We start from the raw sequence: 117493 nt of genomic DNA, 5'->3' as shown, positions 1-117493 counted from the left end.
TCAGGGTCGTGAGTTTAAGCTCTGCATTGGACTTAAAAAAAAAAAGTGGGGAGGAGAAGGTAGCTTCACAAAGCCTATTCAGGATGATGCCCCACTCCATCCTGTATGTTGGGGACACAGAGGCAGTAGAGGGGCTCAGAGCTAAATAATTATACAGCATCTGGGGCATCTCCCCAGGTTGGGAGATGGTCAGGGAATGCTTCCAGAAGACGGTATAATCCAACGTGAGTTCCAAAGGATCAAAGAAATTCCTCAAATAAAAAGGGAGAGAAAAAAGATGTTTCAGAAAGCATGGGCAACAACCGGGAGTGACAGATTAAAATGGTACATTCAGGCAACAGCAAGTAATTCATTTCAATATGAAATGGAGAATTAAAAGGGGATGAAACCAGGGAAAGAGGAGAGGGACAGAGCAGGAAAGGCTTCATATACCAGGCCAGAGAATTTATCCTGTAGAGTGTGTGTCAGGGGTGGTAACTTAGAGGAATTTGAGCTGGGGAATGATATGATCTGACCGACATCTTAAAATGACCACTGGGGGTGATATGGAAGAAGAGACTTGAAAAAGACTTATAAGGCCTCAGTTTGAAAGTCCAGAGACTTTTTATCCGATGCATCCAGGGCAAGCAGGTGTTGGGAGATCTCTCACACTAACTCAACTCATAAAACACAAGTTTGAAACAAAAGCCCAACTGTATTAATTTGCCCTGGGAAATGTAACTGCTCAGAGGCCCAGAATACTCAACCATAAAGTGATCTCCTTCCCAGTAGGAAATACGTTTGGCAGAGTGATTGCTTCTTTTGAGAGTCAGAGAGAAAACAGAACTGGATGCTCTTTAGATTTAGTGTTTAAATCCCCACTCCTAGGCGCCTGAGTGGCTCAGTTGGTTAAGCGACTGCCTTCAGCTCAGGTCATGATCCTGGAGTCCCGGGATCGAGTCCTGCATCGGGCTTCCTGCTCAGCAGGAAGTCTGCTTCTCCCTCTGACGCTCCCCCATCTCATGCTCTCTCTGTCTCTATCTCATTCTCTCTCTCAAATAAATAAATAAAATCTTTAAAAAAAATAAAAAAATAAATCCCCACTCCTGCTTTTACTAGCTATGTGAGCTGAGGCACATCAGTTAACCTCTCTGGAATAAGAATAATCATTATTACCTTTCACAAGATTGCTTTGAAAATTGTTAAATTAATTTTTTTAAAGATTTTATGTATTTGTCAGAGAGAGAGAGAGAGAACGAGCACAAGCAGGGGGAGCAGCAGTCAGAGGGAGAAGCAGGCTCCCCACTAAGCAGGGAGCCCTATGCGGGACTCATCCCAGGACCCTGGGATCATGACCTGAGCCGAAGGCAGACACTTAACTGACTGAGCCACCCAGGCGTCCCTCTTAAATTAATTTTTAAAAATCAATGGAGGGGCACCTGGGTGGCTCAGTCAGTTAAGCGGCTGCCTTCAGCTCAGGTCATGATCCCAGGGTCCTGGGATCGAGCCCCGCATAGGGCTCCCTGCTCGGCGGAGAGCCTGCTTCTCCCTCTCCCTCTGTCTGCCGCTCTGCCTACTTGTGCTCTCTATCTCTGTTAAATAAATTAATAAAAATCTTTTTAAAAAATAATCAATGGAAAAAGGACTTTCATATATCTGGGACATGATATACTCTTAATAAGTGGCATATTGGGACACCCATTTCACGATGAAGGACATGAAAGAGAGCAAGGGGACATTTGAGGGAAGATAATTCCAGGAAAGGGCATGAAGCCAAAGTGTGCCTAGAGTGTTCAAGGAGTTATAAGAAGGCTAGGATATATAGAAGCTTTGGGGTGGGAGGAGTGGTAGAAGATTGTAGAAGGTGTGGTGGATTCAGCTTGTAGTTCACCAAAAAATGTTTCTCCTTCCACAGTGTGTGGAGTTGTTCCTAGGAAGCAGCTGTCTGGTCATGGCAACTTTTTCCGGTCCCACTTGCATCTAGATGTGGCCACGTGACTAGTTCTCACCAATGGAATGTGTGCAGGAATTTATGTGTGTCACCACTGGGTCAGGGTATTTAAGAAGCAAATAAGGCTTCTCTCTCTTTTTTATGCCTTCCACCAGCTAAAAGTAGAGGATTCTAAGGTTCTAAAGAATGGTAAAACGGGGCGCCTGGGTGGCTCAGATGGTTAAGCGTCTGCCTTCGACTCAGGTCATGATCCCAGTGTCCTGGGATGGAGCCCCGCATCCGGCTCCCTGCTCTGCGGGAAGCCTGCTTCTCCCTCTCCCACTCCCCCTGCTGTGTTCCCTCTCTCACTGTCTCTCTCTCTCTCTCTGTCAAATAAATAAAATCTTTAAAAATAAAAAAAAATAAAATAAAATAAAGAATGGTAAGACAGAAGGAGCCGGGATCTCTGAATCAAGCACATAGAGGAAAGGCTCCAGCTGACCAGGAATACCCACACTGGACTGTTCTGTTTTGTTTTTTTTGGTTTTTGTTTTTATTTTTTTTTTTAAGATTTTATTTATGGGGCGCCTGGGTGGCTCAGTTGGTTAAGCGACTGCCTTCGGCTCAGGTCATGATCCCGGAGTCCCTGGATCGAGTCCCGCATCGGCCCTCTGCTCGGCAGGGAGTCTGCTTCTCCCTCTGACCCTCCCCCCTCTCATGTGCTCATTCTCTCTCTCAAATAAATAAATAAAATCTTAAAAAAAAAAGATTTTATTTATTTATTTGACAGAGAGAGACACAGCGAGAGAGGGAACACAAGCAGGGGGAGTGCGAGAGGGAGAAGCAGGCTTCCCGCGGAGCAGGGAGCCCGATGCCGGGCTCAAACCCAGGACCCCGGGACCACGACCCAAGCCGAAGGCAGACGCCCACTGACTGAGCCACCCAGGTGTGCCCACACTGGACTGTTTTGTGAGCAAGAAATAAACTTCAGTTATGTTAAGCCCCTGGTACTGTGGAGTTTATTTGTTAAGCAGCTATAGCACTACCATCACCAAAGCAGAAGAAGTTGGGGGTGGGGTAAAGCAGATTACATGCTGTCCAGATACATGCTTTGTAGGCACACTGTAAAGATTTGGCCTTTGTCTCTAAATAAACTGAAGAGTCACTGGAGAGTTTTGAATAAAAGAGAGTCATGACTTAGTTTAAAAGGACATCCAAGGCACTGTTTTAAGCACTTTATATATATTAACTCTGCCTAGAACTTGTCCCTACACTCAAGATTTGTGTATCTAACTGACTTATTATCATCTGAGTTTGGAGGCCTAAAAGGCATCTCCAAGTTAACATATTCCAAATCAGATTTCTGATTTGCCCCCATAATGCTGCCCTTTCCACATTCTTCTCCCATCTCAATAAATGGCAACCCCATTCTTTCAGCTCATGCAAACACCTTACATTCATTCTTGATTTCTCTCCTCTCTGTCTCTCTCTCTCCCTCTCCTCTGTCTTTCTCTCTCTCTCTCCCCTTCCAAAACACACACATTAGAAAATTCTATTAGTGGGGCGGCTGGGTGGCTCAGTCAGTTAAGTGTCTGCCTTAGGCTGGGGTCATGATCCGGGGGTCCTAGGATCAAGCCCCATGTCGGGCTCCCCGCTCAGCGGAGAGCCTGCTTCTTCCTCTCCCTCTGCCTCTCCCTTCTCCCTCTCCCCTCTGCTCTTGCTCACTTTCTCTCTCAAATAAATAAATAAAATCATTTAAAAAAAATAGAGAATTCAATTAGTTCCGAAAAACAATGAATAAAGCATAGCACGGTACTGTCCAACTTTTAATCCTTTTAAAATTATCTGGCTCAAAAGTTATAAGGAAACTGAAAAAACAACAAGCTACTGAAAGTGAAACATTTTGGTTATATGAAATCCAGAAAATCACTAAGCATAGTTTGAAAAATACTTTGGAACATCATAAGTTTCCTCTACTTTTAGTGAGTGTTACTAGATAATGATATCAATAATAGAAAAACTGGGAAATAAAAACCATTTCATAGTGTATGAAACAATGATATATGCAATGCATGGATAAACCCCTCGTTTTAATAAAAAAATATATAATTTTTATTAATAAATCAGTTTCCTTTTGCTTGATATATATTCAGTAAGTTGGATTTTTTTAAGTAAGCTCTATGCCCAGTGTGGGGCTTGAACTCACAACCCAAAATCAAGAGTCACACACTCTACTGACTGAGCCAGCAAGGCACCCCTCAACAAGTACTTTTAAAATACCAGTTTGAAGGGACACCAGGTTGTTTGCCCTTTTATTACTCTCTGGAGTGTTGGTGCTGCCCTGGAGGAATGTAGGAAAAACAGGGCTGTCTATACCTTGAAGTCTCTACCCTGAAAAAGCAACACCAAAGTAAAGGAGAGGGAGGATATGATCACAATAGATCACCCAATAGCAGAGCCAAACCCTGCTTTGAAAGATGGAATAAGGTGCACCTGGGTGGCTCAGTCGTTAAGCGTCTGCCTTTGGCTCCGGTCATGATCCCAGGGTCCTGTGATCGAGCCCCGCATGGGGCTCCTTGCTCAGCGGGAAGCCTGCTTCTCCCTCTCCCACTCCCCCCGCTTGTGTTCCTTCTCTCGCTGTGTCTCTCTCTGTCAAATAAATAAAATCTTAAAAAAGAAAGATGGAATAAGGTCATTGGTGTATCTTGTATCAAAATTAACTGGAAAAGTATATATATGTGCATTGTAGTATGTAACAGCAAAGACAAACAAACAGAAAAACTAAGTGGTAACAATCAGAATATCCAGCTATAGGAGACAAGTCAAAGAAACTACAGTTTGTGCAAAACTTGAAATATTATGCATTTGTAAAACAAAACAAGCAAGAGAAAGAAGGAAAGACAAAAAGGAGACTCATTGTGTACTGATATGGAAAAATAGCCAAGATATATTGTTAATGTAAAAAGCAAGGTGCAAAACAGTGTGTGTAATAGCTAAAATGTGGAAGCAACCCAAGTGTCCATCCATGAATGAATGAATAAGCAAAATGAAGTATGGAATGGAATATTGGAATATTATTTAGCCTTGGAATATTATTTAGCCTTAAAAAGGAAGGACAATCAGACACATGCTACACCATGGATGAACCTCGAGGACATTACGCTAAATGAAATAAGCCAGTCACAAAAAGACAAATACTGTATGATTCCACTTACATGAGTTGCCTAGACTAGTTGAAATCCTAGAGACTGAAAGTAGAACGGTGGTTGTTAGGGGTTGGTGGGGAGAGAAGAATGAGGAGTCATTATTTGTTGGGTATAGAGTTTCCATTTTGCAAGACAAAAGAGTTCTAGAGATGGATGGTGGTGATGGTTGCACAACATTATCAATGTACTTAATACCACTGAACTGTACACTTAAACAAGATTAATATGGTAAATTTTATGTTATGTACATTTATTTTACCACAAATGTTTAAATTGAGAAGAAAACCCACAGTCAGGAAAATAATTGAATTTCAAGGTAACTCATCATTCATTCTTTAGTTGTTCTGAACTTACTTCCTGGACACTAGCTTTTTTTTTTTTTTTTTTTTTTAATCAGATCGAGAGAGGGAGAGGCAGAGGGAGAGAAAGAATCTTAAGCAGTCTCCAAGCCCAGCACGGAGCCCCACCGAGCACAGAGCCCCATACAGGGCTTGATGCAGAGCTCGATCTCAGGACCCTGAGATCATGACTTGAGCCAAAATCAAGAGTTGGACACTTAACCAACTGAGCAATCTAGGTGCCCCTGGACGCTAGCTTTTAAGGAAAGGGTAGGGGCTCCTGGGTGGCTCAGTCGTTAAGCGTCTGCCTTCAGCTCAGGTCATGATCCCAGGGTCCTGGGATTGAGCCCCACATCAGGCTCCCGACTCGGCGGGAAGCCTGCTTCTCCCTCTCCCACTCCCCCTGCTTGTGTTCCCTCTCTCGCTGTGTCTCTCTCTGTCAAATAAATAAAAAATCTTTAAAAAATAAAATAAAATAAAAAGGAAAGGGTAGGAGTTCCCGAGTGGTTCAGTTGGTTAAGCGTCTGCCTTCGGCTCAGGTCATGGTCCCAGGGTCATGGGATCGAGTCCTGCATCGGGCTCCCTGCTCAGCGGGGAGCCTTCTTCTACTTCTGCCTGCCGCTCCCCTGCTTGTGTTTTCTCTCTGTCTCTCTCTGACAAATAAATAAAATCTTTAAAAAAAAATAGAAAGCTCCCTGTCCAGTTGTTGCTGGTACTCTGGGCCAGTATCAACAGGTCCTCCAGATGCCTGTCACTTAGTTCTGTAGTCTCTAGTCTTGTCCATGAAGAATTTCTGTACAGGATTAAGTTCCTTATTAAATGCCATCGCTGTAACGCCAATGTTGCTCCTCAAATGGACTGAGACTGCAGACCTAATGACAGAGGAGAACCTGAAGAGCCTCTGAAGAATCACGGTGATTCTGTTGTGGACAGGAAACATCTCGGAGACAGTCTGCGACTGGCCGGCTCTAGGTGAGACAGACGAAAGACAGCTCTTAATGGAACTGAAAATTCTATAAATAACTGAAAATTACCTTACAGAAATGTATGCTAAGATAGCACTTCTTAGTTAATGTGAAATGGATCAGTTTCCTGATTTATACATTTTACCGTTGGGATTTTTAGTAGAATAAATATTGGTATTATGACATTCCTGTAATAATACGGGTCTCTGAAATCAGATTCCCCAGGTTCAAATCTCAACTTTACCATTTACAAAATCTGTAATGTTAGGTAAATTTCTTAACCTCTCTAAATGGAGATAATATTACCAGTCTCATGTTTGCTGTAGGAGTTAAATGAGATGATACATGTAAAAAAAACAAGGGTGTGCAATATGTTATTATCTGTGTAAAAAAAGAGAAAACTAAAGAACTATGTACTTTCTTTCTTGTATATGCATATACTATTTTTGGAAAAATAAGACATTGTTAAAATTGATTACTTCTGGGGAAGGAAACTGAATGGCTGGGATAAGAGATAGAAGGGAAATGTTTCATTGTACTTTTTGGGTATTGAACCATAATGATGTATTATCTCTTCAAAAATAAATAATAACAAACTGAGGGTTGCTGGAGGGGAGGGAGGTGGGAGGATGGGGTAACTGGGTGATAGGCATTAAGGAGGCATGTGATGTAATGAACACTAGGTGCTATATAAGACTAATGAATCACTGACCTCTGCCTCAGAAACCAATAAAACATTATATGTTAATTAATTGAAAGTACATTAAAAATAAATAAATAATTTTAAAAAAATAAATAATATTAAAACTTTTTAGGGGCGCCTGGGTGGCTCAGTCGGTTAAGCATCTGCCTTCGGCTCAGGTCATGATCCCGGAGTCCTGGGATTGAGCCTCCCATCCATCGGGCTCCCCACTCAGTGGGGAGTCTGCTTCTTCCTCTACCCCTCACTCTGCTTGTGCCTTAGAATAGGGTCTTGCTGCCCCAACTCAGACTTGTAATTCCAAAAGGAAGAGCTATGTGGGTCCAAAAATCCCTGGGCCAATGGCCTTTGTCCACTAAAAACTCATTCCAGGGTCCTGGGATCGAGTCCCACATCGGGCTCCCTGCTTGGCAGGAAGCCTGCTTCTCCCTCTCCCGCTCCCCCTGCTTGTGTTCCCTCTCTTGCTGTGTCTCTCTCTGTCAAATAAATAAATAAAATTAAAAAAAAAAAAAAAAAACTCAGGAAGCAGAAGCATCCCCACCTTCTCCTTCCAAGCTAGGCCTGCCCTGGGCCCAAAGGGAAAAGCAAGTGGTGGGACACTGTTAGGCAAATATGAGGACCCTCACATGACCTGACATACTATACAGACAAGGAGGCTAGAACACCCCTCCCTTAACCTTCCCATCTATACATTCGTACCTTGGCTCCATATAAAGAGCCCCTGAAGAGAGGATAGGGCCAAGGCTGGATTCCAAGCTAATACCAGATTAATTGTCCTCCTTCACCTGTTGACCCCATTCAGGGTCAAGCTCATGCCCCACCTCTTCTAAGGGTCCTCCACTGAGAACTCCTAGAACCCTCTTCCTCTTATCACACAGGGCTTTGATACCAGCTGCTCAGTTTCCTTCCCCCAAAGCAATCAATGTTAGCAATGCCTTGTTTATCCTTCCAGAGATAGTCCATGTCAATACTAACAGGGGCACTTCCTCCAGCAAGACTGGAATCAACTCGACTCCACCAGGCAGAACCTGTCCACTCCCCAGCTCACAGCACAGCATTCAAGACAAATCAGCTGATGAACCCTTATTCTCCAATCCTCAGTGAAGAGTTCATTGTGTGCAAAACGAAATGAATCTCACTGATGATACAGAGAAACGGATGCTTTACAATATGGGCTTTCTTAAGACTGGAAACACAAATTCAGCTAGATATAGACTGATAGGCCCACAGCCATCTGTGGCCACCAGCTCCTTCTGCACAGGGATCCATCTCTACAAAAGTCACACAGGCTTCTCTTTCCCATGCCCTACTGTCCCACCAGCCCCCCGTACCTCATTCATAACCAGCATCAGGCTCCTCATGTCTCTCAATGACACGAGCTCCCCGAATTGCTTAAAAATTAGACATCACCCTTCCACCGCCATAACCCACAGTAACAAAGAAGCCCCAAAGAAGAGTCAGCATCAAGCAGTATCTGATGGCTCATGGCATGGGGAAATATGAAGTTGAGCAACAAGAGAAGCAAATTGCAGATAAGGTCCACAAGTGATGCAACTTTCCCAGAAGTAGTTCATGAGCACATGCATATGCACATCTGTGTACATGTCTGTTTGAGTTTATATGTGAGTGAGCATCTGTGCGTAGGGTTGATCATGTATATGTGGGCACTGATGTATATTAGATGTATGTTTGTGTATTTGCATGTGCAAATAATGTATTGTGTTTGTATGTGTGTGTGTGTGTTGTGTGTACCTGAGGAGGCTGAGACAGGGCAGACTGGCAAGACCAGATAAGCAGAGGGCTATGTCTGCCTCTTGGCAAACCCGGGAGTGACTCACTGGTGGTCCGCTCTTTCCCTCTATCCTCCAAGGGTGAGGAGTCTTTTGAGAGTCTGGGTGGATGGCCTTATTTGTGCTGTTGCCAGCCCTCTCCCTTGGACTGTGAACATAGTGGCCTCACTATTCCCATCCACTTGAGGGCCAAGAACTTCCTGGGAAAGGCCAGATGGTCCAGTGAGGGAAGTGAAGCGCCCTTGGACAGGATCCCAAAAGGAAGATATATTTAACTGTGGCTGAACTGTCAAAAATTTCTTTGGGGTGATGAAACTGTAATGTATCTTGATTGTGGTGGTGGCTACGTAATTGTTTGTATTTCATATCTCACAGAACGATACACTAAAAAGAGTGAATTTGACTATATGTAAATGATACCTTAATAAAAAATGAGAAAACATCTATGGAATTGATAACTGAATATTTTAGCATTTTTTCCAACTGACTGTAAACAAAAACATACAGAGTCATACTATCAATTTTCCAAGTTATATCTGCCTTTAGTGTGACAGACAGAAAAAAATCATACTAGAATTATTATGGAGAAAACTAATGATATTTAATTATTAGATGATTAAATTTATAATAATGATATCGACAGAATTCAAACAGCACATCAAGAATTAACTGTAATCAAAATAAACTGAATTTCTAAAGTTCAGGGCATTATGTCCTAGAACGTATTTGGAGAACACTTTGTTTTTATTCATGCATAGGGGTTGCTCCACTTTTAGGAGTACAATTCAATGTATTCTGTGGACAAAGAAGAGATATAACTGGGTCACTAGTAAGTGGGGAGCTTACAAAATAATTATTAGCCATTGTTATTTTTTTTTAAGATTTTACTTATTTATTTGACACAGAGAGAGAGAGCACAAGCAGGGGGAGCAGCAGGCAGAGGGAGAAGCAGACTCCCCGCTGAGCAGGGAGCCCAATGCGGGACTCAATCCCAGGACCCTGGGATCGATGACCTGAGCCGAAGGCAGACGCTTAACTGACTGAGCCACCCAGGCACCCTAGCCATTGTTATTAAATGCAATGCATTCACGATATCCAATAATCTTTTGGCAAATGTTAATGAAGTGTTTTGGGCCCTTTCTGAGTCTGACTAAAGGTTCATAAAACTTCAGGAAGAAGAAGAGGGGTCGCCTGGGTGGCTCAGTCATTAGGCATCTGCCTTCGGCTCAGTTCATGATCCCAGTGTCCTGGGATAGAGCCCCACGTTGGGCGCCCTGCTCGGTGGGAAGCCTGCTTCTCCCTCTCCCACTCCCCCTGCTTGTGTTCCTGCTCTCGCTATCTTTCTCTTTGTCAAATGAATAAATAAAATCTTTTTTAAGAAAAAGAAGAAGAGAAGGAGGATGAAGAAAGAAGCAGATGCTCATTCATGGGGATGGAGAAGGCGCCTGCCTCAGGAGCCAGGGAACCCAAGCTAGAATCCTAATTCTGCAATTTACTCAGATGATGTGACCTCAGACAGACCCCTAGCTCTCTCAAGTCTTTGGCTTACCCACTTCTGTGAAGAAGGGCTTGGCCATGAGCAGGGTTTCCAATAGCTGCATCTTTGAGACTCCTTTTATTACTTTCCCACTCCAGGGATGCTATAATTAGAAAGATATCTCTGGGGCACCTGGGTGGCTCAGATGGTTAAGCGTCTGCCTTCGGCTCAGGTCATGATCCCAGGGTCCTGGGATCGAGGCCCGCATCAGGCTCTCTGCTCCTTGGGAGCCTGCTTCTCCCTCTGCCTCTCTCTCTCTGTCTCTCATGAATAAATAAATAAAATCTTTAAAAAAAAAAAAAGAGGGCGCCTGGGTGGCTCAGTCGGTTAAGCGGCTGCCTTCGGCTCAGGTCGTGATCCTGGAGTCCCAGGATCAAGTCCCGCATCGGGCTCCCTGCTCGGCGGGGAGTCTGCTTCTCCCTCTGACTCTCCTCCCTCTCATGCTCTCTGTCTCTCATTCTCTCTCTCGCAAATAAATAAAATCTAAAAAAAAAAAAAAAGAAAGAAAGATATCTCTAGGGATGCCTGGGTGGCTCAGTTGATGAAGCGTCTGCCTTCAGCTCAGGTTATGATCCCAGGGTCCTGGAATCGAGTCCCACATTGGGCTCCCTGCTCAGCAGGGAGCCTGCTTCCCCCTCTGTCTGCTGCCTCTCCACTTGTGCTCTTTGTCTCTCTTTCTCTGACAAATAAATAAGTAAAATCTTAAAAGAAAGAAAGAAAGAAAGAAAGATGTCTCCGAAACAAATTGCAGGTAGTCAGTTTTCCCATTTTTTATGAATAAAAGATACATTCATCCGATGTTAAGATTTTTTAAAAAGGTTTATTTATATATTTTTGAGAAAGAAAGAAAGAAAGACAGAGACAGAGGGGGCAAGCAGGGGTAGAAACAGAGGGAGAGAATCTTCAAGCAGAATCCCCGCTGAGCGGGAGCCAGTTGCTGGGCTCAATCCCACCACCCAGGAGATCATGATCTGAGCCGAAACCAAGAGTTGGACGCTCAACCGACGGAGCCACCCAGGTGCCCCTGATGTTAAAAAATTTTTTTAAAGATTTTTTATTTATTCATTTGAGAGAGAGAGAGAGAGTGTGGGCAAGAGCATGAGGGGGGGTGGTGAAAGGGAGAGGGAGAAGCAGGCTCCCCGCTGAGCAAGGTGCCCAACACAGGGCTCGATCTCAGGACCCTGGGATCATGACCTGAGCCAAAGACAGATGTCCAACCGACTGAGCCACCCAGGCACCCCAAGATTTTTTAATTAGCACAAAATATGTGGATCACAAAGAGTTGATGTAATTCCAGCCAAAAGCAAAAAAAAAGTTGGGGGGTTGGATTTTGTATTTTATTTTTGCCTGTAGAGACTTCCTCTAGATAAAAATACTATTTCCATCCACTCGGTTTTGTCAGATGTTGGAACTGGCCAAAAATCTCCGCCATGACAATCTTCACGGGCTGCCAAGGGGTAGGGCAATGTAAAAAAGAGGAACAACTGGTTTCCATTCTCAAACAAGGCCTGAGGCTGGGAGTCAGAGGTACGCCTGGGCCACCCGTAGGCCTGCCACCTCACCCCTCCCAAATGCCCACTAAGACTGCCAAGTTCAGGTTGTGAGGGGTCTGCGTGCGTGCCTCTGGCACCCAGGGGCCCTGAAGGTAACAGGCAGGGCTGCCACTCACGTTTTTACAGATGACCATGGCCCGAGAGACACCATTCACTGTAGTCACCATTAATGTATAAAGTTATTATGACAGTTTTCCAGCAGATGGCAGTAAAGTATCTTAAGAAAGGGGCACCTTTTTCTTTCTTTTTTTTTTTTTTCTTTTTAAAGATTTTATTAATTTTTAGAGAGCGAGCGAGCGAGAAACAGCATGAGAGGGGAGAAGGTCAGAGGGAGAAGCAGGCTCCCCGCTGAGCCGGGAGCCCGATGTGGGACTCGATCCCAGGACCCTGGGATCATGACCTGAGCCGAAGGCAGACGCTTAACCATCTGAGCCACCCAGGCGCCCGGGGCACCTTTTTCTAGTTCACTCAAAATCACAGTATGAGCTAATGACGGGGCTGCATTTTCTCTCTGTTGCCCAAAGTGGTGTCAGTAAATAGCACGACACAGGAAGTATGACTGGGCCTCGCAGAACTAAAAAGCAGTTGAGTCAACACCCATCCCTACCTCCTTCGGTTATGCCCAGGGCCAGCTTCCTGGTATTTCACCTACGCCCAGGGCTCTGTATTCAGAAGGGCTAAGCCCTCGGTTTAATGCTCGGCAGTAGCCGTTTTAAAATCCTTCATGATTTCATCTTGGAACTTGTACTTTGTAAGTGAAGTCTTATGGGACAAAGGAGTGTGCGCATGAGCAGATGCTGTGTGAGCAATATGCACATCTGCTGTTCCTTGCGGCCTCGTGCCCCCAGAGCATTTGCAACACTCCACGAGCAGACAATTCTGGTGGGCCTGTGATACCCAGGAGTCCAGCGAAGCTAGCATGTTAGGTCTACACCTGCATAAGCAGGGGTGCTGACTGTCCCGACGGGGTATGCTTTCCCTTCAAACCAGAACTTGGTTTGAACACAGAAAGAAGGCAATGTCATTCTAAGAAACACAAGCGACCAAGGAACCCTATCACATTCTTATGTATGTGACTTCCTTGTAGCAATCACTTGCTAAAAATGATGACACGGAAGCAAAGGGAAAAACAGGGCCATCCATAGTCTCTTCTTTCAGTTTTTCCTTATTCATCAGTAAATAGAAGGCAGAGACTGTTGGTAGAATGTGCATAGATCAAGAAGTGAAATAAAAACAGTTGAGTTACTTTCTGCAGCATTTCTACTATTCATGTAAGGATTGAACATATATGCATGTATGAGCTTCAGAGTAGAACTGTATCATTTCAGAGATTCCACGCGCAGTTAAATACTCCTCTATTTGCATTTAAAACCGGCACAGCACAATATAAATGTAAGCTAATAATTTACAGTTTTAACTTTACTTAGAACAATGTTAAATAGAAAATAAAAATACCATAACAAGTCAAGAAGGAGACCCTGGAAGAAAGGGGGAAAAAATCTCTTTATTTTACTACCTTTAATAGCACCTTTTTTTCCTGCCTTTTGAATAAAGGGCTCTGCGTTTTCATTTTGCACTGAGTCCTGCAAATTATGTAGTTGGCCCTGATTATTCTTTTCTGTATTGCAGAGGCTGGAAAGCTACAAACTCTAAAAACTAGAATTCTGCATGCAAAATAGTTTCCACAAATTAGATGCCTTTGCAAGAAATTTGAATGGAAAAGAGAAACAGATGCTATTTTCCCGCTTTTGGCAGTGTTCTATGGGCAGGAAGGATTGTAGAGATGCCAATGGCCCGTCTTTAGCCTTGTGGATGATATGACAGAGTTTCAGTGGCAAAAGTAGCAGGCTCTTTCTTCCAGGATCTAAGAAGCAACATAAAAATCTTTTTAAAAAAATTACCTGGTATACTTTCCAATCTTTCCATTTAAAATGTTTGTTTATTTGTTTTAAGTATGCATTTATTGTATTCTTTTTAAAAATTACTTAAGTAATCTCTATACCCAAAATGGAGCTCAAACTCACGACCCCGAGATCAAGAGTCACATGCTCCTCTGACTGAGCCAGCCGGGTGCCCCTGTATTCTTTTTTCCCAAGATTTTATTTATTTGAGAGAGAGAGAGAATATGAGGGGTGGCAGGCGGGGAGGGGCAAAGGGAGAGGGAGAAGCAGGCTCCCCAATGAGCAGAGTATGACACAGGGCTCGTTCCCAGGACCCTGGAATCATGACCTGAGCTGAAGGCAGACACTTAACCAACTGAGCCACCCAGGCACATCCCCCGTATTGTTTATTTCAATGATTACATATATCATACTTAGTATTTTTACCTAGTTCTTTATTTCTTGTTCTTGCATCTTATTAATACCTTTATAATCTTGAGTATGTTATTTTTGAATGTATCTGATCCAATAATTCTGCTTTAAGTATTATACATTGTTCAATTTGTCTTTCTTTCATAGTGATTGTTCTTCTTAGGTGTCTAGTTATCTTAGTTTATGACTTCATGTTCTAGTTACTCTATTTTTTTTAAGATTTTACTTATTTATTTGACAGAGAGAGCAAGAGCAGGAACACAAGTAGGGGGAGTGGGAGAGGGAGAAGCAGGCTTCCCATGGAGCAGGGAGCCCGATGCAGGCCTCGATCCCAGGACTCTGGGATCATGACCCGAGCCGAAGGCAGATGCTTAACGACTGAGCCACCCAGCCACCCCTTGTTACTGTTTACACGTGTCGAGGAGGGGCTGAATGCCAAGTCATAGTGCCTTTCTCCGTGAATTTAAAGCACCTCGGACAAGGTTCCTTTCACTGCCACTCTATTAGGCCACTCCTCTGGCCAGGGACTTACCTATAAACTCTTGCGAAGAAACCCCAGCGTAAGAGGTAGTCTCCTTAGTTTATGATTGCTCAGTCCTGGATGGAGGAGCAGAGAGAGAGAAGTGATAGTCACCAATTCTTCACCCCAACAGGGCTTTTGCACTATCCTGTTGTTATTCTGGTGACACAGTGAGTCTGGGCTATCATTTAACACAGGAAGACGTAAAACAGAACTTCAAAGCCCCATTGTCTCATTGTCCTCTAGTCCTCCACCACGGCTATAGTTGCTAATACTAGTTAACACATGCACGCACAAACACATCTATACACACACACACACAGGTAGAACTAACTAAAGCTTTCATTCTCCCCAGGGGGTTCTCATGGTGTTTCATTGCTGACTTCTCTAATCTGAACTTCTCTCTTGCTTCCATTGTTTCCCTAGCGTTGACTTTGGGGAGGAAGCCAGTAGGCTATGCTAGTCCACCATTCTGATAGGAGACGAGTTTTTAAGAGACAGTGCTGGCTGCTGTGTAGAGAATGGAGTTTAGGGGTGCCTGGGTGGCTCAGTTGGTTAAGCGACTGCCTTCGGCTCAGGTCATGATCCTGGAGTCCCTGGATCGAGTCCCGCATTGGGCTCCCTGCTCAGCAGGGAGTCTGCTTCTCCCTCTGACCCTACCCCCTCTCATGTGCTCTCTCTCATTCTCTCTCTCTCAAATAAATAAATAAAATCTTTAAAAAAAAAAAAAGAAAATGGAGTTTAGGGCAAATGGAGTTTAGTCTGAGACAAGGCAGACAAATTAGGAGGTTATCGAGATACTTCAGGTCAAAGGAAATGATGGATTTGGATGAACTAGGATGCTAGCAATAAAGATGGAAGAAATTAGATTCAAGAGTTCTGGAGGTACAATTAATAAGTCTTGCTGATGAACTGTTTTCACATGAAGAAAGAATAAATAATGGCTACCATTCGGCATAAAAATCTGAACATATGAATGAAGCCATTTTTAGGATAAAGACTAACAGGCAAAATTGGGGGACTTTCAATTATTGTATATTCTTATTGGATAAAACAGCAAAACCCCTGAATTGGCTGAGGTCCCAGGCAAGGTCTTCTGCCACTCTCCCCATCCTCAGAACCATGTCTCCCTTTTGTCTCTGTCCCATGCCAAGAAGGCCTATCATAAATGGGCTTCCTGATGGTCTCAGGGTCTCTTTTCAGAGTCTCTGTCACTGTTAGGGGAAATGACATGGCATGTATGACCTCCAAGCTTTCTGCTCACTGGGATCAATCACTGCAGGGCCTCGTTTCCAATTTCCCACTTGTTGCTTTTTAGTTACCTTGAATCCATTTCCCGTTCCTGTCAGCATCCCAATTTCTTTTTGCCTTAGTCTGGTGGAACTGTAATCAGGTGCTCTGCTGGCTTGAGTGGGATTGTGACCCCGGAATGTGAATGCTGAGCAAGTGGCGACAAGGTGAAGACAACTGTACTTTATTCATTCCATCGGCAGTAGCCTGACTTCCATCCTGCTGTGGCCATTCCAGTGTTTCTGGGTCCGGGCCTCCAGAGGTGTTAATAGTCCTTTTGCTCAAGCCAGAGTCAGTTTTTGTTGCTTGCAATCAATGAACTTTAACAATAACCACACTTTATGAAGTACCAGGACATGAGTACAGCCTAGCCCCAATGCCCAGCTTCACCGTAACAGTAACAAATGGGTTAGTGTTGACCCTAACGCACCCCCACCCTCCCACTCCCAAGCAGCCCTTTGTTTTCTCAGAACTGTCCCCATATATTCTAAGGCCTGGTAGGCTTCTGTTTTGTTTGTAACCAAGACTTGCCACGCACTCACAGCTAAAGTAAATTGATGTCCAGGGTAGCATTCAGGCAGCATTTTGACCTAAAGGGAATGTGTTTATTTCCATTGCCCAGAATCTTACTCATTGGGCCTCTGAACTCAATTCCAGCTCGTCTGAACTGAGGCCTCCCTTCCCAACAAGGCTGGTTAGAATTGTTATCTGAAGATGACCAGTGTCTCATCCTGCTTCTCCTCCACCCAAATTATGTCCCTAAGAAAGGTTAGCAGGCCTCTCAGGTCTTTGGTGGTCTTAATTTCTATACTTCACTAAAAATCACTCCTATAGGGTTTAAATCTAGCTAGGACTGCTGTTCCAAGATGCATCCCATAGCACCCTTATCACATGACTTGATGCAAAATCTCCCAAGCCTTCCATATAGAGATTATTCTTCCTACTTTTCTGTAGCCAGAAGCTATATTTATCAATTCTGACAATTATCCATGTTACCAAATACATTTTATGAGTCACACATACCACTAGTGACATGAGCACTTGCACGTTTGACACATCGTAATTCTTGATAACAAATTCTGTTTTGTATCCATCACTATTCCTTCATCACTTCCAAAGCCTCTACTTCTATAACATTTTGGCATGTTCTAACCAGAAGTTCCAATTTTCCTCTACAATATCTATTGCTCTTTCGCGTCTCCAGTTAACAGTTGCCTATAACCTTAAATTAGTCCGGGTTCTCCAGAGAAACAGACCCAAGGGGTGTGTGTGTGTGTGTGTGTGTGTGTGTGTGTGTGTGTGTGTGTAAGAGATTTGTTGTTAGACAGTAGTGGTTCATGATCATGGAGGCTGGGAGGGCCCACCATCTGCCGTGTGCAAGCTGGAGATCCAGGAAAGCCAGTGGCATAGTTGGAAAGCCTGAGACAACAACGTCAATTCTAATCCAGATCTAATGGCCTGAGAAACAGAAGTGCCAGGGGCAGATGATCAGTGTCTCCGCTCACCAATCAGGCAGAGTGAATTCAACCATTTTGTTCTATTCTGGCAGTCAGTGGATTGGGGAAGGCTATCTGCTTTACTCGGACCACCAATTCAAGTGCTAATCTCTTCTAAAAACACCATCACAAACGCACCTAAAAATAATGTTAAGCCAGCTATTTGGGTATCCCATAGCCTAGTCGAGGTTGACACACAATTAGAAGGGCTTATTAATTGGGGCACCTGGGTGGCTCACTCGGTTAAGCGTCTGCCTTCAGCTCAGACCATGATCCCAGGGTCCTGGGATCAAGCCCCACAATGAGCCCCACAATGAGCCCTACGACGAGCCCCAGGAGGAGAACCAAGTCAGGCTCCCGGCTCAGTGAGGAGTCTGCTTTTCCCTCTCCCTCCTCCCAACTTGTGCATGTTCTCTCTCTCAAATAAATAAATCACAAAAAAAGAAGGGCTTATTAAATCTTTTTTATTAATTTCAGAGAATTCTATCATATCTGAGCTATAAGGAACCTAGACCTTAGAACTTACTTGTACCAGATGAGAAAAATGAAGCCTAGAGCTTAAACAATATCCTCCTAAAGCCATGCAGCCTAGAAAGTTTTCCTAGGTAAGGAAGAAAAAAGAAAGAAAATAATGAAAATGCACTACTACCCACTTTCTAAACATCTAAACTACAAGCCGTGAATGATCATTTACGCACCAGGAAAGCTTCAGCCCTTTTGATTTATTCTACCCATTTTCAAAAAGACCGAAGAGGGGCGCCTGGGTGGCTCAGTTGGTTAAGCATCTGCCTGCGGCTCAGGTCATGATCCCAGGGTCCTGGGATGGAGCCCCACATCAGGCTCCCTACTCCACTGGGAGCCTGCTTCTCCCTCTCCCTCTGCCACTCCCCCTGCTTCTGCCCACTTAGTCTCTCTCCATCAAATATATAAATAAAATCTCTTAAAAATTTTTTTCTTTGTTCTTAGAGGGGAAAATGTGCATCAGAATTTTAGGAGAATATATTTTTATTCAATGAATAAAATGGGTTTTTTTAAACATAAATACTTCCATGAAATAAATCCCAAGTACTACATTAAAGTTTTTTCAGTACAATTTATTCTTATTACACTTTAATTAGCATTTATTAAGTATCTTAGAAATATCATACTCAAAGTAATAGAACTCCAGAGAAAGGCCATTAACTAAGGCGAACAGTCTCAGTGTGTCAGCTTCTTAGTTAGCATGTTCGCCTCTCCACTACACATACTTGCTCTCTGGTGGTTATTACTGTGTAATGGTCTTCAAGGTGCGGCTGAAGCTTGAATCTACATCTGGTATCAGGCCAAGTCTGTAAATCCATGAATATAGGTCACTGACTGCGTTTAGGATACAGTTAATAATGATGAATCTGAAAAAGACTGGCTATTCTCTTGGGAGAAGAAAATACACCCCACCTAAGTGGCAGCTCAGTTTTCTAAGAAACTCAGAAAAGAATCATCAGCAAAGGGAAAGAATCAATGATAAGGAGAGGAATAATACTCTGAGAATAGAGTAAATACAATATATACACACTGGAGTAAATAGGCTTCTCCTGAGTCCAAGTTCTTACTTTTATTTTTAAAAGTCTGATAAAAATGTACTCAATTACATTTTATACAGTAATATTTAGTGAACTTTGTCCAAAAAGACTTATGTTTTAAGTTCATTTGTAAAAATAACAAAAGCTGTATCACTCAATCTCTGGTCAATAAGGAAGGAAGAAAAACCTTGCTAGAAATGACAATTTCACACAAAAGGCCAGGTGACATAAGAATAGTATATTAATATATTTTCTTTGTATTTACAATAAAGCCATTTGTTAATACTGTGATAGAAAAAATATTATGTAGTATGTAGTATTATGTAGTAGAGACAGGCTTTGAGAATGACCACTCCTCTCACAATAAAAACATACAAGGATTTCTCCCACAGCTAAGGTACTTCTCAACATGACAGTCTTGGGTGAAGGTAAAACTGACAAAGTACTTTACCTTATAGATCAGCTATATCCTAGAATCAAGAAATCAAGGGTATTACCATTAAGCAAGCAGCAAAAAGCTGTTTAGTTTTTCTAGGACCATCTAAATATAGTAGTTACCATGTGAGAATTTAATTTTACTTTGAATTATAAAAAGTAAAAACACTAAATTGGGTAACTGTATTAATCAAAAGCAGTCCCAAACAAAAAAGCCATCAATAAAAATGAAATAAGGCATTCTTATAAGTGTATCATGCATAAAAAGGATAATTACATAATACACACTTTAATGACCAGACTAATAAATAAATGAGGTAAATTTTTCAGTTATTGAAACAAATCAACTATATTTAACGACTTAAGTGTTGCGCTGCCACTGTTTCAGTTTCCAAATATAAAGTAATATAATTAATCATCTAAAAACTGCATACTCTGAATGTTCGCTTTTTTTTTTGATCCCCTTTTGAGATAGTAAAGGGAACTGTGTAACAAAATATTATCTGAATATAAATTATCAACACCAATATAATACAATTATCATATAATCGCCATTTTTATATGCACAGTGCAAATACTGTGAAAGCTAGAAAAAAAGATGACAATAGACTGGCCAGAATTTTAAATTTCAGACTAACCCATGATAATCTAGAACAGGAAAAACAAAAATAAAATTTAAAAATAGACAGAACTTGATCTCCTTTCCAAATTCGATAATCCACCAACATGCAGCTTCTAAACAAATTACCTCAAAGTTAAAAAAAGAAAATGTAAATCTCTTTTTGAGCTTTAGTCTTCAAGTTTACGCTCTTAAGGAAGACTAACATTAGCAAGAACTGTAATACTGTTTTTAAAAATCTAGAATCTTTGCTAATTTTGTAACTGCTTTCCCTATTTTAGTTATTATTAAGGGATAAGAGAGAAAAACATTAAATGATCAAGTAAAGGGTATGTATAGCCAGTTCATGAAATATATTAAGTTGAATCAGTTGGATCAAGAATTTCCTACTATGCTGCTACTAATTATCTATAGCTACCCTGGAGTAGTAATTCAGAAGGCGTCTATCATAACTACTGACAGTACTTTTCATAGTATATCAATTTCCATTTTTACTTTCTTCTCTCCCTTGCCACTTACATGCATTATTTTAACTGTGTGATAGGAAATTTTATTTTACAAACTCATTTCAAATTACTGAAGAGGTGATTTTAACACATAAACCTGCCAATCCTGAGATGACAATGATGATGATGATGATGATGATGATAGGAAAACTAAAACCCAGATGACTTCTCACTCAAATTTCTGCTTTAGTTTCTTTTGGAAGATGGCTGGCAGAATAGAAAGAAGAGCCAAAATCATTAGAACAAATACTGAGTTCCAGGAAACAGCTTCCCCTGCTGTTGTAAGCTGGTACAGTGTTGTTCCTGCTTTAATCGCTACAAAAGAGGGAGGTGCGACACCTAAAATAAAAAAATAAAAACATAAACAATCATTTTTAAAAATAAGATTTTGTAATATACTTTATCTTCACAAAATTATCCAGAACTCATAACAGCACTGATATTATTATATCATATCATATATATTATTATTATTATGTAATATTTTAAACTGATTCAAACAAATCCATATTTAAATTTTTTAAGACTTTATTTATTTATTTGACAGAGAGAGACACAGCAAGAGAGGGAACAGAAGCAGGGGAAGTGGGAGAGGGAGAAGCCACCTTCCCGCAGAGCAGGGAGCCCGATGCAGGGCTCGATCCCAGGACTCTGGGAGCATGACCTGAGCCGAAGGCAGACACTTAACGACTGAGCCACCCAGGTGCCCCCATATTTAAATTTTTAAAAATTAAAATGTTCTCTGTGTGTAAAAATGTCTTGTAAGAATATACTGATCTCCATTTTGGAAAAACGTAATTTAGTTTAAAGCCCCTTACATTTATTTCCATATAAAGAATTAAATCTTTCATAACTACCTCTGAAGGATAATGAATTTAAAAACTCAAGAAGAATTTCCAGAAAATAATTTACAACATTTACCAACAGCTTTGACCCAGCAATTTCAACTTTAGGAAATACTAATGCAGGGGTGCCTGGGTGGCTCAGTCGTTAAGCGTCTGCCTTCGGCTCAGGTCATGATCCCAGGGTCCTGGGATCGAGCCCCGCATCGGGCTCCCTGCTCCACGGGAAGCCTGCTTCTCCCTCTCCCACTCCCCCTGCTTGTGTTCCCTCTCTCGCTGTGTCTCTCTCTGTCAAATAAATAAATAAAATCTTTAAAAAAAAAAAGGAAATACTAATGCATATAAGCAAAGATATAGTCTCAAGGATGTTCATTAATGCATTATAAATAACAAAACTCTGGAAATAATCTAAATGTTCAAAAATAAGATTGAGTAGATTGTCCTTCATCCTTGACAGAATATATTTAAAAATGAAGTGGTAGGAGATACTCAGAAATAGAAAGATACTCAAAATATAAGAGCAGTTTATACAACAGCATAAGTGGAACTACATTTTGTTAAAAACCAGAACAAACTGGAAAAATTACTTTAGACCAAGTTGAAGTTAACTAAATCTCTAGGTATTCCACCTGTAAAATGAGGGGATAGGGATAAAAATCCTCTCTTCTGATTCCATGAATGCAACACTATTATACAAAATCCAAAATTATCCCTAAGATTTTTAAGTTTGTCAACGGATTTTTTTAAAGTAGCAACAAAATACTGATTTTGATTATTCTTTTCAAGATCTATAAATACTAACTTAAACTTTGACAGTACAAGAGAATCTGTTCATTTCATTGGTATCTAAACAATTCAAATTAAATTAGAAAAGCAGAATACTCTTACTAAAGAACCATCAGAATTCACAAAATGTATAAATGAATCTTTATGTCCACTAATTAATTTTAAAATTAAGTGCCAGCTACTTGAAAGCAAGAACATTTTATTAATCCTTGCTTCCCCCATACTTTGGTAATGCCCATAATAAATACTGATGTCAATAAAAGTAGGATCAACTTTCTACTGAACATTAAAGTTCAATATTTCAGTATGTGATTAAAAGATAAGGGAGTAAATTATTCAAAAAGGGCACCTTGATTTTCTTTTCTCCCCACCAAGGGAGAGAATGGAGTTAAATAAAGTCTTGCTCAAATCTGTATGATTACAAATATATCCAATAGAAAGTACACTTCTTTAACAGAAGTAACACAAAAATACTTAAGTCAACACAATCCAACAAACATTTCTGAGTATCTATTTACGTATGCCAGGCTCTGTGCCCAAGAGTTATATATGGTGCTGGCACGTGTGCAAAGAACACGAAACCCAGGCCAGCCGGACACTGTTAGGTATGTACACAACAAGTTCTAACACAGAGTGAACTTACCTAGAAAAGTGCCAATAAAAAAAACTTTCAATGGCACGTTTATCACAGGGGATGTAATATTAATAAACCAATTAGGCAGAAATGGTGTTATTCTCAAAAATATAATGTAGTTAATGAGATGTTCTCTATGACGCTCAACCTGTCATAAGAAAGAAACCAGTTAGGATCAAGATAAGGCCAATACTGAAAATAAGTTGCTTAATATAAAATATTTATTTCAAATTCTCATTCCCTGATAGTTCAGAATGTATCCAACAGAAATGATCAAAAAAGGAGCTTGAAAATGACAATGAACTACTTATCACATGCTCTTTACCAGAGCTAAATGAGATGAGTTTTTGTTTTAATTGTACTTACAGCTTAATGTTACACTACTGAAGATGGTTCTACATCTGCCTAGCTAATATGGCTCAACAATGACACTTTACACCGCAAAGAGCAAAATGAAACTTAAAACTATATACAAGATACACATCAGGTGACTAATATTTTAATGCCTTTAACTTCCTACAATGTAAAGGGCTAGTATAGCACATCACTAAACCTAGCCTCCAATTTAATCTTTATTTTTCTGTTATTATGATACACACTACACGAGTGACTCATTCATTAGATAAATGAGATTGAACAAGTATATGGAGATATTTAGCCAGTTAAATAAAAGCACTGATTATAGGTTATACTTCTAGATTTTGCTTTACAAATAATGATGGTGATTTGCAGTGAAATGCTTAATTTCTCATTTCCTAGTCTGTAAAGCAAAAGGGTAAGTGTAAGGCAGAATGATTTCTACAATTCCTCTGGGATTTAACTAACAGGTTGTTTCTTCTAATTCTTTATAAAAATAAGATTTTCTTAGCAACACCGTATTAGACCTTTCTGTGTAGTGGTGCTTATATTTATCATCGCTTGTCTTTGTAGAGATCCTGACTGAAGGGAACAGTCATTTCTACTGATGAAATGCATTCAAGGAGTTGGCTGATGTAAGTTTTTCAGGGACCCACTAGACTGGGCTGCATCAGCACAAAACAGGGAGCGTGTCCACATATGTGAATGCTTTCACAGACACGTTGACTTCTCCGCTCTGACTGAACTTACTAGGAATGAAGAACTAAAACTACTGTTACAGTACAGAAACTTAATATTTGAAATGATTAACATTCATTATTTGCCCACCACTTTAATTTACTTAGGTCGAAAGATCATTTTTATTAAAGCCCTGAGTCTGGGTTAACTCATATAGGGACTATACATTGACACACTGACCTCCCAATTAGCCAAAGAATTATGTTAAATAACTTAAAAATACATGTTTACCTGTTGTGACCATTTTACTGCTTTCTCTGTTAGGTATTTGTATACAACTGGCCTCCCAACTAAATAGGAGAGCATATAGCAGAATGAGGCCCCGAGTCCAGAACACTAGGAAACAACAAGAAGCCGTAAGCATTGTGTACTTTTCCATCTTAGTCACATGGATATATTCACTTAAGGAAAAGCTCAACTAGTATATTTCTTTTGGGGTTAAGGGACGATACTCTGCATGACCTCTCTTGTGCAGAGAACAAGAACCCATTTGATCTAGTCCTTTCTCAGACCAAATTAGGACTAAAATGAGACCGTCTGAAACTAATTGGCACTTGTGATTAAACTTAGTGACTATATCCAAATAGTTAAGGATACCATCTAGCCTAAGAATAAAACTTAAAGAGCCAATTCTTTTTTCAATTGCTATGCTTGAAAATACCACTTCCAGCCCTGGACTTAACTCATTGTGCCCACCAACACTCCTGGACTATTTGAATTACAAAACACAATAGGAAGGAAAGGCTAAAACAGAGCCTATAAATGCAATTAAGTCTGTGATGCTCCTGTTCTAGGAAAAAAACAAACTATAACATCTGCTTATGGGAGGACTTAAAAGATACTACTTTAACATTAATCACCTCTTAAAACTAATGAGTTTATGCTTACATAGACTGGTGGGACTAGATGCCATCCTTCTCCCTCATCATTCTATCAAAAGCTACTTTTTTTCTAGTCTCCCAAATTCATTTTATATACTTACCAAACAAACAAGAAATAAGGCTAGCGGAAAGGGATAAAGAAACCCTGAGAGTATACTGAGAAATATAGAGCCCGGGATAGCAAATGTTTGCAAGCTGTTAACTTCTAAGTTAAGGATTAAAACATAATAAAATGGAATTTTTAAAAGACAAATCAAACATTTCAGAGAAAAAAGCATCAATATAGAAGTTATATTAATAAGATTATATCCATATCTCAGTATTAATAAAGTAAAATTATATCTAATTTTTTAATTTAATTTTAGTTTAATTTAAGTTTAAAAAACCTACAACTCAGTTATAATGCCTTTAACTCTAAACTGACCATTTGCTAGCACTATCATAAATACAATGCTAATAAGAGTGTGTTACTAAAAGAAAAAACAAAACAAATACCCGACATGTACCAGATAAAGAACTGGGCAGTTTGGCAAAAGAAAAGAACAAATGAAAAAAAAAAAAAAAGAACAAAGAAGGTCTCCAGTAATCTTATAAATATGCTTCTCTAATGCATTCCATTTACTCCTAAATGTGTTCAGGAAACATGATTTCCATGGAAATCTAGGTACATATAGGGTTTAATAATTACTTGTTCTAATTTAACTTATAAACATCTACCTCAATTCACTACTGATTTAAAAAAGGACAGGGGTTACAAAATATAGTAAAAATCACAAATCTTATTTTTAAAACAGAATTATGTTGTTTACTACTTCCCTCTTTAATCCCAGTTCCCAGTGTGGAGCCCCGCCCACCCCCAGCACCTTTTTAAAACCCCTAACACGATTAACTTACAAGTCAGTCAGACTAAGCGAATTCCCTCAACATCTACCCTTCTTTAAAATTTCTATCTTCACTCATTCTCCCACTCTTCTTTTCATCTAGTTCCCACTTTATTCATGTTTTCATCTCAATCTCCTCTGTCTTCTTCCTGGCTTCTTTTATCTTCAGCTTCTTGCTCTTCTACAGGATCCCTTCTGTAGGAAACTGCTCAGATGCCTATGATCTCAAGAAAACCTAGGCTCTCCTTGACCAAGGTATTATATCCAGCTACTGCATCTCATCTTCACTTCCTCACAGATTTTTTCCTTGTCCCCTTGCAACCTGACTTACCTATGCACCACTCTACGGACACTTCCTCCTAGCCAAAAATAATGATTTTTTTCCTGTTTCTTTCTTCATTCTGATTTAATTGGTTTCAAAATTATGTAGAATATTTACCTGGTTCTAAAGTCAAATCTACGCAATGAAGTACATCTAGAGAAATTTCACCTCCATCCCTGTATCACATTCTCTCCCCATAAGTAAACACTGTTATTGGCTTTTTTTTTTTAATGCTATGAAGCTGTGTCTATTTTTTTTTTAAAGATTTTATTTATTCATTTGAGACACAGATAGGGAGAGAGAGAGAGCATGAGCAGGGAGAGAGGCAGAGGGAGAGGGAGAAGCAGGCTCCCCGTTGAGCAAGGAGCCCGATGTGGGGCTCTATTCCAGGACCCTGGGATCATGACCTGAGCCAAAGGCAGACGCTTAACCATCTGAGCCACCCAGGTGCCCCCTGTTATTGGCTTTTAAAGATACTCTTTCTCGGGGCGCCTGGGTGGCTCAGTCGGTTAAGCGTCTGCCTTTGGCTCAGGTCATGATCCCAGGGTCCTGGAATAGAGCCCCACATCGGGCTCCTTGCTCAACGGGGAGCCTGCTTCTCCCTCTCCCTCTGCCTGCAGCTCCCCCTGCTTGTACTCTCTTTCTCGCTATCTCTCTGTCAATAAATAAATAAAATCTTTTTTTTAAAAAAAAAACCCTTTCTTTAAAAAAAAAAAAAAAATCTGCATGTGTATGTGTGTACTCATATAGATAAAACACAGCATATAAACTTACTATTCTGCTCTTTGCTCTTTTCATTTAAGGATATAGCCTGGGGGTAATAATGCCTTAATGGCATAGAGAGACCTTTCTCATTCTTTTAATAGCTACAGAGTCCACTCTAGTGTTTAGATTTACCATGGTTTATTCAACCAGTCCCCTATGGACTACATTGGGTATGGATCCTTCTAACTGAATATTTAAAATTCTGCATGTCCTAAATAAAAGCAAATATTTTCTTCCTTTCCCAACCTAAATATGGTCCTCTACCTATTCTCTTTTTTTCAAAAGGCCAAAAATACAAAACCAAAGAAAGGTAACCAACAAGAACAAAACTGGCATAATATTGATAACTGTTGAAGCTGGATGATGGGTACATAGGAGTTCATTATGATTTTCTCTACTTTTGTGTACATTTAAAATTTTCCATAATAAAAGAAACTTTTTAAATTACTTAAAGTCCTCAATGACTACCCAATACCAAATGAATATTCTAAATTCCTTAGTCTGGTACTCAAAGTCCTCTACAGAGTGCAGTGTCTAGCCTACCCTCCTAAACTTATTTCTCTATCCTCCCCTTCTCATACCCTAAACTCCAACTAAACTGGATACCCGATCACTTCTTAACCATGCCCTGTGCTTAAAAGCTCTGCTCTAGACTTACTCCAACTAGAATGAAACTGTGCCACGTCTCTACCCATAATTCCCCATTGCTCTAGTAGTTGTTCTCCTTTTGAACGCTCAAAAACACTAGATTTCTACTTAGCATATAATTAATAACCCAAAAGCTGAGAGGCAAAATAGGGCAAAACAAAATGACTTTCCAAAGTAAAGAGAAACTATATGCCTTGTTCCCAAAAACCTTATAAAAGTCAAATGAAAAAAATGAACAAAGTTTTTATCTTACCTGGGGAAAATATTTTAATTCATGGTTACAGTGTACAAAGGCAAAATAACTTTAAGTCTAACACTACGGTTTTCCCAGATAGGTTCTAAAATAGAATTAGTAGGAAAAGGCAGCAGTTATGGATTTCTTAAAAGTTTACATATTATTAAATTACTTTACAAATAGCTGCCAAGGGCGCCTGGGTGGCTCAGTCGTTGAGCGTCTGCCTTCGGCTCAGGTCATGATCCCAGGGTCCTGGGATCGAGTCCCACATCGGGCTCCCTCCTCGGGGGGAGGCCTGCTTCTCCCTCTCCCACTCCCGCTGCTTGTGTTCCTGCTCTCGCTATCTCTGTCTCTGTCAAATAAATAAATAAAATCTTTAAAAAAAAAAAACAAATAGCTGCCAAATAACTTGTTGAAAGATAAGTGCATAATAATGATTCATTCTCTAAATTTTCCCTAATTGGATTTTTTCTCACAATAAATAAATGACAAAGTTCCTACATACAGCACACTACCTAAATAAAAATGTATTCTCATTAGATGGATAAAGGAGTAATGTTTATATTGTCAGCAAAAGATTTTGTAAATGTACCCGTAACAAATTGCTTATGCTGGGAATAACTGGTCCAGCATGCTTAAGTATATACTCAAAACATTTGTATAAGGAGGCAAATATAGAAACATATATATATGTTAAGTATATAGCATCTAATCTAATATAAATCCAAGAAAAGAAAATGCTACTGAATTTTAGGAGAAAAAGTTTTAATTGAGAAGTCCAATAACCAAAAGCAATTCAGGAAATAAAAGAGGAAGCCAAAATAGAAATAGTTTGAGAGAAAAAAGAAAAAAAAATAGTTTGAGAGAATTCACAAAGTAACTAATTTAACTTTTAAAAATAAATGCTGGTTGGGGGGATGCTTGGGTAGCTCAGTTAAGCCTTTGATTGGATTTCAGCTCAGGTCATGATCTCAGGGTCATGAGATCAAGCCCTGCGCCTGGCTCCGCACTCAGCAGGGAGTCTGCTTAAGAGATTCTCTACCTTTCTCCCTCTGCTCCCCCCCCATGAGTGCTCTCTCAAATAAATAATCTTTAATAAAAATAAAAATGGTGGTTTAAAAGGGATAATGATTACCTTTACAAAATCAAGAGATAATTTTTTTTTTTTTTAATTTTTTTTTTTTTTGGCGGGGGGGGGGGGGGGGGGGGAGGAAAGCACCAGCAGGGGGAGTGGCAGAGGGAGAGAAAGAAGCAGGCTCTCAGTTGAGCCAGGAGCCCAACATGGGGCTCGATCCCAGAACCCTGGGATCATGACCTGAGCTGAAGGCAGACACTTTACCGACTGAGCCACCCAGTCACCCCGATAATGTCTTTCATTAACTGAGAAGATTTGAAAATAAGCTGGATTAAAATAAAAAATACAAAAAATCGGATTAAAGTTAAAGCCCATAAATTAGAAGATTAATCACCAGTAGCATAAGCCGTTTGAAAATATGCAGGAAGAATAAAGCTAAAGCTATTTTCCTGACTAGTTAATACAACATATATTTCTATAAAACGAATACATACCAATAATTATTTTAAAAATTCATATCCTTTTAATTGACTAATTATCCTCTTAAGATCTTTTTACAAAGAAATCATTAAATGGAAGAAAAAAATCATGAACAAGAAGATTCATAACATGACAAGTAGAAAAGTAAAAAATTAAATACAAATTATATCTTCAAACCTAAGGGAACATTTTTTTAAATTATGCTGTGGTGACTATTAATTCAAAATAACTAAACTAAATTAATCAACTAACTAATACAATAATAAATTAAAGAGATAAATAAAATAATTATCTTGAATAATACAGAGGAAAGGAAAATGTTTATAAGTGAAATAAGCAGAATACAGAAGAACTGGTAATAAATATTCAGAAATAATAACTGAGTTGAGATAGGTTTAAGGTGAGAATGTTTCCCATTTTAATTTTTCTATATTTTACTAAATATTACACTGCATTAACAATTTTTAAAAGAAAAAAGTTATGCATAACTAAACAGTACTTTTAAAACTTCTTTCTTGAATAAAACTAGAAAACTTTTTTTTTTTTTTTCAGTTAAAAGGATACAAAATATATGTAGCAAAATAAGCTACAAGTACTTGTACATAAAAGGTGTCCTTATATTTGGATAAAACTTTTCCTAGGGCCTTGGCATCATCCATATCTCTGGGAACCTTCATATTCACTCTTTCTTCTCTAAAGAAATAAAATTAAAGTGAAAAATTTTAAAGCAGAAATTTGCCAAGATAATTAATATCAAAATCAAAGTTCAAAACATGAAGTTTTATCCAAAATGATTTGATGCTTGAATATTAACCATAAATTTGTAAGTTTTAAGTTCAAAAGTCTATAAATTATTTGTTTTTAATGCTTTATTATGATTTCATGAGACCTGCAATCTATATATGAAAGTTCAGGATGACCCAAACTAAATTAGGTTAAAAGCATTTGCTCCAACACTGGTATAAATTTTGAATTAAGAAGTGAACTACTGATATTAGCATATTTAAAACATATTTAACATCATTTTGGGTAATCCTCATGATAACCTAAGGTCAATAATTAATTAAAACTAAAATTAAGTAAAATTTTTGGTGATTTACAGTTCACATCTTTTCTGGAATATCCCAGCTCAAAGTTAAGATAAAAACAGAAACATTTTTCCTTTTCTATTAATTTTACTTTATATTTGGAACTGAATGATTTCTTGCTTATAAAAGCCTGATAATTTACCTCTGTTTAATGTATATCGTGCCCATTTGTTTACATGATAAAATTCAACTGATCTTGCAGAACAATGACAGACTGCTGCCTATGTTCTATAAAGATAGCAAGTAAACTAAAATGTGTTTTCTCATTTTTAAATTTAAAAACTAAAAAACTCATTATAGGGGTGTGCACGTATGTATGCACACACACACACACACAGAAATAAGCAGAACATAACAGGTTTATAATAGCATACTTATATACAAGTCATGTTATCATTCTTAGAGCAGACTGAGAGCAAAGACCATCTCAATCTATATATTCTTGCCCTCTTTCAGTCAGCTCTTTACTTCCTCCTCCTTGATCAAAACCAGAAAGGATCTAAAATTCAATCATACTAATATTAACCTATCAATAGAACAGGTTAGCCTCCCAAAGGCATTTACACTGATGTAAGAAATCAAAGTACTAAAATAAAAATAAGTTTAACTATAAAATTTCAAGCATAAGGAATTGTTAATAAAAGGAAGTTAAGAGGAAAACAGGAACTTCCGAACACCTTGAAATCACATTTCACAGTTACCCATTACCACACCAGTCTGGTCCTGTGTTGAAAATCTAACTACATTTTAGTAGTCCTTCGGAAATCTATGATTACACAAGGGTGGTATTACTGTTTAAACAGCCCTGGGAAAAAAATAAAAATAATTAAAAAAAATAAACAGCCCTGGGATATTTTGCCTTCTTAAAGTATGTTTCAGGTCCATAATCTCTTCCCTAAAATTCAAAAACCTCTGAAAACCAAAAGTTCTTCATACTCTGTCAGCAAAAGTTGACCCACACTTACATAATTATTCATATAGTCTTTTATTATGCCCATTTCTATGCAAAAATATTAATGTATTTGATTACAGGATGCTGCCCCAGATCTTGCTGGAGGTACTACATAACATTTATTCCATGTAGTCTTTCCAAAATGGAAAAATTCTAAATTCTGAAACACATTTCACCCCAAGGTTTGGGCTAAGAAATTCTGGACATACAGTAGATAAGATATACAAGGTTTATACAAAGTCCATTTCACTGTGAAAACTACCTATTCAGACCATATCATTTTCATAACACGGGGAAAAGAAAAAGAGCTAGGAGAGACAGATGTGATGGGGATGGAAATGGATGAGTAGAAGCAGACAGAAACTGACCACAAGAAGGAAGGGAGAAAACATGGACGGAAAAGGGGAGGAAGGCAGAGAAGAGCATCAATGGTTTTCAAACCGCAGGTCAGTATCTTTCATGAATTTTAAAAGAAGTTTGCTTCATCACTACTGGCATTAAAAAATAAATTAAATAGAATAATTTAGAAAATATCAGAGAACAAGACCTGTTGCATGAAACTTTAACTTAATTTTATATGTATAGATGTATGCAAGTGAGCAGGGGAGAGGGGACAGGCACATGCATGCACGATCATGATATAAAAACGTATTTCTTAATGTGGTTCTATTTTTTTTTTTAAATTTGAAAGCCATTTGAAAAATGAGGCTTTAACTAGAGGAGCAGTGCTAGGAAACCCCTGCAGATAAAATCAGAGGCAAATTTGGAAAGGAGTGTTTAAATAGCAGTGTCAATATGGACTTGCTACAAACCATGAGAGCTGATATACAATCACCATGACAGTTCTGTTGCTTAAGATTAGTTTAACTTTTAACCCATTTTTATTGATAAATGTCTAGGCATTTTTCAGTTTCTTTCTGTATACTTACTCACTAAGCTGAGGAAAATTTTTATATACCAAAAACATAACAAAAGCTGCAGATAAGAAAATGGACACCAATATAAGAAGTGACATTCTTGCTGACCCAGCTTCTGCACAGGCTTTTTCTGAAAGGGGAAAAAAAAAAAAGGCTATAATTAAGATAAATATTTTAAGAAGACAGTATTCCAAGTCAGCAAATAATTTCCTTAAAGGCTTTCCTCCCCCAAAAACTTTTCACACTTTTGTCCAAAACACTGTTTTAACAGAAAATTTTAACTACTATTGTATTTGACATTTATTAACCAGGCCTATTACTTTTGGGGGGATATATCCATTTCAGAAGCATGAAAAAACAGAACACCATAATTTGAAGCATTGATTTGTTGATATGCCAAAGGGGAATAAATATTATCACTGACTTTCAAAATTGTTTACCTATACTGGGAGCTGACAGCATAGACAGAATGGCCTCTTAGGAAAAATGAGGTAATATGGCAATTACTTCAACTGTCATAAGGACCCAGAGATTGACTAATACAACCGGTGAATGTTACGCTTTTTTTTTTTACACTGAGGGCTTCAGAATATAGTTGAGTCTCAAACGTTTTCGGTGGCTCTCTGAGACCCCAAGAATGGCAGAATTTGTTTACATTCCCTCACAAGATAATCTTAGTGTTATCTAAAAAATTACATGCAAGATAAAAGTATGGAATGAGATCCAGGAGACAGCAAGCAGAAGAATGAGCAAGGCTGTTTTTACCAGGAAGCGTTAAATAGTGGGGAGGCTAAGATACCTTAGTAGTGCTCACTGGGGAAAAGGCAGAAGTGGGTGGCTCAAGTTTTATTGCCTACATTTGCCATTATCCCGTTACTGATAACACTCAGGGGATTAAAAAAAATATATGAATGCTATAGTAAGAATTATTTTTAGTTCTCTGAAAACTAAATGGATGGATCTACCACTATGCCTGTCCCCTAATTACTGTTTATGTAACTTTTATACACACTTTTATGAAGTATCCTAATCAAATGCCTGTACTTATTCATTAATTTCACAAATCCTTCTTCACATTTATAAAGGTGTATTAGACAGGTGTCACTGACTGTTCTACTAACACCCTCTTTCTCTGGGAAACTTTCCCATGTTCCCCTTCCCCCCGAAGGGGCTAATCTCATTGGCCCTATTACAGTATGATTCCAACCCTTTACCCTCCCAAACACAGAAGGCTAACTTGCCCAAGGTTGGAGACCTAAGTCAAGTAGAAACACTTCATTATTGGCTGACCAAATTTTCTCTTGAAAATTTGAACTAAAACAAAGAGATGCTGTTGTCAAGAGGTAGTAGGTCTTGAGGCTGAAAGGTCAAGCAGTGAAAGCCACAGATAACAACATGGAAAGCCAAAGACATGTACCAGAAAATATAAGAGGGGAGAGTGAAACATAAACCCGGGGAAACTGGTTCATTTCTAACTTTCTCACTTTCCTTGAAGCCTGGCTATATTTCATTTCTTGCTCATGAATGCCAGTGAGATTGTCTCTTATATTCTTTATTCTATATTCTCTTTTTTACTGGAGCTGGTTTAAACTTATTTCTGCTCCTTTCAACCAAAAAGTCTTAACTAATTAAAAAATAAACTTCATTTCATCCCTTGTCTTATTATGGTAGTTTTATATATTTTACAACTGAATTTGTAAGATTTTGCTCAATTCTATGTTGAACATGGAGCAAGAGAAACCAACTAGCTCCATGCTACTCAAGGTGTACTGTGTGAGTTACATCATTCAGCATCACCAGGGAGCTTGTAAGAAATGCAGATTCTCAGGCCAACATCCCAGAACTACTAAATCAGAATCTGCATTTTAATAAGATACCCAGGTAATCTGCATGTACATTAAAGCTTAAGAGGAAACAATATGGCCCACTTTACCTATCTCATAGGTAAGTAAACAGAAGCCCTAAGGAGGCTGCACTATCTATTAAAAAAAATTAAATCCTAAGCAACCGAATAGCATAAAGTATATCTCTAAAGCCCTTTAATATCCATTTATAATCAACTCATAATTTCTAGGGAAATACAAGTTGCTTAGGTTAGTGCTTGATATACTAGATATAAATTATTCTTACCTGGTCATTAAAGCAGACTTTCTGAAAGACAATATTAGGTTTATTAAGTTCTAGTATTTTGTGAACACTAAATTTAAAAAATTTTATCTTTTCCAATTTTCTGTAATCTAAACATTACTTTGTTATCATCTGAATCTAAAAGAGGACTTTTCTTCAAAAACCAGGTCACAAATAGAAACTTACTTGCTCATTTCATACTTCTGAAATTTACTGCAGGAAGGAAGGAATAGGATCATAAAGTAATATAAAAGATACCTTCAATGGAGTAATAAACCAGGCATGCCTGCCACTGAATATTCCAGTTCATTAATCCACTAATATATTTATATATATGCTTTTTTGCAGCACAGAAAATTAAACAGAGACTTTAAACATCTGAGGTGGTTTTCAAATATGAAAAGGTCTCTGCAGAATCTTATGATAACAAATGCCTAATTGTTCATATCTTTGCCCTGGTTATGATACCTAATTCAATGCATGTCTTGAGAATTTAAGAAATCATATCTACTTACCCTAAAAAGAAAAGAGTAATCAGCTAAAAGTCACAAAAATATCAGTGTGCACTAAAACTAATTCAACCAAAAATGTAGTTTTAAATAGCAAAATCTATGGAAACACAAACTTCTCACAAGGCTAAAATGTTATGTTCCTACTTTATTAAATAAAGAAGTAATCTACCAGAAAAGGAGTAATAGTAATATATAAACATTAAGGTTTTGGGCATAGTTTTTTTTTTTTTTTTAAAGATGTTATTTATTTATTCGATAAGAGAACGGGAGAGAGAGTGAGAGAAAGCACAAGCAGGGGGAGCAGCAGAGGGAGAGGGAGAAGCGAAGCGGAACTGGATCCCAGGACTCTGGGATCATGACCTGAGCCAAAGGCAGACGCTTAATGACTGAGCCACCCAGGTGCCCCTGGGCATAGTTTTCTATGGGCTGATATCAAAGCAAAGACATGTTAACACATATATAGCCTGTACAATTTTTCCAGCAGCCTGCTACTTCTTAAAGGCATGTTCATTTTTTTTTTAAAAGAATTTATTTACTTATCTGAGAGAGAGAATGGGAGAGAGCATGAGAGGGGGGAGGGTCAGAGGGAGAAGCAGACTCCCCGCCGAGCAAGGAGCCCGATGCGGAACTCGATCCCAGGACTCCAGAATCATGACCTGAGCCGAAGGCAGTTGCCCAACCAACCGAGCCACCCAGGAGCCCAAGGCATGTTCATTTTATTTTTTTTTAAGATTTTATTTATTTATTTGAGACAGAGAGAATGACAGAGACAGAGAGCACATGAGAGGGGGGAGGGTCAGAGGGAGAAGCAGGCTCCCTGCCGAGCAGGGAGCCCGATGCGGGACTCGATCCAGGGACTCCAGGATCATGACCTGAGCCGAAGGCAGTCGCTTAACCAACTGAGCCACCCAGGCGCCCAAGGCATGTTCATTTTAAATCTACCTGGAATTACTTGCTCAGCCTTCACTTTTCACTTACTTCCTTGCTTGAATCAAGTCCAGAGTACAAAACGGACTGATACAAATAATTTAATATTATGAGCATCTTTTAAACTCTTCAAAACCAGTACTTTTTCGTTTTTCATCCGGAAGATATTTGTAGACACAAGAATTACTGCTAAGAATAAAGGGCTGATTCCCCACCACCATGACCCCACCCCTTCCTTGGTACTTTTCTTTAGGATTTCTCCTCTGCAAGGTATGCACTCAAATGTAGAGTTGCTTAGGACCACCTGCTGAGCATCTATTATGTACAAAATGTTCTGCTCAGCCTCTGCTTTTAAGAAGCTGATACCAACATTAGCTACATTCCCAAAGAATGGCACAAAGGGGTTTTGAGTATATAGAAAAGCAAGATTACTAGGCTGGAGTAATGGAGACAAGATTCACAGAGCAGGTAGAAATTTGGTTGAAGACTGAAAGATGAGAAGAGTTTACAGCCTTCTAACCCATACTGTAGCTAAATACATTTTTAAAGATTTCAATAGGTTATATCATTCTCTTAAATTAAAAATCAGGGGCACCTGGCTGGCTCAGTTGGTAGAACGTGCAACTCTTGATCTCAGGGTTGTGAGTTTGAGCCCCACATTGAGCACAGAGATTACTTAAAAATAAAATCTTTTAAAAAATTAAATAAGACATTTAACGTGTTAGCTCTAAAATTAAACTATAATATTTTTCTTCCCATTATTAACTTACCAGTCCTAAGTAAAGGGTCACAGGGAAGAAAGGTATCAGGCAACATTTAACTGGACTACAGAAACCACCCTGAGTGTTCCCTGAGTACACATTTTTCTGACTGCTACTTGTTGTCTTACAGTTGGATAATGAAATATATAGACATTTGAATAAAATTAACTGCCAGGTTTAACCTGATACCTATTTCCTGCATGTTTTCAAATTAGGCAAACTTTTTCAAGCATTGTGTTCAATAGTAACATAGAAAACAACTGATAAGAATGCAAAAAACACAGTGACATTCAATACTGAAGCTCTCCTTTCTTTCACACTAACTGGTGACTGCTAACTAGGGGGTATTAGCTATTATGAGTCAACAATTTTCCTTGAGTATAATTCTATTAAGTCCAGAGACTAGCATGTAATTGATTTAGAGTTCTAAACAGATAAAAATTGAAAATATTGTTTAATGATAATTCTACATCTAATTGTATAGCATGCATATTTATAATGTGCCTCCTCCCGGTTGCATTAGATGTATGTCATTTAGCATTTAGAGCTACCCACAACAGTTCTTTATATATTCATTAACCTTCAAATCTTCCATCATAGTAATTCCCAATTTGAATCATCCCATTATCTGCTTTCCAACCTCCTCCAGGCTAAAGGTACTGTTAGAGAAAGTCAACATAACGTTCTCTTCGCCAACAAGTTCACATGCTTTTCTATGTTCAATTACTGGTTACCACTGGCAAACAATAATCCTTTCACAGCACTCTCTAAAAAGGCTATTTCAAGTCTCTTCAAGCCTTTAATTCTATCTTCATCTATTCTCAAACAATGACACTGCTTCCACACTTTAGTGAGCTCCCCAATCTCTATCTCAAGATCTGTTCCCCAAATTATCTTCCCTTGTCCCTTATCTTTGCATTAAATGCTAACATATTTCCTTTCAGATTTTGCTCCAAGAACTGTCTCTTCTCCATTCACCCTGTATCTTCAATTCTTCCTCTTAAGAGCACCTTTTCTCTAACTCCTAATATGCATTATCCTTTCTGAAAAATCATAACCTTAATGGCCCTATAGTAGCTCCCTATTTCTCTTATTATTTTCATATCAAAACCTTTTGAGGGGCGCCTGGGTGGCTCAGCCATTAAGCGTCTGCCTTCGGCTCAGATCATGATCTCAGGGTCCTGGGATCGAGCCCCGCATCGGGCTCCCTGCTCCGCGGGAAGCCTGCTTCTCCCTCTCCCACTCCCCTTGTGTTCCCTCTTTCTCTGTGTCTCTCTGTCAAATAAATAAAATCTTTTACAAAAAAAAACCCTTTTGAAAAGCAAAATCTGGTGGGCCTGGGTGGCTCAGTCGGTTAAGCGTCTGCCTTTGGTTCAGGTCATGATCCTGGGATCAAGTCCTGCATCAGGCTCCTCGCTAAGTAAGGAGACACCTTCTCCCTCTGCCCGCCACTCCCCCTGCTTGTGCTCGCTCTCTCTCTCTGACAAATAAAATCTTAAAAAAAAAAAAACCATGAAAAGCAAAATCTTCCTAAATCTGCAAGATCTTAGGAGTGACTCTTACTGCTGATCAGGTCTACTAGTTCTCAACACTGTGTTTTCTCAACCTACTTGATCCTACCATGAAGAAGCAAAAGACCCATCTCATTACAGGGACTCTAATAAGTTTCCGTGGTCACAAGAATCTACTACAATATTTTTGGAAGTAAATTTTATTTCAAAGGCTTAAGAATTTTTTTATTATTAAAAATAAAAAATGGTAGTATCATCAAGTATAAATTCAAATAACTAAGATAACTATAAAATACAAATAACTATTAAGACCACACAGAGAGAGAATGCATGTTTGTAGGTAGAAGAAACACCACTGCCAATTTTGTATAAAGGCTCATTCTCTAAGGCTTATGCCCTATAACTGTGCTGCCATTCAATCCACACACCCTCACTCTCACCTAACCACTTTCACATGCTTCCCCCCCTCCATTCACTAAAGGCTGAGATCAAGCTTATAGTAAACTTCTTCCTAATCCTAAAAGAGTCATCATCCATTTAGATGATCCACGCAGCCTCAAAATTCTTAGACCTTCATTTCTACTCAACTTTAGCCACCTACTTCCAATGATAAACTAAGTTCTCACATCCCCTGAGACTGCTCTACCTTGGACTTTTAAATCCCAATGTGCCATTCCTCGATCACCTTTATTCTCTTCCTGAGCTTACTCCCTCCATTTTCTCCCTTCTGTGGGCCCCTCACTTTTCTTCCTTCCACGCCCAGCCCAGATTCCACAGTGTATCATCTGAAGCAGCACCTTTGAGTGGAATCCTTACCCTTTTCTTAAATCTAATCAAACCCAAAATCAGTGCTACAAGTTCACCTTCTTCACTAAGATGGCTGAGCACAAAGAGAAAAACCATGAGTTATCCATCATAGAGATCTATGTCTTTGGGAAAACTAACTTAGCCTCATTCCTACTCCCATTTTTTTTAGGTGTCTAACATGAATCAGGTTGAGCCAATTTGATTACAGTGATAGGTTCAAGGACAAGCATTATCTGAGACAGTCTAATCAGAATGAATATCTAGACTTCTATTGGTAGTGCTAGGAAAAAGATTCTCAAAGTTATCAAGGAAGCATTTAATTTACCTGGACCTTCAAGAGAAATCAACCTTAAGGTAAAGCTGACATTAAAGATGTGAAAGAAATCAGATCCTGGTATCACTGGGCCACTGTTCCAGACTGAAGCCAGTGAATCCCACTTAATCTCTCAATTTTTTAGTTATATAAATCAATCAACTTCCTTTCAGCAAGGGTTTCAATTGTATTTTCTATTGATGATAAACACAAGAATCCTGATACATAATATTTGGGTTGAGACTGGCATCAATAAATTGCACTAATACCTTGGTTGATGTCTAGTTGTCAGTTTTAGTCTTAGTTCCCAGTTATCAGTTAAGAGCTTCCTCCTTCCTCTAAGTCAGTACCTTGCTCATACCAGATGCTCAGAGAATATGTATTGAACCAAATGAGCAAGGCAGGATCAAGAACAGACGTCTGAGAGGGGTTTACTATCCAAGTTTGAACAATATTGTCTTCTAAAAGCAGTAAAACCAACTTTGAGATAATGTTTCTCAAACATTTTTGGCTGCAACCACAATAAGCAACTTTATATCATGAACTGGTACACACAAAATCAATAGAACTAAAAAATAAAATTCAAAGAACACTTATGCCTTACTACATGCAAAGCACTCTATTTTCTCTTCCATTTTTAAAAATATCTCATCATTACCCATCAAATTGATTTCACACTGCTAACAAGGACGATGACCTCTATATATTGAAAAGCACAGGGGCGCCTGGGTGGCTCAGTCACTAAGCGTCCGCCTTCGGCTCAGGTCATGGTCCCAGGGTCCTGGGATGGAGCCCCGCATCGGGCTCCCTGCTCTGCGGGAAGCCTGCTTCTCCCTCTCCCACTCCCCCTGCTTGTGTTCCCTCTCTCGCTGTGTCTCTCTCTGTCAAATAAATAAAATCTTTTAAAAAAAAAAGAAAAGAAAAGCACAGCCCTACGAGTTCTCTCTTTTTTTTAAAGTTTTTCTTTTTTAGTAATCTCTATGCCCAATGTAGGGTTCAAACTCACGACCCCAAGATCATCAAGAGTCGCATGCTCTCCTGACTGAGCCAGCAAGGCATCCCAGAGTTCTCTTAAATCAAAATGGGAAACTTCTATGACTTGCTAATACATAGATCAGCCAGGACAAATAACAGAGAAGAAAATAAATACCCTGGTCCAGGCACCCTTGCAGATAGATTAGATCAAAAGCCTCTTAAGTGCTTCTACCTCTTGTCTTGTTTCTTGTCATTCCTCAACATTCAAGAATTAGACTTTCAGTGTTATTGCCTTGCTCAAGTCTTCACAGTGGTCCTCAGTCTATAAGGCTAAGATGTGAGACAAGAGACTACAGTCATAGCAAGGGACCCACTAAATGTACAAAACACTGCATGTAGCATGTAAAATACTTGAAACATACACACAATGACAACTATTTGTCAAAGTTAGGTAGGTGTGTCAGTTAAAAAAATACAAATTCATTTAAAGTGTCATGGAATTGGGCGGCTGGGTGGCTCAGTCGTTAAGCGTCTGCCTTCGGCTCAGGTCGTGATCCCAGGGTCCTGGGATGGAGTCCCACATCGGGCTCCCTGCTCTGCGGAAAGCCTGCTTCTCCCTCTCCCACTCCCCATTTGTGTTCCCTCTCTCTCTGTATCTCTCTCTGTCAAATAAATAAATAAAATCTTAAAAAAAAAAGTGTCATGGAATTTATAGGAACATTCTATTACAATTATTTCTCAATCAAGAGTTACTAAATTTTTTTTTTAAGATTTTATTTATTTGTCAGAGAGAGAGAGAGCACACGTGTGCATAAGCGGGGGGGTAGCAGGCAGAAGAAGCAGGCTCTCCGCTGAGCAAGGAGCCCGATACAGGACTCGATCCCAGGACCCTGGGATCATGACCTGAGCAGAAGGCAGACGCTTAACCAATTGAGCCACCCAGGCATCCCATTACTAAATTTTTATCTCTTCTCCAAAACCTGTAATCTTTTTGAATGCCAAGCTAAATACCACCTGCAATTAACAAAAATTGTTTATTGTAATCCAGAATATTGGCTGCTAAGTAGTTACTAACGACATCACATCACCAGCTGATTAACACCAGTAACCAAACTCTTATCACATAAGGGATCTACAAAATCTTTTGCCCAGAAAATAAATTCCTAACACTAATTAAAGAGAGACAGAGGGGCGCCTGGGTGGCTCAGCCATTAAGCGTCTGCCTTCAGCTCAGGTCATGATCCCAGGGTTCTGGGATCAAGCCCCACATCAGGCTCCCTGCTCAGCGGGAAGCCTGCTTCTCCCTCTCCCACTCCCCCTGCTTGTGTTCCCTCTCTCGCTGTGTCTCTCTCTGTCAAATAAATAAAATCTTAAAAAAAAAAAAAAAAGAGAGAGAGAGACAGAGACAAAAACAGAGAGGCAGAGAAGAAAAAGAAAACACTGGGAATCACTAATTAACAAGATGGATCAAAAAAGTTCCTCTGCATTGCACTTAAATCCCTGTGTACCAACACCATTTTGACCATGGCCAACCTTATCTCCTACAAAAACAGAAATCCTCCACTCCCAACAAATTAATCTCTTTATTGACATTAAACTTCCAGCTTAATGTTTCCCCCCCGCCAGAATCCCCTTACCTTCTAACAATCCAAACCCTACTGCTCCATGAAGGCATGCCTTCACATCTCCTATCTTCCTATAGATTTGTAGTCTACAGAAGTCATTTGACAGGGGCAACTGGGTGGCTCAGTCGGTTGAGCATCCGACTCTTGGTTTCAGCTTGGGTCATGGTCTCAGAGTGCTGGGATTGAGCCTCATGTGGGGCTCCACACTCAGCAAGGAGTCTGTTTGGGATTCTCTCTCTCCCTCTGCCCTCCCACCTCCGCTCCCACATGCTCTATTTCTCTCTCTCATAAATAAATAATTTTCTTTAAAAAAAAAAAATGGCACAGTCGGTTAAGCATCAGACTCTTGGTTTCGGCTCAGGTCGTGATCTCAGGTCATGAGATCAAGCCCCATGTCAGGCTCTCCGTGGAGTTCACTTAAGACCATCTCTCCCTCTGCCCCTCTCTGCCACTCTCTTTCTCTCTCAAGTAAATAAATCTTTAAAAAAAAATTGGGGCACCTGGGTGGCTCAGTTGGTTAAGCGACTGCCTTCGGCTCAGGTCATGATCCTGGAGTCCCAGGATCGAGTCCCATATCGGGCTCCTTGCCTAGCAGGGGGTCTGCTTCTCCCTCTGATCCTCCCCCCTCTCATGTGCTCTCTCTCTCATTCTCTCTCTCAAATAAATAAATAAAATCTTAAAAAAAAAAATTGTCCTGAATGTGTCATCCTAATGATAAAATAAACAATTATAAAAGCACTTTGGAAGTGTCAAGGTTTTATTTTCTAAATAGCTTTAGGTTATAAAACAACAACAAAAATCAGTAATAAACAATTGATGCTACCACAAACCAAATGACAATCTTTAGGGATGCCCTATCTGGAAAATACTTTTTTTCCCCAAAAGATTTTACTTTTTTATTTATTTATTTATTAAGTTTTTTTTTTTTTAATTTATTTATTTGACAGAGACACACAGCAAGAGAGGGAACACAAGCAGGGGAAGTTGGGGAGGGAGAAGCACACTTCCCACTGAGCAGGGAGCCCGATGCGGGGCTTGGTCCCAGGACCCTGGGATCATGACTGAGCTGAAGGCAGACACTTAACAGCTGAGCCACCCAGGCTCCCCTGGAAAATACTTTTTCTGAAAACCCTTGGATTATTGTCACTCTCCATAGCAGCATCTTCAAAACAATGTTCCTTTAATTTAGAGTGGATTTATACTTAGACAATTCATTTCTGAGTTTTTGAGTTATTTGACCCTACTGGGAAAAGTTTTCAATTAGCAATAATCGCACCTCAGATAAACCTCATTGGCTAGGATACCGCCACTGCACAAAGCTATTTGGCCCTACTGTCTATAAGATGGAGAAATACCCAAATACTATAAAGCTTAAAAAGCCAAATTAGACTGGAGACATTTTAAATTATTTGAAAATAAAATACCATTTTCTGCAGGACACTCTTTAAAAAATTTATTCTATTTTAAATTTCAGCTGAATTTTAAACATACGATCTTCATATATATAAAGACATGCTTTTAAGTGTGTAATACTTTATTGTTGACTATACTTATAATGTTGCTAGACAATCTTAAAAGACCCTCTCCTTACCCATCACTAGTGGTGGAACACATCAGTGTAAGCTGAAGACAACTTAATGGACATTTGTTAAGATCTCTTCAAGTTTATGGGCTTTTTAAAAAGCATTTTAAAAGTTTAATCATTTCCACTGTTGAAAAGCAATGAAAAACTCTATGCTAAGATGTAATAAAAGTATTTAGTTTCCAGGTATACTTTCTTTTATTTATTTATTTATTTATTTATTTTTTAAAAGATTTTATTTATTTATTTGACAGAGAGAGAAAGCACAAGTAGGCAGAGAGGCAGGCAGGGGAGAAGGAGAAGCAGTCTCCCGGCTGAGCAAGGAGCCCGACGTGGGGCTTGATCCCAGGACCCTGGGATCATGACCTGAGCTGAAGGCAGACGCTTAACCGACTGAGCCACCCAGGTGCCCTCTTTTTTTTTTTTTACTTTCTTTTAAAATAATATTTAAAGTCCTGAAAAATGGCAGAATGGTGTAATGCAAAAAAGCTTGAGAATGAGAGATCTCAGTTCAATAGTAATGGCTAATATTTATTTAGCCTCCACTTCATATAAGCCATTACAATAAATGCTTTACATTAATTATTTTGTATAATGCACATGTTAAGCTAAGCAGACACTATTATTACTAGCATCTTTGTCATCCCCACCATACAGTTCAGACGCTGAGTTTTGAAAGATAACAAGTCCAAAGTCATAAATGGTACAGCACGGACTCACACCCAAGTGTTCCTGCCACTTGGAAGTGGCACCGGTACATAGTTAAATCCTTGCTCTTAACTACTACTTGACTAATCTGGCTTTGTGACTTTATGCAAGTTCCATATCCACCCTGGGCCTCAGTTTCCTCAGCGGTAAAAATAAAGCAGGAGTGCTGAAGTTCCTTCCAGTTCTGTCTAGCTTCAATATTGTCAACCTTACATCCACTCTGAGCTTCAAACAAGCCAGTGTCATTAGTTCTTTTATTGAATTCAACTACAGCAGCATTTACGATGCACCTCCTAGGTGTCCGGCCTTGTGATGGGCAGCAGCTCAAGCCCAGGTCCCCCACCCTCTCTGCTCCCGCGCCCCTGGGTGCCAGCAGGGCCCCTTCCCCTCGCAAATCCCCGGGGCCAACTGAGGTCTTTTCCACCCCGAAGCCCCTCCAGCACACTCCCGCCTCTGGGCCAGCCCCAGCTCTGGTTCCGGTTCTACTCACCCTTCAGGTGGTCTCCGCTGCTCTGCGCCGTGACACCCCGCGTCCCCGCTGCCCTGTCCCCCACAGGGGTCGTGTGGAGTGCCCCCGTCTGCGATCGTTCAGAGACTCTGCCTTTCGCCATGGCTGCTGCAGGGAAGGTGGAGGAAGAGGGGTGATGCCGCCCCCCTTAACAACAACTCTGCCGCAGGCTCCTTACAACACCCAGGAGCCACAGCCACAGCCACTTCCGGGGCGACCACCTCACCTGAGACGACCTCAGCCCCGCGAGCACAGTGACGCTCCGCTGAAACCTACAGCGCCCACTCAGACTAGGCTCCGCCCCGCACCGCCCCCAAGCCTCGCGCGCTCACGCTCGCCCAGTAACCGCGAGACAAGTCAGGGTCCCGGCCCTCCCCATTCACTGTCCCGCCCCTCCTCGCGACTGCAGGGAGCATGCGCAGTCGCGGCCCCGGAGTCCCTTGGTGTGGCGCAGGACGCAGGCGTCTAATGCGCAGCACGCAGGCGTCTAAAGCGCAGCTTTAATTATCCGGAAGTGCGGTCCCTGAGACTTCAAACCCTTTGTCCCGGCCGCCGGAAGTGCCCGCGAGTGATTAGTTGGAGTTTCGCGGCGAATGCTGATTCAACTTCAACAGTTACTCAAGCTGCTATCTTCGCTCTGGTGGGTCTAGGTGATGTCTGATCTGAAGATGTTGGAAAATATACAGCCTGAGTCGAACGTACCGAGTTTAAGGAAAGTTAAGGCTCAGAGAGGAGCTATAACCTGTGAAGGTCACAGGGTGGCAGAAATGGGTTTAGAAACTTTGCCTGTTCATCACCCTGCCGCCCCTCACTAGTAAACCCAGGTCAGCTCATTTAGCTTTTCCTTTTGCTCAGCCCAAATGTGCCGTTTTTGACTGTTAACTTTTTCCACTCTGAAATCTCGGAGCAGTATTTAACTTACTCATGGGTGAGTGTAGTGGAATTCCCTCTTGAAAGCAACTTGGCAGTCTATAAAAATACTGTGTTCCTATCCAGTAATTACATTTCTAGGAAACTGTTCCATGGAAATGAGAATACAGAGGGAGTTATTCCTAACAGCATTATTTATTAGTGTAATGGTAAATAATAAAACCCAACACCTAAAGAATGGTTGAGTAAATTATGAGAGATTATTCAAGGGAACTGTTTTATGTACACAACCTCTGCCTACTTATATTAAGACCTTCAGGGATCACTCGAAGAGGTAGCTCCCCATTTTATTAACTTCATGGTCGTCATTAAAAGCAGTAATTATTTGGATTCTTTGTTTACTTGTTCATTGTCTGCCACCTCTACAATGTGAGCTCTACTAAGGTAGGATCTTTTTGTTCACCATTGTATCCCCCAGCAGCTGACAGAGTGCCAACACCTTAAGTAGGCATTCAGTAAATTCACTACTAAATTTTCAACCATAGGAAGTGATATTTATGAAAAGACTAATAATGTGGGCAATACTTATTCAAAAATAAAATCAAAGAAGTATAAAAAACAAATATTACATAAGCATGTAAATTTATATTTTTAGGATAAAGTCTTTTGTTTTTATTTTTTTAATGTAAACTCTGTGCCCAACTTGGGGCTCAAACTCAGGACCCCATGAAAAGTCACATGCTCCACCAACTGAGCCAGCCAGACACCCCACCAGGATAGAGAAAGTCTTCAGTAAAACAAAAGTACATTTAAACATTTGATATATTTTACTACATTAAAAAAAAAAAAAGTAAGTATAACAACAACAACAACAACAAAAAACCTTCCAAACCTAGGAATAGACAGTAAAGATATTGCCACATATATAAGAATTACTACAAACTGGGCTTCTGGCTGACTCAGTTGGTAGAGTATGTATATGACTCTTGATTTTGGGATCATGAGTTCCAGCCCCACGTTGGGTCCAGAGATTAATTAATTTTTAAAAAATTTTTAAAGAATTACTACAAATCAATAAGAAAAGCACAACTCAACAGAAAAATGAATAAAGGATATGAATAGTCAGTTCACAGAAGAAAAAATTAAATAGCCAACAAATTAGGAAAAGATGAACAACCTCATTAATACAATATGATAACACTGACTGAGAGGTACATAGAATGCAATAGCAATAGAGAGGGGTATCTAAATTAGAGTGGGTTGCGTGAAGGTCTCCTAGGTAGAATGATTATTAAGCTGATTTAAAGGATGAGTAGGAATTAACAAAGGGGAAGGAAACCTTTGCAAAGCCTAGAAGCTACTGCTAATCTTTGAAAAATAAGTGGAGGGGGGCGCCTGGGTGGCTCAGTTGGTTAAGCGACTGCCTTCGGCTCAGGTCATGATCCTGGAGTCCCGGGATCAAGTCCCGCATCGGGCTCCCTGCTCAGCGGGGAGTCTGCTTCTCCCTCTGACCCTCCTCCCTCTCATGCTCTCTGTCTCTCATTCTCTCTCTCTCAAATAAATAAATAAAAAATCTTTAAAAAAAAAAAGAAAAAGAAAAAGAAGTGGAGGGGCGCCTGGGTGGCTCAGTCGTTAAGCGTCTGTCTTCGGCTCAGGTCATGATCCCAGGGTCCTGGGATTGAGCCCTGCATCAGGCTCCCTGCTCCGCAGGAAGCCTGCTTCTGCCTCTCCCACTGCTTGTGTTCCCTCTCTCACTCTGTCTCTCTCTGTCAAATAAATAAATAAAATCTTAAAAAAAAAAAATGGAAACAAAGAGTATGAGAATGGAAAGAAATGAGATGAGGGAGATAAGACAAAGGACTTGTCACAAAATGCTAGAAGTTTGAACTTAATCCTCAAAGATATCTGGTCATTGACTGGAGAGGGACATACTAGGATTTGTATTTACAAAATTTATTCTGACTTCTCAGTGATAGAATTGAGGAGTGCCCCTGTAGCAGAAGGAAGGTAAGAAATTATTATAAACCTGGCCTGACCCAGGGTAATGGACAGGAAACAAAGATCTGACATCAGATATAAGATGATGTATGAGAAAAACGACTTTTAAACTTTTATTATGATTACATTAGTAAATACATAGTCATTCCAGAAAAATCAAAAAGCAAGCTATCAGAAAAACAAAAATCATATACTGTCATCCATAGATAATCATGATATTTGGGATTTATCCTTCTGGAATATTAGAAATGTTAAGGAAGTAGAACCTAGGGTCATGCCCTAATTAGACAAGGATACTAAGTAAGAGGGAAGAGACTAGTGTTTAGAGAGTTTCTGATTTAGGAGGCTGAGGGGAATATTTGTGCCTAAGAGACTAGAGGAGGAGGAGTCAGATTGGAAGGAAAGGTGCTGAATTTTGTTTTGGATACCCTCTATCTAAATTTTCTCACTTCCTGACTTCTTCCACCTTTTCTCAGCTAAAACTGCTCTCATTAATGGTCACCAGTGGGTTTCTTTTCACTGGATTCAATGGTTAGTTTTTAGTCATTTGCCACCTCTCTGCATTGCTTAATACATTAACTGTTTCCTCCTTCACGGTTTCCATGACAACTCTATTTAGTAGACTCTGGGAGGTAATTCTTTTTCCCACCTCTTAAATGCTGGTTATTTCCCCCAAGATAGTCACTCTCTTCTCAGTCTACAAACTTTTTCTAGGCAGTCTTGGCCATGACTTCAGCAACCACTAATGCATGCATAGAAGACAAATAAATGTTTATCTCTAACACCAGAATGATACATATAAAGCTTATTTATACCAGGGCGTAGCACACACAAACACTTCAAACTCAGAACATCCAAATCTGAAATCAATATCTCACCTCCCAAACTTTATCCACTCTCTATATTCACAATCTTGGGAGATGATACCATCAGCTCCCCTTTTGCTCAAGCCAGAAACCCAAGAATTCTCAGTTTACATTCATTAAATTCAACTTGTTTTTTGTTTTTGTTTTGTTTTGTTTTGTTTTTGAGAGAGGGAGGGAGGGGGTGGGGGAGGGGCAGAGGGAGAAGAAGAAAGAATCTTCAACAGGCTCCAAATCCAGCCTGACATGGGGTGCAGTCTCACAACCCTGAGGTTGTGACCTGAGCCGAAATCAAGAGTCAGACACTTAACTGATTGAACCACCCAGACACCCCTCCACTTGTTGAATGAATGAATGAATGAATGAATGAATGAATTCCTCCTTGTCTTTCACACTCACATCCAGTCAGACTCTTGGTCTAGTCAGATCTCCATCTCCTTACCCACTTCTTTGAGATCTCATGATACCTCTTCTCATTTGCCTCTAAGCTATTTTCCATATTACTGCTAGAGTAGTCTCTAAGAGGTAATCTTGAAGCCATTCATGATCTGAAACAAGCTCAAATGGTCTAGCTGACTCGGAATCCAACATGAATAAACACATCAGTGAATAAAAAACCATTCTGAACTACATGTATCCTGAACATACCATATTCATTTGTGCTACTGTGCCCTTGCATAAGTTATCCCTCTGCCTTAAATGTCTTCTCCCCAGTGTTTCCCTATGATCAATTACTGCTTATCTTTGAAGAGTTTCTCTAAGGATACCAGTCCTGATAGGTACTTCCTCTCCTGGACTTCCTCTATTTTAGCAATTATCTAATTATTTTCTTTTTTTTTCTTTTAGATTTTATTTATTTATTCGTGACAGAGAGAGAGAGAGAGGCAGAGGGAGAAGCAGACTCCCCGCAGAGCAGGGAGCCCGATGCGGGACTCGATCCCGGGACCCTGGGATCATGACCTGAGCCGAAGGCAGACGCTTAACCATCTGAGCCACCCAGGCGCCCCATATTTTCTAATTGTTTACTTATCTGCCACTGGACTATGACCACCCTTTGGTGATCCAGCACAGTGCCTTTTTCAATATGTTTTTACACAATGAATGCTTTTGAGATACATGAAAACTCTCCAATTATCACTAGATAATTAAATGTACAAGTCTGTTGCTCAGGAGAGATTAAACAAAGTCTGATGGTGAAAATATTGATACTTTTTTGAAAAAAGAAAGACTGAAGATGGTAGACCTGCACCAGCAGATATAAAAAATATTATAAAGCTATAGTAATTAAAACAAGGGTATACGGGGGCAGGAAAAAAGTAAATAAATGAGATCAAATAAACATAATTACAAGGATTAGTATATGCTAAAGGAAGCATTTTAAGTCAGAAAAAAAAAAGATTACTCAGGGGCACATCACTCAGGGGACCCTGAGACTCTTGATCTTAGGGTTGTAAGTTTGACCCCTGCATTGGGTGTGGAGATTACTTAAAAAATCTTAAAAGAGAGAGAGTTTATTCAACAAATGGTACTGGGATATTTAACCAATTTTTTAAAAGTCAGATACCTGTCATACTATATACAAAATTAATTATCAAATAATTTTATTTTTTTTAAGATTTATTTATTTACTTTAGAGAGAAAGAGTGTGTGCATAAGCAGGGTTGGGGAGCAGCAGAGGGAGAGAATCCCAAGCAGACTCCTCGGTGAGTGCAGAGTCCGACACAGAGCTAGAGCTCACAACCCTGAGCTCATGACCTGAGCCAAAACCAAGAGTTGGACACAACTGACTGAGCCACCCAGGTGCCCCTATCAAACGATTTTAAAGCTTTGAATTTAATGAACAAAACTATGAAAATACTGGAAGATAAAATAGAAAAAATGTTTTTGTTACCTTGAGCAAAAAGACCTTGCTTAGTATAACCAACAGGGAAGCCTCTGATTTTACCCTCGTGCAACCCTTAGAATATAGCACTTTGTCACACACCCAAAAGAAAATCTGTACAAAACAATAATAAACAACATAGAGTTTACTGAGTTGTTTGTTTTTGTTTTTTTAAGTAGGCTTCTTGCCCAAAGTGGGGCTTGAACTCATGACCCTGAGGTCAAGAGTCACATGCTCTGGGACACCTGGGTGGCTCAGTTGGTTTAGCATCTGCCTTTGATTCAGGTCATGATCCCAGGTCCTTGGATCAAGTCCCGCATCAGGCTCCTTGTTCGTCGGGGAGCCTGCTTCTCCCTCTGCCTGCCGCTCCCCTTGCTTGTGCTCGCTCTCTGTCTCTTTATGACAAACAAATTATATTAAATTAATTTTAAAAGAAGATAGGAGCGCCTGGCTGGCTCAATCCTTTAAGCCACTGACTTTCAATTTCGTTTCAGGTCATGATTTCAGGGTCCTGGGATAGAACCCCGAGTCTGGCTCCACACTCAGCACAGAGTCTGCTTGAAGATTCTCTCTTTCTCCCTCTGCCCCTTCCTCCAATCTCTCTCTCCCTCTCTCTAAGATAAATAAATCTTGAAAAAATATATTTACTAAATAAATAAAATCAAATTCTATAGCATGGAATCCACCATGTTCAGCCTATAATCTAAAATTACTAAACATTCAGGTGCCTGGGTGGCTCAGTCTGTTAAGCTTCTAACTCTTGATTTCGGCTCAGGTCATGATCTCAGAGTTATGAGATGGAGCCCCACAGCAGGTCCCACACTCAATGGGGAGTCTGCTTGAGATTCTCTCTCCCTCTCCTCTGCCCCTTCCCCTGTTCATACTCTCTCTCAAATAAATAAATATATATACATATATATTTTTTTTAAAGATTTTATTTATTTGACAGAGACACAGCGAGAGAGGGAACACAGGCAGGGGGAGTGGGAGAGGGAGAAGCAGGCTTCCCGCCCAGCAGGGAGCCCAATGCAGGGCTCGATCCCAGGACCCCGGGATCATGACGTGAGCTGAAGGCAGACGCTCAACGACTGAGCCACCCAGGTGCTGCCTAAATATATATTTTTTTAAAAATTTTTTAGATAGGGGCGCCTGGGTGGCTCAGTCGTTAAGCGTCTGCCTTCGGCTCAGGTCACAATCCCAGGGTCCTGGGATCGAGCCCCACATCAGGCTCTCTGCTCGGCGGGAAGACTGCTTCTCCCTCTCCCACTCCCCCTGCTTGTGTTCCCTCTCTCGCTGTGTCTCTCTCTGTCAAATGGATAAATAAAATCTTTTAAAAATAATAAAAAATAAAATAAAAATTTCAAATAAATAAATAAAATTACTAGATAGTCAAAACAGGAAAAGGTGACCCATAATCAGAAGAAAAATTAATCAATAGAGACCCCCAAAAAAATACAGACCCAGAAATGACTCCTTTTAAAAGCTATCATTAAATGTTCAAGGACTTAAAGGAAACCATGAGCATAATAAGGAAACAAATGAGAAATATCAATTAAGAAATGTAACCCATAAAACAGAGCAAAATAAAAATTCTGGAACTAAAAAATGCAATATCTGATATGAAAAAAATCATTAGATTGATTTAACATCAGCTCAGACACCATACAAGAAAAAAACAGTGACCTTAAAGACAGGGCAAAAGAATCTCTTCAAACTATAGCACAGAAAGAAAAAGGCTGAGTCTAACATAAGCCTAATTAGAACTTTTGAAAGAAAGAAGAAAAAAATAAGATCTGAAGTACTTTAAGAAATAATGGCCAAAATTTGTATAGATTTGTTGAAAAAAATAACCCCAAAGATCAAAAAGTTCATTGAACTCCAATGGAATAAACACAAAGAAAAACACAGGTGTATCATATTGATACAGCCAAAGATAAACAGAAAATCTGCCAGAGGGGGGTTGGGGGAAAAGACACATTTCATTCAGGGGAACAGCATAAAAATTAACATGGGCTTCTTATAAAACATAAAACATAATGCAAGTAAGAAGAAAATGGAACAAATTTCTTTAAAGTGCTTAAAGAAGAGCGACTGGGTGGCTCAGTTGTTAAGCGTCTGCCTTCGGCTCAGGTCATGATCCCAGGCTCCTGAGATCAAGTCCCACATCAGGCTCCCTGCTAGGTGGGAAGCCGGCTTCTCCTTCTCCCACTCCTCCTGCTTGTGTTCCCTCTCTCGTTGTCTCTCTCTCTGTCAAATAAATAAAATCTTTAAAAAATAATAAAAAAATAAAATGCTTAAAGAAAATAAAAACAAAACTGTGGACTGAAATTTTAAATCCAGTGGAAATATCTTAAAATATAAAGGTAAAATGAGGATATTTCAGATAAACGAAAACTATTAAGATTTGTCATCAGCTGACTTGGAACATAAATGTTGAAGGAAAATGATGGCAGAAGGGAACGCAGATCTACAGAGGAGTGGAGAGTGCCCCTAATGGTAAACACAGGTAACTAGAAAAGAACTTTTTCCCCATTATATAATTTTTAGAAGGTAATTGGCAATCATACATTATTGGTGAGAGTGTTCAATGGTACAACCACTTTAGAAAAAGTTTAGGCAATTCTTATAAAACTAAATAAATACCTACCTTATGACCCCTCAATGACACTCTTAGGTATTCACCCATCAGAACTGAAAATAAATGTCCATAAAAATACTTTAACACAAATATTCACAGCAGCTATAATCACAATAGCTGAAATCACTAGAAACAAGTGGTATGAGGACAGTGTCCTTGAAGTGGGGTGGACTGGCAGAGGGTGTCAGAGCCCAGACAGAATGAGGAAGCTGGTTTGGCATAGAGGTTTAAAACCCAGGCAAGTGAAGAGAGTGTCTTTACAGAAAGGCAGCCCACTGTGGTGTTTCAGAGCCCAAGCCAGGTGTGTCAGAGGTCCCAAAGACCACCCCCATTTTCAATGATTAACTAGAAGGACTCAGCACAGTCATACTCATGGCTAGGATTTATTACAGCAAAATGATATGAACCAAAATCAGCAAAGGGACAGGCACATGGGGCCAAGCCCAAAGGAAACTAGGCACAAGCTTCTGAGAGTTCTCTCTCCCAGTGGAATCATAGAGAACATGCTTAATTCTTACAGCAACAAATTGTGACAACGTGTATGAAATGTCTACCAGGGAAGCTTATTAGAGACTCAGTGCCCAAAGTTTTTGCGGAAGTTGGTCACATAGGCACTCTATGCCTACCCAGGATTCCAGATAAGCACAAGGAAAGCAGTTGTTCAGTATAAACCATGCCATTTATACAAACGGTTTGTACATAGTGAGCCACCCTTATCAGTATGGGAATGGTGAAACCCTCCTGAAATCCAGCTTACCAGACACTAGCCATGGGCCAACCTTGCAAGCAGGCTCTTTTAAGGATAGCAGTCTCAGGCCTGCTATATTAACTCTGCTCATCAGGTAACAAGTGTATCCCCCAGAAGGGGCAGCTCAAAGCAGGTTTTCAAAGCCAAAGGAGGATGAGGAGAGTTTCCCCACAGGAGGCAATGATGGCACTAGCCTGGTACCAGGCAGGAGTCAGAGGCAAAACTGAGTGAAAGTGCATCCATGCAGGATGACCTAGTACAAGGTGTTGGTTGGAGTTCAAGTGAGATGAGGTGGGCATCCACACAGGAGAGAGAGGGGTACAGAATAAGAGATTGGTTACAAACTAGTAGATGGGTAGAAAAAGAAAAAAAAGTGACAATATTAGGGATCATAGAAGCCTGGATTTTCTTTCTTTTTTAAAAGATTTTATTTATTTATTTGAAAGTGAGAGAGAGCAAGAGAAAGCATGAACAGAGTGAAGGGCAGAGGGAGAAGCAGACTCCCGCTGAGCAGGGAGCCCAACGTGGGACTTGATTCTGGGACTCTGGGATCATGACCTGAGCCAAAGGCAGATGCTTAACCGACTGAGCCACCCAGGCACCCGAAGCCTGGATTTTCTTACCACCAGTAGAGTTAGAAACATGGAAAGGAAGAAAAGTGGAATGAAACCCATAATGTTGGATTGAAATTGGAAGTATCAGTGTGAAATCATGGTTTTCAAAACAAAAATAGATTATAGATGGATAGATCAATAGATGATGGATCAATGTAGGAATGAATATAAATGTAAATGAGTATGACCACTAAAAAGGTCTGGTTGCAAGAGTGCCTGACTGGCTCAGTTGGTAGAGCATACGATTTTTGATCTTGGGGTCGTGAGTTTAAGCCCCATGCTGGAATAGAGTTTACTTTAAAAAAAGATAAAATAAAAAATAAAAGAGCCAGGGGGCAATGACACCCCAAAAACAAATTTACTTAGTGTCAAGATCTTGGTTCTAAGTAATATTCTTGGAGAAATGGCTGATTACAAGGTTGGGGCATGAAAAAATACAAGAGAAGACTGTAACATCTTGTGCAAGAAGCAAGGAAGTGCTCAAAGAATGACAGGGACATAGTAAAAGGATTTAAGAGCAAGCTTGAAGGAGCTCCAATGATGAATTCGGGTATAATGTGAGCTGCAAAATAAATAATGATATTAACAGACCATATTGCTCATTGGATAAAATATGAAATTATGAAATTATATCAATAAAAATGAATAAATTAAAATTTTGATGAAAATAGAATATATAGTCTCAAGATATAATAAAATATGATTAACTACAAAAGGAAAAAGTAACTTTACCTATCATATCAACAACTGCTGGTAACAATTCTGAAAGAAATAAATACAAATCACAATTATAGTTGAAGATTTCATCACTCATCTGTCAGTAATTAACAAAACAAGTAGATCCTGATTGTGACGTTGGTTATGTGAATCTGTATCTTTGTTAAAATTCATAGAACAACACTGCAAAAACTCAATTATACTGTAGGATAATTTTTTTTTTTTTTTTTAGTTTTAAGTAGGCTCCATGCCCAATGTGGGGGCTCAAACTCACAACCCTGAGTGAGATAAAGAGTCGCACGCTCTACCAACTGAGCCAGCCAGGCGCCGCACTATAGGATAATTATTTTAATAAAGTAAAAATAATATATACATATATATATTAGAAAGAGTGGCAGAAAGGGGTGCCTGGCTGGCTCAGTCATTAAGTGTCTGCCTTTGGCTCAGGTCATAATCCCAGGGTCCTGGGATGGAGCCCTGCATCAGGCTCCCTGCTCAGCGGAAGCCTGCTTCTCCCTCTCCCACTCCCCCTGCTTATGTTCCCTCTCTCGCTGTGTCTCTCTCTGTCAAATAAATAAATAAAATCTTTAAAAAAAAAAAGTGGCAGAGTAAATTAATAACCTAATTCTACACCTTAACTTAAGGAACTAGAAAAAGAAGAGCAAACTGAACCCACAGCTAGTAGTAGGGAGAGAATAATGGAGTGGGGACAGAAACAATAGATAACAGGAAAACAATATAAGGAAAATCAACAAAAACAAAAGCTGGTTCTTTTTTTGTTTTTTTAAGATTTTATTTATTTATTTGACAGAGCGAGAGCGCGAGAGCAGGAACACAAGCAGAGGGAGTGGGAGAGGGAGAAGCAGGCTTCCCGCCGAGCAGGGAGACTGATGTGGGGCTCGATCCCAGGATCCGGGGATCATGACCTGAGCCGAAGGCAGACGCTTAACCAACTGAGCCACCCAGGTGCCCCCAAAAGCTGGTTCTTTAAAAAGATCAACAAAATTGACCAACTTTACCTAGGTCGACTGAAGTATAGAGTGAGTATAAAATTTATATATATACTAAAAAATTTTTAGTATAAAATTACTAAAATAAGGGAAGAAAGTAGAACATTACTACAGATTTTACAGAAATAAAAGGATTATAAAAGAATATAATGGGGGCACCTGGGTGGCTCAGTTGTTAAGCGTCTGCCTTCGGATCAGGTCATGATTCCAGGTCCTGGGATCGAGCCCTGCATCGGGGCTCCCTGCTAGGCGGGAAGCCTGCTTCTCCCTCTTCTACTCCCCCTGCTTGTATTCCCTCTCTTGCTGTGTCTCTCTCCGTCAAATAAATAAATAAAATCTTAAAAAAAAAAAAAAAAAAGAATATTATGAACAGTTCCCTTCAGGGAAAAGAACCGGATGGCAGGGAACAGTGAAATTTAATATTTCAGTTTTGTCCTGTGTGCATGAATAATATATTTAACTAATAACAACAAACTTCTGAGCATGAGAACAGATCAAAAAAAAAAATCTATTAAAGCATAAATTATTTGTCTGTATTTTTCCAAAGCTTTTGCAATAAGCTTGTTTTACTTTCACGCTGGAAATAAAAATGATTTTTAAATGTTTGTAATGTCAGTGTGCATACAATTTTGGCTGTGTTTCTTTAACTTACTATTATATCGGGGCGCCTGGGTGGCTCAGTGGTTAAGCATCTGGCCTTCGGCTCACGTCATGATCCCAGGCTCCTGGGATCGAGCCCCACTTTGGGCTCCCTGCTCAGCGGGAAGCTTGCTTCTCCCTCTCCCACTCCCCCTGCTTGTGTTCCATCTCTCTCTGTCAAATAAATAAATAAAATCTTTAAAAATTAATTAATTAATTAATTTAATTTAATTTTAAAAAAACTTGCTATCATATCAAGTCTTACCTCTTCTTTGGCTAGAGGAATTTAGTGAAAACAGCATCTTCTCCTTGGCTGTGAGCAGGAACTCGAACCCCTCAAGCTTTGCATTACCAGGTGAGGAGACCTCAGTCTGAACTGGGAATGGAAGCAGTTTAGAAACAAAAAGAAGAGTGGTTTCTCAGGGAGCCCAAAGAAGGAGTCCTAAAAATAGATTGGAATGTGGTGACTAGACTCAGGCATTTAGAACTAATTTTTAAGTCCCAGTGTTCAGGCAGCTGTCAGATAGGGCAAGCCAGAAGCCAGTGGGATCAGCTCCCTGGAAACCAGCTGGTGAAGCTGGAAAGAAGAAGCAGACAATGAATGTGAGGTAGGCAGGGTCAGCACCTTCGAATACTGGCACAGCAGTGAGTTCTGTCCCCAAACTGGGTGGGGAAAGGCCTGGGCTCCCGTCAAGAGCAACCAGACAGGTCAAACTCTCTGAACTGACATCACTATTCTGCCCAAAGAATGCAGGCAGCTCAGACTGCCTTTTCATTTGTGCTGGGTGGAGAGAGTGCAGAATGAGTCCAAATGGTTCTAGGCTTCGAGGCTTGGCCCTCTGGCCCATTTCCCTCAGTGCCATTTGCCTAAGCCAGTAAAGAATCCAGGCCTCTAAAGAGTCAAGAGTATCTGAACATATCAGAATAAATTTTTATTTCTAAAAAGTATTTTTTTTCCATAAGACGTCATCAATCATCACTATATTGTGTGGCATGTTTGTGTGGATTTTGTTTTGTTTTGTTTTGTGTTGTGTTGCTTTCCCGGTTGGAATGAAGTTTCGCAAGGACAGGGGACTTATTCTGCTTCATTCATTGCTGTGTTCTCAGAGCTCAGAAGAGTGGCACAAATAGAGGCTCAGAAGATTTTTGTTGAGATACAGAAAAGTATCATGGCCAAAAGCTTGTCACAAAAAGTTCAAATGATACAGTTCAAAAGGAAAAATTAAGGGTCCTTGTCCATATCTCAATCTAATTCTAGTCCCTGAAGATAACCTTTATAACACTTCTGTGTGTATGATACTAATCCTAGAAAAATCTGTCTTGTTCATTTCTGCACCTCTTAGGCAGACCACAGTGCCTGGCACTGAAATACTTGATAAAAACTAGTTGAAAATCCACTGAATGAGTTATAAGCAGTCTTAGGGTTGGGGTGGGGTGACAAAAAAGGTTTGGCAGCTACAGGCTATTTCCCCAACCAAGTTAGGGTGAGTTTCTTGAATTAGGTATTCATCCATACATCACAAGCATCAAGGAGAGTGCTGAGCACTCTCTACCAATTATTTATTAATTGGTATTATACTGTGGGTGCATATGCCATTTGATTTAGTTTTGCATACAATGGGTGCATATACTGTGGAGAGAAATTTGATTCTCTAGCCTGCAACATTACTTTGGGCTTCCTTGCATAAGACTCTTTGCCCTATTAAACTGGTCTAGTGCCTTCATACCAGAGCATGTTGGCCCCAAGGCAGAACTCCCATCCCAAGGGGCTCTCTATGTCTTTTGACTGTTGGCGAGACAAAATGAGAAGCCCCTCCCATAGGCCAGCAGACACAGACACCCATGCTCATGCCCAGCCTGTCTGGATGGAACGCTGCCCAGTTAGATCCTCTGAGCGACAGAGATCTGTCAGCACCTCTTTGTGAGGATGTCTCAGGGGATTTGTCTGAGTGCCAGCTTCTCTGTGGAAAATGCAGTCAAAGCCAGAAAAAACCAGCAACTCAGCCACACTGAAAATACAATATTGAAGCATTATGCTGGAATGTGGCAATTTACAGCTGCCACACCAGACTCACTAAGTGAAATCACATTTTGTGCCAGATTTCCAAAGACATAATCACATGAAAACTATTTTTATTGCCTTGGTGCATGGTTAAAAGGAGTTTACCACAAATATAAGAAAGTCATATACTATAAGATCTCTGTTGAGCATAAATACAGAGAGCAAAGTGGCTGTTTTTTTTTTTTTTAAGATTTTATTTATTTATTTATTTGAGAGAGAGAGAGAGAACACAAGCAGGTGGAGCAGCAGAGGGAGAGAGAGAAGCAGGATCCCTGCTGAGCAGAGAGCCCGACGACGTGGGGCTTGATCCCAGGACCCTTGGATCATGACCTGAGCTGAAGGCAGATGCTTAACCAAATGAGCCACTCAGGCGTCCCAAAGTGGCTGTTTTCTACTTCAAGAAACATTTAGTTATAAATAAAGGGATGCATTAAGCAAGGAAGAGTGACTTAGGGTGGATTCCTTGCTAGTTAATAATGTCACTGAATCAACAAAACTAAATCAAATCCTAGAATTCACCTTCGTTACAGAAAAGCTTCTCAGTAGGCATGGGCTACAATTTGGGCTTCAATTCACGTTTACTTTCTTCCTGACTCCTGCTTATTTCCTACCAATTCTTTTAACTTCCAGAAATTAAACAAAATCTTCCCATCTTACACTGTACTTGCTGTTGGGTTCTCGTCAGTGAGGGTGGGGGGGATGGAGAGAAGACTCATATTCTCAGTATCTAAAACATTAAAATTGCCAAATAATTCCCAGGCCCTTGCACCTGCTAGTTCCTTGGTTTGAGGGGCTCTTTTCTCAAATCTTTGAGTGGCCACCTCCTCATCATTCAGGTTTCAATCAAATGTCGGTCCTCCATGACTGTCCTATTTAATAACAAATGCCCTCTTCCATTCACTCTGTTTCACGGCACTTAGTCTTATTGTCCTCATATCACATCATCTGAAATTATATTATTGATCTGATTATTGTCTGTTTCCCTAGGTAAGACCTAAGCATCATGAAAGAAAACACTTTGTCTGCCTTGGTGACCACAGTATTCTAGCACTGCTTGGTACAGACGCTTTTTATACGTATTTATTTATAATTGAATACGTGGTGGCTGATAGATGGCAGGCAAGTGACCAAGTGCAAGAGCTTTGGAAAGGTGATTTATTTAAGGATTTAAAAAGAAAAAAAATTTTTTTAAAGATTTTATTTATTTATTTGAGAGAGAGAGAGAGAGAGCACATGAGGGGGGGGAGGGTCAGAGGGAGAAGCAGACCCCCTGCCGAGCAGGGAGCCTTATGCGGGACTCGATCCAGGGACTCCAGGATCATGACCTGAGCCGAAGGCAGTCGCTTAACCAACTGAGCCACCCAGGCGCCCTAAAGGGAAATTTTTAATTTTCAGTGAATTATCTTCTTGCCAAAAAGAAAAAGAAAGATGAATTGGGATTATTGTGTCCATTGCAAACTTCTAATTGTGCCCTTGGCCCCAGTTTCTATACATGAGATGAGTGTATAAAACACACAGTGCTAGTTTCACCACTTGGATCTGAGATCAAAGGAAATAAAAAAAACCATTAGCAAATCTTAGAGAAACCATTAACACATGCTTCCCTCAGTAGCTCTTGCAAGAGTTGCCCTAAAACTTACTGTTATTCAATGGAATATGCAAATCAGTAATGAAAAAGCTTGCTCAATTAACCTCAATTAATGCATGTGTATGGAGAAGACACATTTTAAGTGGATAGAAAAAGTGCCTACTGAACTTACTATCAATAAGATGATCCTTTTCTTTAGTTCTCTGTAGTGAAAAGACTATAAGGATAGATAAGAAACAACAAGTGTTGATGAGGATGTGGAGAAAAAGGAACCCTTGGGCACTGTTGGTGGGAATGCAAACTGGTGCAGCCACTCTGGAAAACAGTATGGAGGTTCCTCAAAAAATTAAAAATAGAATTACCCTATTTTCCAGTAATTCCACTACTGGGTATTTATCCAAAGAATATGAAAACACTAATTCAAAAAGATATATGCACCCCTTTGTTTATAGCAGCATTATATAGTAGTCAAGATATGGAAGCAACCTAAGTGTCCACCCATAGGTGAATAGGTAAAGAAGAAGTGATACGGATGTATGTAATAGAATATTATTCAGCCATTAAAGAGGAATGAAATCTTGCCATTTGCAACAACATGGATGGATCTAGAGGGTATAATGCTAAGTGAAATAAGTCAGTCAGAGAAAGACAAATACCATAGGATTTCACTCATATGTGGAATTTACGAAACAAAACAAATGAACAAAGAAAAGAAGAGACAAGCAAAAAAAACAGACTCTTAAATTAAGAGAACAAACTGGAGGTTACCAGAGGGGAGGGGGGGATGGGTAATATAGGTGAGGGGGATTAAGAGTACACCTATTGTGATGAGCACTGAGTAATGTATAGAATTCTTGGATCAGTATATTGTACACCTGAAACTAATACAACACTGTATGTTTATTATACTAGAATTTAAAAGAAACAAATACATGAAAGCTGAGGAGAAAAAGACTATAGGGATGGTAAAAATTAAGATATTTTATGGCCTTGCGGTGCTTGGTGGCTCAGTTGGTTGAGTGTCCGACTCTTGGTTTCAGCTCGGGTCATGATCTCATGTTGGGCTCCACGCTCAGTGGGGAATCTGCTCTCTTCCCCTTCCTCTCCCCCTCCTCCTGCTCACTCTCTCTCAAATAAATAAATAAATCTTAAAAAAGGATATTTTATGGCCTTTATACTTGTGATGAATTGATACCAAGTAAAGCTGTATATTTGTATCATAAATAATTCATATTACCATCCACAGCTTTATCTTAAATGTCCAAAATACAACTTTGGTAATATTGCCTCTCTGAAATCTTAACTAGATTTCTGGGTCAGTGTAGAAATTTGTATGTAAGAAGCAGGGCCCTCAGAAAAAATGGCAATTGATTTCATTCCTTTTACCTTCACTTTCCTCATCTGTTTAATGGAATAATCCTTATCACATAGAATAGATAATGTGTACCTAGCTTTAGGTGTAAGTACCTTGCTTTAGTAGATATTCAATAAATGTTATTTTGGATCGTCTCTCTCTTTATTATTATTATTTTTAAGATTTTATTTATTTATTTGACAGAGAGAGACACAGCGAGAGAGGGAACACAAGCAGGGGGAGTGGGAGAGTGAGAAGCAGGCTTCCCGCCGAGCAGGGAGCCCGATGCGGGCTCGATCCCAGGACCCTGGGACCATGACCCGAGCCGAAGGCAGACGCTTAACAACTGAGCCACCCAGGAGCCCCTGGATTGTCTCTCTCTTTAAAGTACTTGAGATCCAGAAGCCCTTTGAGTAGCATCTGGCCTTCTGGTCTGTGATCTGCTTCAGCCACACTGAGCTCTATTACACATCCTCCCTGGAAGTTTGTTCAGCAGGCACTGTGGGGAAAAAGAGTGTTCTGATTATAAGCTGTCCTTGCTTCTCAGAACAATAACAACAACAACAAAACCAAGCATCATTTCCAGTCTCCTCTCCAGTATCAACTGTGCTGATGCTAAAGAGGTATCCGGGGTACAACTGAACAATGTGCATTAGGAGCCTGTGCACCCTTCTGGACTTCATCAGAGGCCACACCAGGAGCAGAACAAAACTGAACCACAGCAGTGGATTTCAGGGATGCCTCCCTAATGAGTGGCAGCTAGCTATGTGAGGAGAGCTTTGACTGTCTTATCCCTCTTCCCAACCCCTTCCCAAGAACTGGCCCAAGCACATGACCCAGATCCACCTGCCCTCCAGGGCACCAGAGTGGGAACATGATTGAGAAAGACAACCAGTCTCCTCCTGGGTAAGTCTAGCTTATATTGGGCAAGGAAGAGAGTTTTGAACCAAACATGAGATTGATGTTTTAAGCCAGATTGAACGGCACTGTAGTAGTCAAGTCATAGAATCTGCCAGGGGTGTCATTAAGGTACAGGAGAGGGGAATTTGACATCCCAGGTAAAGTGGTGATTGAGGGGCACCTGGGTGGCTCAGTTGGTTAAGCGTCTGCCTTCAGCTCAGGTCATGATCCCAGAGTCCTGGGATCGAGCCCTGCATGGGGATCCCTATTCAGCGAAGAGTCTGCTTCTCCCTCTCCCGCTACCCTTCTCCCCCCTCATGCTCACTCTCTCTCTCTCTCTCTTAAATAAATAAATAAAATAAAATAAAAAAGTGGTGATTGAAAATAATAATAACACCTAATAATTACTGAATGCTTACCAAGGGCCTAGCCTGTTCAAGAACTTTATATATATTACCCTGTTTAATCTTCCTAATAACCTTGTGAGGTAGGTCCATGACAATCTCCACTGGACACAAGAGGGAATTGAGACACAGAGAAGTTAGTTTGCCTACTTCGGGCCCCAGCAGTGCTGCTCCAGAGCCAAGCTTCCACCTAATATGCTCTACTGCTTCTTATGCCCTGATAGATTTAGATTCCCTCATAAGCCAATTACTTATGTATGTGGGGTCCACCACGTAGCCAAACCATATAATGTGTGAGTTCAGAGTTCTCTCTTCTGCTTCCTTAAAGAATAAAATCTGCCAAGATATGAATTTCAAGAAATCTTGGCTTATTCAAAGCAGAGATTTTAAAGGTAAGGCCCACCTGGGTTGCAGGATCAAGGCCAAATGCAGTCACCTACCAAGAAGTGTTAAGAGAGCATCTGTCCTGTCTGCTATTGTCTCTCAATCCATTTTTTTTTAAGTTCTACACCAAATGTGGGGCTTGAACTCACCACCCAGAGATCAAGAGTTGCATGCTTTATCTACCGACTGAGCCAGCCAGGTGCCCCTCTCACTCCATTTTTTAACAGCAAAGGATTTATATAAGAGAACGTCCCCCCAAAGCCCCACCTCCAAATACCATCATCTTGGGGGATAAAGTCTTCAACATATGAAATTTGAGGAGACACTGAAGTTCAGTCCACAGCAGTCACAATTCTTTGGGTTGCAAATAAAAGAAATTCACTCCAAACTAGTGCAAAGAGAAAGTATTTCAGCAAAGCTCCAATGTAGCCAGGATACAAACACGAAAGAAACAGGATCTGGAAACCCATCAGGAACCATGATCCTGATAGTCCCCTCCATCTCTAGTTCTCTCTGCACGGCTGTTTAGGTATCCTCTGTCATCGAAGACTAGCTCTCAATGTTTTGATATGCTTATGGCCAAATATGACTATTCCACAACTTCTGAAAATGCACGTCCTCTACTCAAGCATCATGCGGATACGGAAGTAGAATTTCTCGAATCTCATTATAATTCCTGATGTGGGTTTTATACCTGAAGCCAGCTCCTCCTTTGACAGGCTTTAGAGGAATGAAACAAGAACCTTTTCTTGACCGAAGGTTTTTTGTTTGTTTGGTTGTTGTTTGTTTTAAAGATTTCATTTATTTATTTGAGAGAGAGAGAGCGCTTGCAGAGAGAGGGAGAAGCAGGCTTCCCGCAGAGCAGGGAGCCCAATGTGGGGCTCAATCCCAGGATCCTGGGATCATGACCCGAGCCGAAGGCAGACGCTTAACTGACTGAGCCACCCAGGCGCCCCTGTTTGTTTTTTAAGTGGGCTCCACTCTGGGCTTGAACTCACCACCCTGAGATCAAGACCTGAGCTGAGATCAAGAGTCAGAAGCTTAACCGAATGAGCCACCCAGGCGCCCCTCACTAAAAATTTTTTAAGTTGAGTTTCTGTTATATGCAACGGAAAGAGTTCAGAATTTCTGGTGGTAAAAGTTGTTAAACCCCAAAATGGTTTCCAAGAAAAGGTTTCTTTCTAAAGAAACTCTCCAAGTGGGGCACCTGGGTGGCTCAGTCTTTAGGCGTCTGCCTTCAGCTCAGGTCATGATCCCAGGGTCCTGGGATTGAGCCCCACATTGGGCTCCCTGCTCCGTGGGAAGCCTGCTCCTCCCTCTCCCACTCCCCCTGCTTGTGCTCCCTCTCTCACTATGTCTCTCTCTGTCAAATAAATAAATAAAATCTTAAAAAAAAAAAAAAAAAAGAAACTCCAAGAATTGCTAGAATGGACAATTCTTTTTTTTTTTTTTAAGACTTATTTGACACAGAGAGAGAGAGACAGCAAGAGAGGGAGTACAAGCAAGGGGAGTGGGAGGAGAAGCAGGCTTCCCGCTGAGCAGGGAGCCCCATGCAGGGCTTGATCCCAGGACCCTGGGATCACGACCTGAGCCAAAGGCAGACGCTTAACGACTGAGCCACCCAGGTGCCCTGGACAATTCTTTTCTTAAAAAGGCCTTAAGTCCAGATTTTTTCCTATCATTTCAAAAGCAAATGACCAAGAAGAAATCACTCAATTGCTTCATCATCTCCCTGGGGAGGCAAGAGATATTAATATCACAACCTGAGACATACAAACGGGCACAAAGATAATGAATTATTTTCTGTTGTTATACACCCTGTCCATAGGCCTGCTAGGAATGGAAAACCCTTTTCAGCCTCAGGACTACATTTTTTTCTTTTCAAAGTAAACTGCAACATATCAACAGTTATCAAGAAGGAAGGTAAACTTCTAGAGCTCATTTATTCCACCTAAGTAAACCCTAGGCCCTCCCTTAGTCAAATACCGTAGGTAGCTTCAGGCAAATGAACCCTTGAGCAGAAGCTATGATTGGGAATTCGCTCCTTTAGCATTTAATCTTTTTCACCCAGTTATTTCTGTACAGCTTTCCTCCTCTGAATAATCTTTCATCATTTCCTCTTTAGGGAATCTGAGCATTGCATTGCCTTTTGAGATCTGGTTGTGAGGCATTTCAACTCCTTTGGTAACAGCAGATTTCCCACTGTGAGAAAGGTATTTTACTAGCAACAGACGTTACCTTGAAGGCGGAGAGGGGGTTGTGCAGGACTTTTACATCCTGAATTAAATAGTTCTGAATTGTTTGAAATTTTTGCAATGAGTATGGATTGCTTTTGTAATCAGAAAATAGTGTGAACATATATTTCTTTAACATGTTCAATGCCAAATAAAAAGGCCACCCACAGAAAAGATCTTTTAGCTATGGAGCTTTCCAAAGGGAATAGTATTTTGTCTAGTATCTTGCATATGTTGTCCTTTTTCTCTTCTAATGATGATATCCTGTGCTTTTCTAGAAATGTTAATGGCTTAACAGAATTATCATAACCTCAGGTCTCTGCCTCCAGCCTTGCCCTTTTCAAATCATTCCCCACACTGTTACCAGAGTGATCTTTTTAAAACACAGATCTGAGCATGTCCCATCCCTGCTTCAAATTATCTGAGACTCTTCCCCTACAAGCCCCAGGGACTCCACGAGCCAGTCCTTACCCACCTGCTTCTCTAGCCACATTGCCCTTTACCTCTCACCTTGCTCTCTAAGTTTCCACAGTACCAGACTAAGATATAAGACATAGCATCTCAAGGTCCAAACTGAACAATCACCTTCTCTGCACAGGTGAGGAAGTACAGAGACTTCTCCAAAAGCTTGACATTGCTGGGGCTGGACTCAGGTGTGCGCCTGTGAGTAGGACTGAAGTCATAGGGATGGACACAAAAGCGTTGGCACTGAAATGTGCGGAGTGTCATCACGTCGATGACGAGCTACAAACATCTCCTCATTCCTACCTTAATTAACAACAGCAGAATCACCAGTGCATCTCTACATCCCCTTAATAATTGTGTTCTCTGTGATTTTAGGGGCTTGACATAACTCTCTGGGGGCTGTTGGCAATGTCTACCAAGGGGATCACCTGGTATTTCTTTCTTTCTTTCTTTCTTTCTTTTTTTTCCCACCTGGTATTTCTAACCCAGGAACAACCTCAAAGTGAATGTCATGTAAATCACAAGCTGCTGTGGCTTAGCTCTGCTGGGCCTCTTGAGTTCCTGTTGTTGCTAATGGACCAGGAAGTGGGGAGGGGGGAAGGGGACTTAAGGAGGAATAAAGGCCACACCAGAGTAGTCCTGTGCCCCAAAAGACTGTATTATCAAAGGCCAGCTTGTTCCTTGCCTGCTCTTACTGTGCAGTAATTGGAAGCACCCCAAGCTTTCCTCTCGGTCATGCACAATTTATTATTGAACTGGGTGTGCTATAAGAACACAAGAAGTAGGTGCTAGTGATTGCAGGGCAAATACACATATAAGTGGTCAAGATCTGGAAAGGAATATGCCAAAATATAATTAGTAATGTGTCCGGTTAGTGGTATAATGGGTGACTTTTTCTTTTAAAGTGTTTAAATTAGTTCATCTTTTTATTTATTTATTTTTTTAAGATTTTATTTGTTTATTTGACAGAGAGCGAGAGCGAGAGCGAGAGCGAGAGAGAGAGAGCACAAGCAGGGGGGAGCGGCAGGCAGAGGAAGAGGGAGAAGCAGGCTCCCCGCCGAGCAGGCAGCCCAAAGTGGGGCCTGATCCCAGGATTCTGGGATCATGACCTGAGCCAAAGGCAGGCGCTTAACCGACTGAGCCACCCAGGCACCCCCCGTTCATCTTTTAAATACTTGCTAAGAGAAGAGGGGGTGGGGAAGGGAATAACACTGCACCCTTGAGACCTGAATTTCTAGCATCTAGAGTAACGGAATGTATGTATAATATAATAACCCATTCTACTCCAGGAGTCACCATAGAGTTCAGCCAAATACACCCATGGAATTAAAAAGTCATAGAAGGTGCCTTAAAAACAGTCTAGTCCAATTCTTCCTTTTATAGAAAAGAAATCTGAGACACAGAAAGATCAAGTGGCTTCTTTCCACACCAGCCCAGCTACTATGTGGAAGAGCTGAAAAGAAAACTCAGGCTTCTCTTTTATCCAAAGGAAAGAACTATTTTATAATTTCTCACTACTGCCTTTCAAACTCAGTCTGTAACTCTCTCTTCCTATAGCCTTAACTTAACCGTCTTTGGTCCTCCAGCCTCTGACCTGCCCTCGGGTGGGATAAGACATCCTTCTCTACACCCCACAACTCTGGGGACTCAGGTCAGATTGTCCCAAGCACTCTCTCCCCATACTCCGCTCTAGTCCCCAGTTACCTCAGGGCATTTCTTCCATTCAGCACACATGGTCATGAGATGTCAGTCAGTCTCCCCTCATGGCAGATCCACACTCACTGGAGAGTGAGAAAAACACAGCACTCTGATGGTTCTCTTCAAAGAAATCCTCACTTTTTAAGCCTCTTCTCTTTGTCTTTTCTCAAGCCCAAAGTGGGTGACAGGTGACAGGTTTCAGAACCAATTAGGGGGCTACCTCCTGAGCAAGTCATGCATAAATGATCTGACACATCTCCTTATAATATGGGGGCACTTGTCACCTATTATTCTAAGCTCTGAAAGTAAGGAAATAGGGAAATCACATTTAACATCCTGTTACAGGGACATCTAGTTCTTTCCCAGGTCTGTTCTTAACACATTGCAGCTGAAATGTTTCAATTTAATTTTTTATTACATTATGCATTCCAATGAGAGAACACATGCCTCTTACATTTTGTAATTCGTTAGCCCCTGTGGTGGGACCAACCTCTGTCTCCCTTTTTCCCCTTAGCTGAGGCCTTCAATAGCACCTGCAGGCTCAGTCTCGATCAGTCACTGTATCCTACATGGAGGCAGGAGGAATTTATTGCACTCACTCTAGGGTTTCCTACCAAGGTTGTTGCTAGTCTGAACTTATGCCCAAGTTCTATCAGATAGCTGACCTTCAGTCTCAATCTTAAGACTCAGCCCTGCCTTGGACTCCAGACCCAGGCCATGGATTCCAGCCTCGTGCCTCACATCCTATCCTGATAGCCCTGCCAGTGGGTCATGCCTGCTCCTTTCAATCCCCCACTCCTTGGGATTGGAATGTCCCTGAGCTTTAGCTCAGTGATTGGGGTCCTACTACCTGCTGACCAGACTTATCTGTTTGTCTGAAATCCGGAGTATCATCTACTATCTCAGAATTCTCTGTCTCTCAGTAAGACAACATGTCATTTTCTGCTTGGCTTCAGATACCAAGTGCTTGCCTATGGCACTGCTTGCTATTTGTCAGGGTGCCCTCCCAAAGGCAGGTTTGGCCTGCCCAGTGCTTTTGCAGCTGACACTGTGTCCCCTCTCCGCTGGCCCTAGGCCACCACAGAACTCAAGCCAGGCATGAACCATTTCCCTTGAGCAGGATGTTCTATTATAAACTGGTCTGAAGAGTAGTGCAACCCTTGGGACCAAACCAGGAAAAGCACAGCTCTGTGTTGTGAGCCCTTTGAGGACAGATCATGGAATCTCCCATCGTCTTTATTCAGGCATAGTCAACCTGGATCAGAAACTGTTGAGTCCTAGTTCAGTGAATGTGTGTGTGATGGACATCCATTTTGCCTGCCCATCACCCCTTCTGGGCTGATACCATGATTTCCCCTTTCCCATTGTCAATCCACGAAGTTCTGGTAGGGCTGACCCGAACTCCAGCATTAGCCCTCGTCAACCAGAGCAACGCAACGCACCTCGGACACCTCAGATTTTTTCAGGGGTGTGCGCGTGACCCAAGCTGGACTGATGACAGTCTTACCTGAGGATGATAGAGATGCTTCCTGCGAGGGTTACTAAATTGGTAGAATGGAACCTGGAGCTGCTGGTGGCCATCACTGTTACCACGTAGGGAAAGCCTGCCTGAGAATGAAGTCAGCTCAAAGGAAAGCAAAACTGAAAGAGAGAAGCAAGTTTCTTACAGCATTGGTCCAATCCTAAATCCAGCAATCCACCAATGGACTCCTTAGTTTATCAACCAACATACTTACTTCTATTGTGTAAGTCAGTAGGAGTTGTATTTCTATTACTTTAAAATTAATACAGCTGGGGCCCCTGGCTGGCTCAGTCGGTTAGAGCATGCAACTCTTGATCTCAGGTCATGAGTTCAAGCCCCATGTTGGGTGTGGTGCCTACTTAAAAAAAAAAAATTGTAAAAAAAAAAAAAAAAAAGCAAAAAACTTGGTCACTACCACCAGAGATTCAAAATCTAAGTAAGAGGGAGGGGGGCACCTGAGTGGCTCAGTCCATGATCCCAGGGTCCTGGGATGAGCCCCCTCTCAGGCTCCCTGCTCAGTGGGAAGCCTGCTTCTCCCTCCCCCCTGCTCGTGGTCTCTCTCTTTTGCTCACTGTCTGTCTCTCGAGTAAATAAAATGTTTTTAAAAATAAAAATAAATAAATAAGAAAAAATCTAAGGGAAGAAACACAATGTTAAAGAGACGCAGTATAAGCTATCTTGTGACTGGCAGAAGCCTTGAAAACTCAAAGGAAGATAATTCCCTCTGGCGTGATCAAAAAAAGGCTTCATGGAAGAAGTCAAATCTGGGCCCTAGAATGAACAGAATTTTTTTTAAAAGGTATTTTATTTATTTATAAGAGAGAGAGAAAGCATGAACAGGGGGAAGGGGCAGGGATTGGGCGTGGGGAGGGAGAGGAACAGGGTAATAAGCAGACTCCCCATTGAGCACAGAGCCCAATTGGGGGCTTGATCCCAGGGTGCCGGGATCATGACCTGAGCCAAAGTCAGACACTTAATTGACTGAGCTACCTAGGCGCCCCTAGAATGAACAGAATATTTGATAAGCAGAGATTGGGAGAAAGAGAATTCCAGTTAAATAAAACGCAGAAGTGAGAAAATGGCCCTTTCTGCAGGATTACAGGACATATCAACATGGTTGGATTGTAGAATCTGTATAGGAGAGGGAGCTGAAGCTGGAGAAATAAGCTACTGCCAATCCAGGGGTGGGGTGTGCTGAGGAATGCAGCTTCTGTCCTGTTCTCAGGGACTAGAATCTTTGAATAGAACCAGGTGATGGGAACCTTTAAACAATTTTGGACAGCGTTTGTACAGGGTGAAAGTTCTGACTGATCAGAAAATCACTTGGATCCTCTTTCAAACTGCACATTTCTACCAGTTGTCCCTAGAAACCCTGCCTCAGTGAACCACCGTAACTAAGGAGAGCATATTATAACCCTCAGCCACATGCAGGAACATGAAAAATGGCTGGAAACATCCACCCAGAGGCAGACACACTATTTCAGAGACTATTGTGTGGGCTCAAAAGGGATCAGTAGACTTGTATTCATCCCTTCCTTGGACTCCTGCAAGCATTTCCTCCTAGCTGCTCTTTCTGCCTCTGGTCCTTCTCTATTTCTAACTATTTTATATTTCACTATCAGATTAATCTTCCTGTTCTGATCGTGTCATCCCAATTCCAAATCCTTAATGATCTACAGAACAGACTGAAATTCTTTGGTTTCCCATAGAAGGGTTCTTTTGGATGAGGCAGACCACCCCTTTTTACGCCTCACTTCCTGCTATTTGTTTGTTTTAAAGATTTATTTATTTATCTGATGGAGAACGAGAGAGAGCACGAACAGGGGGAGGGGCAGAGGGAGAGAGAGAGAGAGAGAAACAGACTCCTTGCTGAGCGCGGAGCCTGCCACCAAGGGGCTCCATGAGGGGCTCTATGCAGGGCTCCATCTCACGACCCTGAGACCAGGAGACTAAATCAAGAGCGGGCGTTTAACTGACTGAGCCATCCAGGCACCCCAACGTCCTGCTATTTGTTGTCAGGTATCTTCTGGTTCAGCCAACCTGACTACTCAAGAGTCTCTTGCTTTCCTGTCTCCATACCTCTTTCGTACCACCCTTCCTGCCTGGAATACCACTCCACAGTCCTCTTCTCATCTATCTTCATCTTCTCCATCCCTGAAGGCTCAATTCACATGCCTTTTCTGACTTCCTCTCTCTCCCACCCGGCCTTTTTAAATTCCCACAGAACTTTACCTGTCTCTCTGTTTATGTGTGAACCGTTTGCTTTAAAACCAAACCAAACCAAACAAACAAAAAACAAAACCCCAAAAACAAAAAAACTTGAAGTCATTTATTTATTTTTTAAATAGATTTTATTTAGTTATTTATTTATTTTTGTTTTGTTTTTTAAAGATTTTATTTATTTATTTGAGAGAGACAGAGATAGCGAGAGCAGGAACACAAGCAGTGGGAGTGGGAGAGGGAGAAGCAGGCTTCCGCGGAGCAGGGAGCCCGATGCGGGGCTCAATCCCAGGACCCTGGGATCATGACCTGAGCTGAAGGCAGCCGCCCAACGACCAAGCCACCCAGGTGCCCGATTTTATTTATTTATTTGACAGAGAGATACACAGTGAGAGAGGGAACACAAGCAGGGGGATTGGGAGAGGGAGAAGCAGGCTTCCCGCCGAGCAGGGAGCCCAATGCGGGGCTCGATCCCAGGACCCTGGGACCATGACCTGAGCCGAAGACAGATGCTTAACGGACTGAGCCACCCAGGCACCCCAGTCATTTATTTTTAAAAAATCAAAATTTAAAATACAAAGCAGTGTAATAAAATAAAAATTGTACATACTCTCACCACCCAGAACCACCAATTTCTCAGTAGTTTCATATCTGCTTTCATATTTCTAAAAGAAGTGAAATATTATAGATAAAATTAGGTCTCCTTTAACCACATATTCTCCCACCCAGTCCCATTTCCCCTCTCAATGTCCAGTGGTAACTGCCCCATGAGTATGGTGTGAATCCTTCCATTCCATTCTCTGTAATTTTATCTGCATGCATAGATGTATCCATCACCAAGGGATTATGATGTTGTGTCCTCAAATTTACATTGATGGTATCATGATATATGTATCATTTTGCATCTTGCTTTTACCCCCCAAAGTTATTTTTGAGACTAATTCAGGTTGATATATGAATAAGATATGCGCTGGGCATGGAGCCTGTTCGAGATTTTCTTTCTCTCTCTCTGTCCTTCCTCTCTCTTTCTTTCTGCTAAAAAAAAAAAAAAAATTAATTGTGGTTAAATATTCATAACATAAAATTTACCATCTTAACCATTTTTAAGTATACAGTTCAGTAGTGTTACGTGCATTCACATTGCTGTGCAACTAATCTCCAGAACTCTTTTCATCCTGCAAAACTGAAACTCTAAGGGTATGTACATTTTTTTTAAGATTTTATTTATTTATTCAACAGAGAGAGAGAGAGAGAGAGAGAGAGCGCAAGCAGGGGGAGTGGCAGGTAGAGGGAGAGGGAGAAGCAGGTTCCCTGCTGAGCAGGAAGGCCAATGCGAGGCTCCATCCCAGGACCCTGGGATCATGACCTGAGCTGAAGGCAGACGCTTAACGACTGAGCCACCCAGGCGTCCCGGGTATGTACATTTTTAACACATTAAGTGCATGACTTATGACTTATTTCATCTACTAAACTGCACACTTTATAAGTGTGTGATCAACATCTTATTAATTTTACATCAAAGAGCCTAGTACAGTAGTTTAATAGGTAGACACATAACAAATATTTGTTGAGTGAGTGAAAGAACTAATATTATTTTCATGATTTTAGTGAGATAAGATTTCCTCATTACACAGATGAGATACTGGAACTCAGCACTCAGCTCTGGCAATCTTATGTACTTGGAGCATACCCTGTAAGCCAGAAAGGGACAGCAATGACCTCTGACCAAAAAAAAAAAAAAAAAAAATCAAGGCTCTAAAAGCACATGTACTTTACCATAGGAAACCCCTCCTGAACATTTATTTGGAGTCTACTTACTTATTTAAAATTTGTATTATAACAATATGGCACATTTGGTGCCAAAATTAGGAGATCACAAAAAAATGTATAAAAATAGCTTTAAAAAAATCACACTTTGGGGGCGCCTGGGTGGCTCAGTCGTTAAGCGTCTGCCTTCGGCTCAGGTCATGATCTCAGAGTCCTGGGATCGAGCCCCGCATCGGGCTCCTTGCTCTGCGGGAGGCCTGCTTCTCCCTCTCCCACTCCCCCTGCTTGTGTTCCCTCTCTCGCTGTGTCTATCTCTGTCAAATGAATAAATAAAATCTTTAAAAAAAAAATAAATCACACTTTGTTGCAGATAGAGAGATGCACTGGTCAGAGTTCCCCTCCAGAAAGGACTTACTGCCCAGCTCCAGGGAGTGACAGCATTCAGCTGTTAACCTCTTGGTCATCCTCAGCTGTCCAGCCAAGGTCAGTCTGTTCTCAGAGTGGCCCCAACCAATGACTGTGGAAGGTGGTGGTACAAAGGCCTGTTTATTTCTACCCATCAGAGGACACCTCCAATAGGCAATCTCTCCTCCAAAGTTCCCTGCTGTGCTGGGAAAGATTTTTGTATCACATTTGCCCAGTTCTACTTCCTCCCCTTTCTTTTTATTGGTTGAACTCCCGACAAACTTTTTCACTAATTCCAACTCAGCATTTGCTTCCTATAGAACCCAACTGACACGATCTTAATTCCATAATCCTAATTCCCAGAGATACACAGCGTAAGTAAAGGATTACCACCCAGTCTGTTTACTAAGAATATATGTACTTTTGCATTGCTTTTTTCCGCTCATTTTTAAATCAGCGATTTACTATGAAATTAATTCTCTCTTTTTTTTAAAGATTTTATTTATTTATTCATTAGAGACAGAGAGAGAGAGAGGCAGAGGGAGAAGCAGGCTCCCAAGGAGCAGGGAGCCCGATGGGGGACTCGATCCCAGGACCCTGAGATCATGACCTGAGCCGAAGGCAGACGCTTAACTATCTGAGCCACCCAGGTGCCCGAAATTAATTCTCAATAAGTATTGTGATTTTTTTAGATTATTGCACTATGTTAGACATTTACATTGCTGCCTTTTTTTTTTTTTTGCTTCTAACTAAATTATCCTACAATGGCTATTGTATATAAATCTTTGCCCTTATCGTAATTATCACCTTGGTATATATATACATAGAAATGAAAGTATGGGGGTAAGCCTGTGTGTTTCAGTGGGTTGAGTGACTGACTCTTGGTTTCGGCTTAAGTCATGATCTCCGGGTGGTGGTATCAAGCCCCTCCTCGGGCTCTATGCTCCCCACGGAGCCTGCTTGAGGATTCTCTCCCTCCCTCTCCCTCTGCCCTCCCCCTGCTCGTTCTCTCTCTCTCCAAAATAAATAAATATCTTTTAAAGAAATGAAATTATGGGAGGATGAGTTTGTATGCTTTTATTTTTACCCATATAAAAATAAATGAATTTTAAAACTTTTTCATTGAGGGCGCCTGGGTGGCTCAGTTGGTTAAGCGACTGCCTTCGGCTCAGGTCATGATCCCAGGATCCTGGGATCGAGTCCCACATCAGGCTCCCTGCTCTGCGGGGAGCCTGCTTCTCCCTCTCCCACTCCCCCTGCTTGTGTTCCCTCTCTCGCTGTGTCTCTCTCTGTCAAATAAATGAATAAAATCTTTAAAAAAAAAAAAACTTTTTCATTGAAAATGTTCACTGAAATATTGAAAAATATTTCAACTTCAATACCACTAAAAAATGTATAGTGAGGGGTGCCTGGGTGGCTCAGTTGGTTAAGCATCTGTCTTCACTCAGGTCATGATCTGGGGTCCTGGGAGCCCCTCCTTGAGCTCTCTGCTCAGCTAGGAGTCTCCTCTCTCTGCCCCTCCCCCTGCTTGTGCACACCCTCTCTCTCTCTCAAATAATAAATAAATAAAGTCTTTTAAAAAAATGTATAGTGAAAAACAGTTGTCTTCTGTCTGATCCTCTTCATAGCCCAAGGACAACCATATTCCACTTTCCCTGTTGCTTCAGGTATTTACCTCCATATTTAAAATAATGTGTTTAGGGCGCCTGGGTGGCTCAGTTGGTTAAGCGACTGCCTTCGGCTCAGGTCATGGTCCTGGAGTCCCGGGATCGAGTCCCGCATCGGGCTCCCTGCTCCGCGGGGAGTCTGCTTCTCCCTCTGACCCTCCTCCCTCTCATTCTCTCTGTCTCATATAAATAAATAAAATCTTTAAAAAAAAATAAAATAATGTGTTTATGTTGTTATTTCCTGATATATCTGTGTTAAACATGATTTATGGACTTGCTGTTGTGGGAGATAAAGGTGTAGCACCCTCACAAATACACCAAATACACAACCCCACTCGTTCCCCATCCTCTCAAAGTACTTAAATCTTAATTTTGGACTTTTTTTTTTTTTTTAAGATTTATTTATTTATTTTAGAGAGACAGAAAGCGCGAGCGCGCATGCCTTTCCAAACTTTCCCCTTTCCCTTCTATTCACTTGGTCGTTCCATGTCCTGCTCATACTTACATCAGAGCACTTATACACGGTTGTGTTGATGTGTTTATCTCCCCAAGCCCCAGCTCCTGCAGGGGTGCCACAATGCAGGTGGAAGAGTAAGCATAAAATATTTATGGGAGGGATGGGGGTGTGGAGCAGCCAGGCTTTAGTGCTTTAAATACTAGGAAAAGGACTTTCTACTCAAACCAAAAGACAACAGGGAAGTGTTACATTTTCTTGAAGAGGGCAATGTCTTAAAGAACATAGTGTGCCTTAAGAATGTACCAGGTTGGGGCGCCTGGGTGGCTCAGTCGTTAAGGCTCAGTCGTTAAGCGTCTGCCTTCAGCTCAGGTCATGATCCAGGCGTCCTGGGATCGAGCCCCGCATCCGGCTCCCTGCTCGGTGGGAAGCCTGCTTCTCCCTCTCCCACTCCCCCTCCTTGTGTTCCCTCTCTCGCTATGTCTCTATCTGTCAAACAAATAAATAAAATCTTAAAAAAAAAAAAAAAAAAAAAAGGACCAGGTCATTGGGTGAGAGCTGGATGGGAATGCGGCAAAACCAGTTAGGAAGTCACTGCAGTGACCCTGCCCTGAGATGTAAGAAGTGCGAGATGGTTGCGGAGGCATGGGGAGAGGAACTACACCTACGAGGACTTTCAAAGGAAATCATAACAAAAACTGAGATTTGCTGAGTTCCCACGATTTGCTAGGCTGTGTCAACACCACCAAGGTGGGTATGGCCTCACCCCCATTTTGCCCACGTGCAAAGTGAGATTTGGCTAGATTAAGTAACTCTCTGGGGGGTTCCACGCCTGCAAGTGGCGGAGCTGAGCTGCCGAGGTAGGTCGTCGGGCTCTAAAGCCCCAAGGCTGCCCCCGACCTCAATTGCCCAGATCAAGATTAGCCACTCTCTGCACTGCGGGCCGAGGGTGTTTTCCTGAGCTGAGACCTCAACATCTCTACCCAGAAGGGCCTTGCAGGGCCCAAGCTCTGCAGTTCACGGACGCCTGAACGAGCTGTCAGTCCCTCTCGGGACCTCCGAGGCCCGCGAAGAAGGCGCGTCGCGGCGGCGGCGGGTTAGCGCGCCCGGGGCGAAAGCGGCTGAGTCACGGCGGAGCGGGATCGACCCGCGCGAGGCGAGGGCCTGGTGCCCCGCGGCTCCCGCACCGGGGAGCCGTGACGCCCGGCGTCGGCACCCTCAGGGCAGCGGCCGCCACAGACGGCGGCCGGAAGAGCTGAGTCAGCGCAGGCACGCCCCGGGGCGCCGCGCGCCGAGGCTCCCGAGTGCCGGGGCTGCGCGCGGAGCCGGGCGGTCGGTCCGCACCGCCCCGCGTAGACGCGCTTAGGCGCGGGGCCTGGGCGGCCGTGCACTGAGGTGGAAACGGAGACCGAAGTCGGAAATCTTGAGGTAGCCCGAAGCAGCAGATCCTGTACGCAGGTTTCAGTGGAAGCTACCCCCCTGGGGAAAAGAGACAAGCTTTGTGTCAAAGGCAGGGTAGATTTTGAAGAAGGGACTTGCCCAGGACCAAAAATGATTTGTCTGACTCCGTTCCAAAATGCAGTAAATAATTAAAACAAAACACTCACACACAATTATTATTTTTTAAAGATTTTATTTATTTATTTGACAGGGAGAGACACAGCGAGAGAGGGAACACAAGCAGGGGGAGTGGGAGAGGGAGAAGCAGGCTTCCTGCGGAGCAGGGAGCCCGATGCAGGGCTCGATCCCAGGACCCCGGCATCATGACCCGAGCCGAAGGCAGACGCTTAACCGACTGAGCCACCCAGGCGCCCCCACAATTTTTTTTTAATGCAAAAGCAAAACTTCCAGAATTCCAAGAGAAAATAAACCTTGGAATAAAAGTTTACCTAAAATAAAGTTCTACTTGGATGAGAAACTTTCTAGAGGTCCCTGATAATCTTAATCCGTAGCTCTTTCTCTAGTTTTTCCCCACTACTATACTACTGAGGCCAGAAACCCATTTTTGCATATTTTATTGTTTTTATTCAAGTTTCTTTTTTTAGTCAAAATGGTACTATAGAAGTTTCTGGGGGGAAAAATCATACCTAATTACAGTCCCTAAAACTGGAAACCACAATTACTTTTGCTTCTCCCCTTACATTTTTGTTCGCAATAAGAGGTTTTTCCAAAGCTGCATCAGAGCTATCATTTTCTATTTTACTGTCTTCAGGTAATGTTATATAAACATTTGCCCATGTCTCACAGATGTTCAAGATCATTATTTTAAATAACTGCATTATGCTCACCACATAAACTACTAAATTATCCTCTTGTAGTGTGCTTGTAGATTATTGACTGGAATTGCTCTTTTCTTGTTTCTGATTGTCCATGTTTGTCTTTCATGGGGAAACCTCGCTGGGCAAAATAGTGGAAACTAATATGGAAAAGTGGCTGCCAACCATTGCACTATAGGAAAGGTTATTTTCTTTTTAAGAGCTGGCATAATTTCTCCAATTATTCTTTTGATATTTAATCCCACTTGGATATTCATAGCCTTTCTTTAATGCTATAAGGTATACATTTATTTATTTATTTTAAAGATTTTTATTTATTTGATAAAGAGACACACAGCGAGAGAGGGAACACAAGCAGGGGGAGTGGGAGAGGGAGAAGCAGGCTCTCTCCCAAGCAGGGAGCCCTACACAGGGCTCGATCCCAGGACCCTGGGATCATGACCTGAGCCGAAGGCAGATGCTTAACAACTGAGACACCCAGGCGCCCCTATTTATTTTTAAAGATTTTATTTATTTATTTATTTGGGAGAGCACAAGTGGCAGAGGGAGAGGGTCAGACTCCCCACTGAGCTCAGGGGTGTGGGGGTGTGTCACTAGATGCTCAATGAGGGGCTCCATCCCAGGACCCTGAAAATATGATCTGAGCCGAAGTGAGATGCTTAACAGACTGAGCCACCCAGGCACCCCTATGAGGTATACATCTAAAAAGACTAGACCTTTCCAGGAGTCTGACACGAATGGAATTCAGAGTTGTATCTGAGACATTTTCAGATTTTCATCAAGCAGTTTATGTTCAGTTGCCACTGTTTACAGTCTTCTGTGTAACTTGGAACAAATTATTTAACCTATGTCAGTCTCCATTTCCTCATCTGAAAAATTGAGTTAATAATAGTACATACCTCATAAACTGTTGCGAGAGCTAGAAGAGATCATATTTGTACAGCGCTTTAGAATGATGCCTGCGCATAGTGCTCCATAGATGTTTTCTTATAAATATTGTCTTTTTGCTACTAAAGACAACAATAGCTATGTATTGAGCAGTGACAGGCACATCTACCATGGCTACCAAGGCTGAAATTGTAGTAGTTCCTTGAAAACTTTCCCACCGTTCGAAAATCCACTCAACATGTAAGCCTTCTGGATCAGATCAGTAATTTCATAGTTAGAGAAAATAGATAAAGCTGAAAAGAGGTATAATGTCACAAGATCTTTGGAACAAAGTTTATATATAGAAACTTGTACCTATTTGGAGGCAGTGGGACTGAAGGCGGGAGGAGAAGGAGATCAAGAAGCTGTTACTTTTTATCTCAAACTCTCCAGTACTACATTGTAACTATGCAAATATATTACTTACTTATTTCTTTTTTTTTTTTTAAGATTATTTATCTGAGAGAGAGAGATTAAGAGAACTAGTGGGAGGAGGGGCAGAGGGAGAAGCAGATTCCCTGTAGAGCAGGGAGCCAGACTCGGGACTCAGTCCCAGGACCCTGGGATCATGACCTGAGCTGAAGGCAGATGCTTGACTGAGCCACCCAGGCGCCCATTACTTACTTATTTCTTGTTGTTTTGTTTTGAGCTTGTGGCCTGATTGCTTGCTTTTGAGTCAGAAAGCTTAATAGTTCTTCAAACAAAACTAATCTGAGTCCTAGATCTGGTTCTGTTGTAACACACACTAGAATTTTCCCTTTTCATTTTTCTGTCTTAGGTATTTTTTTCAACTGCTGTTATTCATTCATCCATTCAACACATATTTGGTAAGTAAGTGGCTATTATGGGCTAGGCACTATGCTATGTGCTGAAGATGTTTCTCTAAATAATCAACCAAAATTTGGAACATGTGTGCCAGCTACCTCTGATGGATTTTTGTTCAAGACTTCTGTTATTGTGGTTCCTTGGGTTAGTTGCTAGAAAATTTTGAGATGATCTAATAGAATGTAGCTTTTTCTTTTCTTTTACTTTCTTTTCTTTTTTTTTTTTTCCAAAAGCACTGGACCTAGAAATTCTGCTTCAGACTCCAGGGTACTGCACATGAGAAATGGAGATACGACTGACTTTGGATCCTGTGGTGAGAGAGTCGCTTCCGTTAATACTGCCTTTCTGGAGCTCTGCCCTAAGATAATGTGATACCAAAGGGCCCTGTGGGTACTTTGCTGGAGATATTATTTGATTCAAATCAATTCAATTCAAAATCATATATTGAGGGCCTACTACTTATAAGCACTGGGGTAGCAGTGGGAGATCAGCCAAAGATGAAAACAACCCAGACCTTGAAGCTCATCATCATTTAAGAGTCTTAAATCTTCCTGAAGTTTGTTCTGATCCAGACACTTGTCTTTTTAAAATCTTTAATGGGTATCTTTTGCTCTCAGATTTGTTTTTTCATCTCAAAAAATACTAAATTTAACTAGACACTATGCTGGGGGTTGATGATACCATTTCAAAAAGTTACATTGCTGATTGCAGTGTTGTTGATGGCATCTGAGTCACCGACACAACAAGCTTGTATCAGTCCAAGTTGCAACTGTCACATTTATAGTTTTGCTATGTATAGTCACTAGCATCTGACTACTGCTTTATGACTTCTGGTATAGCTATGCGTGAGCAATTACATACTGAAGTACATATTATTTTATTAAAAATAACTTTCCTTTGGGTTGGGGTTTTTTTTTGGTAATACAGTTAGAGCACTTTGTTGATTTTTTAAAAAAATATATGCGTGTGTAGTTAGATTATAGTATCTATGTACCCCATTTAAGAAGAGTAGAGAGTTTGAGGGGCACCTGGGTGGCTCAGTCGTTAAGCGTCTGCCTTCGGCTCAGGTCGTGATCCCAGGGTCCTGGGATCGAGCCCCACATCGGGCTCCCTGCTCCGTGGGAAGCCTGCTTCTCCCTCTCCCTCTGCCCCTGCTTGTGTTCCCTCTCTCATTCTGTCTCTCTCTATCAAATAAATAAATAAAATCTTAAAAAATATATCTAAAAAAAAAAAAGAAGAGTAGAGAGTTTGAAACAAAAACAAAAAAAGGAAAAAAAAAGAATAATAGAGAGAACATTACAAAAAGGGGTCTGATAGGGTGGAGAACTCTGGCCTAGTCAATTAAATCTAAATGACTTATCCTGGCACTTATGGTCATCATTATCTTGTCCCAGGTTTATTCCTCTTTGTTATACCTGAGATCAGGCCAAGTTACTCTACTTAGTATGCCTAGCATTGGAGCAGTGCCTTCACCTCCCGCAGCGGTGAGGTCACCTTATTGTATACCAGAGGACTCTGTCACCTTTGACACATCTAATTGACCACTCTATTCATAGGCTGTCCAATTGCCCAAGGGAGTTGCTCAATGAGAATGATAATAATTAACCAGATCAATCAAATTTTCTCTTGCAAAGATTGAATTTGAGACCCAGACAGTAAAATGGTTACTAGCAGGGTCACAAGATGAAAGACATACAGAGAAAAAGGTGTAACTGGAAGTTATGACACAGCAGAAGGCGGGAGTAGACAGAATCTTGAGTGTGCAGAAACAAAACAAGAAGTTAAGTGGTAGTAGATGCAGGGAGAGCATCCTTACGTAGTGATAGACCACAGAAAGGGATCCAGACAAAACACCTGATCCTTTGAGTTGCCTTGGATCCAGTATAACCTCCTAGTTCCCAGATGTAATTTAATCCCCAATGAGGCCTCAGTCCCGCGTGATTGAGATTCCTGTCTTCTTCTTTTTTTTTTTTTTTAAGATTTTTATTTATTTATTTGACAGAGAGAGATAGCGAGAGCAGGAACACAGCAGGGGGAGTGGGTGAGGGAGAAGCAGGCTTCCTGCAGAGCAGGGAGCCCGATGTGGGACTCGATCCCAGGACCCTGGGATCATGACCTGAGCCGAAGGCAGACGCTTAACGACTGAGCCACCCAGGCGCCCAAGAGATTCCTGTCTTCTTTATTTTCCCACATAGCCTTGAAAGTAATCTTTATCACTTAAAGTAATGTGATCTTTGCAACCAAAAATCCTAACTAGCACATTCTCACAAACCATGCTCTCCCATTGCTGGGCCCTTTTTTTTTTTTTTTTAAGATTTTATTTATTTATTTGACAGAGAGAGACACAGCGAGAGAGGGAACACAAGCAGGGGGAGTGGGAGAGGGAGAAGCAGGCTTCTGCAGAGCAGGGAGCCCGATGCGGGGCTGCATCCCAGGACCCTGGGATCATGACCTGAGCCGAAGGCAGACGCTTAATGACTGAGCCACCCAGGCGCCCCTCCCATTGCTGGGTCTTTGTCATCTCCTCTGCTTGCATTGTTCTGCCCTCAGTCGTTATTGTGCCTTTCAGTGCTACGCATCCAGAATCCAGCTCAGATGCCCCCTCCTTCATCTACCCATCCCTATTATCTCAGCTGCAAGTGATGACTCCCTCTCTCCTAGGAGCTCCCATTTCTACTGCTTTTAAGAATATTTTTCCCTCACAACTCTGTATTATACAAAAACATCATCTCTATTAGATTTTATGAGTCCCTTGAAGTAAATACAAAGACTATTATATATGTTTCCTTCCTAGGAGAACTACACATGCACAGAATGGGTGCTTAATTATTTACTCTTCCTTCTCCTGATATGTTGCTTATCTTCTCCCCATTTCTCAGATCTTAATCCTTTCATGGTGTCAACTATCCTTAAGAACATGACATTGAGCCAAAACTTGTTGGCACATAGTAGATTTTCAATATGTGTTAGCTGAATGGAAGATCTGTCTTTTACTTGAGACTAGGTCAGCATCACATCTGTGAATTGGGCATTGAAAGGATATACCCAATATTTCAAATTAATGTTTTCAGGAACAAACATGTTCCTCTTACTGCATTGCATGTTTATTCTATTTTTAAAAAGGATTTTATTTATTTATTTACTTGACAGAGAGAGCACAAGCAGGGGGAGCAGCAGAGGGAGTGGGAGAAGCAGGCTCCCTGGGAGACCAACATGGGGCTCGATCCCAGGACCCCAGGATCATGACCTGAGCTGAAGTCAGGCACTTAACCAACTGAGCCACTGAGGCACCCCTGCACATTTATTCTAATGGTGTTACCACCCTCCAATCACTAAAGCTTAGAAACTTTACGTTGTCTTGCCGCCACATCTAAAGTTGCATCGCTATAGTCTGGGTTTCCCCCAAAGTAGAGCCCGGGCCATAATGCCAGTAGTTTATTTGGAAGTATAATTCCAGAGAGCAAGAGTGAGGAGTAAAACTAGGAAGGAGAAAGAGCCAACAAGGAAAGGTTTTAGTTGTCTCCTACTAAGGGAGACTGGCCTGTGGGACTATGAGATTTATGAAATGTATCTTGGGACCATCTGACCCAGAGAAAATAAGAGAGAAGAATCAGCTCTTATAGGATTTGCCTCCCAGACTGTTAACCTTCCTGCACTTCTAGGTTGTGCATGCAGAAGAGCCAAGCATGTTTCTGTGGGCATACTGTAAGATGGCATCACAGAAGCCCTGGGGTAGGAAGTGAGAGGCCTGTGGTGGTTCAGGCGTGAGGTGAGGCCCAGTCACACACACAGGTTGTATAGGTATATGTCAAAAACTGTATTTGTGGGCACCTGGGTGGCTCAGTGGTTAAGCATCTGCCTTCGGCTCAGGTCATGATCCCAGGGTCCTGGGATGAAGTTCCCATCGGGCACCCCGCTTGGCAGAGAGTCTGCTTCTCCTTCTGCCCCTCCCCCTGCTTGTGCACGCGCTCTCTCTCTCCCTCTCTCTCTCTCTCTCTCAAAAATAAATAAATAAAAAACCTTAAAAAAAAAAAAAAGAACTGTATTTGCAAGCCACAGTTATAGGGATGCTGACAGAAGATGAGACTCCTAGGTCAGAGACAAAGGACTTTATTACTCACCACCCAGCAGGCACAGCAGTTTTATGTCCATATCAGTGCTCTGTTTCTGCAGTCCTCGTCAATCTCAGTGAGAACCAATTGTTGTCCCTCCGGGGAGGAAGGGATCTGATGTAATCAATCTGCTACCAAGTGTCCGACTGGTTTCCTCAAGGAATGGAGTGATATTGAGGGCTCAGCATTCATCTCTTCTGCTGGCAGGTTGGGCATACATTAGGTAAAAATAGCCAGATCAACTTTGATTAGAAGGAACCCATAATGTTGGACCCATGCATAACCTCCATCCCTGCTATCATGGCCACTCCATTAGTAAGCCCATTGTTTAAGCACTGGAATGGCCAAGGAGAGAGTCTGACTGGCAACCACTGGACAAGTCATCCTGCCTGCCTGGTTTCTGAGAGCGTTTTTTTGTGATGTTTAGTCTCTGGTGGACATTATAATGAGGCACAAAGATCTACACACTTTTGCCTATTTCTTTAAGTCCACTTGTTTACCTTCCCCAGTTCTCTTTGTCCCCATCTTCCAATGTTTCCTTTTCCAGCACCCTGATTAACCAGATAAAACATTCACCCCTAGAGTCCATATATAACCTTATCTCAAGCCACTTATCCCGCCATATAAAGTGATGAGCAAATGTACTGTTACCAACTCCACCTGGTGGGAGAATTTTCCTTCACCACCAACGGGTTCTTTAAGGTCACCCTTGAGTAGAGGTGTGGTTAAGCATAGTCCATTTTTTATTAGGACCAACATATTAGCTGATCTTTCTGTGAACCAGGCCTACCTTTCCTGCCCCCATCATTGAAGTGAATTGAAAGAGAGGCTTCAGTGCTACAGAGGTAAGACACGAGTTTGGGTCACTTGTTATCATAATTCACTTATGCCTTCTCATCCTGCTTAGACCCAATCCCAAATCTATCATTTCTATTGGACAATGGAATGCTTGACCTTTCTTTTTTTTTTAAGATTTTATTTTAAAGTAATCTCCATACCTAATTAGGGCTCAAACTCACAACCCTGAGATCAAGAGTCACACGTTCTACCGGCTGAGCCAGCCAGGCACCCCTGGAATGCTTGACCTTATGACATGGTAGATCTTGTAACACCCGTTCATTTCACTGGGACCTCTGATTGCATGGTCACTAGTGTCCCATGGAAAAGCACTTGGGCTCCACTGGGTCCCAGTTACACACTAGAAACTGTTTCTCAAGCAATTATTTAAAGGATCAGATAGTAAATATTTTATACTTTGTAGACAACATATAATTTCTGTTGCATATTCTTTTTTATAATATCCCTTTAAAAAATGTAAAACCACTGTTAGCTTGTGAGGTGTAAAAAACAAAACCCAAACAAACTGAAATCAAAACCAAACAACAAAACAAGTTGAAGTGACTGACCCCCAAGCCAGTTTTCCAACCTCTGGTCTAAAACCCTAGCAACATATGGCAACTCTCCTTTAGAGCTTGCAAGAGTGGTTTTACCTACCATGGATCCCTCTGACATATCACATCTACTGAGTCATATGACCCATAGGACAGCTTTCTCTGTTGCTTGGACATTCTCTGCAGCAGGGTCTCTCTTTTGCTCTTGGTCTGACTCAAAATTGGGAGCTGTCCTAGATATCTGATAAATGGATAAAGCAATATCCCCGAATGTGGGATAGGCTGCTTTCATAATGGAAATAAGTCCATCAAGCACAAAAGAATGTTGTCTTTCTTCATGAGAGGTGAAGTGCCTTGTCCTTTAACTTTTAAGGGATGCCACAGACCATTGGATCCCTAAACACTTCACCAATGTGGTAGTCCCTTAAGTCTTCATGAGTTTTATCTCTCACTCTCTGGTCTGCATATGTAATACTAGGGTATTTGGGGGTATTTATCACTTCTGCTCACCAAGTCCAATTAGTATGACCTATATTGGACCCGTGTGATGTTCTGTAGAATATTCTTTTTTTTTTTTTAAGATTTTATTCATTTATTTGACAGAGAGAGGCACAAGCAGGGGGAGGGGAGAGGGAGAAGCAGGCTTCCCGCGGAGCAGGGAGCCCGATGTGGGGCTCGATCCCAGGACCCTGGGATCATGACCTGAGCTAAAGGCAGATGCTTAACGACTGAGCCACCCAGGCGCCCTTCTGTAGAATATTCTTAAGAGATCAAGTTCACTGCAGACTATATGAGGACAGAGCAGGAGACTTAAATAAAACAGTCATGGGGCAAAGCAATAAATGGGTATTAATGTCTTTTCCACTAAAGTCAAACTGGTTTTGGTCCTTACTTTCTACAGAGCCATAGCCACTTATTAATTACTAGAAGCTGTGTTCATGTGTTGATATACATTCCTTATGTTCAAGCTTCAAAAGAGCCATCCCTGGCAGGGTGTTAGGACCAGCTCCAGGTGTTGCTTTTGCCAGAACACTGAATCTGAATTTTGGGCGAGTGCCTCCATGCTAATAAATTCTTACCTATTTAGTTTTATATCTTAGTCAGCAGAGTAAGCTTTAACACACTCCAGATATACTCCTTTGGTTTCTGTTGGGACATATTAGCCATTTTCTATGATTCTTAGTGTATGATTGATTTTCTCTTGCAGCAGGAATGATATTTCCCTTTCAGGGCTGTACCGAGATCTAACCCTAATTACCAGTATTAGCCTGGAGCAATGAAGGGTGGCAGGGGTAGATCTTAAGAAGGACAAGAGTCATCTTATGAGACATCTGCCTCAGATTAGATCTTGCAGGATCCTCAAGTGAAGGGAAGAACCACGTCTAGCTTGGCTTCTTCCTTCTGGATTCTGCGAGCTTGGCGGATTTAGGAGAATCCAGGGGTTCAAAATTCTCATGCTTATCCATCTAATTATCTTTATCCTAGATCTCAGAGTTCTACTTTTTATCAGGTACTGACTTTGACATAAGAGATCTGTTGAGTCTTTGAAGCAATACTATCCTTATGATTAGGACCTAGGCCTGATTTTCAACACAGGCTACAATTTTTTACAGGCTTGGGGTTATATCGTAGAGGCCCTCTCTTTCATAGCTTAGAGTGGTTAATTAGCTTACAGGAATTTGTCCTTTTCCTTTTTAATTCCAGTCTACCAATGCTAACAAAAGTGAACTCCAACCACAATCTCATAGTTATCATTGCCCTATGCTGTTCAAGTGCCACAGTCACTGTATACATACCAATACTTCCCTTCACCTACACCTCATCCCAATCAAACACAGGTGAGATTCTTAGTAAATGGGATTCCAGGGCAGGTCAGAGGTCATCTCACCCATCTAACTAAACCTGTTACCAGTAACGATGAAGTCCTCATTAGGTGATACAATTCCTTCCCGAGGGTCTGCTTTCTAAGACCATTTTCTGTATCAATGCTCTTAGCCTGGGTTGCCCCAGTAGCAGACCCTGAGACAAAAGCTTACGTGTTCATTTTAGAGTGTGATTCCGGAGGGCAGAAGTGAGGGACAACTTGAGTTAGAACAAGGAAAGAGGCAGAAGTCAAGACAGAGACCGGCTATAGAGTTAGCCACTGTTCTGGACAACAGGTTGCTAGATCCTGGGAGGCCATCTGAGGAATTATTTGAAATGTATTTCAGGACTGTCCACCTAAGGGAAGAGAGGGGGAGCATTTGTCCATTCCTGTACTCATTGGTTAAGTGTTGCCCCACAATGCTGAAACCTGCCTGGGCACTTCAGGGTTACACATGTGCAAATACCCAAGCAGGTGCCCTCAGATCCCACGACGGGATTAGAGAAGTCCTAGGGCAGGAAGTGAGAGGTAAATTACAGGCTTGAAATGAAGGGCTGACAGGGAGCCTGGGTGGCGCAATTGGTTAAGGTTAAGTGTCTGACTGTTGGTTTCAGTTCAGGTCATGATCGCAGGGTCGTGGGATTGAGCCCCAAGCTGGGCTCCACGCTCAGCGGGGAGTCTGCTTAAGACTCTCTCTCTCTTCCCACCCCCACATTCTCTCTCTCTAAAGTAAATAAATAAATCTTAAAAAAAGTGAAGTGCTGCCCAGTTGCACCTTGACATGAAGGTAGATGAAACCTGCACAGAATTGGTCACTACTGCTGTAGCTACGAGGATTTGAAGTGGTGCATAAGGGGTATATAAAAGACCCGTGAACTTTACTTCCTGAAATATTACTCTCTAGCAACACTTAGATCCTTATTATCCCTTACCTAGACTACGGCAGCTCACTTTTACGTGTTATCTGTTCTTACTCTCAGCCCTTCCTAATCAACCTTCATATTATTAACAGAGTAATCTTTCTAAAATACAGGTAATTCTCTGGTTCAAATAATAAGCATGATGAGGACAGTGATGATGATGATGACAAAGATAATAGTAATAATAATAATAATAATAATAATAATAATAGTAATACAAGTAATAGTAATAATTCAAGTCCTGAATATTTACTCTGTGCCAGGTTCATTTTTTTTTTTTACGATTTTATTTATTTGTGGAGCACCTGGGTGGCTCAGTCAGTTAGGCGTCTGCCTTTGGCTCACGTCATGATCTCAGGGTCCTGGAATTGAGACCTACATCAGGCTCCCTGCTCAGCGGGGAGTCTGCTTCTCCCTCTCCCTCTGCCACTTCCCCTGTTTGTGCTCTCTAGCCCTCTCTCTGTCAAATAAATAAAAAAGAAATCAGCTTGGATTAAATATATTTTATTTATTTGTCAGAGAGAGAGAGCACACAAGCAGGGGGAGCAGCAGGCAGACGGAGAAGTAGGCTCCCCACTGAGCAAGGAGACCAATGTGGGACTCAATCCCAGGACCCTGGGATCATGACCTGAGCCAAAGGCAAATGTGTAACTGACTGAGCCACCCAAGCATCCCCATGTACAGTGTTTAGAGCTTTATGTGCATTTATTCATTTCTCACAACTCACCAAGACAAATATCATTATTACTTAAATGTTCATGAGAACTGAGTCTCACTGAGATTATATAACTTGCTCAAGGTCATATACCTGCCATGTGGGACAGTTCAAATTCAAATCCAAGTCTTTTTAATTTAAGTCTGAGCTTTTAAACCACTCCACACTACTGTCTTAAATATTTTTACCTATAGCACAAAGTTTAACATAACACTTGAACATTTCAGCGCTAACTGACCTTTCTGGACTCATCTCTCATTATTGTCCTCCCCTTTCCTCTCCAACAGACTTTGTGCTCTCATTACCCTACGTCTGTACACCTCTTGTGTCTTCTTTCCTAAATGCTCTTCATCTTAACTCCATGTGCAGAAGTGTCTCTTTCTCATCCTCTAAGTTCAAAATAGTCATCTGAAAATCCTCCTGGACACCTTAAAAATTAATAATTTTGAACTATAGTCTGTTCTTCCATCTTTCTAGCCTTACATTTTTCCTTCTATCCTTCCTACCTCACTGTCTTCCTCTCTTTCATACTTTACTTTCTGGGTGGCAGATGTGAAAAGTTGCGTTAATTATATATAATCTCAGTTCTTAGCACATTATCGTCATCAGCCTGTGTGAGACTCCTCTACTTTTCCTCCTTTCATCTGTGACTCTCATTAGCATCTCCTTCCCTTCCATGGGCAACCACTTTAATATATTTGATGTGTATCCCTGATTAATTATAATCTTTGTAGAATATATAATATTATTCTGTGTGAGGATGCATTTTAAATTTTTTTTTAAGATTTATTTATTTATTTATTTATTTATTTATTTAAGAGAGAGCAAGAGTGAGCACGAGCTGGGTGAAAGGCAAAGGGAGGAGCAAAGTCCCTGCAGAGCAAGGAGCCTGATGCGAGGCTCAATCCCAGGATCCTGGGATCATGACCTGAGCCGAGGGCAGACATTTAACCGACTGAGCCACCCAGGTGCCCCCCATTTTTAAATGTTAAGTAAAATAGACTTTAATGAAAAAGATTATTGAGATAAACAGAAATATTTCATATGATAAAAGTTTCAGTTCACCAGGGGCACCTGGGTGGCTCAGTTGTTAAGCGTCTGCCTTCGGCTCAGGTCCTGATTCCAGGGTCCTGGGATCGAGCCCTGCATCGGGCTCCCTGTTCAGCGGGAAGCCTGCTTCTCCCTCTCCCACTCCCCCTGCTTGTGTTCCCTCTCTCGCTGTGTCTCTCTCTGTCAAATAAATAAATAAAATCTTTTAAAAAGAAAAAAAAAGTTTCAGTTCACCAGGAAATAACATAGCCCCAAATATGGAATGTAAAAAACGTATTGACAGAATTATAAGACTAAATTTAGAAATCCACAATCATAGTTGATTTTTATTTTTAAAAATTTTTCAAGAAACAAAGAGGACTTTGGGGCACCTGGGTGGCTCAGTCAGTTAAGCGTCTGCCTTCGGCTTAGGTCATGATCCCAGGGTCATGGGATCGAGCCCCACATCAGGGTCCTTGCTCAGCAGGGAGCCTGCTTCTCCCCTGCCTGCCGTTCCCCCTGCTTGTGCTTGCTCTCTGTCTCTCTCTTGCGCTCTCTCGTTGTCAAATAAATAAATAAAATCTTTAAAAAAAAAAAAAGAAACAAAGAGGACTTAGAAAAAGGAGAGGGATTAGGGATGTTATATTGTGTCCCCCCAATATTCCTATGTTGAAGCTCTATAGGTACCTCAGAATGTGACTATATTTGCAGATAGGGCCTTAAAAGAGGAAAAGTTAAAATGCAACCATTAGGGTGGGCCCTCATCCAGGCTGACTGGTGTCCTTATTAGAAGAGGAGATTAGGACTACAAAAAGAGACACAAGGGAAGCATATACACAGAGGAAACACTATATGGGGATAGTGTGAGAAGGCAGCCATCTGCAAGCCAAGGAGAGAATCCTTGGAACAAACTAACCCTGCTGACATCTTTTTTTTTTCTTTAAATAATCTCTACACTCAACCAGAGATCAAAAGTTGCATGCTCCTCCTGACTCAGCCAGCCAGGAGGAGCCCACCCTGCTGACATCTTGATCTTGGACTTCTAGACTCCAGAACTGTGAGAGAATACATTTCTATTATTAAAAAAAATAACAAGGAGGGGGGTGCCTGGGTGGCTCAGTCATTAAACGTCTACCTTCAGCTCAGGTCATGATCCCAGGGTCCTGGGATCTAGCCCTGCATCGGGCTCCCTGCTCGGCAGGAAGCCTGCTTCTCCTTTTCCCACTCCTCCTGCTTGTGTTCCCGCTCTCGCTGTCTCTCTGTCAAATAAATAAATAAAATCTTTAAAAAAAATTTTTTAATTAAAAAAAAGTGACAATGTGGTATATTTTTTCATTATTTTTTATTTTATATATATATATATTTATTTTAAGTAGGCTCCACAGGTATGGAGCCCAATACAGAGCTTGAACCCAGGACCCTGAGATCAAGACCTGAGCTGAGATCAAGAGTCAGACACTCAACCAACTGAGCCACCCAGTCGCCCCTCATTAGTATTATTATTTTTAACTTTTTACTTTGAAAGAATTGCAAACTTTATGGGAAGGATCCAAGAATTCTCATATACCCTTTTACCTTGATTTTCCAAATGTTAAAATTTTACCACATTTGCTTTATCATTCTCTTTGCATATATTTTTCAAAAAGTTTGAGATTAAGTTGCAGACATGATACCCCTTTACTGCTAAATTCTTCCATGTATATTTCCTGAAAACACATTAGACATCTTTGAGGGTTTGTTTTTAAATTTTAAGATGAATCTAGCGTCAGTTTTTCTTTAAGACATGATTCTTGGGACACGTGGGTGGCTCAGTTGGTTAAGTGCATGCCTTCAGCTCAGGTCATGATTCCAGGGTCCTGGGAACAGGTTCGGCTTCGGTCTCCTTGCTCAGGGGGAGCCTGATTTTCCTTCTGCCTGCTTCTCTCTCGGCCTGCCTCCCCCCCCGCTTGTGCTCTCTCTCTCTCTGTCTGACAAATAAATAAATAAAATCTTTTTAAAAAATGACACTCTTTGCACTGCTCATGAGAGTATAAACTGGTTTAACTATTTTGGAAAATAATGTTAGTACTTCACAAAGTTAAATAATGCTTACACACTATAAGGCTATACTCCTAGTACGAAGGTTTATATTTCAGAGTTTATTCTTCATGGCTTTTTGTTGTTGTAGGGGGAAGTAAGAGGTAACCCAGATATCTATCACTAGAGCACTGGAAAAGATAAAAGTAGTAAATTTACACCGTGGAACACCATGCTGCAGTTAAAAGCAACAATCTCTATGTACTTATCCATAGCGATAGGAACAGATCTTTGAAAACACACTGTTGTGTGAAAAAGGAAACAACTCAATGAAATTTATTGCATAATGACATTGATATAAATTACAAGCCCATACACATGCCACTTCTGATCATAATGGCGTAACTACAGGAATAGACCTCTCACTGTAAGCAACTATAAAATTGGACAGCATATATGAGGTATTGATTTTTGGGTAAAGGAAAAGAAAAAGACAGTGTAAGACTGTGATCCCTGAGAGAAAAGGAACTTACAAAGTGAGCCCCATGATTGTCCATTTACCTGTCTGAGAATAAAAATGGTATCTCATTGTTTCATGATTCACTAATTACTAGTGATCTTGATCATTTCTTTATGTCCCATTTTGTAACTCAAGCCTCCCCTTCTATGAATTGCTTTTTAATGACATTTTCCCATTTTTCTTTGGGTCTTATTTCTATGGATTTTTAGAAATTCCACACATATATTCAATAACAATCCTCTGTGGGTTTTAAATGTGGTAAATATCGTTACAGAGTCTGCCATCTGTCTATTGACCTTGTCTATGTTATCTTTTATTGGACAGAAATCCTTAGTTTCATTTCGACACATTTTTCGTTTTGAGTTTCAAAAACCTTTCCTTTTCTCTAAGTAAAAAAAAATCTGTTACACTCTTTCTATTAGTTAGAATTGTGCTTTTCAAAATGATGTCTTTGATCTTTCTGGGATCCACTTATATATATGGTGTGAGGTAGGGAGCCAGTTTTATTTCTTTCCTTATAAAGGGCCAGTTTTCCCAAAACTACCCACTACCCAACCTGTACTCTCCCCATTACTTTGGAGTGTCCACTTTGTCATATATGAAATCCCCATTTATATAAGGATTCAATTTATAGCTTTTGGTTCTGTTCTGTTCCTATTTGCCTGGTTCTGAGCAAGTGACATTGTTGTATGTTTTTAATTACTATGATTTTATGGTATATCAATATGGTGTTATAGTGAATAATATCTTATTTCCTATTATCTTTTCTAGTTGGTTGTGGCTGATGTAGGCAAATGCTACTGATTGTTTCTCTTAAAAATTTTTATTGAGGTATAACATATATAATGGAGTACACAAATCTTAAGAGCTAGGTAATTTTTGCATGTGTGTGTATATAACAGTTGTAACCACTATCCAGACAAATAGAAAACATTTCCATTATCCCAGAAGTTTCCTTGTGTCCTATCTCTGTTAGTGTCTCCTCCAGGGATAGATGCTATTCTGACACCATTGATTAAATTTGCATGTTTTTGAATTTAATATAATTGGAGTCATATAATATATACTGTTTTGTGTGTGACTTCTTTCATTCAACATTGTCAGGGAGACTCATCCATGTTGTGTGCATATCAATGGTCTGTCCTTTTTCATTGCAGTGTAGCATTCCATTGTATGAATTTATTTATTCATTCTATTAATGGATATTTGGGTCATTTCCAGTTCTGAGCAATTACAAGGAAAACTGCCATAACCATTGTCATGACTGTCTTTTGATGGGCATAAACACTAATTTTTTATGGTATATATCTAGGGTCACATGTATGCTTAGTTTTAGTAGGCACTGCCAAACATTTTTCTGAAGTGATTGTACCAAATTACACTCCACCTACAAAGCATGAGAGTTCTAGTTGTTCCACATCTTAATCAACCCTTTGTATTGTCAATCATTTAATTTTAGATGTTCTTTGGTGAGTAATGCTACTAATGGTGGTTTTAATTTGCATTTCTTTGATGGTTAATGATGCTGAGCACCTTTTTATATGTTTATTGTCCATTTTGTTTTTCTCTTTAGTGAGATGTCTATTTAAGTTTTTTGTACATTTTTAAAGATGTTTTTTATTTTTATTTATTTTATTTTTTTAATTTATTTGAGAGAGAGAGAGCACATGAGAGAGGGGAGGGTCAGAGGGAGAAGCAGACTCCCTACCGAGCAGGGAGCCCGATGCGGGACTCGATCCAGGGACTCCAGGATCATGACCTGAGCCGAAGGCAGTCGCTTAACCAACTGAGCCACCCAGGCGCCCAAGATGTTATTTTTTAAAGGCTTTATCCATCCATCTGAGAGGGAGAGAGATGGAAATAGCGAGACGGAGCATGAGTAGGGGGCAGGGAGAGGGAGAAGCAGGCTCCCCGCTGAGCAGGGAGCCCTACGTGAGGCTTGATCCCAGGACCCTGGGATCATGACCTGAGCCAAAGGCAGATGCTCAACCGACTGAGTCACCCAGGTGCCCCTAAGATTTTATTTTTAAGTAATCTCTACACCCAACATGGGGCTTGAACTTGCAACCCTAAGATCAAGAGTCAAAAGCTCCACTGACTAAGCCAGCCAGGCACCACAATCTTTTGTACATTTTTAAATTGAGTTTCCTGTCTTTAAAAAAAAAAAAAACAAAAACTGATTTGTAGGAATTCTTTATATGTTCTGGATATAAGTCCTTACTTAGATTTATGTATCTTATTAGCTTGCCACTATTTATTTATTTATTTGTGTTTAAAAAAAATTTTTTTTAAGTAATCTCTACACCCAACATGGGGCTTGAACTCACAACCTGGAGATCAAGAGTCACATGCTCCACCAACTGAGCTAGCCAGGTGCCCCAATTTATTTGTTATTTGTTATTTTTATTTTTTAAAAAGATTTTATTTATTTATTTGTCAGAGATAGAGAGAGACAGAGAGACAGAGAGAGAGCACAAGCAGGGGAAGCGGCAGGCAGAGGGAGAAGCAGGCTCCCCACAGAGCAGGGAGCCCAGGGCGGGACTCGATCCCAGGACCCTGGGATCATGACCTGAGCTGAAGGCAGAGGCTTTAATCAACTGAGCCACCCAGGCACCCCTATGACATCTATTTTTTTAAACCTTTTTATTATTATTATTTTTTAAGCCTTTTTATTATTATGCAATATAGATTCACAGGAGATTGCAAAGATAGTACAGAGAAACTGTGGAAAACAGTATGGAGAGTCTTTAAAAAATTGAAAATAGAATTACCATATGATCTAGTGATTCTACTACCGGGTATTTACCCAAAGAATATGAGACACTAATTTTAAAGATCTTTATTTATTTACTTGTCAGAGAGAGAGAGAGAGCACAAGCAGGGGGAGTGGCAGGCGGAGGGAGAAGCAGGCTCCCCATTGATCAGGGAGCCCGATGCGGGACTTGATTCCAGGACCCTGCGATCACGACCTGAGATGAAGGCAGACACTTAACGACTGAGCCACCCAGGCGCCCCCCGAGAACACTAATTTTAAAAGATATATGCACCCTTATGTTTTTTGTTTTTTGTTTTGTTTTTTAAATATTTACTTAGTTATTTGTCAGAGTGAGAGAGAGAGAGAGAGAGCACAAGCAGAAGGCACCCTTGGCAGTTTCTTATGAAGTTACATATACACTTAACAATACAAATCAACCATTCCATTCTTAGCTATTTACCAGAGAAATGAAAACATATGTCCAGGGGCGCCTGGGTGGCTCAGTTGTTAGGTGTCTGCCTTCAGCTCGGGTCATGGTCCCGGGGTCCTGGGATCGAGCCCTGCACAGGCTCCCTGCTCCGCGGGAAGCCTGCTTCTCCCTCTCCCACTCCTCCTGCTTGTGTTCCCTCTCTCGCTGTGTCTCTCTCTGTCAAATAAATTAATTAATTAAAAAAAAGAAAACATATATCCACACTCAGATTTGTACACGAATGTACATATCAGCTTAATACACAATAGTGAAAAACTATAAATGACCCGCATGTCCACCAACAGATGAATGGATAATTGTTGTATATCAGGTAACAGACTGCCATTTAGCAACAAGGAGGGAACTACTGATACCCTCAACATCATGGAATAAAAACCAGACACAAAACGTACTTACTGCATGATTCCATTTATATGAAACAGTAGGAAAGGCAAATCTAATTGATAGTGATAGAAAGTACATCAGTGGGCGTATGTGGCACAGAGCTGAACACATAAGGATTAACTGGGAAGGGCTGATGGAGATAATCTATATGTTGATTGTGTTAGTGTGACGTGAGTGTATAACTTTGTGAACCCTCATTGAACTTTACGTAAATTATACTTTGATGAAGCTGATCTTTAAAATTGTTTATATGGTTTAGGGCATGAACTCCAATTTTGTGTAAGTCAGTATATTTAAAAAAAATGCAATAAGGAATGGTCTTCATTTGACAGTTTCAGTATGAGATTGTCTTTTACCTTTTCTTACACATACTAAGCTTTACACACATACATACCAAGCTGCTGAACGTGCAGAATTATAGCTGCTACGAAGGATGCTCTGCAGAAAGTCCTCATTTCGTCACCTTCTATTAACTCTCCTTCCTTGCCCTCTTACTTTCCTTTCTCCTCAGCCTTTCCCTTAAAATACCAATAACAATTTACTTTTGTTCTGAGCTTTATAATTACAAAGCACTTCCCAACCTCATTTTTTTTTTAAAGATTTTATCCAAGATTTGACAGAGAGAGAGAGATAGTGAGAGAAGGAACACCAGCAGGGGAGTGGGAGAGGGAGAAGCAGGCTTTCCGCTGAGCAAGGAGCCTGATGCTGGGATCATGACCGGAGCCTAAGGCAGACGCTTAACGACTGAGCCACCCAGGTGCCCCTCCCGACCTCATTTGATTCTCAGAATAATTTTGGGAGCCTGGGTAGGGTTATTTACTCATTTCACAGGTGGAAACAAAAAATGAGGGCCAGTGAGATAAAAGCTTTACTAGTGGCAGCACAGTTTGTACATGCCTCAGAACATAATCAATCCCTCTTTTTTTAGCTTCCTTGTTTTTTTTTTAAGCCCCACTTTATTTTTTCCCCCCATTGTGGTCCCAGGAGTGAGCAGACACCTAGGAAAGGATATTGCACAGGAAAGCTTGTTTTATTTATTAATTTTAAAGTAAACTCTACCCCCAATGTCGGGCTTGAACTCACGACCCCAAGATCAAGAGTATCATGCTCTACTGACTGAGCCAGCCAGGCACCCTAACCCCTCCATTTTGAATTGTTTAGAGTAAAAATCTTACCAAGGTGTAAAAATGAATTTCACTTAGTTACAAGTATAATGATTACCATTATTGAAAAAAACTAAATTTCATGAGAAATTTTGTCTAAAATGTTGGGATATCTGAAATAGACCTAACATAGGCTATATAGGATGCGGGGCTTCAGTAATTATGGAATGTCTTGACAAAAATCCAATCACCTCAGACAGATCAGTCTAGGTTTTAAGATACCTTTGGGTGCTAAATATTTATCATCAAGGCCTTATCACTGATGTTCACCCACAAAAGCCTCCAGTGGAGGTTTGTAAAGGGAGAATTGATTCTTTTTGTTCCCTTATATTATAGCTGTATGGTCACTCCCTGAAACCTCCTTTCCTTTCATACCTGCAGAGGACATATTTTTTTTGTTGTTGTTTGTTTGAACAACAGAACCATCATTTATAAGATTAGGTAACTGAGTCACCCCTGCATTGTTCCTTATCTCTATTTTGTCCAATTCCATTCCAGCTCAAAATCAGCTCTGAAACCTTGTATTTTATAGTTTTCTGAATTCCTTAGACTAATCTTGCCCAAGAAGGCATTATATCTATATTGGCTATAGGGGTACTAGGAATTGGGATTGAGTGAGGAGATACAAAGTTTATCTATTTATGTTTATACTGGCCTAATGTAGCATGTTTTTCTTTAATCTTCACACATTTATTTATTGACCATATGTTCATTTCTGTGTTTGCCACAAAGAGATAGACAATGGTCCCTGCCCTGGAGGAGCTCACATCTAAATTTCCAGTCATATAAGTCACATTCTCTGTGTCACTGGCTTGACAAAAAGTCAACCTACAAATAAGTCGGGTGTACTAATCACCCTGCAGCTAAGCTTCTGACAGGTCCTAGAGCCAAGTTCCGTGTGTGGATAAAGGAAGGAACTCTGGCTCCCCAGATGGTGTCTAGCATCCTATGAGCTCTATTCTCTCTGAAGCATGAGACGCAGGCCCCACTCCAGCTTTAGCTCTGCAAAACTTGCTGGTTCCCAGTTCCCAGTCCTGAAGGGTAAAAATCGTATTTCCTGCCACCACTTCTCCCTTTCCGTTTCAGGGAAAGGGAATTAACATTTTTGGAGCACCTTTTATGTGTCAGGTCGTCTACATATATTGTACGATGCTGTAATTGTCACAATTTCATAGTGTACAAGTCAATTCTGGAATCTAAAATAGATATGTAGTAGTGCAAAGAGGACTGGCGTAGGAATCATGAAGATTGAGGTTTCAATTCTGACTCAGCCACCAAGTCATCACTAGTTCATTCATTCCTTTCTTCATTTATTCACTAAAATATTTATTGAACTCTTAGCAGACATTTAAGCTTCATGGTAGGAGATAAGGATACAAAAGTGAATAAAACACAATCCTTATTTTTAAGGCTCTCACAATTGAGGGGTGGAAGGAGAGAGGAAATTTTTTTTTTAAGTTTATTTTTATTTTTATTTCTTTTAAAGGTTTTATTTATTTATTTGACAGAGAGAGACACAGTGAGAAAAGGAACACAAGCAGGGGGAGTGGGAGAGGGAGAAGCAGGCTTCCCACTGGGCAGGGAGCCTGATGTGAGACTTGATCCCAGGATCCTGGGATCATGACCCGAGCCAAAGGCAGACGCTTAATGACTGAGCCACCCAGGCGCCCTAAAAGTTTATTTTTAAGGAATCTCTAGGTGTAGACCCAATGTGGGGCTCAAACTCAGGACCCCAAGATCAATAGTTCATGACCCCAAGATCAAGAGTCGCATGCTCTTCCTACTGAGCCAGTTAGAAGCCCCAAGGAGAGGAAATTCTTAAACAGATTGTATCAGTACACTGATAGAGCTAACAACAGGTTATATTATGGAAATTTTATGATCTTTCACAATTTAAGTAGCTTATGTGAGCCTTGGGTTCTTCATTTGTAAATTGGGAATAATTATATAAACCTCACTTCCAGACACAGTGATTGGCATATAAAAGGTATTAATATTGCAAAGTCCACTATTCCAGGGAAAGACTTTCATGCCCCCTTTCTCCTTTCTGCAAACTGAAAACAGTAAGTGATCTTTTAAGAAGTTGCATTTGAAGATTTGTGATTCATTTTAAGTAAATATGTTTACATAACTATTACAACGATGACAAATATAAAAGGAAATTACTCAAAATCTCACCATCCTAGAAAATCAATTGATTCCTTTTGCCAGCTTTGTTTCCCAGGTTTTGTCCATGTTACAAAGCCATAACCTCACATAACTGTTTTTGTGTTGTGTCAATGTATATAATATTTGTAATTTTTAATGGCTGTGAAATATTTAATTGATTGAATTCTTTCACTTTGCTTAAAAATCCTCATATTGACATTTCTCTTGAAAGGCAGAGTGATTCAGTGAAGAGAATGAAAACTTTCAAAACAGAAACCTCCTAGGATTTGAAATCGTAGGTCAGCTTCTTACTAAGTGAACTTGGGCAAGTTATTTAACCTTTCTGAAACTGTTTCTGTAGCTGTTTTAAAGAAGGTGGGATTCTAATAGGGATTATGTCTTATTCTGCATTTACGAGTGATTTATATAAAGTTCCTACCAAAATTTGGATACTCAATAAAAGCCCTATTTTTAGTATTTGGTAATCATAAATATGTAATGTTATAATACCTGTTACACATAAAGCTCATTTAATCTTTTGTGTCATTTCCTTAGGATAAAGTCTCATGAATGGGAATTCTTGGGGCAAAGATTATGAACATTTTTATGGCATTTAGAAACACATCTCAAACTGCTTTTCAAAAGATAACCCTCAATTACAAAGCTACTAGCAATGGATCGCATCACACATTGCATCAGATTCGCCTCTCGGTCACCATGGGTATATGGGTATATAATTATGGGAAATGTTTTGCGTTTGATTTAATTTTTTCCTGTGCAGTTTGAACATTTTTCCTTTCTTGAAAAGCAAGACTGTCAGTAGGAGCGACAGTTCAGGGACACGTGGGCTGCGGAAAGCTCTCGCGGACTACATCTCCCAAGGTGCCCCGCGCGCGCGCCGACAGGAAGTGGCTGGAGCATCTCCCGCCTCCACGCCGAGGCGAAGAGGTTCTATCCGGGGCCTTGGCGCTTCTCTTTCCTTTCGCGCCGGTTGCCGCTGCGGAGCGCGGTGGGTCCATGTGCGCAGTGAGCGGCGCTATTCCTGGCCCAGTAGCACCCGAGCCCCGGGTTTGACCGAGTCCGCGCTACGATGGACCCCAACACCATTATCGAGGCCCTGCGGGGCACCATGGACCCAGCCCTGCGTGAGGCCGCGGAGCGCCAGCTCAATGAAGTAAGGACGCCGGGCGGGCGGCTGACTGTGGCAGGCCGAGCCCTCTGGGCCTGGCCAGAGGCGCGGACGGCGTCGCTGAGGGGCCCAACTGGAGGGGTGGGGCGGGGACCTGACTGCGAGTGCCACGCCAGGGTGCCTCAGGCTGCTGCGGTGGTGGTGCCGGCCAAGGCAGCCTTTGCGTCGGATCCTGAGCTGGGCCTCTGGCTGCGGTCAAGGCATGAGGAGCCGGCTGAGGCGAGGCGGGCGTGACGGGCTGGACACATGGCTGGCTCGGGTGGCCGGCCGCCCTCTGGCTCATTCCCAGCTCGTTCCTCGCGCCCAGGAGGGGGCGAAACTCACTGGGAGGTTTTTCAGACGTTTCCGGGAGCAGTCTCGCTGGCGCCGGGTTCGGAGGGGCTCCTGGGAATGCAGAGCTGGTCCTTTGGGGGCTGCGCCTGTCAGGTTGTCACTTCACTGGGCTGATCGGTGATCTGCACAACTTTATTCTCTGCGACTGAGCGGCTAGGGAAAGCTTTCAGAGGCAAGCCCCCGCCTCTTTGGCAGGGCGAGGGTAGATTCACTGTTCTACTCGCTGATGCCTCAGTCGGGGAGGCAGGGCGATGTGTAGTAGAAAGTGTCAGGTGAAGTGCACCCTTCTAGGTAGAGCTGAACCACTAATTTTCTTGACTGACCTTGGGCAAGTCGCTTAATCTTTTGATGCTGAGTTTCTCCCATTCATAAAATTAGGCCACAGGGTTGCTGTGACAGTCAAGTGAGACAGTGTAAGGCAGGGTGCCTTGAAACGTGCCAAGTTCCCTATCAGCTCGCGGAGGATTGGTTCCCTTTTCCCCCTTTATTTTCGGGGGACCACCCTTTGGAAAACAGCCTTAATATGTGGGTATATTATTGTACTATCTTCAGTTTCATTGTTTGTTTCTAAATTTCTGTAACTTTTTATATTTTAGTGAGTATTTTAAAGGCTTCTTAAAAGGACCCCTGTAATTTCCTATGCCAGTTAATAATTGTCTTTTGGTATCCCACTGAGTCTGCAAGCTTTAGGGAAGTTCAGTGTACATTTATTTTTAAGCGGAAAAAGAAGTCCCTCTTTAAAGTAGAAATTCAGTTATTTTATGCTCCTCTTAGCTGATAGGAAACTCATTTAAAAACATTATTTATATTGACTTTACAGAAGCCACAGGAGTATTCCTAATTGGACATCTTCAATGTACAATGCTCTTTTTAGAGATCTCTGCCCTCAAGGAACTTATATTTTAAGACTACCCACAAAGTTTAAACAAATTAAGTGTAAAATTATTTTAAAATAAAAAAGTTAAATCTTACATATATAAATGCAACCGTTATTAGATCATACAAGAGTGATGTTCAAAAATTTTTTTTAAAGATTTTATGTTTAAGTAACCTCTGCACCCAAGGTGGGGCTCAAGCCTACCACCCCAAGATCATAAGTCCCATGCTCCACCCACTGAGCCAGCCAGACCCCAACCCCTCACCACCCATGCTCAAATTTTTAGGCTCAAAGTCACCTTGGGAGGAGTTTAGATTTCTTTTAGATATAATGCGCTGAAACAAATTCCCATTTTGAACCATTATGAAACTATGGAGGGAGTTACGGATCACTTTTTATTTTGATTTGTTTTGTGATAGATACAGGTTAAGATGAACATTATTTTGTTTATGAAGTATTAATACATGTGTAAGTTTAGGCACCCTAAAAGTTCAGTTACGGTGATTTCTACCATGATTTTATTTTTTATTTTTTTAAAGATTTTATTTATTTGACAGAGAGAGACACAGTGAGAGAGGGAAGACAAGCAGGGGGAGTGGGAGAGGGAGAAGCAGGCTTCCTGCGGAGCAGGGAGTCCAATGAGGGGCTCAATCCCAGGACCCTGGGATCATGACCTGAGCCGAAGGCGGACACTTAACGACTGAGCCACCCAGGCGCCCCTCTACCATGATTTTATTATTCTGACTAAACGTGCTGTGTGTAATTATTAATTTTAAAAATTATTTGAAAAAAAGAGTTGCTTCCCTTGTAGAAAAATTTGAAATTCATTCATTCCTCAAGCGGGTATTGAATGTCTAGTTATATACACTGACATCTTGTAATTGAGGCCTGGGGTAAATATTTCACAAGCTGATTTTTAGAAGATGAATAATCAAAATATTCATAGCATTTTTTACTTAACTCTTAAGCTTCTGTTAGGGTTTTGGAATACTGTAGAATAGTGAACACTGCTTTTCTGTCAAAGAAAATTTGTGGTCTAGCCTGTATTTCTGTGATTGTTAGCTATTTACATTTTGCAAATTTCTTACAATTTTTCCACCTTAATTTTTTTGTAATTTTCCTAATGTAACTTTTTTTAGAATATTTTCAGCTCTAGTCTTCATTCCATTTTAATGAAGTGCTTCTATTTGAATACTTAACTTGCTTTGACTTTTTTGTGGCAAAACCTTGATTTAGGAAATAGATCCTAGGTAAGTCTTGATGAAGAAGCTTGACTGTAGTAAGAATGAGGAAGTAACATTTTATTTCTGTCAGGCTCATCTTGCTTTGGGTAAGACAGGATGAAGCAGTCATTCCATACTGTTTTTATTCAGCTGAAATTATATTTTGGTTCATTTAGTTAAAAGAAAAAGATGATTGACATTTGAGTGAATCTCTTCAGTAAGTGAAGTGATCACTAACTGTAAAAATTGTAAATGTTACCAAAGTATTATAGTGCAGCTAGTTAAAAAACAAAGTGCTCTTGCCTCACAGTGATTGCACTTAACTGTCCATCTGCTTGGATCCGCTTTTACTCAGTGGTCTCCCAGACTTGATCTCTCACTTCTGTCATCGTTCAACCATCTCCGTATCACTGAGGAGTTCCCCTGACTGTAACACTCCAGACACTCTACATCTCCCTTCATTTATTTTTCTCTGTAGCACTGGTTTATCATACATATTTTATTTATTCTCAGTAGTATAATTTTTGAGTTTCACGAGGTGAGGAATTTTTGTCTTTTGTTACTGCAATTCTTTGTCAGTATTAAGCTTTACTTAATTGTAGCAGATAATAATACAGGCTTTAGCTCTGTTATACCACCCTCAAATCAAGGATTTTTAGAGTATTTATATATTTTTAATATTACATATAGATAAAATTAAGAAAGTTCCATTAGACTGCTAGAGACCACAGTAAGGACTCTCTTTTTGGCAGATATTTTTGACAAATTAGGGCGCCTGGGTGGCTCAGTCAGTTAAGTGTCTGCCTTCAGTTCCAGTCATGGCCCCAGGGTTCTGGGATCAAGCCCTGCATTGGACTCCCTGCTCAGTGGGGAGTCTGCTTCTCCCTCTGCCTGCTGCTCCCCCTTCTTGTGCCCCCCTCAAGTAAATAAAATCTTTAAAAAAAAAAAAGATAAATTTTAGTATTCCCAATTGACTTACTCAGTAGCATAGCACGGATTTTGATCCTTTTTTTTCCCTAATTTCTGTTAACATTTTTTGATCATGTTGTCATTTCCCAATTTGAAATATCTTCATGTAACAAGCTTTGCCTCAAAGACTGGAGAAAACCAATAAAAAGTACAAGCTTTCTTGGAAACATAATTGAAAACCCCCATAGTTACTTGATTTTTTCTTTTTTTTTTTTTTAAACCTTGAAGCGTTCTGTACTAGCTGGGGGATGTTATGAAAGTTACTTAACTTCTAAGCATCATTTTCCTTACGTACAAAATAAAAGTAGTAATAGTATGTATGTCATAGTGTCATGTGGGTTGAGCGAGATGATGCATGTAAAAAATTCAGGGAAGTATTTGGCATCTACTAAGTTCTCTCCAGGTTATTTGAATTACTGCATAAGTGCCAATTGATTAACCCATCTACCATGCCATACATTTTATTTTCTGTCTCAGTCTAACTATAGTGTTGTATATTTCAGTGGAAAATGATCAGCACTAATGGAGAAGGAACACAAGTGCCTATTTGAACACTGAGATCATTAGTAGATAGCTTATTGTAACATGAAAATTGGCACAGTTATAAGCACAGTGCCTGGCACACTGTGGACTCTCAGTAAATATTTGTTGTATGCAAAGAGAAATAAGAACTTGTGTAATAAAAATGTCTTTCAGTCTTTAAAGTAGATTTGTGTACAGGAATCTCATTTGTCATTTAAATTATATGCTTTGAGATTAATTGACTTCTGTATATCTAGAAATAAGGTTTTAAAAAATTTGGTTTAGGGGCACCTGGGTGGCTCAGTCAGTTAAGCGACTGCCTTCCAGCTCAGGTCATGATCCCAGGGTCCTGGGATCAAACCCCATGTTGGGCTCTCTGCTCAGCAGGAGAATCTGCTTCTCCCTTTCCCTCTGCTCCTGACCCCGGTTGTGCTTTCTCGCTCTCACTTACTCTCAAATAAAGTCTTTAAAACAAAACAAAACAAAAAAAATTTTTTTTTGGAACTGTAAAATATATGACATTTGGTATTCATTCATTCAACATTAATTATGTTTCCAGAGACTGTTTGCTACTTCCTACTCTCATTCACTCAGAAATACTTGTTTGTTCATTTATAAGATAAAGTTAAGACATCTCTGAAGGTTTTTGGCAGATTACAATAGACATTAGTCTTTCTGCATTCTTCTGCTTTCACTGTCAGTGTTCTTCAGTGGAAACCTTTCCATACAAAGCTTTGCTCAGGCTGCCCACCTCTCCTGCTAAGCTCTTATCACCTAAAACTAAAAGTTTTCCTATTCACAAATCTCATTAATCCCATCTTAAATGCCATCTTTTCCTACTCTGACCTTCTGTGATACTTTGTAAACTGAAAGCTCACCTTTTTAACACCTAGTTTTATGTATTCTTCCTTAAATTTTAACTATTTTTATTTGAACTAGATGATTGCTGTCTCTTCTACTCTAAAAGTTCATGGACTTTGAACTTACCTCCATTGGGAATAGAATCTGTAGATGAAGACTTTTTTTTTTAATCTTGGAGTATTAGCTGAGAATGGACACTCAAACAACTAATTGTTTCTGATTGTTTTCAAATATTTTAAGAATATTTGCCTATCATATGGCAAATTCTATCTTTATGCTGGGGATCCGATACTGTAGACAAGATAGAATCCTCTCTCTCATGAAGCTTACATTTGAACTGAAGTTTTAAATGTAATGTCAGGAGGGGCGCCTGGGTGGCTTAGTCAGTTAAGCATCTGCCTTAGGCTCGGGTCATGATCCCAGGGTCCTGGGATCGAGTCCCGCATCGCATCAGGCTCCCTGCTCAGCGGGGAGTCTGCTTCTCCCTCTTCCTCTCTTACCCCTCCACCCCCACTTGTGTGCTCTCTCTCACACTCTCAAATAAATAAATTAAAATGTAATGTCAGGAAAAATTTTTTTGAAATGTTTATTCCAAAGAACCGTTCCCAATCTGTTTCTTTTTCTTTTTTTTTTTAATTTGAGAGAGAGAGACAGAGCAGGGGAGGGGCAGAGGGAGAGAGAATCCTAAGCCGACTCGAGCCTGACGCCAGGTTCAATCTAATGACCCTGAGATCATGACTTGATCCGAAACCAAGAGTCAGGCACTTCAGCGACTGCACCACCCAGGCCCCCTTGGTTCATTTAATAGTAAATGTCTTTATGATAGGCACTGAGCTGAGTGGTTGGTAGAAGAAATTCATGATTTCCTGCTTTTCTGGAGTTTCATAGTCACACAGCCCTCACAAATGCATGTGGTTGGGACTTTTATTTTATTTTTTATTTTTTTTAAAGATAGTTTTTTTTTAATGATTTTTATTTATTTATTTGTCAGAGAGAGAGAGAGAGAGAGCACAAGCAGGGGGAGCAGCAGAGGGAGAGAGGGAAGGAGGCTCCTCACTGAGCAAGGAACCTGATGCGGGACTCAATCCCAGGACCCTGGGATCATGACCTGAGCCGAAGGCAAACGCTTAACGACTGAGCCACCCAGGGGTCCCTGGTTGGGACTTTTAATAGAGCTATGTGTAAGTTTTGGATAAGGAGACTATTAAATCTGACTTTGCTTAAGGCAGATAGGATCTTAGCATCAGTATTCTTTCCCCTGTTATACTTGCAGCAAGAAAAATGCTCTAAGTAGAATTAGAAGGCTTACCTAGGAGCCTTTTAAACCTTCAGTTCCTAAGCTTAATGTGCTTTAAAATGGTTATGTAGATAGAAAAGCTGCTCACATGCTTTATGTGAAAGCGTAAGTGGACTTAGCTTTGCTAAGTTTCTTGATACTTTGTGTTTACCTTTTAAATTGATAAACTACCTAACTCACTTCTAGGATTTTCACAGATGATTATGATTACTACTGTAAGTGATATATTTTATTTGTAAGTAGTGAATTTGATTTTGTTTTATTAAAGGACTTATGAAATGTTCAATTAATAAAAATGTTAGGTCTGGAAAGGTGCAAAATCATGGCATGTTTATAGTAGAATTTGGCATGTCTAGAAATTCAGCAAAATATTTATGAGAATATAATGTATATTTTTGGAAGACAGACTAGTCTGTGGTCTGAGCAGGTAACATTCCTTAATTAGGAATATCTCTAAGTAGATACTGTTTTGAATTTGGGAGAGGGAAAATCACTGGATACTTTGGTTCTTACACAGGAAGTTATTCAGTGACATAGCATGTGAAAGATCTGAAAGAAAGATATCACCATATTAATATTTATAAGAAAATTTCTTTTTCAGATATAGTAGATGTATATATTATTTTACTTACTGTTCGCTTCTGTCAGTGGCACATTAATGATGAGTTTGATTTAAAGTGGGTTTTTTCTTTTGGTTACCTAAAGTAATTTGTAATTAAGAAGTTATTTTAAACTCCTTGGTTGAAAATCATTTAAGTATTAACCACTATTTAATGAAAAGCTGGAAGACATAATGAAGAGCCTCAAGCCTGGTCCTGATTCTATCACTATGATAATTTAACCTCACTATGCCTAATATTTCATGTAGATGAAACCGGGGTAGTATTTGTCAAATTCTTCTTCTTCTTTTTTTTTTAAGATTTATTTGTTTGAGAGAGAGAGCACGCGGGAGGTGGGGAGGGGAGAAAGAGAGAAGGAGAGAGAATCTTACTTAAGCAGACTGTCAGCTCTGTATCACACTGAGATCACCACCTGAGCTGAAACCAAGAGTCAGATGCTTAACCGACTGCCCTACCAAGGCACCTGTCTTTGTCAAATTCTTTAGTAAAACAGAAAAGTTAGAAATCCCTTTGCTCTTGAAATTATCCGGTTGTATTCATTAATGTACTTTGATGTCACAGTGCCCTTATGCCTGTCTTTTTCCTTATAAATAGTGTAAAGTACAGTAGCTAATTGAAGCTCTCTTTGGTTGCATTCCAATGGAGAGAAATAATAAAAAGTTACTTCTTAAAGAGTTAGCTGTGAAAGATACTGACATTAGGTAATTACATTGAAAATTGTGGGTCCGGAGGGGAAACATATTGGAGAAAACATGACCTAAGTTTTAAGTCGGGTTTGAGGAGCTGGTAAACATCAGATAGAAAATGTATAGCAGGCAATAGGGAATGTGGAATTGAAGGTTAGGAGAGAAAGCAACAATGGCAAAGTTATTTTTCTTGGTAAATTGAGAGGAAGGGAGTATGATCAAGAGATGTAATGATCCCAGGGTGCTGGGATCATGACCTGAGCTGATGGCAGACGCTTAGCGACTGAGCCACTTAGGTGCTGGAGTGCTTCACTGTTGGCCATGCCCATTTTTGGAACTTTGAGAAACAGGAAAAAGGAGACTGGAAAATTGTGCATAAAAGTAGGAGGGAGCCAAGAAAAGGAATTTTAAGAAAGAAGGTTGGTTGTGGGTAGTTTCCTTTTCACTTAAATGAATTTCATAGATTTTCTACTAGTGAACGTGAATTACTTCTATAATAAGTAAAAAGCTATTAGAAAAAGAAAGGGTGGTTGACATTTCTAAATGAGGGAGGTTAAAGCAGAATGAAGACTTTTTGGGGGGGAAAGCTTTTAAAATATTGGTAACCTTGGAGAAAGCAATTTTCTGAATACAGTGTTAGTGAGTAGAATGCTGGTAAGGGAATGGGAATAAGACTGGAGGTTAAAGGGTTGGTAGGGTCAAGGGAAATTTGTTTATGTGGGTATGTATATTTTTCATTTTTTTCTTTTGTAAAGTTAGACTTATTTTGGGGAGTGGGGGAAGGCTGCCCATGGTGTAGAAGTTTTTCAGGCCTGTTACTACCTGTGATGCTTTATAGTCATCTATCTTAGAATTACATCCTTGATACTGCTTTAAAACCTTACCTTCCTTATCTGATTGTGTAAAAAAATTTTTTTAAAGATTATTTATTTGAGAAAGAGAGCAAGCGAGAGAGAGCAGAAGCAGTGGGGAGCAGCAGAGGGAGAGAGAAAGAGGCACGTTTCCCACCAAGCAGGGGGCTTGATGCGGGACTCGATCCCAGCACCCTGGGATCATGACGTGAGCTGAAGGCAGACGCTTAGTGACTGAGCCACTTAGGTGCTGTTGGGTAAAAATTTTGAAAAAAAAAGTTCCACTTACTAGATCTTGATGTGGTCACAATTTACCTATTCGTTTTTTGTCTTTCATTGTTGTCTTTCATTCTCTTAATAATCTCTTTAATATAACCCATACTTTGGGACGCCTGGGTGGCTCAGTCCGTTAAGCATCTGCCTTCCACTCAGGTCATGTTCTCAGGGTTCTGGCATCAAGTCCCACATGGGCTCCTTGCTCAGCAGGGAGCCTGCTTCTCCCTCTGCCTGCCACTCCTCCTTATGCTCTCTCTGACAAATCAAATCAAATAAAACCTTAAAAAAATATATAACCCATACTTCTTTTCCTTTTAAAAATCTTTTCTCCCCATCTCGATGTGTTTAAATCGTTTAGGATCTAATTGAAAATTTTACCTGTTAGTCCAGTTAGAATTAGTAATACTCCAACCTGTCTTTTTTTTTAAGATTTTATTTATTTGAGAGTGAGAGAGTACAAGGAGAGGAGGGGCAGAGGCAGAGGGAGAAGCAGACTCCCCGCTGAGCAGGGAGCTGGATGCGGGACTAGATCCCAGGACCCTTACATCATGACCTGAGCCAAAGGCAGACGCTTAACCGACTGAGCCACCCAGGCACCCCTACTCCAACCTATCAGTGATCTTTTATCTCTGTAGTGTCTGACACATTTTAAGTACCAGTAGGTAGAGTGGAGGTAAAGGAAAGGGAGATGGAGTTGTGGCTGTTGAAGAATTTGATGAAATTGATTAAGGGTGAATGTTGAATTATCTGGGTTAATGACAAATAATGAGAATGTAAGAAGTTGTCTAGAAAGGTAGTTTTGTGTTATGGTTAGCAGCTTTTAAACTTGAGTCTTAGCAGTTTTAGCTCTACTTAATGATGTATAATGACCCATTTGTTGCTTCAGTTCTCCTGGTTCTCTGATTGCTGGAAACTAGGAGCTTGAAGAAGGGCCTATAATTAGTGCCAACATCTAATAGAGTTTACATTTATACTCTAACTCCTACTCTAAAGATTTATTATAGCATCTTGAGGTCTATGTCAATGTTTCCCAAACTGTTGAGAATAATACCATAATTACTCAGATTTTTAGGAGTTTTTGTGATAAAGATTGATCCTAGAGATATTTTTACTTACATTTATCTTTTAAATTACTATAAAATGTGAAGGTCTTTTCAACATATAATAAATTTAGTAGTTACTATGTGATAGAAATTCTTTTAAATGTGTTATAGTTTGCTATACCCAAGAATGCCAGAAAGTTATTAGAGATAACCTAGTGCTTAAAAGTATAAGTTTTCCTGTTTGAACAGTTAATGTGTATCTTTATTTGATCTCTTTTATAATTGTACCGATTCATGATCTTTTTTTCCTTCATTTTTAAACTTTATTGAAGTATAATTTACATGCCATAAAATATACCTGTTTTAAGTGAAACTCAGTGATTTTTAGATTTAGCAAATTGTACCACCATCACCACAATCTAGTGGGTTTTTTTGTGTTTTTTTTTTGTTTTTTAGGATTTTATTTATTTATTTGTCAGAGCGCAGGCAGAGGGAGAAGCAGGCTCCCTGCTGAGCAAGGAACTGGGTATGGGACTCATCCCAGGACCCTGGGATCATGACCTGAGCCGAAGGCAGACGCTTAACCGACTAAGCCACCCAGGCGTCCCCACAATCTAGTTTTGGAATATTTTCATTATCCCAGTAAGATCCCACCTTCCAGTTTATTTTTTTACTTTTATTTTTTTAAAGATTTTATTTATTTGAGATAGAGTGAGAGAGCACAAGCCGGGGGGCAGAGGGAGAGGGAGAAGCAGGCTCCCCACTGAACAGGGAGCCCAACGCGGGGCTTGATCCTAGGACCCTGGGATCATGACCTGAGCCGAAGGCAGACACTTCACTCGCTGAGCCACCCAGGCACCCTAATCCCTCCTTCCAGTTTAATCTCATATCCCAGGCCTAGGTGATGGCTAATCTACTTTCCTTCAGAATTTTCTTGAGAATCTCATGTCTGATATTTAGTATTACTTTATGTCCATTTGTTACTTTGGGAGAATAGAAGGCATTAGGGATTTCAGCTAGATGGAAATTTGTATGGGGCAAGTTGATAGATATCCCGGGTTGAATTTGCTTGTGTGATTTCTGCTGTCAGAAACATCTTTTCCTAGGATGCCTGGGTGGCTCAGTCGTTAAGCGTCTGCCTTCGGCTTAGGTCATGATCCCAGGGTCCTGGAATCAAGCCCTGCGTTGGGTTCCCTGTTCAGTGGGGAGCCTGCTTCTCCCTCTCCCACTCCCCCTGCTTGTGTTCCTGCTCTGGTGCACTCTCTCTCCCTCACTCTCTGTCTGTCAAATAAATAAGTAAAATCTTTGGGGAAAAAAAGAAACATCCTTTCTTTCTTACCCCTTGGTCTAGCTCAGCTGGCTGAAAGTAACACTCTTTCCTCAGTTGCACTTCTTAGATTTGTACTTGTTTATTTTTAAGGCAAAGTGACTTAGAAGAGTAGTAAAATAAGTACTTATTTTCATAGTTTAGTTTTGTTGATTTTTTAATAACTTTATTGAATTCAACCACTTAAAGTATCCAGTTCAGTGGTGGTGGTTGTTGTTTTAAGATTTTATTGGGGCGCCTGGGTGGCTCAGTCACTTAAGCGTCTGCCTTCGGCTCTGGTCATGATCCCAGCATCCTGCGATCAAGCCCTGGGTCCAGACCCGGGTCCTTGCTCAGCAGGGAGCCTGCTTCTCCCTCTCCCTCTGCCCGCCTCTCCCTGCTTATGCTCTCTCTCTCAAATAAATAAATAAAATCTTTTTTATTTTAAGAGCCTGGGCGCGTGAGCTGGGGTAGGGTGAGAGGGAGAAGCAGAGTCCCTGCTGAGCAGGGAGCCTGACGTGGTTCTCCATCCTAGGACCCTGAGTTTATGACCTTGAGCCAAAGGCAGACGTTTAACTGACTGAGCCACCCAGGTGCCCCCTCCAGTTCAGTGATTTTTAGTATATTCAGTTATGCAACCATCACCACAAACTTTAGAACATTTTCATCACCCCAAAAAGAAACTCCATACCTGTTAGCATTCCTCTCTCTGCCTTCTGCACACCCTCAGTCCTTGGGTACTGGCTTCTTTCACACAGTGTATTTTTAAGGTTCACACATACTGTAGCATATATCAGTACTTCATTCTTTTTACTACAAGATAATATTTCATCATGTGTATGGATATGCCACATTTTGCTTATCCGTTCATCATTTGGTGCACTTGGTGGGTTGTTTCCACTTTTAGGCTATTATGAATAATGCTGCTGTAAATATTCAGGTAAAAGTAGTCTTGTTGATTTTTTTTTTAATTGAGGGATAATTTATATATGATACCAAGCTCAAATACGTGTACAGCTCAGTCCATTTTTACCTAGGTACCATTATCCAGATCAAAAAAAATTGTTTTAATATTTTTATTTATTTGAGAGAGAGAGATTGAGAGAACAAGTGGGAGGAGGGGCAGAGGGAGAAGCAGACCCCCCACCGAGCAGGGACACTCCCTTCCCCCTCACGACGTGGGACTTGATCCCAGCACCCCGGGACCATGACTCGAGCCGAAGGCAGACGCTTAACTACTGAGCCACCCAGGCACCCCAGATCAAAATTTATATAACATCTCTATTGGCTTAGAACTTTCCCTTGAGACTCTTCCCAATTAATACCTTTCCTCCTTCAGGTTACCATTATTCTGACTTCTGTTAACTATAGATTAGGTTTGCCTGTCTTTGAACTTCATATAAATAGGATCACATGGTATGTACCAAGTAGTCTAGCTTCTTAACATGTTTTTTGAGATCCATATTATTGCTTGATTCCGTAGTGAGGCTTTATTTTTTTAAGTTATTGTATAGTATTTCATTGTATGAATTGTACCACAGTTTGCTTATACATTCACTTGTCAGTGGACAGGTATTATTGTGGACACAAGCACTTTTCTTGGATATATAAAGGTGAAATTGCTAGGTTGTAAGGTAGGTGCATGTTTGAAAATGCGAGTTTTCCAATATGGTTGTACCATTTTATGCATCTACCAGCACTGTGTATGAATTCCATATTTTTCACATCCTCACTAGCACTTTGATGTATTGCATACATTGTTTTCAGGTAGGACTGTCGGCTTGTACTGATTCTTCTGTAATTTGCCTGCATATATTTGCTGATTTTTGTTTTGGAGTGATTTTAACTCTTCCTCAGATGTTGCAGTTATTTTCCTTTTTTTTAACATTGTTTATACTGATGTGGGGTGGAGTATATAAAATTTTTAGTTTTTTATCTATTTGAGCAAAAATTATTTTACGGCTTTCAGTCTTTGGTGTCATGCTTAGGTTTTTTCCCACCAAGATGATAAAAATATTTACAGTGGTTTCCTTCAAGTACTCTTGGGATTTTATTTTATTTATTTGTTTTTTTAAAGATTTTATTTATTATTATTGGGGGGGGGAGGGGGAGGGAGAAGCAGACTCCTATGGAACAGGGAGCCTGATACGGGGCTCAACCCAAGGAGCCCGAGATCCTGACTTGGGCCGAAGGCAGACACTTAATTGACTGAGCCACCCAGGTGCCCCTGGGGTTTTATTTTTTATATTTAAACCTTCAGTTAGAAATTGATAAAGGTCGGGGCGCCTGGGTGGCTCAGTCGTTAAGCGTCTGCCTTCAGCTCAGGTCATGATCCCAGGGTCCTGGGATCGAGTCCCACATCAGGCTCTCTGCTCAGCGGGGAGCCTGCTTCTCCCTCTCCCACTCCCCCTGCTTGTGTTCCCTCTCTCGCTGTGTTTCTCTCTGTCAAATAAATAAATAAAATCTTTAAAAAAAAAAAAGAAATTGATAAAGGTCTTTTGTTAATGTAACATTCATGGAGTATTTGTTAGGCTTGTAGGAAGATATAGTTAGTGGCACATGCTCATTTTTTTTTTTTAAGATTTTATTTATTTATTTGACAGAGAGAGACACAGCGGGAGAGGGAGAAGCAGGCTTCCCGTGGAGCAGGGAGCCCGATGTGGGGCTTGATCCCAGGACCCTGAGATCATGACCTGAGCCGAAGGCAGACACTTAATGATTGAGCCACCCAGGCGCCCGCACATGCTCATTTTTAACTCACATGTGGCTATATATGTGGCTAGCCAACAAAAACAGTGGTGGTTGTGGTGGTTTTCTTATTTTAATATGACCTCTAAACATAATCCAACAACTTCATTTGGGGTTCCAATCATAGAAAGCAGTTCTTTTCAATTCAGAAGGAAAAACTTCGGTATTGGGACTTTGAGAGAACCCTGTATATACAAAACCACAAATGTTGTATTTTATAGGTGATTTAAAGACCTAAAGAACCATTTGGCAATATTCAGTTTATGCCCTGCTGGCTTTAGAATATACTCTGAGACAGATGAGATTCTACTATGTATGGAGGTAAAAACAACATAACATTTGTTATGTCTTGACATTTACTATAATATTTTACATATTTCACTTACTTTTTTTTTTTTTTAATTTTGTTTGTTTATTTGAGAGAGAATGAGTGAGAGCTAGAGAGCACAAGCTAGGGGGAGGGGCAGAAAGAGAGGGAGAAGCAGACTCCCCGCTGAGCAGGGAGCCCAACATTGGGGTCCATCCGAGGACTTCCGGATCATGACCTGAGCCGAAAGCAGACACTCGACCGACTGTGCCACCCAGGCATTTCTTTCATCTACTCCTTGTAGCCATCCTGTGAAGCAGATTTAGTTACACTAATTTTGTAATTAAGTCTTAGATTTACTGAAGCAACTTGCTCAAGAGTTAAAAATGTCAGAAGTAGCATCACTTGTATTTATAATCAGACTGATTCTAGCTGTCCATTCCAGGGATTCATAATTTGATGCAGGAGATTAGATGTATACTATAATATAAATGGCCTAAAAAGTGCCATAGTAGTAGTGTGGATAGTACTGTCCTTTCTGGGCTCATCTGTCTATCCCTTTAATATAAATACTCTTTTATACTGCACTGCCCCTAGGTGATCACTGCTGCTTCCAAGGTATTTTTTTGTTGATTCATTTCAGTACTTCGTTTAATAAATTTGTTGAACATCTTAAATGCCAAGCGTCATGAGGAACTGGGTATATAAATAGTATAGTTCCTATCAGTGAAGCTTAAAATCTAATTAACAGAAGAGAAGGCCATAAACCAGTCTATAAATATAATAATTACAAATATATAATAAATGTAATGGGGGAAAAAAAAACCTGGAGATTATGAGAGTAATAGGGAGTCCTTCTTTAGCTTGAATGATCAGTCAGGAAAGCCTTCTCTACATGTTTAAATGGAAACTCAAAGAATGTGAACTGTGAATCAGTTAACTATGGTGGAGCACTGGAGAGAAGAGTGTTACAGGTAGAAAGTCACAGCATGGACTGTGGAGTAATTATGTTTGTTGTCAAAAGAACCTAAAGGTGGCTGGTAAGGTGGGACAGTAGGAGGTGAGAAAGTTTCTTTAAATGAGACTGACGATGGAATATTATGCAGCCATCAAAAAGCGGGGGGGAGAAATCTTGCCATTTGCAACGATGTGGATGGAACTAGAGGGTATTATGCTAAGCGAAATAAGTCAGTCAGAGAAAGACATGTATCATATGATCTCACTGATATGAGGAATTCTTAATCTCAGGAAACAAACTGAGGGTTGCTGGAGTGGTGGGGGGTGGGAGGGATGGGGTGGCTGGGTGATAGACATTGGGGAGGGTATGTGCTATGGTGAGCACTGTGAATTGTGTTAAGACTGATGAATCACAGACCTGTACCTCTGAAACAAATAATACATTATATGTTAAAAAAAAAAAAAAAAAGATAGTAGGAAGGGAAAAATGAAGGGGGGAAAATCGGAAGGGGAGATGAACCATGAGAGACTGTGGACTCCGAGAAATAAACTGAGGGTTCTAGAGGGGAGGGGGTGGGGGGATGGGTTAGCCTGGTGATGGGTATTAAAGAGGGCATGTATTGAATAGAGCACTGGGTGTTATACACAAACAATGAATCATGGAACACGACATCAAAAACTAATGATGTATGATGATTAACATAACATAATAAAATAAAATTAAAAAAAAATGAGACTGACGAAATGGCAGAGGCAAGATAATACAGGCCCTTATATAGCCTTTGGGAAGTAGAGTAGAAATCTATTGGGACACCTGGGTGGCTTAGTCAGTTACCCATTTGCCTTCAGCTCAGGTCATGATCCCAGGGTCCTGGGCTCAGTGGGGAGCCTATTTCTCTCTGCCTATTGCCCCCCCTCTTTGTCACTCCCCCTGCTTTGTGCTCTCTCTCTCTCTGTGACAAGTAAAATCTTAAAAAAAAGAGCTGTTAAAATTTTTTTTTTTTTAAGGGGATCGGTTTACAGTTTTAAAGACCTTTGGCTGCTAAATGGAGAATGGTGGGGGGTTTCTTACATTAAGTAAGATGATAGTCATTTGGACTAGGTTGATGTTAGTGGGAATGGAGAAAGTGGGTATATTAATTATATAAGTATTTTGGATATAGAATTGACAGGTCCTGACACAATGAAGTGGGATAAAAAAGGGAAGTATTAAAGATGTCATTCAGGTATTAGACGTAAGTAACTGAGGATAGTGATGAAAAAGGTGGGGAGAATTGGTACAAGAAAGTAGCAACATAGCTTTTAGGGGAGAAGATGCTTTGAACATGATAAATTTGAGAAGCCTGTGAAGGTAGGCATGTTAAAAATAGGTCTCTGGAAATAATGTATTTGACAAATAGTATTTAAAGACCATGGTTGGATGAAATCAGCTGGGGAGTGTAAAAGATGGCCTATGACTGAGCAGTTATAGTTTAAATAGTTTAAGAAACCAGCAAAGGAATCTCAGAAGGAAAAGTGGTCTGTGAATTGCATAGTTGGAAGGATGTTTCAAGAAAGTTATGGTGGTTAATGGTGTTTAGAGTACCAGAAAGGGCAAATACCTGTCTTTCATCCACTTAACTACTCCCATTCAGGTCTTTTTTTTTTTTTTTTTTTTTTTTTTAAGATTTTACTTATTTATTTGACAGAGAGACAGTGAGAGAAGGAACACAAGCAGGGGGAGTGGGAGAGGGAGAAGCAGGCTTCCCGCAGAGCAGGACCCTGGGTTTCATGATCTGAGCCGAAGGCAGACGCTTAACGACTGAGCCACCCAGGCGCTCCTCCCATTCAGGTCTTAAATTTAAGCGTTACTTCTAGGTTAGAAGATTCTCCTTTTGATTCTCCCATAGTGTTTCTACGTTTTCTGCTGTACTTTATTGTAATTACTTGTTTGATTATCTTCGCTATCCTTCACATTAAACTCTTAAGTTTCCATGAGGTCATGGAACCTTAATGTTTTGTTTCAACCTTGTATTCTCAACTCCTGGCATGGTGTCATGTACCAGGAACATTTTATTTATTTATTTATTTATTTATTTATTTATTTATTTATTTATTT

At 40.7% G+C, this 117493-nt stretch overlaps 2 protein-coding genes and 1 pseudogene across 7 annotated transcripts in view; 1 reads left to right on the top strand and 2 right to left on the bottom strand.

The window, feature by feature from the left end:
- Positions 1-18689: 18689 nt before the first annotated feature.
- TMEM41B (transmembrane protein 41B) lies at positions 18690-57316 on the bottom strand. Of its 5 annotated transcripts, none has more exons than XM_034995601.1 (9): positions 57297-57316; positions 56937-57047; positions 44675-45354; positions 32349-32466; positions 29944-30072; positions 25075-25168; positions 24324-24428; positions 23007-23145; positions 18690-21074 (listed from the first exon to the last, which is right to left on the bottom strand). In XM_034995601.1, exons 3-9 carry the CDS (start codon positions 44793-44795, stop codon positions 20905-20907), a joined length of 876 nt encoding a protein of 291 aa, XP_034851492.1. In that variant the 5' UTR covers positions 44796-45354; positions 56937-57047; positions 57297-57316; the 3' UTR covers positions 18690-20904. The 5 variants fall into 5 exon arrangements, with proteins under 5 accessions (XP_034851492.1, XP_034851497.1, XP_034851493.1 ...); XM_034995606.1 differs by lacking the exon at positions 57297-57316 and having other exon boundaries at positions 44675-44800; positions 45230-45354; positions 56937-57201; XM_034995602.1 differs by lacking the exons at positions 56937-57047; positions 57297-57316 and adding an exon at positions 55038-55235.
- On the bottom strand, positions 43057-43215 carry LOC118004339 (annotated as a pseudogene).
- A 42931-nt stretch (positions 57317-100247) lies between the features above and the next one.
- IPO7 (importin 7) overlaps positions 100248-117493 on the top strand; it is a 58285-nt gene continuing 41039 nt past the window's right edge. The window contains exon 1 of one of the 2 annotated variants that reach the window (XM_034995548.1): positions 100248-100504. In XM_034995548.1, coding sequence (XP_034851439.1) covers positions 100421-100504 — 84 coding nt within the window. In that variant the 5' untranslated portion in view covers positions 100248-100420. Of the gene's footprint in view, positions 100505-114431; positions 114453-117493 lie in introns of those variants that run through there. The other variant, XM_034995549.1, reaches the window with a different exon arrangement.

This window comes from Mirounga leonina, unplaced genomic scaffold (genome assembly GCF_011800145.1).
Source record: "Mirounga leonina isolate KUSES-001 unplaced genomic scaffold, KU_Mleo_1.0 Mir_92, whole genome shotgun sequence".
Lineage (NCBI taxonomy): Eukaryota > Metazoa > Chordata > Mammalia > Carnivora > Phocidae > Mirounga > Mirounga leonina.
The sequence above is the reverse complement of the archived record's forward strand: the minus strand, read 5'-3'. Positions and strand labels throughout refer to the sequence as shown.

What these genes read in the sequence shown, in the direction of transcription:
- TMEM41B (XM_034995601.1), bottom strand. Translation starts at nt 44,795, where the DNA reads ATGGCGAAAGGCAGAGTCTCTGAACGATCGCAGACGGGGGCACTCCAC. An exon ending in TATTTTGCTACATATATTTT is followed by an intron (nt 25,169 to 29,943) that starts GTATCCTTTTAA and finishes AGAAGTTAACAG; the next exon opens with CTTGCAAACATTTGCTATCC. An exon ending in TTTTATTGGCACTTTTCTAG is followed by an intron (nt 21,075 to 23,006) that starts GTAAGTTCACTC and finishes TTTTTATTTTAG; the next exon opens with GTGTCGCACCTCCCTCTTTT.